This window comes from Lynx rufus, unplaced genomic scaffold, assembly GCF_022079265.1.
Source record: "Lynx rufus isolate CCGP_SWC_20201006 ecotype Redwood Valley unplaced genomic scaffold, mLynRuf1.p SCAF_11, whole genome shotgun sequence".
In the NCBI taxonomy this organism is placed as follows: Eukaryota; Metazoa; Chordata; class Mammalia; order Carnivora; family Felidae; genus Lynx; species Lynx rufus.
The window spans coordinates 61,040,771-61,181,396 of record NW_025814825.1 but is presented as its reverse complement, the minus strand read 5'-3'; the positions used below and the strand labels follow the sequence as shown (position 1 = coordinate 61,181,396).

The window sequence follows — 140,626 nt, the reverse complement described above, 5'->3', positions numbered from 1 at the left end:
CACCCTTGACTGACAGCCCCGCCGAGGCAGGATCTCGCGGGGTGGGGGGCTGTCTCCCCCAGTCAGAGTCCATCAGCCTCCGCACAAGGAAAGGCAGGTGAGTCACAGCACCCAGTGCAGGACACTCACTGCCCTGGGGAAAGCCAGGCCGGGCCCTGGTGCGTTCCTTCCCGGCTGACATGTGTTTTTCTCGGCTCAGAGACCAGTCATGGGAGAAAGGTCCCAGTGTGTCCCAGAAAGGTCCCAAAGGCTGGCTCTGGTTTCGTAGAACGGCAGCCATGTTGTCCCACGGAGCCACCAGCCTGTCAGGAGAGGGAAGCCCTCGGCTTTGGGGGCTGAGGGCAGCTCTGGGGTCGTGGGTTCCTGGGAGGGTCTGTCGCCAGGCTGTGAGGCCTCCCCCAGGGCCTGAGCTCGTGATTCCAGGGGTGGGCCCGGGAAGCCCCCTCTGCTCCTTCTTGCGACTCGCTCTCATCCCTTCTGGGCCGTGAGGCCTCGGCTGCCTTCTGGTACTGCCTTTCCCGCCCTCTGGCCAGGAAGCCAACAGAGCCGTCCCCAGTGGTGTCCTCATCCCCACAGCTGCTCACACGTGTCTTGTTTACGGACAGCTGCATTTACCCCTCAGTCGACAAGCCGTTTCCCTCCATCCGTCTTGCTGGGTGTCCGTCCAGACCTCCAGCGGGGCAACCGCAGCCGATTTCCCACCCTCTCTGAGCTGTGGGGCTGACAAGACTTACTTCAAAGGCTTCTTGTGAGGACCGAAGGAGAAGTGTCCACGTAACTCCAACGTAGCCGGACCCCCGTGAGCCCCTTGCCTGCACAGCGGCCCACGGGGAGCACACAAGAACACGTTAGACTCCAGACGCGTTGAGAAAGACGCATCCGAGGGTTTGTTGGGGTCGCACAAGATGACGCAAGGGGAGATTCATCCAGTAGGACGGTGCTTCCCCAAATTCCCATTTGAGCAGCTGCCTCTGCAAACCCCCCACCTTCCCTCTCCGGGCACCTGCCCATCAACCGAAGCAACCTTGCCTCTTTCCCTCTCCCGCTTGCGTTTCCTCCAGAAGTCTGATTTCTGAGCCACGCAAAGGATTCCTTTTCCTTGTTGGACGAGGGGTGGGCTCTTGGAAGCCGCCTCGACTCGCTTTGGTTTCTTCGTCGGCACGTGTGTGACGTTCCCAAGCGGTACATGCTCTCTCCTGGCGGCTGTGCAACCAACAGCGCTGCTGGTTCCCAGATCAAGCGGCCCCTTCCACCCCTGCGGAGGGGCATCGCTGCAGAGGCAGAAGCTCGGGGGGCTGCTCGGAGGGTGCTGGCTTTCAGAGCCCAGCTGCCCTCGGCACGCGAGACTCCCCTCTGGGTCTGCAGCCTCTGCCCAGACCCACGGATTCATTATGGGGCTGGGCCTTCCTCCTGCCCGAACAGCCCCGTGGGAATCGGGGCTCGTCGCGCTGGAACGACACGTTTCCGTGCAAGTTCGTTCGGGAGAGGAAATCGATACCAAGTGGGACTGCGATCTGGTCATGCCTCTGCCTAGTGCCTTTGCTGGCTCCCCGGCACTGTCAGGGCAGAGGCCCGGCTCTCTGGGACATCATCTAGCGCCTCGGTGGTCTGTGCTGTGCTCACCTCTCAGCTGCCCCTGCACCATCACCCCGGGTCCTTTGCGTGTACTGCTCTCCGTCTACAGCAATCTTACCAAGCCTCCCTTTGCCCTGTGGGCGGCCTCTGGCTCAGTCTCCTGGCTGAGCCTCATATCACTCTGCCCGGGAACAGGAGGCCCCTCTCAGGATCAAGGACACCTGTCCTACCCCCTCGGAGCCCTTCTTGGCCTGACTCAGAAGCACCTGCTTTCTTCTCTAGAGTCCCCCTACCAGAGTCTGAGCTCCGGGAGGGCAGGGACCGCGCCTGTCTTGCTACCGTTGTGTCCTCAGCCCCTGCTCTGTGGGGGGGGACTCATACAAGGCTCAACTGAGTGAACGAAGGCTCTCATTTCACTGAGATGCCACGCTGAAGTCTTGGTTTTGGTTCGAAAAGATTCACGCCCTATTCATCTTTTAAATGATGTCTTTGTTGGCTTTAGGTCAGTTTCTTAAAGCAATAAATATTTGGCTTTGGTTCTTGGTTCAACGTGAAATATGGTTTGTCAGGGTTTGGGAATCCCGGCTTTGCCTGGTTTCTGTATAAAGGAAAACTCCATCGAATTAATTATTTGTTCGTGAAAAAAAATTCACAGCTAGCGGTCTGATTAAATTAAATCTCCCCCACGGCATCCCCCGCCCCTCTCCTGGCCCCCGACCTGGGGATCCCCAGTGAGAGATTGCTGTAGGGTCCCACATCAGGCCCGCCCTGGCGTGCGTGGGGAGAGCTCCCGGTGCCCGGTCCATTTTCTGTTTCCATTTTCAGATGATTTAATGGTCTGAGGGAGAATGCTTTGAAAAGAACCCCTGCCCTCCCCCCCACCCCAGAGCCCTTCAGCAGGTTAGTTTAGCTTAGTAATTAGCAATCACAATATGAGCTGGGATAATTATCCCCAAAAGTCAAAAGAAAAACACAGATGTTTTTAAAGCTGCACAGTTGAGATTTTGCCTTTCAATTGTAATAATTTAGCATGTGAAATGAATTAGATGCCGGCTTTTCCTGGGACTTAATTTCCAAGGTAGGTTAAGGAAAGCCTTGCTGTTTTTGAAAAGAAGGGTCTTGGGGCGCCTGGGTGGCGCAGTCGGTTAAGCGGCCGACTTCAGCCAGGTCACGATCTCGCGGTCCGTGAGTTCGAGCCCCGCGTCGGGCTCTGGGCGGATGGCTCGGAGCCTGGAGCCTGTTTCCGATTCTGTGTCTCCCTCTCTCTCTGCCCCTCCCCCGTTCATGCTCTGTCTCTCTCTGTCCCAAAAATAAATAAAAACGTTGAAAAAAAAATTTAAAAAAAAAAAAAGAAAAGAAGGGTCTTGGATGGGGGAGGGGGTGGTGCAGCTGGGGTGGGGGGAGGTGGGGGGAGGTGGGGGGAGGTGGGGGGAGGTCACACATACAAGCATGACAATTTTCAGAACCTAGAAAGAAGCAAGGGAGGCCTGATTGAAAACGGAAAAGGCGTGGCCAAATGGGACCCCCGCCAGGTTTTAGCGCAGGGTCCTTCCCACGGGCTCCCCTGTGCCACCCTTCAGGGCCCTTGGGAAGTTTTACTCCCCTGGGGAAACAGAGCTGCATTGGCCTTGGGTCAAGGGACTTGGGTTTGAGTTTCCGAATTGCTACTGACTCGTTTTTTGCTGGTAGGCCCTGTCCCCTCTCAAGGCCTTGGCTCCTTCAACTGCGAAATGGAAGTTGGTTTCGGAGATCAATGGTTTCTAGATTGTGTTCTGCAGAATTGTAGTTCTGAGAGATAAAAAACCAAAGGACTTGGTGGACAACACCTTTCCCCGAGGGCAGTGGTTCTCAACCCCCGGGGAGGACATTTGGTAACGTCTGCATTTTTTGGTCGTCACAGCGGGGAGGGGGTGGGTTGAACAAGTAGAGGGGCCAGGGATGTTGCTGACATCCTGCGTGCCCAGGGCAGTCCCCACAACAAAGACTTATCTGGCCCCAATGAGGTTGAGAAATGCTGCCTTGGGGTCCCAGAACCTATTTGAATATGAAACACTAAGAGTAGCCGAGGGATCCTTTTAACTTTTCAGCCAGAATTTCTGAAATTTATGTGCAGGCAGAATCCCTTTTGCTTTCCCACCTCGCAGTGAGATTGATATTCCTTAGAACCCACGCTGGGAAACGCAGAGCTGTATGTAGGCTAAGGTTTCCTTCCGCTTTGGCCATCTTGGACGGTCTCTCCATGGAGCGGAAATCCCAAGAACGACGCAGGGGCTTCCGGTGTGGGGCGTGGCTCAGAGGGAACGTTCGGGAATGGCCAGGGGGCTCAATCAAAGCTGGTCTCACTCAGCACCCCCTTCTCTGAAGCAGATCCTGAAATGGAGACGCTTGTTGGAGTGGTTGGTTGGAAAGGAGCTCTCAGAAGAGTGGGGGAGGCGGCTGAGGCAGGGGAAGGAGCTAAGCCAGGAGGTGGTTTCTGCCCGAGACTCGTTTCCACCTGATCCCAAGGTCGGGGGGGGGTGGGGGTGGGGGCGGGCTCTGGGGTGCGAGTCGCATCAGTGTTGAGGCGGCCTTGGGTCAGGAGGCCAGTGTAGCGTTCACTACTCCATGGAGTCCCTCCAACTTTGGCCTTGGTCTAGAGGAGGGCATAGCCCCGGCAGAGGTCAGTGTTCTGGAGAATGGAGGGCGCTGTGCCTTGTGATCGGCCAGCCCTCGAGGCTTCCAAGGTCTGACTGCCTGGGCGGGTGGAGAGGGAACCACTGAGGCTCCTACCGCTGGGAGCCCTGGGGCGGGAGGGAAAAAAACACGGTCTGTGCGGAAGCAGCCCGCCTCGGCCCCGCTCTTCGAGTTGGGGGGCGCGCCGGGGCTCACTCCCACCGTCAGGCCACTAACTCAAAGCTCCTTTCTGCATCTCGCCAACAGCCAGTGAGAGGCGCGCACGGCGGGGTACGTGCCCTTCTCTCTCCTTTCAACCAGTATTTGGGCTTTTCAAGTTTCTCTCCCCCAGCTTCCTGGGATGCTGCTGCTGCTTCAAATCACGGGGGTGTCCACGGGAGTGCAGTGGCTGGCGGGGGAGACTGCGGAAGGAGAACGAGCCGCCAGCCGCTCGGCCGCCCGGGGAACACCCGCCTCGGCCCCGGGGCCCTGACGCTGGAGGTGGCCTCGGAGCAAGAACGCGGTGTTCCGAGCGGTCCGAGGTCGCACAGCGGGTAGGTGCCAAGGAATCGGGACTTCTGGGCCCCTCAGGTGGGCCACGTGCCCTCTTCAGAGTGCAGGGTCAAGGCTGGTGACGGGGTACATAATTATTCAATTAGCCTCCGGTTTGAAAACACGTGGCTTCCGACGGGATGGCAGCGGAGCGCCCTGGCCCACGTTCCCTGCTCTTCTGAGGCCTGAACCCAATGCCATCTTGCATCGTTTCATGCCCCCGCCCATTGCAGCCACAGCCTTGGGAAGGAGGAGGCTCGTCCGGGACGGGCTTGAGGGACAGCCGCCCCTCGAGGGGGGACCTCAGGCTCGGAGCTACAGGTTCCACGGGATTTGGAACCGCAGCCTTGGATCTCCTCACAGGGACGTGCTCTCATTTGCACCAGAGGTAGTTTATGGTTGGAGATTTGGGGTGTTTTCTTTTTTTTTCCCCAGACTTTTCAATATTATAAGTGAAAACTCAGTACACCTTTCGTATATTCAGCTGTGCCCACAGCTTCACCAATTTCCTTGGGATACGGTCTGAGCACGTTTGCTGGGCAGGGGGCGCCTGAGGGGCTCCGTCGGTTAAGTGTCCGACTTTGGGTCCGGTCACGAACTCACCGTTCGTGAGTTCGAGCCCCGCATTGGGCTCTGGGCTGACAGCTCGGAGCCTGGAGCCTGCTTCGGATTCTGTGTCTCCCTCCCTCTCTGCCCCTCCCCTGCTCACGCTCTCTCTGTCTCTCAAAAATAAATAAACATTGAAAAAAAAAACCATTTGCTGGGTCAAATTTACCCACATCTTAACGTCCTCTCGAACATGCTGCCGGACTGCCCTTCAGAACGACTGGCACTTGAAATGCCCCGTGTCCGCGTAGGGAGGGCTTCTTTCTTCTCTTTTCTTTCTTTCTTTCTTTCTTTCTTTCTTTCTTTCTTTCTTTCTTTCTTCCCTTTTTCTTTCTTTCTTTCTTCTCTTTATTTCTTCCCTCTTTCTTTCTTTCTTTCTTTCTTTCTTCCTTTCTTCTTTCTTTCTTTCCTCCCTTTTTCTTTCTTTCTTTCTTTCTCTCTTCCTTTTTTCTTTCTTTCTTTCTTCCTTTCTTCTTTTTTTCTTTCTTTCTTTCTTTCTTTCTTCCCTTTTTCTTTCTTTCTTTCTTTCTTCTCTTTCTTTCTTCCCTTTCTTTCTTTCTTTCTTCCTTTCTTCTTTCTTTCTTTCTTTCCTCCCTTTTTCTTTCTTTCTTTCTTTCTTTCTTTCTTTCTTTCTTTCTTCTTCTCTTTCTTTCTTCCCTTTTTCTTTCTTTCTTCCTTTCTTCTTTCTTTCTTTCTTTCTCTCTTTCTTTCCTCCTTACTTTCTCTCTCTCTCTCTTTCTTTCATATAATTTATTGTCAAGTTGGCTTCCATACAACACCCAGTGCTCATCCCAACAAGTAGGAGGGCGCATTTCTTTGCATCTTCGCCGGGACCGGGTATTATCTCTGCTAAGTTATTAGGAGGAAAGTATCATCGTAGCATTTTAATTTGCTTTTATTTGTTAGCTGGTGAGACTGAACATTGTTTCCCCATGCTTTTTGTTTTTATGTTTATTATTTTGAGAGATAGCTTGCGCACGAGTGGGGGAGGAGCAGAGAGAAAGGGACAGAGAGAATCCCAAGCAGGCTCCGCAGTGTCAGCACAAATTCTGACGCGGGGCTCGAATTCACCAACTGTGAGATCATGACCTGAGCTGAAACCAGACGCTTAACCGACGGAGCCACCCAGGCGCCCCTGCTTCCTCTATGCTTCTCGAACATTCGCATATCTTCTGTGAATTGCCGACTCATCATGTCGCCCGCTGTTGTCCTGGTCGTCCGTGTCCCAGGCGCGCGTCTTACCTACCTTTCCTAGTTCACTGTCTGCCTTGTTTTCATTTTACTGGAATCCTAGCTTTGACACCTTGACCCTCCAGGTAGAGATGGGTCGCCAGGAAGTGGCAACTGTGAACCTTTAGGTTAAGGGATTATCTGCCCCCCCATCCCATCCTCCACTAGGGCCAGAGAGTTCTGTGGGGAAGAAGTTCAAGGGGTCAGAGCGTCTCCTGCTCTTCATTTCACAATTCATGCTAATTGCCCAATTTAGAGTGATTTGGTGGCAAATCTTGGCAGGAGGACGTGCGTTTCCGCGTTACGCAGGGCAGCTGAGGATGTTTTCATTTTCTTGGGTGGCGGGTCAGGAAGCGCCACGGCGGCCTCTGGGGCCGAGTGACCAGAGCCCTGGCCTCGGGGCCGGACGGATCCGGGACAGGCCTGACTCTGTGCGACGGTGGGGAGTCATCTGATCCCCCTGAGTCTGGGCGTCTCCGAGACGGGCTCTCACACGGCCCATGGTGTTGTTGGGGCGATCCGAGGGTTGGCTGATGTGAACGTGGTTCCGCCCGGCGAGTGGTGATCTGAGGGACTAGAAACGACTCCCTTTCACCCCCGAGTCGTGACGTGCCGTACGAGGAATGTTTATTTATGCCTACCCTCCACGTGCCATGATTCCATTTCCTCTCTGCAGCCGTACAACGTGACTGTTTTCCACGGCGCCGAACGGACTTTCGCCGCCACGTCCCCTGGGCTGTTGGGTCCTCTCTGAACCGAACCCGGGGTCATGCACTTCACAGGAGACCCCTGCCGGCTGCAAAGTAGCAGGCAAGGGACTGCCTCGGTCCACTGGGGCTGTCATGCCAACATGCCACCCACCGCGGAGCTTGCAGACAGCAGACATTTGCCACTTACCGGTCTGGAGGCAGGAAGCCTGAGGTCAGGCGGCCAGCGTCGCCGGGCGAGTGCTGTCTTCCTGGCTCGTAGCTGCGCCTCCTTGCCGTGTCCTTGGCGGGAGGAAGGGGCGAGGGAGCGCTCTGGGGTCTCCTCCAGAAGAGTGCTCGTCCTGTCACGAGGGTTCCACCTGACCTAATCACCTAATCCCAAAGGCCCGCTTCCTAAGAACGTCACCTTTCAGGGTTAGAATTTCTACACGTGAATTGGGTGAGGGGGACGCCAACCCGTGGCCCATAGCAGCCATTTGGCAATTTCCCTTCCGAAGGAAATGGGGGCGCTTTGTTACTAAGCGCAGCCCAAGCATAAACTGCTTGTGACAACGGCGGGGGCTGAGTGAGCGCCGGGCCCCGCACCCAGTGCTTCCGAGGCCCGAGTCCCTACGCTCGTGGGACTGTCGCCGTGGAGGCCCCACCTAGCTCTCCCTCGGGGACATCTGGGGGACGACTCAGAGACCCCCCCCCACAGACACATAGGTACACACGACACCCCCCACAACACACACACGTACGACACTCACGTGTCCCGTGCCCATGAACCCGGCCTGGAGTGCTGGGCTTGTTCTGGATCATCACATGGGAAGAAGAACAAACACAGACCGAGGCCCGAACACAGAGGGAGGGAGGTGTGGACCCCACTCCTGTGGGGGAAACCGGGAAGGTGCCGGCCTGGAGAAGAGAAAACTCAGAGGGGCCAGTAAACGTTCTTCCAAAAGTCCGAGAACTTTCCTGTGGCAAAGGGTTGTTTGGTGAGGCCCAAAGATCCACAGAACGGGGACCGGAGGGGGACATCTTAGAGGAGCAGATTCTGGCTCAAAAAGGAGCAGAATTACTTGTTAATTAAGTGGACAGGGGGCACCTCGCCTGGGCCAGGCGCGGGGATGAAGGTGCAGAGGCGGGTCTGGTGAGGAGAAGGGCTCGCCTCCCTCCACTTCCTGCTCCCCCGGAGAAGAGAAGCTGAAGGGATGAGCGAGCTGGGGTGTCTGTGAGGGCTGAAGGAGACGTGCAGGGCCCCTGCGGGCCAGGCTCCGTCGGCGGGAGTGAGCTCCCCGTCAGGGGCTGTGGCCAAGCCGCAGCTGAGCAACCCGTTGGCAAGGATGCTGGCCGGGGACTTCGAGACCCGGATGTGGGTGCGAAATCGACGCCCTGCCAGCTCACGCTTATCCAGGACTCAGAAACTGCCGATGTTCCATGGGTGGTTCTCACAGAAAAGGGATCGGGAAGAGGAAGTGGCAATGCTTTCTTCACTTCCCCCCCCCCACCATTGTTCCCCGTCCCTCTTCAAGTGGCCTTCCTTAAGCACATCTCTAGCATCCGTGGAAGGAAATTAAGAGTGGTCCAGCAGCCCGGGTGACCATCGTCTTGGCAAAAAGAAAAGAAAAAGAAGAAAAGGAAAGGAAAGGGGAAAAAGGGTGGTGGGGAGGCCCAGCATGCTTCAGCGGGTGATCATTTCAGGCTGGGAGGGCCTCAGACGCAGAACAGAGAAGGAGAAAGAGCCAGGAGTGTGGACCAGTGGGCAGGGAGACTGGTTTCGGGCTTCTGCTTTATAGCTTACCGCTGTGTGCCTTTAGGCAAGTCACTTGCCCTTTCTGGGCCTCTCCTGTAGTCCGAGGAGATCGCACTGGTTGATTTTTATGGCCACGCCAGCCCCCAAAGGACTGCAAGAAAGCCTGTACTTCCGGGGCCCACGACAGGCACCCACGCGGGGTGGGTGGGCCAGCCCACCCCACAGCAGCTGCCGGGCTGAGATCAAACATCTAAACAGGGGTGTTTGGGGAGTGATGCTATTTATTCCTCTCTGGGTTTCCGAACAAAACCCCAGAAGCAGGAACCGCTGCTCAGCTCCCACAGGTTTCTTTCCAAGGATGCTATGTGCTAACCAAAGACAGATGCATCAGCACCGAGAGTTTTCTTTAAACTCTCCTCTGTAAAAGTCCAAGCCACACACACCATTTTTCTGCTACTTGGACCGTAGCTTTAAATAGATATCCTTAGGGCCTCAGACTTCTGAGGCATGAGGCAAAATCCACAAACGGCCAAGAGCAAATGGGAAAATTAAAAGTTTCAGGAACTATATTTAAGAATTTACAACGAGCATGCAACAAGTCGTTTGAAACGACTCAGAGGTACCAGCTGGTTCTCATCCCTCCCAAGCCTTGGGCCAAATGGATGCTGGCAATGTGCCAGCCAATTAGCCTGACCTTTGAAAGATTCCTCTAGAGCCTGTGAGAGAGGTTGACATCTACTCCCTCAACCAGCCTTCGCCCCAGGGGATGCGAGCAGGGCCAGCTTCACCGGGAGCAGATGGCCGTGCGCTTACGAGCGTCCCATGCTTGGTTTAATGCCTGGCTATCCGTCTTAAAAGTCTCAGTGATTTTTGAACAAGGGACTCTGCGTTGTCGTTTTGAACCGGGCCCTACACGTTATGCAACCTGTCTGAAGCCACGTACGCTTTCCCTAGGCAATCGCTGAACCGGCGGCAGTGAGCGTAATTTCTGGTCCACATCCATTTAGCTTTCGGAAGAACCAAAGGTGGAACTTGGGTCTTATTAGCACATGACTCAGCCGACTGAACTGTCCAGAGTCAGTGTCCAACACAAAGGGAAGGTGGGTTCTTTGGCTCAGAGAAATAAACTCAGCCCTGTCTTATACATAATTGTCCTCACATGTAATTCCAAATAGAATTGCCCAAACTTCTACAAACTTGGTGGGGCACCTCTGAAGACCATAAGAGAGTGCTGACCTTCCAACACTTGACTTAGATGAGCTAGATGGGGGTGAGCAAACTACAGCCTGTGGGTCAAATCTGGCTTGCCACCTGGTTTTTATAAATAAAGTTTTATCGAAACGCCGCCACCCCCATTCACTTACGAATTGTCTATGGCTGTTTTCGTGCTACAGTGGCAGAGTTGACAATTTGTGAGAGACGGTAGGTCCAGCAAAGCCTAAAATATTTACCGTCGGGCCCTTTACAGAAGAAGTTTGCCAACACCTCTCTAGCTATTAGAATTGCTAAGTTTCCAGAATACACTAGCAACCTTCTGAAAACACAGCTTTTAAGAATAATGTTATACCCTTGGGATAGGAAATGATTACTTAGACATAAACCATAAGTGAAAAAGATTTATAAGTTTGGTTGCATTGAAATAAAAAGTTCTACATGGCAAAAGCCACCGTCAGCAAGGCTAAAAAACAGGCAGCTGGCTGGGGAGAAAATGTTTTCCAAACTTTAAACAGAACGCAATTCAGATGAGTTGAGGAAATCCTGAAAAGCCAAGAAAAGCAGAAAAAAAGCAGGCAAAAGGTATGTATAGAAAATTCTAGAAGAAATAAAAATGACCGAAACCCATATGAAAAGCCACTCCCACTTAAAAATCGGGAATATGCAAATTAAAACAAGATGCTGTTTTTCACCCCTACGACGCGCAAACAATGTTGAAGTCTGATAGTTTCACATACACACGGTTGCCGGAATGTGCACATACACCCTGCTGGTGGAAGAGTAAGTGGGTGCAACTGCTTTGAAGGCACAAGCCCCAGAGAGACTTTCAAAGACGTGCCAGGGAAGCAGGTATGAGGATGTGCAAGGCAGCATTGTGTATAACGGGGAGGGGGGAAGTGAACCAAAAGTAGCATCTACGAACAATGGACAAATTCAGCTCCTTTGTTTCCTTTCTTTGGCATTTCTTAGCCAGTTTTGTAGCCAAAGAGGCAACATTTGCATGACGGACCCCCTTCCCCTGTGCATCCTTGTCTCTCTGTGACTTCTTTACCAGAGCTGACCCGCAGGTCATTCTGGACCTGAGCCTGTGCACAAGTGCCCTCCAGCCCTGCACACTTGGAGGAGCACAGAGCACCCTTCCCCTCAGTGGCCAGAATGGTCTGTCACTGTGTCGGTGTGGATGGTAGAGACGCAGAGGGCCCTCACCAGGCTCCAAGGTAAACTTGGCCTTACGTGGTCAGAGCAACGTGCAGTCCCATGCAGTCCATGGGAATGCATGGATGCTGTTACAGCTCTGGGTTTAAGTTCCTGCTCCTTCTCTCACTGCCTGTGTGGCCCTGAGCTCCAGAAGTTCCCATCCTGAGCTTTTATCACTCTTCTCTAAGATGACACGTGTCCCTGGCGAGGAACGGAGATGCCATATGAAAACACCCAGGACAGGGCCTGGCGCCTTGAGGACCCACCTGGGGCCGGCCACGCGTGTCCTGCGTAAGGTCCAAGAACCGTTTGAGAGCTCCGAGCTGGGCCAAGCGGGAAAATGAATCTCTGCCCAAGTTGGAGCTGGGGCCTCTGCCTTTTGCCGCATTTCGAGGTTACGAAAACCCGACCCTCAAAGGCCTCCTGTCGAGCAATCCTCGGAGGGTCCTGCCGTTCTACATCTAAACTTCAAAACAGAAGTAACCTCAAGATGCATTTTCTATAAGCTCCTTTTTGCAAGAGCTGGGCTCTTGCAGTTGGTTTTGAGTGGCCCCGACAGTCTCTTCACACTCAGCGAGACTCTAGGCTGGAGTCTGCAAAAGGAAAGATGCGTAGAAGTGGTGCCTCTGTGTGGGTGATGTCTTCAAAGGGGCATCAAACACTCTTGATGGGCATTACCTCTGCAGAGGGGGACTGGGGACCCGGGGTGAGAGGGAGCATCACTTTGCTGGCAAACCTTTTCATACTCTGCAGTCACCCTCCCCCATCCCCATTTATAGAAATTTATCATCATCATCATCATCATCACCATCATCACCATCATCACCATCATCTTATTTTATATGCTTAACAAAAGAAGAGAACTTTGGGTCAAAATGGTGCTGTAAGATTCTGCTTCAAATACCCTGACAGCTTCCCTTCTGCAAATGCTTAGAATAGCACAGAAATAAAAGACTGACACCTCACAACTTGTGGGGTATGGCAAAGGCAGCATGCAGAGGACAATTTATAGCCTTAGCTGTAAATGAATTCAGTGTTTGACTCAAGTACCAGGAAAGAACTTTGAAGTGAGTCTGCAGAAAGGAAGAATGACACATTTAAGAGCAGGAGTTAATAAAATAGTGCAAAAAAAATAACCAATGGTTGCACTTGAGAAACACATGAGCAGGGAAGGAAGGGCCTGGAGTTTATTACAATTTTTTACTGGCATAAATGACTTCAGCAATAAATGTATCATAAACACAATGACTCAATAATTGCATGGTTATTTGTTTACCATCTGCCTTCCCTGGGATGCTATATGTTCTATGCTTGTCTATCCCCACAGTCTGACTCTCGAGAGATGTTCGTCAAACATGCGCAAGTTGAATTCGTGGGTGGAGTTCTAGCCCTGTCATCAACAGGATCTTTGAGCAAGTTATTTAACTAATCTGAACTTCCCCTTCCCAGTCTGTCAAATGGGGAGCACAAAACCCCCCTCACACGGCTGTGGCAAGAAACACATGATGTAATGCCCTTGAAGTTCTTTCTGGTACAATTCCTGCACAGGGTGAAGAGTCAATAAATGGAGGGAGGTGTAATTATGAGTCAGAGAACTGGCTCAGACATAAGAGTGTATAATCTGCTTGCCAGGCAGCCCCTAGCTCTCTGAAGGGCAGCACCTGGTGCTGCTGGAAGGTTCCGAAGAGGCAGGCCTGAGTGGGAAGGGAAAATCTGGCCAAAGGGAATCACGGTGGTGGGGGAGGTCCCAACGAGATGACCAGTGCCAGTGACAAGCCTGAACTGGGTTGAGAATGACAGTGCATCCACCCCTGCCCTGCTCGCTCTGGATTCCTTTTGCTGGAATTCTCTTCCCCAGACTTTTCCATGGCTCCGTCCTTTTGGCATATGGGTCTTGACTCAGTGTTGCCTCTGTTCCGGCCATTTGCCCTTTTGCCCTAAGATCCAGCCCCTTCCTTTCCCTGCCCTGCTATATATCACAGGCCCCGGGGGGAAATGAGTTTTCCAGGCTTGCTTGCCCACTGGCCTGTGGCTAGGTTTGGCCCTTGGGAAGTGCTGGCAACAGACCAGAGGGCAGGAGAAAGGGACGAGCCAGGGTGGTTCTAGCCCTTCTTCCCTCTCTGCTTCAGGGACCATGTCCAGCACCTGCTTTGTCTCCCTGTCGTCCAGAACCCACGGGCCAGCCCTTCCCAGTACGGTGTCCGTTCCTGGGCTCTGGGACATCACTTCTTCTCTTTGTCTCCATAGGGTTGGTAGTAGCTGCCTGTTACTGCTCATTGCTGGTTCGCCTCCCCGTCCCGCCTGTCTTTTCTGCCCTCCTCGCACTTCTGTGACTAGTCCTTGATGGTAAAATCCTTCTACGGAGCTGCCTGCTGTGCACTCTGCTTTCTTGATGCGCTTGATGTGAAATATCTGGTGTAAAATACCTGGGATTCCGTGGCTTTGCTTTACAATTACTCCTGTAAAGCATCCAGTTTGGGAAGAACTCAAAATTTCGAATTTCCTTTTCCAGAGTCATCAGACCGGTTAAGAAAGGTCAGAAATCACTAATTCCTTAGAGTGCTTTGTTCCGCTTGAAGGCCATCGGTCCTGGGAGGCCCCCGTTCCCCATTAAGTGCTCAAGTGTGTGTACTCATCAGGAAGAAATGGAACAGAGAGGCCATCACTCAGATTCAGCAATGACCTGACAACATGGGCCGTGCATACAATCCATTCCAAATACCAATAAACACGTAATTATGGCATCGGAGGCCGGCAGGACTCAGCCAACTTGGGTGGAGACTGCAGTTCGAAGCCATCTCTAGAAACACATGGGAAGGCTGAAGCCTGTGTGTTTTGAACTTCAAGGCTGCCACATACTGAACAGTCATTTCCATGAGTGTGGATGTGCCACAGCATTAGAATTGTTTGGAAATATGCGTTGGATACTTATGCTTCAGGCAGCTTCTCTCCAGTGCCACTGCCTCTATCTCAGGGCTCTTCCCTTCTGGTCTGGACCCCTCCCAGCTTCCTGCTGGGTCTCCTGCTGCCAGAACACCCCTCGTCTCCCCCAGGTCCCTCCAAGCCACCCTACGCGGCATCATGAGAACCGCCCGTCCCAAATGCTGAGACGGCCGAGTCACTCACCCACCTGATGCCCTTGAATAACTCCCCATTGCTCGCAGGATAATTTCCTGATTCTTTAGCACAGCGCTCAAGGTTACTGCATGGTCTGCCCCCTGACCACCCCCCTCGGTCGACATGAACCATTCCCTCTCAGTGTGGGCTTTAAACACAACTTTTCTCGTGTTTCTGCCACTGCACCTGCTCAGTTACCTCTCCGTATCTTCGCTCATGCTCCTCCTCCCTCCTAGAATATTCTTTCTTTTCTTTTCCTTCTGGCGCTAACTCCTCCCTCCCTCCCCCCTCCCCCACTCAATTTCAAGATAAAATATTTGGTATCTAAGAGATGTCTCGTCCTACTGAGCTTAAGAAACGAAGTATCCCGATGCAGTCAAACCTCTCTGTACTTCCCAGTCCCACAGCTCTTCCTCCCTTCCCCCCAGGTAGCCGCTATTTTGAATTCAGGGTTTTATAATTTCTTTAAGGATCTGTATACATTCATGTGCGTGCTCATCCCTAAGCCACACACGCTGTTGCTGAGAATGTTTTAAGTCCTCGTATAATTCTACTCCTGAAACCAGTGCTACACTCTCTTAGCTAACTTGAATTTAAAAAAATAAATACAAACCCTTATATAGATGATATCAAATTCTATGTATTCTCCAACAACTTGCAACTTTTGCCTACTATCGTGTTTTTGAGAGGTTCCGTGTTGTAAGCCTTAGTCAATTCACTCTCAGTCCTGTCCGATGTGTCGGTGTATGTGAAGGCGTGTATGTGTTTACACCGGTTCTCTTACTGAGGGCATTCAGGTTGCTTCTAATTTCTCTTCTTCCTTCCCTCCCTCCCTTTCTTCCTTCTTTTCCTCTCTCCCTCTCTTTCTCTCTCTCTTCTCTCACAAACCTTACTGCTGTGAACACCATCAACATATCTCCTTATGCATATGGGCAAGAGCTCTTCAAGGGTACCATGATCATGCAGAAATGGAACTGAAAATCAGCTGGCAAGTAAAATTTTCAATTGTACTAGGTGTTGTCAAATAATTTGCCGGAACGGTTGGAGTCGTTTATGTGGCTCATCAGTGGCCCATAAAGAAAATCCCCTTCAGTCTACATGGTTGCCTCAACTCTCTAACAACACATTTAAAAGATTTGGGGACAATCTCGTTATGCTTGTGATTTGGCATTCCCTGATTGTAAGTGGACTGTCATGTTTCCCATTGTGTGAAACGTCTGGGTAACTCTCGCTCGTATTTCTTTTATTCTTCTAAGGATTTTTGTAAATGATCGGAAAAAAAATCAAAAATATATTTTGGATAAGAATCTGTTTTGGGTTATATATATTGCTAATATCTTTTCCCTGTTTGTGGTTTGTCTCTTTCCGCTTATGGTATCTTTGATTAGCAGGAATGTTTCAAGTTTTGTCGAATTATTCTATTTTTTTCTCCTAGTGTTTATGCTTATGTCTTTTCTCCTCCATGTAATCTGAGGCAAGGATCAGATTTCTTTCCATCTGGATAACCAATTCCCGAGCGCCATTTATCAGTCAACCCTTTCTTTACTTTATGCCAACTTTTCCAGTTGAATAAAAGCAGTGATCATAGACATCCTTGACTTATTCATCTTTTTAAAAGGAGTGCTTTTAAATGCTTTACCTGCAATTGTGATGCTTATATAGATTTTTAATTTATTCTTTCTATCAAGTTAAATAAATTGCCATCTTTTTCTAGATTGCTAAGATTTTATCATAAATGTTCAATTTTGTTTGATGCCTTTGTCTGCAGTTAACGAGGTGCCAATTTAATTTTTCTTTCAATCTTAGTATAGTGAAATTATCAACCGTTTGCTGATAAGCCATCTTCACATTCCTACGATAGACCCAACTTGATGATTATGCATTATTATTTTGTAGTCATTGATCGATTTGGATCGCAAATATCCCATTGAGTCTTTCGCATGAGTCCCACTGAGACTTTCGCATGAAACTTGTGAACAACGTTAGCCAATGATTTTCCTTCCCCTACTGCCCCTCCCTGGTTTTATTATCGAGGTTATAGTAGCCTCACAAAATGATTTCTCTTTTTCTATTTTCTAGAAGAGTTCATATAAGATTGGAAGTCGAAAGAGGGTAAAACAATCTGGGCCTCGCAGATGGTATTTAAGTAAGTATTAAGCCACTTTATTTAGTGGTCATAGAACTACTCAGATTTTCTATTTGTTCTCGGATCACTTTCGGTAAGTTAATTCCTGAGGACTTATGACAGAGCTCAGAGGCCGTACCCTGCGGAAAGACTTCTGTGACCACTGCTTGCCTTCGTGGGTTAAATTATTCTCCTGTTAACTCCTACGTAGCTTGACATCCGTTCACTCAAAAAGTATTTATTGAGTGTGTGCTATGCGTCCTGTTCTACACGCTAGGGAAACAACAGTGGACACAGCAGGCAGCAATCCTTGTTTGCACAAAATGTACATTCTAGAAGGGGCGGGCAGGCAGTAAACAAAATAAATGAATGAATTAAATGATATCCCAGAGAGAAAAGCCCAAAACGAAAGGATGCCAAGGCAGGAAGGGCCATAAGTTGTAATACACGGTCAGAAATGTCACTGTGTACGTTCCTTCATATAAGGGATATTTATTTGTGGGTGCTAGGCACTGGGATTACGGCAGGGGACTAGCTAGACAAGCCTCTTACTTTTGTGTTTGTATTTTAGGGAGAGACAAGTAACAAATAAATAAAAATCAGATCAGAATTATAGCTACTGCTGAAAGAGATCAGCAGGTGCTTTGACCGAGAGAGTCAGGGAAGACTGCATTAAATGGGGTGTTGAGGGCAGACTCTTGGAGAGGGTGTCCTTGAAGCTGGGACCTGATGGAGAGAAGCAGGCAGTTGTATAGGGTGTCATTCTGAAATGACCTGCCCCCCTCCCAATCTTTCCCACTAGACTATGAGCCCCTCGAGGGAAGATATGCATTATTCCCGTGGGTGTCCCCGACCTACCACAGGGCCTGTGTTGTAGATGCCCCAACAAGGGGAAGCAGCGAGAAGCATTTGAAAACTGATGTTAACCAGCTGCAAGAATCTGTTTATAAAGCAAATTGCCGTCATCGATTCAACAAATACGCATTGTGCCCGGGGCTGGGTTACCAGGTGAGGAGGACCTCCCCTCGAGGTGTCACAATCTTGAAGGGGGACAGACCGGGGTTATCTCGTTCACGACAGACAGTAGGCCCCAAGCAGCCCCCAGCACGGTGAGGCTGGCCTGCGGGGTGGCAGTGAGCCGGAGGCTGGGCCTCCACACAGCCGGCGTGGCACAGCCCTGGTGTGCCAGGCCCCGGGGGATGGAAGGATAGATACGGTGTCAGAGCTGGCCTGGGTCCTCCTCGGCCCGGGGTCTTCGAGATGGATCTGAGCCGTGACCAGACCACGGGAAGGTGAGCACACAGAGCCCGTCCGCCGATTTCTTAATGCTGGCGGGACATGAGCCAGCCCTGTTGAGAAGATGACACTGCAGACATTGCCTGGGCATCCGAACCTGCACATTCTAAGTCACCGGGATGTCCCGAGGCCCATTGGTTGCGGCCATTTAAATCCCATAAGCACTTGCTTCCTCGTCTCGGGAAGCTTGGTGGGACTCATGCGTTGATCTGCACTCTGAGAGGCAGGAAAGTGTCCCCCCTCTGAGATATGCCATCAAAGCCGTGACAGCATCTGGAATTAAGAGGGCAGCCCCACGTTTCTTCATTTTGTAGCCCTGTCCAAGTCGCTTTGCGCAGCTGTCCTCAGAAGGGTCAGAAATGTGTTTATGTATCATTTGGCTAATGCTTTGTGAGGGAAGCAGACATTTGGAGGAGTCAGGAAAACAAGCTTTAAAAATACATAAATAATAACAGCATCTTGCTTCCACATTTACTCACACTTTCGTAAGTAAGCATGGGTTTCCGAGAACTTAGAACCTGCTAATTTCTTCCAGGTGCTATTCAGGAGATATTATATGTATTGAAAAGAACAGAAGTCTCCTCTACTAAAGCGAAAATTAAAATGAAATCTCCAACTACTATCTTTTTTCAAGTTTATTTATTTCTCTTGTGAGAGAGAGAGAGAGAGAGAAAATGCTGTCAGTGCAGAGCCCCTCGCTGGGCTTGAACTCACGAATGAACCCCAAGATCGTGATCTGAGTCGAAACCAAGAGATGGATGCATAACTGACTGAGCCACCCTGGGGCCCCAGAATCTCCAGCTACTGTTCTCTTTTATTTTATTAAAAAAATTTTTGGGGCACCTGGGTGGCGCAGTCGGTTAAGCGTCCGACTTCAGCCAGGTCACGATCTCGCGGTCCGGGAGTTCGAGCCCCGCGTCAGGCTCTGGGCTGATGGCTCAGAGCCTGGAGCCTATTTCCGATTCTGTGTCTCCCTGTCTCTCTGCTCCTCCCCCGTTCATGCTCTGTCTCTCTCTGTCCCAAAAATAAATAAACGTTGAAAAAAAAAAAATTAAAAAAAAAAAAAATTTTTTTTAATCTTTATTTTTGAGAGAGAGACAGAGTGCGAGTGGAGAGGCACAGAGAGAGAGGGAGACACAGAATCCGAAGCAGGCTCCAGGCTCCGAGCTGTCAGCGCAGAGCCCGACGCGGGGCCTGAACTCACAAACTGTGAGATCATGACCCGGGCCGAAGCTGGACGCTTCGCCGACCGAGCCGCCCGGGCACCCCTCCACCTACTATTGATGGAAAAAGTAATGGACAATTTAGGACAGAACCTAAAGAACGACAAAGGTGCAGGATCGAGCAGGTACCTTCTCAAATACTCCAGGTATCCACTGCCACTGTTGGGTCAAACCAATCTTGGCGCACAAGCCATCTCCGGATTCCTTCAGGAACCGCTGGGAGCCGCACGGATGCCCCGAATGCTGGACTCAAAGCCCTCGTCAGCAGCGTGCACCCGTCTGGGACCCTCCTGCGGGAGGGACCTTGGCTGACCACCTTGCGGTGGGCCACGGTAGCCATCCACGCTGGCTCCCGGGCCCCCCCGGGGATCAGGCCATCTCCTGCTTAGCAGCAAGAGAACAACGAGGTCATAGAAGGGACAGTGTTCCTAAAAACGTTCAAGACAGAGTCTATGACAGTCGCTGTTTTTCTTTTTTCTAACTTTTCTCCTTTTTGCCTTGCAACCATCACCGACTGGTATCTTTAGGAGGCTTGCAGTCTGCCCTTTCTTCTACCTAAACTTGGAGTTTTTTTCTCCTTAAATCGCTTTATTAAATAAGCCTCACACATGAAAGTGAGGCAACATCTATCCTACCCCGTCGGGCTTTCCTCTTCCCTTCTTCACGGGGCTCGCCATCGCCGTGCACCTGGTGGTTTGCAAAAGAGTCTTTGTCTGTGACCGTGCTTCAGCTAGGTGTCCTGGTTAGGGCTTGTCAGGTATAGTTAGCCCCCTGCTTTGATGGGGAAACTGAGGCCCTGAGAATTTGATTAGTCATCTAGTCCTCTTCTCCCCTTCTCCATCCCCACTGCTGTCACCATAGAGCAGATGTCACCCTGCTGTCCCTGCCCTTGGAGTCCACAGTGATCCCATCCCTGGCCTCCATGCATCCGGATGTATCTGTTTCTGCTCCTCCGTGGCCCCGGGACAGCTAAGGAGCTACTGCCATGGTGGCAGATGGGACCGTGTGCCGTCATCCCGCAGGGCCGCCGGAGGGAGGGACTGGGTATTAGTCATACCCATAGCTGAGGCCTACACCAGCCAAAGCAGAGTAAGGGGCACAGCGAATGGCTTTGAACTCATGTGTAAGCGAATGCAGGAGAAAAGACCTAAAAAGGGAAGGAGGGCCCAAGTTTGTTTGGTGACTTGGGAACAGAGCTAAGGGGAGACGCCAGGCCCCTGACTCCTGGTTTAGGGTCCTTCCCGTGCCATCGTGACCCCTTTCCGAGTTGCAGGAGGGTTTTGAATTTTGTCAAATTACTCTATTTGCTTTGAAAACCTTGATGCAGAGGGGCGCCTGGGTGGCTCAGTCGGCGAAGCGTCCGACTTTGGCTCAGGTCATGATCTCGCGGTCCGTGGGTTCGAGCCCCGCGTCGGGCTCTGTGCTGACAGCTCAGAGCCTGGAGCCTGTTTCAGATTCTGTGTCTCCCTCTTCCTCTGACCCTCCCCTGTTCATGCTCTCTCTCTCTCTGTCTCAAAAATAAATAAATGTTAAAAAAATTAAAAAAAAAAAAGAAAAGAAAACCTTGATGTAGAATAATTTTTTTTCTTTTTTCTTTTCTTCTCTCTCTCTCTTTTTTTTTTACAGCCATCAATTTACAGAAGGGTGATGGGTCGCCCGGGTGGCTCGGTCGGTGAAGCGTCTGACTCTTGGTTTCCGCTCAGGTCATGATCTTGTGGCTTTGTGAGTTCTAGCCCCGCATCAGGCTCTGAACTGACAGTGTGGAACCTGCTTGGGATTCTCTCTCTCTCTCTCTCTCTCTCTCTCTCTCTCTCTTTCTGCCCCTCCCCCACTTGCACTGTCTCTGCCTCAACATAAACAAGTAAACTTAAAAAAAAATTTTAAAAAGTGATCACTGGTGAGATCATGACCTTCCGGGTGAAGGCAAAACCCATCAAGTGCCCGCCTCGGTCCTTGCCTTTAACTGCAACGGGGGGAGGTAAAGTGGGGGTGTGGGGGGGCGGGGGCAAGACTCTTCCCGTGGAGAAGCCGTCCATGCAGCTTCTGGAGGGTAAGCCCCTCGGCGTCCACCTGCCTTAGAAGCCAGGCCCTCCCTGGGACACCCCGCACCCCGGCCCTGGGCCGGTCTCATGCCACGGTCTCTTCGGACACAGAGTGCCGTGTGCTGTGGGGTCACCAGATTGCGCTCCCGGCATGCAGCCCCTGTCCCCGGGGCCCCGGGATCCGACATCCACAACTGCAGGCGACCACAGCCCCACCTTCTTCTTTCCCGGCTACTCACATCGGACCAACGCTTTTGTTTCTTCTTCTGAGATGGCCATCTGTGGGATTAAGCGGACTGGTCATTTGGGGAAGTATACAAATGTTAAAAATATGTAAAAAAGAAAAAAAAAAAAGAATCTCAACCAGGTTTTTAAACGGAGCCATTGCCTTCAAAACCAAGCCAGGAGCTCAGTGGGTGCTTCATAAACATTTGTGCAGTGCGTGAATGAAAATGTCAAATCCTTGAACCATAGGCAGGGAAAATGATCACAGGGCAGCTGACTTGTGAATTCTCTATTTTAGCTTGTTCTTGCTTTAAGAAAAGTGCATGTGCCAATGTTAATGTTTAATATCTAGGAAGCTCCGAGTTCCAGCCTGAGGCTAACGAGAAATATCAGTGACTCTGGAGAGATTCGTTGAAGTGACAGCAGAAAAAGGATAGGAATGGCTTCTGCCCCAGGGTCTGCAGGGAAATCCCAAGATGCTTGGTGAAATGCTCTCCGTGATGTTATTTCAAAAGGCTTTTCCCCTTATTTAATTCCTTGTGCCGTTTTGTTTCCTTCTTTATTCTGTCATTCCGTTGCTCGAGACTCCCAGCTCCCATCACCCCTCATTATTTCCTGTATTCTGGGTTTGCTTCAGACCCCCAGGGCCTACACTGCATAATGTATCTCGGGCTGTGACCCGAATCTAGGGAGCACAGGGCAAGTTGAGAGAGGAGAGAAAGAGAAACCAGAAAGCCACAGAGGGGAAGGAGAAAAGGAAGAGGCAGTTTCTACCTGCTCGTCCCGCCCCACCCTGCTGGTCACAGGGTCTCTCTCTCTCTCTCTCTCTCTCTCTCTCTCTCCACAACACGGCTGCAGCCACAGGAGAGACAGTGGGTGGGAGGATGTTACTCGCCTGGCATCTGATGTGCTGGCCATGAGCCCTGGGTAGCCAAACACAGGGACACACAGCCTCTCCACACGCTGAGGCTTTGGTGTGAGCTGCATTCCTGGGTGGCTGCCTCAGTTTCCCCGCTCAGTACTCCAGGTCTTAGCCCAGTCCTGACAACTGTCCAGAGCTGCAGGAATCCTCAGGGGGGACTTGGCGTCCCTTAGGGTCTTCCCCACCCCCCCTGGCCAGCCCAGACAAAGCGGTCTCCTACGTAGTAGAGTTAAAGTCCCTTTAAATGCCCTTCTGACCCTCGCAGGCTAGTGTAGAGTTCTGAGGTTCCTGCGCGCTTCAAACCCAGGCCCATGGTGTGCGTGTGGGAGGGCGTGTGTGTGCATGCACACGTGTGTGCATGCACACGTGTGTGCAAGAGGCTATCGAGTGTCTCTTCCCCATCCTCTTTAAAAAAAAATTTTTTTTAACATTTATTCATTTTTGAGAGACAGAGACAGGGCACGAGCAGGGGAGGGACAGACAGAGGGAGACACAGAATCTGAAACAGGCTCCAGGCACAGAGCCCGAGGTGGGGCTCGAACCCACGAACCATGAGATCATGAACCTGAGCCGATGCTGGACGCTTACCCCACCGAGCCCCCAGATGTCCCCTTTCCCCTTCCTTCCACTTCCAGGGAAGGAGCAATGCCTCCCAGCTTCTCCCCAGCGCGTGAAGAGGGAGCTACCACATTCTCTCAAGTGTCCTGGGGGGAGAGGAGGCGCCCGCACGGGATGGGATTGTCACGGTGGTCTGGCCACTGCTGGGGCAGAGGGAAGAGAGTGGCATCTGGAGAACCTGAGTCTGGGTCCTGGTCCTCGTGTGTGTGTGTGTGTGTGTGTGTGTGTGTGTGTCCCTATGCACGGTTCCTCACCAATCTGGGGCTCAGCTCGCACACCTCTAACACCGAGGCGCTGCTGACAACCGGCTTCTCAAAACTTCTGGCAGCTTCGAACAACACTGGGTCAGTGGCTGCCTAGTGGGCGGAGCTCAGACCCCAAAAGCAGCCGCCGCTCCTCTGCCCTGGGGACCAGGCAATCTAGCTTCAAACAGCGTCTCTTTTAGAGAGCGGGACTAGCTGTTCATGAACAGACAGCGGAGGCTGACGAAGGGCGGCCGGCCCTCTGACACGAGCAAGCAGGGTCGGCTGCCGGGTGGTGGCTGCCTCCCACACTTTGATGCCCTGGCACAGGGCCTGGACCCCAGCCCTGTGGGCCTCTTCCTTTAACGACAAAAGGAGCAGGTACGAGTGGATGGGACTCCTTTGAGCTGACAGATACTAAAGGCCCGGGTGCTTCTGGAAACATCCAGGGAGGAATTGTAGGGGGTCAAAGCTGCAGCCGGAATCAGAACTGGAAACCCCTGTGTGACATTAATTACCCCACTTGGAGATAAGAGCAGTGCTTCCCAGGAAGCCTTTAACATCATGGCCCCGGACGACTCAGGGCTGCGCACGGGGAGAACGAGGCTCGTCAATTATGCATGGCCCGGGCGTGCGACGGATGGAGTCAGCCCGGCCCTGAGTGGTCGGGAGCGGGGGCTGAGCCTCGGACCACGATCCCCTGGGAGGGGAAATGGGATGTGGCTCATCTCCAGACTGCTCCTCCCCACCTGGGCTGTGCCGCCCCTCGGGAGTGACTCAGAGTGAGAAAGAAATCATTTGAGTGGTTGAAGGTCAAAAAGGGAAAATAATTGTCGGGAGTTGTGTGCATCACGGGGCTGGTTAACGCGGGAAAGTGGAGCGGGAAGAGCTGGTTTCTCCGGGTTTGCTGGGCCCCCTGCTTGGGTGTGCTGGACCCGGGGCTTGGATGCGCGCAAGGTTTGCGCTGGAAAAGCCATGGAGAGTCTGCTCCAAGCTGTCAGTTTGCAGATAAGCATGCATAGAAGGCGAATGTGATCCCCACCCCGGCCCCCGCCTTCAGGGTTGCACAGCGGGTGCATGGAAGGGTAAAACATTGTGGAACAGAGGGGGCGCACGGAAGGGCTGCTTGGGGGAGAGCCCAGGATGTTGGGCGGGGGTGGAGAAAACAGTTGCTTCTCCAGCTTTCGTGGCATCACACGCCCTGGGGACCTGTCTGTTACTCCCTCCCTGCCAGCCAAACTGTTAAGGGCAGTGGAGCCCCCCAGGCCTTGCCTCCTGTCTCCCCCCACCCCCCAGCCTGCCTTGAGGGTTTGGAGAAGGAAAGGAGTGGAAGAGTGAGGAAGGAAAGAAGTAGACAGGTTGGGGGCAGCAGAGAGCGTAAATGACAAGGACACGTGATGGGGCAGGCCTCGGCAGAGGGGACCACATCCTCCTCAAGGGGCAGGCTCTGAATTTGCCAAGCATTATTCCCTCTCTGGCCTGCACTGCCCCATTTGGGCAATAAAGGATGTTGGACCCCCCCATCTCAGACTTTTCCTGGGCAGATATTCACTGATTCTGTCTTCTCGGGGGCGTTCCAGGTGGTTCTCCGTCACCTCTCCTGTCCCAGCCGTGCCCCTGGAAACTGGGGAGCTCAGTCCTGACCCCAATGCCCTCGCTCAAGGCCCCCACCCCCAAGAGGAGAAGAAAGGGCCCCGCACCAGCTCTCTAGGCCAGCGTCAGAAGGTTGAGGTGCTTTCTGTCCCCCCCTGGGGCTTGGCCTCAGTTGTAAACACACAATGTTTAGAAAGGTTCTGGGTGCGTTTTTCATCTTCGAGTAACACCTGGGCACCCTGTGTGGTGGCAAGTACCCCAGGGCGGTGGGGGGTGGCGTGGTGCCATGACAGGTCCTACCCGGGCCTAGCCTGCTGGTGCCCCTCCAGCCTCTCCAGCCACCGGTGAGGCTTGCGTTGCCGTCTCCTTGCCCGGAAGAGGAAACCAAGGCCCGGTCACACGGTAGTGGGTGGCAGGGCTGGGGCTGCAGCCTGGATCCTCTTGTCCCAAAACTTTCCTTACGCCTGACAAACGTGGGGCCCGCAGGCCCTGTAGGAGCCTCTGGCTACGGCCCGCAGACACCGTCCTCGGTCTTGTAACCAGCGGTGACAAGCCTCCCTGGGCTCACAGGGCGGGCAAGTCTGGCTGTCCTACTGCCTGGCCGTGGAGGCCACATGATGGGGCTCTGGGGAGCCTGGGGCCATCTTGGTCCCGTCCTGGGCGGGGACCATGGTGGCAGGGGACGAGCACAGGAGGGGCTGCTTCTGGACAGAGGACGAGGGCCTTCCTGAAGAAATATCACCACTTGGTCTTGGGGACCGTCTGAATAAGTCACTCTCTTGCCTAAAACCTCCAGAAGCCTTTCCATTTCTCCTGGTCCCTGGGACCTCACACTGAGTCAGCATGGCCTGGGGGCTGCCCTCCGGGCCTCCTTGGCTGGAGCCTCCTGGGTACAGACTCTCTTCTGGCCCCACCCGGTTTCCAGAGCCAGCCCACTGCTCCCTTCCGAGGCTGCTGCCAGCCCCACCTCTCCTTTCTGGCCCAGCCCTCTGCGCCTTGCTGGGGGACGGGACAGAGCCCGGCAAAGGAGCACCCAGCTCAGAGAGCAGCCTCAGGGCCTCCAGTGCCCACCCTGTCCCTGTGGTGCGGAGGCTGCCTCTGCAGGGCTTCCCTCCTGGTCCTTCATGAGGCCAGTGTCCAGCCTGGCATCCCGATGCCCGGGAGCCCACGAGTGCCCCAAACCATTTCTGTCCGAGGCCATAGCCAGACCCCAGACCCTGGAGCCCTGCCAGGTGAGGGGAGAGGAATGACAGCTAGGGCCACATGGGAAAGAGGACAAGATGAGGGCGGGGAATGGTGGCCGGTGAGCGCTAGAAGGAGGAGAAGCTGGGGTGCTGTCTGTCCGGGAATCTCCTGGGGGTCACACAGGGGCTGGGATGGCCGGTGGGGGGGGGTTGGGGGCTTGCCCGATGAGCTCACTCCAGGGAAGAGACTTTCCGCGAATGTGCTCGGAACCAAGGCTGAGGGAAGCTCGGCTCTGTAGCGAGGAGGTCACATCGCCAAACTCAAGATGGGAAGAGATCTGGTGTTTGGAAAGAATACCGTATTAAGGAGCAATTCTTCTCCTGTTATAAGTCCATTAGGAAATTAAAAATCTGGGCTGTGACTTTAAAATATGGAATGGAATTTTCTTCGGAGCCCGCAGGTAAAAAAAAAAAATTTTTTTTTCTGTAAATGCTGAAATCTAATGAATCTAAATCTCCTCATCGAGGAAAATGTTCCCAGAGGTGGTTGCTGCTCCTTAACCGTCTCCTGACTTGCAGCTAGGATCATGTTTTCAGAAATGTTAACATAAAATCCGACAACGTGTGCCCTGGGCTGGAACGGGGATCCGTGCTCCTGAGCGTTGGGGGGCACCTACTGTGTGCCAGGACCTACCCTGTGCTGAACCAAGGGTGCGGGGGAGGGGAGGGAAGAAGGGTCAGGGCGACCAGCAGACGGCTGGGGCGGGCTCGCACCCCTCAGCCCACAGCGGGTTGGGGAGACCGAGGTGCGTGTCGGGACACAGGGGCACATCTGCCGTCGCTGAGGGCCCACCAGCCCACCCGGGACACCAGACGGAGCAGACGCCGCCGTGGGGACCCGGGCTCCTAACGATGATCTTCAATCGAGAAAGCTACGCGAGAATCCAAGAAGCCCGTAAAAATTTTATCAAGGCTTTTGACCAGAGTGGCAGAAATTCTAAAAACTCGTGTCTTGAGGGTGACTATCATCGACCTAGGATGTTTGATTTAATGCCACGCACAGTCTTAAAGGATGCTGGGTGAGTGTGACTGTGTGAGGTGTGTGTGATTTGGGGGGCGGTGGATGTGTGGGGGGGTTATGAGGTGCATATATGATGTGATTGTGTGTGTGTGTGTGTGTGTGTGTGCCCGTGCGTGTGGTTGCTAAGCACTGAACCCGTGCACAGCGGATGCCCTCCAGGGAAGTCAGCGGGCCACAGGGTCCGAAGGGAAAGGAACCGCGCTGACCTCAGAGGGGGGACAAGGGCGGGGGGGGAGGGTTGAGGAGGGAGGGGGGGGAGAGGCAGAAGCAAATGAACACACTGTTTTGACCCCTCCCCCCAATCAGATAACAGTTTTCTCAACACTTGTACACAACTTGGTGGCATTTAAACCCTATCAACCAAAAGACATCGTCTTGGCAAAACCCCCACAGTGGCATCGAGGCTTGAGAACGTTGCAAGGAGCTTGTCACAGAATCAATTCAGCGTTAGGAGACTGAATTTCTCGGCCCCCGTCTAGCTGTGTCACTTGTGCAGTGACCTCACTGGTTTTCATTTTCTGCAGAATCTGCAAGATGTGGGAGTCTCTCTAGACCCCAGTGGATCTTCTTTTGTTTTTTTTTTAAGTTTATTTATTTTTGAGAGAGACAGAGTGTGAGTGGGGGAGGGGCAGAGAGAGAGGGGGACAGAGGATGAATCGGGCTCTGCGCGGACAGCGGTGAGCCCGACGGGGGGGGCTTGAACTCATGGACCACGAGATCATGACCTGAGCCAAAGCCGGACCGAGTCACCCGGGTGCCCCTAGACACCAGTGGATCTTAACCCGAGTCTGTATGAGAACCACCTGGTGCTTTTCCCTCACGTGCGTGCCCAGGTCACCGTCCAGATCTCCTGAATCAGAACACCCGGGGTGGCACCGGGGACCTGGATGTCAAATAAGTCCTACATGCGATTTTAGCTGGGAGGCAAAGTTGGGAACCAGCTGTTTAGATTATTCTGGCTCCTGTAACAAACAGCCCCCCAAATCTCACCGGGTCAACGTGACTGTAGTTCGCTCTTGGTCACGTAACCATCCAGGCACAGGCACCTCCAGCAATCCTCCAGTGGGGATTCGGCCACCCTGCCTCCTGTCTTGTGCCTCTGTCATTGTCACTGTCCTCTTTGGTCTCACGGGGTGCGGGGGTGGTCTCCATTCCGGTGAGCCGGAAGGGGAAGAGCACAGAGGATCGGCGGAGCGTGGACCCCTCGGATGGGACGCAGTCACAGCGGCCACGTGGCCCCACCTTCTTCAGGGCGGCTTGGGAAACGCAGTCCGCGGGAAGCCGAGGACCCGGGTCTGCCTCAGCGGATATAATCGTCGAGATTCTTCAGGCAGCAGAGTTCTTGGATGGTTGTCCCTTTTGCTGCCACGGTCATGGGGACGAACCTCTGCAGAGCTCTTCCATTCCACCTCCAGTTTCCTCTGCATCAGTGTCCCCCCCCCCCCAACTCCCCCCAGATGCCGTGCTGCCTGCAGCAAGTGCTACGCTGCATTCCTCATTCTTTCTGTCCCCCAAAGCACCCGGCAATGACTTTGCAAAGATGATGCACTCAAATGTTCGCCGAGTGGATGACTTACGTATGTGATTTTTCACAGACTCGTTAGCCCTGGGACGAAGGGCGGGAGCCCTGGGATCTGCAGACCCAGGTCCTAACCCGGCTCCAACTTTTATTAGGCTGTGGGTCCCTCCCCCCAAGCCTCGGTTTCGGTAAAATTGGCCAACAACAGTGCCAACCTCAGGAAGCTGTGGCGAGGATGACTGAGCTACTGGTCATGACGCTGAGCACACTACCTGGGTGACAGGTGTACCTCCGCCGGGGGTCTGCCCGGGGGATCGCGCCGTCTTGAGACAGGCTCAGCGGAGGTCACATCCGCAGCCACCGGGACCTGGACAGATCAGCTCCATTTGTCTTTTTGCAAATGGCCTGCAAGTTTGGCACCGTGGAAAATAATATCTAGAAGGTTCGACAACTTTATCCAGGCGGCCCTGCCGACTCTTGAAATACTGGCAGGATGAGGGACGGCATAATGTCACTACGGAATTCCTTACATTTATACGGTACTTGGTGGCACACGTCAGTTTTTGACAGCTGCCATCCTAGCTCAGGGCTCAGCCAACTTTCTCCCCAAAGCGCCAGATAGTAAACATTGCAGGCTGTGTAGACCACGTAATCTCTGTCACAACTACTCACTTCGCCAGTTTGGTGTGAAAGCAGCCCCAGACCGTATGTAAACAAATAAATATGGCCACGCTCCAATAAAACCTTATTTACGAGACAGGTAGCAGGCTGGATCCGGCTGGCTCGCAGCTCCACTGCAGGTTCAAGTTTAGTCATTTCGGCATCACGTGACTCTCTCTGCTGTAGCTGAGCGGACCGGAGGACAGTAACCCAAGACCAGGGACCCATCGAATTACCTCCCCGGAGAAATGGAAGGACGGGGTAGGCCCATGAGGGTCAGTCTGCCTTGTCTGTCCTGCGTCCCAGGGCCTCCCAGTGCCCAGCACACGAACGGTGGCACTTTATAGACATTTATGACACGGAGCGCCAGATCGAGCCACGGGAGACTAGTCAGTGTATGGTGGACATTGAGACTGCAAGGTCGCATATCCCCCTGGCAGATCAAAAGAGAGAGAAAAGAGAGAAGGGGAGCGCGGAGAGACCACGTGGCCCAGGGAAGAGAGAGAGAGTCAGAGAGAGCCAGAGACTGAGACAGAGAGAGGCAGACAATCTCTGAGTCCTGATGACTTCCCAGCCCCACCTGAATCCAGCTCACCCTTAAGCCAACTCCCCTTCTGAGCTCTCTGCGTGGGTGTTTGCTCTGAACAAGGACACCAGTACGGCAAGACTCAGGATGCAGCCCTCCTGAGCTGTCCCAGGACTTTTTCTACTAGTCAACGGTTTGCAACCCGTTTTTTCCATCAGAAACCCTGCCGAAAACCCAGGCTCCTCCAGGACAGGGGTGAAAAACCAGCCTTCCCGAGAGAGCACTGGGTCCCCAGCTTCTGCAGATCTCCTCGCCCCCTCCCTCTCCCCTGGATCCACCCTCCCATCTGTGGGGGGTGCCCTACTCTGCCTGGAGGGCTCCTGGGGCTCGGAAAGCACCCCAGGCTGCGGTGGCTTCGGTTCCAGGCGCATCTGTGAGGGGAGCGCATTCCACAGGCAGAACAGGAGTGCACACACACAGACACACACACACGTGCACAGACACTGCCACCATCACCATCACCACCACCACACCACGCCATTTCCTGTTTTTCTCACTGTCAAGCCTAGCGGCTCCCTGGTCTGCTTATCACACCATTAACCTGTTCGCTTCCAGGCTGGCAAACGATTCCTCTCATTTCCTCCTATTGTTTGACGGGAACGCATTTGATGCTGAACGTGTGTACGTGCGTGCGTGTGTGTGTGTGTGTGTGTTTGTAATGGAGGAAATGGCCTCAAATGGTCTGTTTGTCAGGCTTATCGGTGAGAGGAAGGCAGTTCTAAATTCTAATTCCTGGGGAAGAAACAGGGAGGCAATCCTGTATCCTCTCCTTCCGGATATTTTTAATGCGTTGAGCACATATTTGCCAAATGTCCCCCCCCCCCCCGCCAGCCCTTTACCGGGCACTGAGAAATGCTCAAGAGACAACAAAAGAAAATGACACCCGGACCCAAGTCTGGGGGAAAGCAGGCAGTTGACGAGTGGTGGGGGGGAGGGAGACGAAAAACGACTTCACAGATGTGAAACGACTTCATAGACTGTCCTCTAAGAAAGCCCTTTCCTCCATGCCTCCCGGAAGGTGGGTTCCGTTTTATAGATGAAGAAGCCGAAGCTCTATTAGGAGGTGACATGGCTCTAAAGTGGGGAAGCTAAGATGTGAGTCCACGTCTGTCCTGGCTGCGTCACCAGACCGGGCTGACTTTGGAAATTAACAAAACCGGCAAAAGAAACAATCCTTGGCCTCCAGACGTGGGCTGGGGGTGAGCCAGCTGCTGGACCCGCAGGTGCACGGGAGGGTTCAGAGAGTAGCCGAGAGTGAGGACAGGGTTCCTGGGCAGAGGAAGCCCTCGAGAAGTGTCTGGAGGGGGTGGGGAGCACCCATCCCAACCAAGGGGCCTCCAGGTGGAGGTCCCTGCTCAGGGGTTGGGGAGGCTGAGCGGACCCAGTGTGGAACTGAGGGCCTTCTCTATGGGCCTTGGCCCAGCACACGCAGCTCCCCCACCCCTAGCCGCACCTCCTTCCCTTCGGGCAAAGCAGGTGGGGTCTGTGTAATGCTGGGCCTCCCCATGCCTGGAATGGTCTCCCCATTCCACGTCCGGAATGACCTTATACGTGAAATCTGCTTCCTTCAGCGCAGAAAATTGCGTGTTTTACACTGTGACAAGGGGAGAGATACCTTTCTCAGATTTGTGGGGCCCGGTCTGAATAATATACCCCCGTGGGAAAGGGACACGGCTTTATACCATCCTTGAGAGCATCAGCATGGCCAATGGATGCGCCCCACTGTTGGGAAGTTAAAAGGCCTCAGGTGGGTGGAATACCAGCTTGGGCCGTGGCTTGGAAACCAGGAAGAGTCAGGAGGTAGGCCGTCTCCGTGGGCACCGCACCCTGGTCTCGCCAGGCCTGCATCAAAGCCTGCCTGGCTCGAGTCTGGGGACTTGGGGTCCAGCTCAGGCTGTCAGGAAAACTGCTGTATGAACTGGACAAATTGCCCTCTCCTCTTGCCCTCAGCTTCCCCGTAAGTCAGCAGGGTCGTGGGCAAGACTGCGGCCACCCGTTAGAATCACTGTGGCTCCAGGCCTTGAGACCCTGACTTAATTTGCTTGAGGTTGGACCCAGTTTTTGGAGCTTCTAAAAATCTCCCCCAGCAGATTCTAACACCCGGCTGGGGCAGGAGCCTGGGACAGGAGGACGTTAGGATTGTCCTTGGGGCCTCACCCAGGGGCATGAATGAGGTCTTTGCCTCTGGAAGGAGAAATGAACCTATTTGAAAATCAGAATTGTTGGGGCGCCTGGGTGGCGCAGTCGGTTAAGCGTCCGACTTCAGCCAGGTCACGATCTCGCGGTCCGTGAGTTCGAGCCCCGCGTCTGGCTCTGGGCTGATGGCTCAGAGCCTGGAGCCTGTTTCCGATTCTGTGTCTCCCTCTCTCTCTGCCCCTCCCCCGTTCATGCTCTGTCTCTCTCTGTCCCAAAAATAAATAAACGTTGAAAAAAAAAAATTTTGAAAATCAGAATTGTTTTCACTTCTGACCGTCCTGTTTCTTTATTTTGATAAGCAACTCAGAGAGAGTTTGTAGGTAACGTTATTGAGATCACAGCTAATGCTTTGGTATAATTACAGAGTATCCAGATGAAAGGCCAGGGCGGAGAAAATTGTGCTGCCCCATGCCGTGGCCACCATCCCTGTGTGCCGATTGACATTCAAACTGATCAAAAAATGAAACAAAATTAAAAGCTCACTTCCTCAAGTGTTTAGGACCCCCATGTGGCTGCTGACCGCTGAATTAACTGCCCTAGGGAGAGGACGTGTCCGTCATCACAGACAATTCTACTGGACAGTGCTGATCGAGGGACAAGATTGTGGTGCAACCTTGTTCATTTTATAGATGGGGAAACTGAGGCCTGGTCACATTGCCGAGTGAGGCGGGGGCCCTGGGATCCTGACGTTCCAGGCCGGATCCTCCCCTTGAAGAGAATTGGGGAAAGCCTTTAAAGGCTTTTGAGACCGAAGTTTTCCAGATCCATACATTTTCCTTCTGACTACCTGGCTCGACCACTAAAATGTAATGTTCTATGTCTGGTCACCTCTGCCAACGCCTGGCACACACAGAGAGCTCAAATGTGTGTTGACTGGATAAATGAAGATCAAGAAGGAAGGTGGATGCACTCCGGCAGCTGGCAAGCAGGGAAGAGGCTGCAAGAGAAATCTTTAAAAAAATTTTTTTTGATGTTTATTTATTTTTTGAGAGGGGGAAGGGCAGAGAGAGGGAGACGCAGAATCCGAAGCAGGCTCCGGGCTCTGAGCTGTTATGACCGCAGACGGTGCCTCGTGGGGCTCGAACTCGTGGACCTCGAGATCACGACTTGAGCCTAAGGGTAGGAACCGTAGGAGGCAATCGAAGGCAGAGCGGGAGAAGAGAAGTTCCAAGGAGAGTAACCGCTAACGCCTAATGCTGCCAAGAGCCCCAAATAGGGACCGAAGTGTAGGTGGACCCTGGGGGACGGTCAGGGGATGGAGGCTGCGGCTGTGAGGCCGTGGCTGTTGGCGTCGTTCGGGCGGGGCCGTGTTCGCTCAGACCCCCGGTGGGTGTCGGGCTGTACTCTGCCCTTCAGGACCTGCCCTGGCAGGTGATCACAGAGGCCCCCACAGCAGCTCCAGGGCACCAAGTGTGCGTCCGGGGCTGCCCCGGAAGCTGTCACAGTCTGGCGTGGGGGAAAATGGAGGTTCCTCCGTGGCTCCCACCTCTGAGCCACGGGATGTCAGCGCTCGGAAGCATCTGTACGCAAGGGAGTTGATTTTATCGAGCGTGGATCCGAGCCGGGTCTGTTATCTGAAGAGACGCCTGAGCTGGGCTGTTCGGAAGCAACAGGCCTGTGCACCCTCCTCCAGGCCCGGCCCAGCCCTCCTCCCGAAGCTCTCCGTCCTCAGCCACTGTGGTCTTCAGGCTGAGGTTAAAGTTCAGATAGCAGGTGTTTTTAGGACAAGGCTGAAAGTTTCTCTAAAAATACCCTATTTCAGTTTCTTTTTTCAAATTCTCAGTGGAACCTGTGACTTATTAGGGTTTTGTAGTCAGGGCCTGAGATGGGGGCAATCAGTCACTGAAAATATTCCATGGGGCGCCTGGGGGGCTCAGTCGGTTAAGCGTCAGACTCTTGATTTCGTCTCAGGTCAGGATCTCATGGTTTGTGGGATTGAGCCCCGCATTGGGCTCTGTGCTGACAGCAGGAAGCGTGCTGGGGATTCTTTCTCCCCGCCTCTCTCTCTGCCTCTCAAAATAAATTTTAAAAAAATTCCAATTCTACGCCAATGCCCTGGGAGTGTTGTGCTGATGGCATTATAGCTGCTGGAAGGAGAGACGGCGGCACAGATTTGTGGCTGCAAGTTGGGACCAAAGATCTAACGGTGGCAGGAAGGCACCCTGCCCCTGCCACACGGTTGAGATCTTACAAGATGTGTCGACTCCCCTTGTATCCCTAGAGGTAGGTGGGAAGGGAGTCGTGGTTGCTCTCAGAAGCAAGCTCTCTGCATCCTTAGGAAAACAGCTGCTGGTGCATGATGGAGGGTAAGAGTGCCGACTGCCCCAGGTGAGGGGCCCGTGGCTCCGAACCCTGAAGGGACTCAGGTCCCTCAGCTCTTGTGGGTGGAGCCAGGATTTGAGCCCGGACTTATAGCTCTAAATTGCAGGGGGTTCCGCTGCAGAAATCATCCTTTGGGAAGCCTTCCTCCTCTTTGAGCCTGTTTTCCTATCTGTCAACTGGGTTTGTTGGGATGTGTGTTTGTCAACATCGATCACTGCCTCAAAGGTGGGTGGAGGTCCCCAGGTGGGGCAGAGGGTTTGGGGAGTGGTTAAGAGTCTGGCATTGGAACCACATTGGCCACAAAATCCAGCTCTGAAGCCCTGCTCTGTGCTGGGGGGAGGGGGGGGCAAATTGTTTAACCTTCCTGAACCATAGGACTGTAGGGTCTGTGGAAAGGAAATAATGGTTTTCTCCCCTCTCTCTCTCTCCCTCGGTCTCTGATTGTTAGAGTTAAGAAGGAGCAGGGGTGCCTGGAGGACTCAGTCGGTTAGGCGTCCCACTTCGGCTCAGGTCATGATGTCGCAGTTATCGAGTTCAAGCCCCACATCAGGCTCCGGGCTGACAGCTCGAGGCCTGGAGCCTGCTTCGGATTCTGTGTCTCCTTCTCTCTCTGCCCCTCCCCCGTTCATGCTCTGTCTCGCTCTGTCCCAAAAATAAATAAACGTTGAAAAAAAAAAAATTAAAAAAAAAAAAAAAAAAAAGGAGTATCCACGCACAGGGTGTATAGATCAGTACCGGGCATCTGCAAATAGGGGCAAAATCCCCCAACGCTACTTGTCAGAATCTCCAGGAAACTGAGTGGATTTGAAAAAGTCGTCCGAGATTTCTTCCAGAGAGACCACGGATGCCTGGAGGGTGGGGCGGCCCGTCAGGTTCTCTGCGTGGTCCACTGTACTTTGTGAGATCTTAGCCTAATTTTCTGTGTCAACTTCTCTGAGCCACAGGGTGCCCAGATATCCGGTCAAACCTGATTTCTGGGTGTGTCTGTGAAGTGTCTCTGAAAGAGATTCGTATTTGAATCCGTAGACCCAGGAGAGCAGATTACCTGCCCCAAGGCTGGCAGGCTTCATCCCATCCACGGAGGGGCTAATGGAACAAAAAAGTGGAGAAAGGCTGAATTTTATTTCTCTGCCTGACTACTGGGCTGGGAAATTAACCTCCTGCCCTTGGACTAGGACCACAGCACTGGCTTTCCTGGGTCTCCAGTTTGCAGATGGAGAATCGTGGGACTTCTCAGCCTCCTTGATGAGCCAGTTCCGCATAATAAATCTCTCTCTTCGGCCACCTGTACCCGTATCGCGCTCTCTCTCTCTAATTTCTCTCTCCCCAACCGTTTACTTCACCCTTCCTTGATTTGTTTTTTCTCCTTACACCCGTCACCAGCATGCTACACATCTTATGTGTCCCTCTGTTTGTCGCCTGCAGTCCCCCCTAGAATGCATCTCTCGAAGGGCAGGGATTCGCTCTTTTTTATTTTGTCGCTCCGGGTCCTAGGTGTGAGCTGGTATAGAGCAGGGGCTGAACAAATACTCCTCAAATGGGTGAATGGATAAATTCATAGATGACAAAATGCTTCCAAGTATATCGGTGGATGTATGGATTCCACCGGCTTTTCACCCCACCCCCCACCCTCGGGGTCACTCTCGGTAGGCGTCATTTTGCACAAGAGAGAGACAGGAAACGTAAGAGTTTCACTCGCTTTCACAAGATCTCTGCATCAGGATGCCGCTCATGGCTCTGACTCCTAGTTCAGTGGTCTTTTACCCTAGGCTGCTGTCCTGGTGGGAGGATTTCCTGTCCACCAGCTTTGCAGACGGGCCAGGACTCAAAGAGCAGGCGACTTGCTCTAACCCCATAGCCCAGGGCGCTAGCGATCCCCTCCCCCGTCCAGCCCTGACCTTCCATTGCCTCTGGAATCTCCCTAGTTCAGCGCGGCATCGATCGCACGATGCGTTGGTTAAGATATTACATTTGGGGGGTGTAATTATTTCAAAGGCAATTAGGTATTCAATATTTCTTATTCTGCCTGCCGGTAGGAATTAATAGAGAACCTTTCAATCAGGAACAACTGCGAAACAATTTCTGACCCCAAAGATAATCAATATTACCCAGCAGAGCGTTCTTCTATCTTCAGGAGGCTGTTCATTTCTGATACTTTTACAACCAGGGGGGACTGTTCTGTTTCCAACTTCATCAGAAGCCCCTGCCCACATCTTTTACAGACAGTTTTTAAAAAGACACAGAGGGGCGCCTGGGTGGCGCAGTCGGTTAAGCGTCCGACTTCAGCCAGGTCACGATCTCGCGGTCCGGGAGTTCGAGCCCCGCGTCAGGCTCTGGGCTGATGGCTCAGAGCCTGGAGCCTGTTTCCGATTCTGTGTCTCCCTCTCTCTCTGCCCCTCCCCCGTTCATGCTCTGTCTCTCTCTGTCCCAAAAATAAAAAATAAACGTTGAAAAAAAAAAATTTAGAAAAAAAAATAAAAAAAATAAAAAGACACAGAAATCTATATGGCTTTTTCTTACTGTCTATTTCCTTGTCAGTTCCAGGGTGCTGGGCATAGTCCTAGAGAGTCCTGCCCAGTGGGACACTGAGGGATGTTCATGTTGTTACTACTTTGCCCTGAGCCTCTGACCACATTCTCTGGGCCCTGTGGTGGGAATGGACCCTTACCCACGCCACTAGGTGATGTGTCCTGCTAGTCCCTTAGAGCCCACGGACCTGGCACCTTCCCAGGAGCACCTCTGAAGTAGTTAATGGTATCTTTTCTCCCCTCTGCCATGCAGGCTCAGTTCCAGGGCTGGCCTGTGCCTCAGTTTCCCTGCTGTCACAAGGACTGGTGTTCTGCCTGCTTGGCAAGGTCCCTGACATCCTATCCAACTCTTGCTGGGCTCCTCCCCAGGGTGGGGGCTCTGTGTACGGGGTACGGGTACTCAGAACAAATCTTTGTCGTTGGCTCCTGTTCTCTCTATCCCCTCTCCCGTTTTTCTGTGTCCACATCAAGTTCTGCTCTTAAGTCTGCAGGAATGGTGAAGGGAACTCAAATAATGGCAATCAATAGAAGGGGGGAAGATTTTTCATATGCTAATAGGAACGGCTGATCTCAGACCTCCATTTACATACAACAAGGCAGGGAAGACTATTGGGCAAAAAGGGTCATGGGGGAAATGCAGAGAATGTTCTAGAACAAAGACGTCCTTTGCATATCTTGGATCTGAGGACCCCGTTTTCACTGGAACCAATGTAATTTCTGTAATTTCTACTCCCTCTACCATCTGAGGGAGTGTGGATGACCCATACCTCTGGTTCATTTGCAATGCTGGCCGCATAGGCTGCTGTCTTGGGAGACACCATGGGAATTTCGAAAGCTGATGGGAAAATGACCACACAAGTGCCTCTCGGGAAGGGAGAAGGGGGACCTATGATCCTTAAAGCCTTGAAGTCGTCCCATTATCATTTTGTGAGGACATAGATTCAGGGGGGCTGCCGCCCCTTTCAATTCTCTGCTTCCCACGCTCCTCCCTGCTACCTGACATGGACCTAACGGTCCCCACCGTGTGACAGTGAGAGAAACCGAGGCACAGAGATGCGAGGCGGTTGCTTCATGGTCACCCAATCGGAAATGGCAGAGCCACGGTATCAACCCAGGTATGTCTGACTGCACGTGCTTTCTCCAGCGGAGACGTCGAAGAGATTTTGGGACGATGCCACACAAGTGTCCCGTGAGGGCACAGAACAGCCGGTGGTCCATTTACCAAACGTTTAATGAGCATTCAAGCTACAGTAGGCGGCTGCCTCAGGCCGCGTGGCTCGTCTGAGTTGCGTGCATGAGACCAAAGTCCCAATTTTGGGATCTGTTCTATCCTCTGAAGTCCCCACACTGGTACTTCCTGGGCTCCGGGCTTCTGAGATCTCCCCTGTTGTTTCCTGGGAAAGAGAATAAGGAAGTGATGGCTGTGATCACGTGCTTGTGTTTCCAGTTAAACAAGCTCTCCAATGACCGTGTGTTGACAGGTCAGGCATGGCGCTATCTCTGAGGGCAAGGAGGGGATGGGCACTGTGCCCTTGGGGGATGCCCTATTGGCGTTGGATGTTCTGATGTCCTTCCAGGCCGTGGCACGCTTTCGCGTCAAGATGGGCAGGTGGCTCCACACCCGGGTTTTCCACACCCGGTGAAGGTTCTTTGAAAGGGTGGGGGTGGTGTGGGCTGGAGGGTCCTCAGCTCCTACCGGATTCCAGTCCTTCCTGCTCCTGACTCCTGAAGGCCCCTTCTGAAGAGCCTTTAGGGCAACCTCATGCTTTTCCACCAGGCAGTGTCTCTCTGTCCACACATCCCTCCCTCCCTCCCTCCCTCCCTCCCTCCATCCACTCACCTGTCCATCCGTCCATCCGTCCATCTACCAGCACATTTTCTATCTGTTCTCCACTGCTCCCAGCTCTGGGTCGACAGAGACGAGAGGAAAAAGAAGGGCCCTCTCTTCTGTCTCTTTTGATGGCCTTTGGTCGTGCATTTTCCAATCCCTAGATGGGGAGACACGGGCCAATCACGAAAAGTGAATGCAACCCCAACTGGCTGTCTCAGGGGATTTCAAATCAGGCCAGGCCGGTGGAGAGAGACAAAGACTACCTTCAGCTGATTCCTGGAGGCCGCAAGACCGGTCAGCTGAGCGGTCTTCACGGCACATTGGACGGCCCTGTCTTTCTTCTCCCCGGATCCTGGCATCACACAGCCAGCCATTAAAGGACAAAATCCAAATTGTCTGCTCACCTGGCAACCCTCCTCCCCGCACCCACGCCCCGCCTGGAATGGGCCCCCTCAGACCTTCCAAACAGTCTTCCCACTTGTCACTTTGGGTTTGCTGTTCTTTTTTGCCCAGGAAAGAGGACAATCAGCATAATGGCTCCCTTGTGCTGAACGTGACATCAGAAAGAGGCTACCAGAGCCTCTTCCAAGCTCTCCTCTCCGCTGTCACTCCCAGCGTCCCTGGTAGCGGCCCCAGGACCCGCCCAGCTCGCCTCGCCTGCCCCCCAAAAAGAGGCAGCAGGCGGTGGGGAAGATCACGTGGGTTCTGATGCCAGAGGACCTGTAGCGTGGCCTCTTAGGAGTCGGCCGAGCAGAGGTAATTGCCTCACATCTCTGGTCCTGGTGTTCTCACCTCGGAGGGGGGATAACCCCGTATCTCAGAATCAAATAAGGTAAGGCACCTGAAAAGTGCTTTGCACCGCAGAGGAGGGCGGGAAGCTATTCTAGGACTGGAGGGATCAAAGCCTTTGAATCCCAGCGTCAAGGTGGAAGTGACCGATGAGGCCTGTGACCATCTCATCCTTCTTCAGTTTTCTTTAATTTTTTTTTTTTAATTTTACATTTATTTGTTTTCGAGAGTCAGAGCGAGACAGAGCGTGAGCAGGGGAGGGGCAGAGAGAGAGGGAGACAGAATCCGAAACAGGCTCGAGGCTCTGAGCTGTCAGCACGGAGCCCGACGCGGGGCTCGAACTCACAAACTGTGAGATCATGACCTGAGCTGAGGTCGGACGCTCAACCGACTGAGCCACCCAGGCACCCCCTTCAGTTTTCTTAAAAAAAAAAAAAAAAAAAAAAAAGGCTCATCACAAAAATCTGCAACGTGAACTGAGAGGCAATGTCTAGAGCTAGGTGCCCTGGAGGGAAAGGGCATGGTGGGGAACTTTCTGGGCATAACTTGCCACTTGTCCCTAGCACCCAGTGGGCAGGCCCCCCCTTTCTTCCTGAGGCTCTGCTGCATAAAAGGAAGGCCAGAAAGCAAGCATCACTGATACATTCATTCAACAAACATCACCGGGCACCTACTGGGTAATAGTGCTAAGTGCTGGGGGTACGAAAGTGGAGAAGGGAGGAGTCCAGCAGAGGTGGGGGGCTTGCACAGACCTGACCCTCAGCAGCTGGGCCACTAAACAAGCCACAGAGCCCCTCTGAGCCTCGGTTTCCTGGTCTGCAAGCTGGGAACAATAAACAGCACACACCGAAGGGGGTGATGTGGTATATGCGTGGAGTATTTAGACACTGGTCAAGAAATGATAGATGACGATGGCGATGACAGTGACCGTGGTGCAGATGATGACAAAGTTCCTCTCCTTGGGAACACCCTAGGACACTACGGAGGTGCAGAGTGGGCACCTGAGTTTCACTGGGGGCCTGGGTGGAGGGCCTCCGGAGGAGGTGGCTCTTGGTCGTGCGGAAAGGGAAGGGAACTCACCAGACCATCCGTCCGGAGAGGTTGGGCCTCGGCTGCAGTCACCCCAACCCTCAAATCTCGGGGGCTTGACACTTCGGATTTATTCTTGTTCACACCCAGGCTCTGCACGTCCAGAGACTCAACATCCGGCTGTTGTAAGGACTCAGTGACGGAGGCTGCTTCCGCCTGGGCTCGGTCCACCGCCTCACCACCAAGCACATGGAGCTCCCACCTGCTCTTCTATCCGTTGGCCAGAACTCATCACGTGGCCAGTCTGACTTGCAAGGAGGGCTGGGAAACGCGGGAGACTACGCGGGCATTCAGGAGCAATAAATGTGTGGCGCCCAGAAGGTGGGGTGGGGAGAGCCTCCCACGCTGGGGGAACAATACATTCAAAGGCTCAGGGACCAGAGGGGGAACGGTGTCTGGGAAGCCGTGAGCAAGAGTGGTAATGAGAGCAAGAAAGGAAAGAGGGACTGGGGGCTGAGTGGTGGCAAGGGTGTGCCAGTGGGTCGTGCTCGAGAGCCCTGGCTGCAGTGGATCCAAGGGCTGGAGGCAAGGAGCCCCGTGGGAGGCCATAGCGGGGGGGTGGGGAGTCTGCACAAGGGGTGTAGAGGTCTGAGTTGGGGCCATGGCCGCAGGGCAAGAGAGGAGGGGACAGGTTTTTGAGCTGTCGGCACGTAGAATCCAGAGGCCAGCTGGAAGTCAGGGAGATGGGGAGAGATCGGGGCAATTCCCAGCCTCTGCACTTGGGTGATTGCCATTCCCCGAGACAGGCATCCGGAAGGCAGCTTTGGGGGAAGATGAGGGGCTCAGGGGTGCATCTGCCCAGGATGCAGTGGGATACAACATTCTAGGACTTGGGAGAGAGACTTGGGCTTGTGAATCGTCAACCCACGGATCACAGCCGTCCCGTCTGCTCAGTCGACCTCCATGGCAGACCCCTGCCAGGCACCGCTTGGAGGAGGCAGGGCAACCAGCCAGTCCTGAAAGAACAAAGGGGAGGCTGACAGATTAAAAAGCACCATGTGTTAGCTCAGCAACTGAAGTTCTGATCAATTTCCAGTCTGCGAACTTCCAATGGATAGGGGGCGGGGGCGGAAGTGGGACAAAAAATTGAGGTGCTAATTATGGCAAGAGGAAGAACGCTGTTAACGCGGCGTGGACAGCCTGGGGCGCAGCCCGAGCACAGCACGTCAATATCCTGCTTTGTAATCTCTGAGGTAATTGAAGCGTGATTGACCCCCCAGGTCTCTGGTCTTGGGGATTTGGACTCCACTGTATTGTGAAGGGCTCCCTCCTGGAAGTGACTCTCACAGCGCGTCCTGTCCTCCTGGCAGACGGGAGCTATTGACAGATGCATCATAAAAAGCCTCGTGCATTATTAAGTGGCAGAGGTAGTTTCCTTGTGCCCCGAAGTCCTTTGCTGTTTTCTTGGTTGTTACTCTGACATTTCAAAGGCTTCTTCCAAGTCAGCCCGGACCCACGGTTCAGCCTCTAGGGACGAGTCCCATATCCCCGAACACGGCAGCTAGCGGAGGGTGAATCCCAGGTGGGATCTTTGCAACTTAATCAATACTTGCACTGGATTCTGGCCATTTTGCAGACGGGTAAATGGAGGTGCGGAGGCGTTAAGTCATTTGCCTGCTTCACGTATGAGAGTGCAGCCAGCGACAGAAGTGCTGCTCTGGCTTATGCAAATCATGGCTGCAGGTCCTCTGCGGAGGAAAGGAGCAGGTACAGCTAGAAAAGTCGAGGACTCCACCCAAATCACCCGCCCAAAAGGGGAAATACAGCCACCCTCGTCTGAGCCTCTCTGCCCTGTAGAAAGGCCCGAGCGCCTTTTATTCAACAGAGGACTGTTCAACAATAAGTATTTCTCACCCAGGGCCCCGAGAAGTTACCACTGTTGGCTCCTGCCCAGCCTGGCTGAGTCAGCAGGAAATCAGCCAAGGTGCAGAAAACCTTGTGTTCTGTGGTTTTGGTGTGTTGTTTTTTAAATATCGGTCTGGAAAGCAACAATGACTGAAAAACACACGTGAGCGCCAGCACCTCTGTGGGGCTCCGATCCCGGTCAGGGTCAGGGTCTTGGGGTGCTGGGAACATCTCGTGGGTGGAAGGGTGGAGGCGTGGGCGTTACAGGGGATTCGGAAAGGTGTCCGAGGCACCTTTCTCACCTGTAGTTTCTTATCTATAAAATGGGTCGATGAATTGTCTGCTCCTAGGGGCTGGAGCGAGGTTGAAGTTTTCTGCGAAGTAAAGAGGGTTTTAGGGGGAGAGCATCAGCCTTGGATTCGGTCCTTCCCGTCACACTTCTTCGCGGAGTCCTCAGGCAAGACTTCTCCTCTTTGAGAGACTACTGCTCGTTCGCAAAATGGTATGTTAGTATTTCCCATATGGATCTTTCCAAGCTAGGAATGGGGGCTCAAAGGACTGGACAAACATGAAAGTTTAAATTGTGAAGGTCTAGGGGCACCTGGGTGGCTCAGTTGGTTGGGCGACCGACTTCGGCTCAGGTCATGATCTCGCGGTTTGTGAGTTTGAGCCCCGCGTCGGGCTCTGTGCTGACGGCTCGGAGCCTGAAGCCTGCTTCGGGTTCTGGGTCTCCCTCTCCCTGCCCCTCCCTTGCTCACACTCTGTGCCTCTCTGTCTCTCGATAATCAATAAACGTTAAAAAAAAAATTTTTAAAAAGAAAATAAATTGTGAAGTTCTAGGTATATATATGTATGTGTGTATATATATATATATATACACACACATATATACATACATATATATATATATACATATATATATATATATATATATATTTTTTTTTTCACGCTGCTGTTGTAATAGTGCTTTGCCCGGAGCAGGCCCTGACTGGTGGGACCTTGTTTATCTGGGTTAGGCTTTTAGCCGAAACGGGGGACAGCTCCTTGGTTGGGGCTTAACAGAAAAGGACTGATTCTGTCTGTCCCTTCACATTGTTAATATTCCAAATAAGAATTATGCAGTCTTTTCTATGAATATTTGATTCTTTGACTCTTCAAATACCAGCTCAGCTCTCGGGCTGAAGTGGAAGAAGAAATAATTGTTTTTACAACGACCCGAGCCGGGGATGACAGCTGTAGGTCCTGGTCGCAGCCTGAAAAGGAATGTCCAAGGATTGTCTCAGTTTGTGTAATGAAATGTTGAGTCGGTGGTTCCTGGAGGGAGGGAGAAGCCACACCCAGCCCCTGTTGAGGTACAACATTGAAAGAACCGACCGCTCAGCCCTGAGCCCCTGAGAGGCAGGAGGGAAACCCTGTGTGAAGGCTGCCTTCCAGGTGAGCTCCCCGCCCAGGACCCACGGAGGCCCAGCCCCGGGGGAGGGGGAGGGGACTCTAGGCTTCACGTCCAGTGCAGCCCCCAGTGGGCACCTGTGGGAGGCAGGCCATGGTCAGGACTCAGGATGAAAAGGGTCCCCTCCGCTTGGTGCAACGACAATGTGTCTTCCTCGCTCTGGAAAGAGGCAAGGACCAGGCCTGCCTTTACTGCAGAACCCAGAGATCTCTTGGCCCAGGAAAGATCCTTCTTACCTCTTGGCTTCTTGGGTCCTGGGCTCCTCTCTCCCAGAATGCTCCCTCCCGAGAGGCCAACCAGAGGCCAGATCCATCGCATCTACCGTGATACAGCCTGGTGTGGACCAGGAAATAAAAGGAGTAAACAAGAGACGGCAAATGGCTCAGAGGACTATAATCACGACGTTGTCATCTGAAAACGCTCACGGTCCTTGTTGGCATGTGTTATTGGTGCATAAATGTGTGAATCGGGAGCGAGGTGACCGGTGGCTCCTCAGGCTCCTGAAGGGACCCCTGACTGTGTGCTCCAGCCCGTTGAGTGCCACCCTGCTAGGGTGGGACTCTCAGGTGACATCTGGCCTATTTGTGGGTTGGGGGGCTGGTACCTTGAACAGAGCACTGATTCAACAGGCCATGAGCCCCACCCTGTCTCTATGTAGCAGCGAGCCTGGGAGAGCATCCTAGGTTCCTAGGGAGGAACCAGTTCGTCTCTTTCCCCCCTTTCTCCTGTGGCCTCTGTACCTCCCGGTAGCTGGCCCATTTTCTCACTCTGCCCCTTTCCTCGGCAGGCTGGAACAGGTTCGAGACCAGGCCTCTGAGAGGTTCCAAGAGGTCAGAGGGCCTAACCCCACCACTGACCAGAAGGGCTCACAACTCAATTCTGGATCGACGGCCCAGCTGTGAAACCAGCCTCCTCTGGTCCCCCTGATGTGGCCCATGGATTTAAATCCCCAAGTCATGCCTTGGCTGAGTACTCCCTGGCCCAACCTCCTCAATGCTGAGAATGCCTAAGACTTAGAAGGTGACAAGGCCACCTGCAGTCTTCTCTTCTATCTGGGAGGGGAGAGGGTGGGGCAGGAAGAGAAAGGCTTTCACTGGTCACTCACTGAAGGTAGAGGGCCCCAGGCTCTTTCCCAGGGCCAGTGTGCAGCCAAGGGTGGAGATGCGAGCAGTGTCTGGGCTGTTGTGTCTCGAGTGGCGGTGGGAGGAGCGGGGGGATTTAGAGAAGAGGGTCAGGTGCTCAGGTAAGGCGAGAGGCGTCAAAGGTAGACTCGGAACCCAAACTTTTCTGTCTAAGGGGGCTCTCCCCTCTGCTCTGGGCTGTCTGTCCCTCTCCACCCCTGGCGCCTCCCCTCCTCCATGCCCCCATCCCCCAGACAGCACACCCACAGTCACAGACGGGGACACTGCAGGGTTGGAAGGTGACTCAGAGCTTCTCTGACCACAGGGGCTATTAGGGATGGATGGATCCTGCGTTAACTACAACTTACTGAGTTGCTTCCTGCTTTTCGCTTACTGAGAACGTTATCGGAAGGATTTAATGAAACTTGTTAAGTCTTCTTAAAAACCTAACCAAGTGAGAAAGCTCACTGAGCCCTGCCCTTAAACTCTGACATTTGCTGACCTCCTTGTTAACAAGGGGAAGACACCCATCAGCACCTGGCTGGAATTTAATTTCTGTGTTCTCTCTTACTTATGTTTACTTTTTGAGAAACTTTTATGGCAAATGATAGCGGCTTTTCCATTTGTGAGGAAAAGAGATCCCCCCCTTAAAAATGCATCTTAAAAACTCCTTTTTTACCGTGGACATTTCCCAACTCAGACCAGAAATCGAGATGGGTGCCTGACGTACCACCCTCCAGCATCAACCGTCGTTGGCCTGGGGCGAGTGTCATTTCTTTATTTCCCTGGCTCTTCCCACACTTCCGTATCGAAGCAAGTCCCAGCTTTGTCAGTGTATGTTTCAGGATGTAAATTGCTTCCATGTGAGTGTGTTAGAAGAGCATGGTATGCTAATCATCGTATAGGGAGGTCCAGATAAACGGCAAGCTAAGAGTGGTCTGAATAACCGGGGGTTGGGACCCTTGCCGACTGAGTGCATGAGACACCTGCGTGAGAAGCCAGGCCAGGCACAGACACGGCACTTGGTTCTTCCCTTCCGAATCCTTTCGGACTGGGGGCCTCCAGAGGGCAGGGCTGCCGACCTGGAGGCCCAGGTGGGGGGTCCCCAGACCCACCCAGGAAACGTCTTCCGAGGAAGCAACGACGCCCAGGAGAAGCTAGTCTATGGGACTTCCTGACGCAGACGTCTGGCAGGTTTAAAATGACCCCGACCTATCACCTTTGCCCCCAGGGTCACGCTTGTGAATATGTCAGTTACGTGGCAAAAAGGACCTTGCAGAGGTCAAGTCACTAATCGGTCAACCTTAAGACAGGGAGATTTTTCTGTGTTATTAACATCCTGGATTCTCCTTGGTGGAGTCCATGTAACCACAGGAGCCCCCGAAGGCAAGACGAAGAGAAAAGCAGAGGGGCTCCAAGAGGGAGAAGGACTTGACTGTTGTTGCTGTTTTGAAGGCAGAGGAGGCCACATGAGAAGACACGCGGGTGGCCCCTAAGAGGAGAGAGAGAACCCCAGCTGACAGCCATCGAGGAAGCAGGCACCTCCGTGGCCGCAAAGAAATCGATTCTGCCAACAACCCGAATGAGCGTGGAGGTGGTTTCTTCCCCAGGACCTGCAGATGAGAGCCCAGCGTGGCTGACACCTTGGCCTCATTCTCGTGACACCTGCAGAAGATAGCCCACCAGACTTCCGACCCACGGCGCTGCGAGGTAACAGATGGGTATTGACCGAAGCCGCTGAATTCGGGGTAATTTGTTTCACAGCAATAGAAGGCCGGTACAGAGAATGAACACCTCCCGTCACCTCTAGTGATGCGTAATAAGGATGCTAATGACCCGTTTTGGCGAGAGCACAGTTCCAAGAGCTAATCCGGTTCCATCTTTCGTGTCAGGAGCGGGGATGTGAGGCCCAGAGAGGGGAAGGGGCCCACCCAGGGTCTCGTAGCAAACCAGGCAAGTCATTGAGTGCAGAACCCAAGCCCGGGACCCTGCAGCTCATTCGTTCACCAAGTGCCCCAAGTGTAGCGAGCAAGGTTCAGCCAGGTCGGAGGGAAGGCCCCCGAACAGGGTGCTCACAGCCTTGCAGCACCCCATACCACGCCACAGCCGCAGCCACCCTCTCGCTGGGTTTCCGTCCGGGTTTTTGTTTTGTTCTGTTTTGCTTAGACAACGGAAGCTTGTTTTCTCACAGTTCTGGAGGCTGAGAAGTCAAAGGCCAAGGTGCCAGCCAGGTCGATTTCATACTGATGCCTCCACTCTTGGCTTCGGGCCGTGTGCTCACGTGACCTCCTTTTTGTGCATGTTTGGAGAAAGAGAGCTCTCTTTTTTCCTTTTCTTATAAGGCCATCGATCCAACAAGGATTAAAGCGACGACAAAAGTAAATCTGATCGGTCACCACCGTAGGATGCTGGAGAACCAAGCCATGGATTTTTTTTAAATTTAATTTTATTTATTTAATTTTTCATTCTCTTATTTTATTTACTTATTTTTTTTAAAGCAGGCTGTACACCCTGAGATCTCACAACCCCGAGATCAAGAGTCTCCCACTCTACCGACGGAGCCAGCCAGGCGGCCCCGAGCCATAATTCTGAAAACAGTAAATGAAAAAATTAAGCGTTTATATTGCCTTCTCTTTACTAACTGTACCACAAGGTAAGCCGATAATAGTCAAGGAAAACTTTTCTTTTCTAGGAGTGTTCCATCCAAGAAATGAAGAAAGAATAGTGGATTTTGGATGTTATAGTTTTGGATTTAGAAGCATTGTTAGCTAGCAACATCACAAGAAGAAAGACAGCCAGAAGTCACGTGCTTCTGCTGGAAACACACATCACCATCGGCCAGGTCTTCTTATCAGAAATATCTACCCTGAGTCTGACCAAGCCTGTACATCTTCTTTACCCGCTCATCCGTCGATGGCCACCTATCTTGCTTCCACATCTTGCCTATTGTAAAGACCACTGCAGTGAACCTAGGGGCACACACATCCTTCCAAATTCATGTTTTCACCGTTTTTCAAATAAATACTCAGAAGCGGAATTGCTGGATCGATTTCTATCTTTAACTTTTTGAGGAACCTCCGCACGGTTTTCTAGGGTGGCCACCCCAGGTTGCATTCCCACCAACAGGGCGCGAGGGTTCCCTTTTCTCCACGTTCTTGCCAACCCTGGTTATTTCTGGTCCTTTTGATACTTGCCACTCTAGCAGGTGTGAGGTGGCATCTCACTGTGCTTTGATTTGCGTTTCCCTAGTGATTAGGGATGTTGAGCATCTTTTCATGTGTCTCTTGGCCGTTTGTATGTCTTCTTGGAAAACATGTTTATTTGGGACCTCTGCCCATTTTTTTTTTTCTTTGCTTTTGAGTTGTAGGAGTTCTTGATATTTTGGATATTAACCCCTTATCAGATCTATGATTTGGCAGATTATCTCTCCCATCCAGTAGGTTGCCTTTTCATTTTGTTGATGCTTTCTTTCGTCGTGTGGGGCTTTTCGGTTTGATGTAGTGCCGCTTGCTTATTTTGGCTTTTGTTGCCTTGGCTTTTGGAGTCAGATCCAAAAAGTCATCACCAAGACCAGTGTCAGGGCCCTTACCGTCTACGTTTTCTTTTGGGAGTTTTACGGTTTTAGGTCTTACATTCAAGTCTGTAATCCCTTTTGAGTTAGTTCTTGTGTGTGGTGTGAGATAGTAGTCTAATTTCATTCTTTTGCATGTGACTGTCCAGTTTTTCCCAACAGCATTTATTTATTTTTCTATGTTAACATTTATTTATTTTTGAGAGACAGAGACAGAGCATGAGTGGGGGAGGGGCACAGAGAGAGAGGGAGACACAGAATCCGAAGCAGGCTCCAGGCTCCGAGCTGTCCGCACAGAGCCCGATGCGGGGCTCGAACTCACAAACTGTAAGATCATGACCTGAAACGAAGTCAGACGCTTAACAGACTGGGCCACCCAGGTGCCCCTCCCAACGGCATTTATCGAAGAGACCCACTGGGTTTCAGTGCCATTAAAGCAACTTCTAAGGAGCTGCCTTTTCTCTAGTTTCCATCTGAGAGCAGGTAGTCCCTAGAAATGGACACCGATGTTTTCTGATGCCATTGTCATAGAGCCACCGTGTCTGTTGTCCGTGAGTCACTTTGGGAAGCAGTGTGAATGGAGCACAGGAGGGTACGAGAGCCTTGGAGTAAGACAGGCCCAGAGAAGAGGCAGGACTACAACGTAGACATGAGTCACCTTGCAGGGGCAGGGGAGGGGTCACAAATATTTAATTATGGGGCTAGCCCGATCAGATTTGTGTGTTGGAAAGATCCCAGCTACGTATGTAGAAAAAAAAAAAAACAGTTCGTGGAGGTCAAGGAGAGGAGGCAGGGAGAGTAGCTAGAGTTAGCTGCAACAGATCCCAAGGGAGAGATGAGATGGGTCCAAACTAGCAGTTCTCAACTCCACTGGGCACTGGGGGAGCTCGTGAAATACACAGATTCCTAGGTACCATGCCAGGGATTCAGATTCCTGGGCCCCGCGCTCGACCTATAGAAACGGAATCTCGGGTTTCAAAGCCCGGGAATCTGAATTTTAAAATCCTCCCAGGCTTCTAAGGCGAGCCAGGCTTGGGAGGAGGATGGTGGCTGATTGGAGGTGCAAGAGCGAAGGATGACACTGGGGCTTCTGCATCAGGCACCGGGGCAGGTGCGTGATGGGAGCATTCGTAGAAATGGCTGTTGCAAAGCACACAGCGGGTCTGGGTTGGACCCAGCAGCGAGGCCGGGCGGGGAGGGAGCGCAAATCGCGAACAGCCAACTCAGAGCCTCTCTGTGTGTGGGTGTTATTCCCATTATCCTCCCCAGCACCGCTTTGTAACATTTGACTGCGTTACATGCTCAGCCAGGAAAATGAAATTTATTTAGAAGGCCCAGGTATTTCACATCTAGGGCAGGAGGCCGCTGTAAATTGACCAAGTCAACAGCTCATTTTTGCTCTTGGGTGGATTGTAGCTCTTATGACAGAAGCGAGTGGAAACGCTACCGGCTATAAACTTTCACCTCATTGGCAAAATGTCGATTATGCAGCTAAAAACCTCTGGTGAGTAGGCGCTGCCCTCCGACAATTGGTAGCAACAGAGTCTCGGGCGGTGATAGCGATGACATTATGTCTCTTTCATCACCCGCACGGTCTTCGTATGGCCAATTACTGGCCCTACATTCACTCCTGGCCTCAGATACTGCAGAAAAAAGAGGCTGTTCCCATGGTGCTGTCATCGCTCAAATCACTTGGGGTCCTCGACTGATTTTCCTTCAGAGGTTTCTGCCTGTGCTTTTAGGACCTCCAATCTTCATTGGGCGGGGAAGGCATCGGATTCTAGGCAAGAGTGAAAATCACAGGAAGTTAAGTCTGGCGGACAAGGCGCTAATCAAGCCAGGGGGTTCCAGTGGGGTCACTCACCAGGCATTTACTGGGTGCACCTGCCACGCCAGGCGCTGAGCTAGGGGCTCCGAGTGCTGACACGCATAGGCCCCCCCCGTTCCTGTCCCCCCGGGGCTTACAGCGCTTCACATTCCTCAGCTGGGAACTCTGAGATGCAGCCTGTGAACGCCTTCAGGCTGTGGCAGCATCTTAGGAGTAAGGGAGCCGTTTCTCTCGGGGGAGTAGGCAGCTCTCAGGTGCGAACACAGGTTCTAATGCTTGTTTGAAGCCGGCCCTGCTTCTCCCTTCCGTGGAGAAGTTTCGACGCAGAGTCGAAGTCTGCAGCTTTAAGGAACCGCGAGTTGTTAGTACCCTCAATCCGGTAGAGGTTTTTGGATCGGGTGTAGGAAATTTTCACAAGAACCTAAATCTCACGTCGATTTGTGATGGATTAGCATACCAAAATTGGCGGAAAGTGCACTTAATGGATGCATTACTGCAGAAGGGATCTGTCTAACCAGAGCATTTCTAAATTTATGAAATTGAAATGCACTTCAGGTTACCGAGCAGTCTAAATTTGTCAAAGTCACAGGGCTGGAGGCAGGTCGTTGCTGGTGGCAGGGATCTGAAGCCAGGTCCACAGAGCGAGGGCCTGTGCGAGGATCCCCAAGGGCCCCTCACACCCAGGTGCGGCCCCTCCCCGCACGGGGAGCTTCCAGCAGCCCTCCACCCCCATGCTGTCCCCTTGGAAACAACCTCAAATGTGGGGACAAGGTGAAAGTGAATTGCAACTTCATCCCCGGTTCTGGTTCTCTGGTCGAGTGCTCATTGCAAATGAAGGCGTCAGCTGATAATGATGGCCTTAGGCATTTAAACTGTTCTTCCTTCTTTCAGTGGCTTTTGCATCGCAGTGGGAGGCCCTTGGGAGACCCCACTGGCTCTGGTCTCCATGCTCTAATGGAATGACCAATGGCAAAGTTTCTGCTGTTGAGCTGGGGCCTGTAGCAAGTAGTGCTCAAGGCCCGGCCTTATCTCCTTTCCTTCTGAGGGGTCTGCTGTCCCCACTTTCAGATTATGGGGTCCGGGTCCTTTCAGAAACATGACTCCCATCCCTTAATCCCTTGCAAAGGGACTCCCAATAGCAATTCGTCTGGAGTTCACAGCTCTGTAAAATGCCAGGCCGTGGCTTTCAGTCTTCCAGCTGGAGACACTGGAAGGCCAGAGAAGGGCTCCAGGTCTCATAGACAGCTGGTGGCTCAGAGCCTGGGTCTTCTGAGCCTCGGTATTTCCGAAGCACTTAGCACGTACGTGGCGTGGAGAGTGGCCCACGCTGTGTTCACCCCTTAACTTGGTTCTCGCTGCACTTTCCCATCAGGCGTGCCTGCCATTAACTCGAATTCGTTGGCATTCGCTCACACTAATGGTATAGGAGAGGCTTCGGTGCTTTTCCTGGGTTGTTTGGTTTCTGAGCCTCTGTCTCCTTGCCTGAAAAATGAGGATAAGCATGGCCGGCTCACAAGGCTGTTGTGGTCCAAGGATGTAGCGTAGGAAAGTGCTTAGCAGAATAGGAAAGTGGTTAGCAGAGTGCTTATCACGTGGCGGGGCTCTGTGTGTCCCCATCCCTAGGAGGGAATGGAGACTTGGTCACCTTGGCGGCTCCAATATTCACTCCAGTGTGTGGCACAGAGCAGGTGTTCAGGGAATGTCTGCTGAATGAATGAGTGAATGAATGTGACTCGGTAGCCATGAGAGGTCCCTGGCCTTCCAGTTTTCTGATGTGCTTGCACTGCATCCTATAGAATCTCTATTCAAGCAATACCTGTTCACCGGTTCAATTTATTGGTCCAAAAAGTTGTTACGTGACTGTTCTGCACAAAATTCCTTTCCATAATGCTGGCTGCTAATCATAGCTAATATTTCTGAGCTCTTGCGATGTGCCAAGATTTGTGCTTAGTGTTCTTTCAAACATTTTGACGTTAATCTTCACGCAAGCCCCCGCCAAGGGAATGTATCAGTCAGCTACTGCCACAATAATGCTGCGTAACAAACTCCAGCACTGAGCGGCTTACAAGCATTTCCTCCCTTGCCCATGCGTCTGTAGGTTGGCTGAGGCAGTTCTGCGTCCAGCTGTAGATGGGGTGACTTCGTCCCAGGCTGCCGGTTGAGTTCGGGTCTGCTCCATGCGTGGTTATCCTGGAGCCTTGCTGGAAGAGACGGCAGCTTCTTGGGATCTCTTCTTCTCATTATGAGCCACCAGAGCACAAGAGAGGAAGCCCAGCTCTGCAACACATAGCGATCTCCTCATTCACTAACATCCTCTAAAATCTCACTGTCTAAAGTGAGTCATACGGCCAGGTCCAAAATCTTGGAATGGGGGAAATATATTCCATGCTCTACGGGGCTGTGACAAGGGTGTGGAGGTGTAATATCCCCATGGGATCACTGATTCGATTTACTACTAGTAGGTGCTATTGTCCCAACAGAAAGTGACATGCCCAAGGGACTCAGCTAGTAGGTATGAGAGGTATGGCGTGAACCCGGGCATTTTAACTCCAAAGTTATGGAAGCCTCAGGGTGTGCATATGGGGAAGGGGATATTTGTTTCTTTAAACTATCTTCATGTTTCCACCCATTAGCTGCCAATGTCACGTTGGCTCCATTCTCTCTCAGTTACACATCCATCGGTCTACCCTTTCGGTCATTCACACGTCTGGCTTTGGGGTGTTCTCTCAACCCTCCAGAATCATAGGCAAAGTGCAATTCTCGGGTAATTTTTTGAAACGTTGAGTGTGGAGGGCAAAAATTGCCCTCTGGTTGATCTCAGGCACGTGTATAAATACCTTTGGAAAGTCCCTGGTGGAATTCAGATCAAAGGGTACCGTGATTTTACTCAAAAACAATTTGCTCCGTGTCAACTGTGATTTCTGACACCTGAATTTGAAAGTGATCTGGGTGGGCCCGGAGCCATCTCCATAACGGGGTCATGTGTTTACTTGGAGGGAGGAGAGGAAAGACCGAGGTATGTGTGGCCATGGAATAATGTTCCACACAGCCTTACAGGAGCGGATTTCCTCCTCAGTGTTTCCATAGAACCTTCCCTGTGTTTGTTTAAACCCATTGCACACTCTGGTCTGACAGCTGCCTGGCCCAGGGCCTCCCTTGCAGACACATGTACAACTAACCCTCTTTAACAGCACCCTGCACTGTGCCCCCCGATGCAATTACTCGAGTATATAAACTTCACTGAAAGGCAGGCTTTTCTTGGGAGCCAATAAATAAGCCCCGAAGCCACAACGTGTGTAAGACCTTGAAAAATGGCATCATCATCTATTGGGAATTGTGAACCCTGCAAAAAGCAGCTCATTGTATTTTCAGAAAAAGGGTTTCGTTAAAAAAAAAAAATAATAATAATAATGAGCGAAAATCACCAAGCGGAGTCTATATGGAGAACGCAATGTAGTCTGAGATTCCGAGGCTGGTCTCTTTGCTGCCGCTTGCTTCGTAGATTTTATGTAAGAGGCATTATTTGCAGGAAAACAAGACACAGTTTTGAAGAATTCCCCTCTCATCCAGCTTCCCATCTGCAGTTATAATCCTCTGATTGTGACCTCTGCATTAGTTGCCATGGAGGCCGAGCACAAGTTGACGACCTCAGGGCAGGCTATAGTTTCTGGGGGGTGACAGGAAGCCTCGGGCAATACAGATCAGATTTTTCAGAACGAGAGGAAAGGGGGAAAGGCAGGATCAGGAAGCACCCCTCAGCGGCGGGCCAGCACTCTGCAGCATAGGAAACACTTTCAGCCCCACTTCTGGCTGCCTTGAGCCAGAGGATGCTGGACCATGGCCATGGGGACATGGGCAGGCAAAAGGCTGTGTGACTGAAGACAAAGATGGTTTTTTTCTGTCCCTTGGACCTGTTTCCTGAGAGGCTGGGCTTGGTTGCTCCAAGCGCCCCCCAGGGTTGAGTCTTCCAAAAACCCAGTGTCTTTTCTTTAACTGATGGCCTCTTTGGTCAAGGGTCAGGGAGTCGACCACCGGGGCCGGTTCCTTGGCCTGGGACGGCCCAGGTGGTTTCCTGGAGCAGGAGTTTCCCGGCCACTGCGGCAGGGCTCCCGGTCCCGCGGAGCCTTCCCTCCCGGTAGAAGCAAACAGGCTGGGCCAAAGAGCCCGGGAGAGGCTTCGCGGGCTGCAAAAATACAACAGACGGCGCAGAACCCACCAGCGCCGTGGCCTTGCATATCAATGTATGGGCTGGCTGCAGACCGCCAAGTTCGTTAAAAACGTCTCTGGCAGAGCGTCGCGGGCCGACTTCAGGGGTTTCGGTTTGCTTTCTATTTGGAATCACCGCATCACACAAACCGTGTTTACTCGGAAGGGGAGGGGGCGGGGACCAAACCCACCGCGCGGCGCACACGCCTTGATCTCACATTCCAGACTCGAGCTGTGTCAGCGCGACATGGGGCGGGGGGAGGGTTCTCTTCGGAGGTTTCATTCGCCATCTGCACGTCACTCCCAAACTTTTCCTCCCTGCGCTCGGGGAGTCAGGTTGACGCGCCCTGGATGCGGGGCTCGAGGCGCCGGGCTGGGCGCGCTCCCGCGGAGCCCGAGCCGCAGAGGCTCCGGGGCTGGACTCCGGCTTCTCAGGTACAAGTTGGGTGCCAGGCGCGGGGGTGGGGGCGGCGAGGAGCGGCGGGCGGAGGTCTGGCTCGGAGCTCCGGGTTCCGGCGCCCCTCCGCGTTCCGGCCGGGCGGCGCGGGCGGCGGCGGGGCTGGGCGTAGGGAGTCCGGGCCGGCGGAGGCTGCGCGCAGCCTCACTCCCCGCGGCGCTCCCGGCGCGGCGGCGGCGGCGGCGGCGGCGGCGGCGGCGGCGGCGGCGGCCCAGGCAGACAATGAACTTGCGAGCGCGCCGAGCCGAGGCAGGTTTGAGCCCCGTGCCCCTCGGCCCAGTCTCCCGAAGCCCCCCCCGCCCCCCTCCCCCCGCGGACATCAGCGGGGGCGTCCCCTCGCCGCCGGTCCCGGCCGCCTCCGGGCACCCCGCGCTCCGGCGACCCCGCGGGAAGGGCTGCCCGGCGGCGGCGGCGGCGGCGGCGGCGGCGGCGCCGGGACTCGCGTGCCCCCTTCTTGGCTCGAGAGAATGCAGCCGGAGCTCGGGGACAGGGGACGAGGCGAAGGGGTGGTGGCGCTGCGGACGGCCGGAGGCCGGCGGGGGGCGCACGCCGCGGGGCACGCACGGGCCGGCTGCCCAGAAGAACGGCCCCGGGAGTCGGAGTCGGGGCGCCCCCGCGCCGCCCCGCTCTGGAAGCTGCAGGCGGAGGACGGACCGACCGACCGACAGACAGACCGGTGCTTTCACCGTGTGAGCGCGCGCCGGGTGGGTGGTGGTGGTCGGGGGAGGGGTGCGGGAATTCCCCCAGCCAGATGCTCGGCTCCCCCGCGCACTTCGGGGAAGTTTCCAGGCGCAGCCCGGGGCAGGTAAGTGGGCAGCCGCCTCTCTCTCTCCCCGACCCTGGCTGGCAGCCACCCCCGGACCGCCCGCTGCGGTGCCACGGGCGCTTTGGGCCGAGGAGGCGGGAGGACGCGGCGGGGGAGGGGGGGTCCCCAGGCACCCACGCCTGTGGGACCCGGTCCGGCGGGGGACACCGCGGGGGCGGGCGTGGGAGGAGACGGGGGCGCGGCCGGGCCCGGAGCGGCCTGAACTTTTGCTCCCCGCCCCCTCCTCCTTCCTCTCGGCCCTCCGCCCCCTGCCCCCTCCCGGCTGCCGGCCGTGGCGCGGGAGGCGGCGGGACTCGGGAGTTGCCGGCGCTTCTCGGCGGCGGCGGCCCCGGCCGGCTGGGCGCGGCGAGCCGAGCGCGGCAGGTCTGAGCGGCGCGGCGGCGGGGAGCGGGGGCTGCGGGGCGCCGAAGCCGTGGCGGAGCCGGGGAGGCGGCGGCGATCGTGCCGGAGCGCCAGGGCGTTGGGCTGCGGGTGCGGGTGCGGGTGGAGAGGACGCGTGGCGCAGTGGGCCCTCTCGGAGCCCCCTGGGAGGGCGGGATGGAGGCGGCCGGGTGAAGGAACCTCGCCTTTGGGGAATGAATGAAGAGCTGGGAAAGCGCCTTCCGACTCCTCCGGGCGAATGGATTGGCCGGCGTGCGCGCGCGTGTGTGCGTGTGTGTTTGGGATTCGGAGCCGCCTGGGTCCTGGGCGCGGCTGCCTGGCCGCCCCGTCGCGGTCCTGGTGCCCACGTTGCCCGCCCGCCCCGCGCCCTGGCGTGGCCCTCGGGGCTGGAGAGGCCGGCGGAGACACGGGAGGCGGGGGCTCGGTTGCCGGCTGCTGGCGGCTGGACGTCTGCGCCTCGCGTAGGGAGGCTCGAGAAGCAGGCGGCGAGGCTGGGGCTGAGGCTAGCTCTGCGGGGGCCCCCCGTTTGCCCCGTCCCCCGCGTGTTCACACCGGGTGAGTTGATGGCGCGGAGTTTGGGGGATGAAGTTGTGTTCTCAGGAAGCCCCAGGACGCCCCGGGAAGGGATTTGGCGCGGCGTTCAGTGAAGCGGAGCGGGGGGGGGGGGCTCCGCTTCTGGGCTCCTCCGTAGTGCCCCCCAGCCCCTCTTTATCAGCTGCAGTTGCCATGAGGGCAGCCAGCCCGCCGAGCAGAAAGGCACCTTGAGGGCATGTGCACGCCCTGCGGGGCCCCGGAGGAAACCCAGGTTTGGAGATTTGCCCGAAGTTCCTCTAGGACCTTCCCACCCCGCTCTCCATCCCAGCCTTCCTGCCCCCCCCCACCCCCACCCCTTGGAAAATCAGGAATCCTCCCTTACAGAACGTGGCACTTAGGGGTTTTACAAACTGAATGTTGAATCGGGATGTTTTGATTGCTACCTAAACACATTGGAGTCATACATGCTTTTGCTTAAAATAGCGTGTGCACAAAAATATCTTTTAATTAGGTGGTTTTTATCAAATAAGTTTTTCTCTACAATACTCCTGGAAGATTGGCAGGAAAATGTTCTTTTTGCCTCGTCCTGGACGAGGAGGCTGAGCCAGGAAGGTGAGGCTGCTTGCCATGGTCTCCCTCTCAGCGTGGGTTTGAGCCAGAAGTAGGGCTGCAGGTCTGGGCTTCCCTTCAAGGTCCCCAGGAGAACCGTCTCTAGGCTCCTGGGAAGGAAATTCAACAGCGTCTGTCTTTTCTGATCAATGCATGACTGCAGTGAGCTGGCTTGTGGGTGAAGCAAGCAGCACGAATTCATCCAGGTCTGGGGAGCAGGGGTGGGGGGAGGATGGCCAGGTCAGGGGGAGGGGGCAGGTCTGCCCACAGTAGGGTACAGGTATGCCTTGCTTTTCTTTGATGACTAGAGCTTGTGGTGCCCGAACCACAGTCTCGGCCAGGCATCCCAGCACCGTCGCTGTGGCTTCTGTGCAGGCTTCTCTTTCTGTACCTTTCTCTCCTCTGTTGCTGCTGCCCCTGGCCAGGAGAGGCAAGGCATTTGGTTTTCTACCTGCCGGAAAGAGAGAAGATTAATCCCTGCATCTGGAAGAGGCAGTGTTTGCAGGAAAGGTTGGGAGAGGTTGGAAAGTGGATTGTGTTTATTTGGTGTTTGGAGAAGAGTGTAAAAGAAACTCCAGGTTAACCAGCTGGGCCACAGGAACCTCAGGCCCTTTGAACCTGCACTATCAGAAGCTTTAGGTTAGTCTGGGCTGTGATTAGATTGTGGTTGTCCAAGGCCGTGTAGGACCCAGCTGGAAATCGCCCTTGCAAGTGCAGGGGGAGAAGGAGAGGAGGGAGATTCTGGGGCTGCCCTGAACGGGTGAACCATGCCCCACCTATAGGGGGCAGCTTTCACTCGGCCTCGGCCGGTTGGAAAAAAACAGACTTGGTGGGTCTTGTTTGTTTTCAGGAGAATTTTCAAGCGTGGACATTCAAGTGTGGGTTCTCATTCTAGAAGTGGAGTAAAAGGTTGGGGTGGTTGTATTGCCAGGAGGTCTGAAGTTTGACATCTGGCCCCGTGTCCTACCATCAGGGAGATGTGATACATGGTAAGACTTGTGGCTCACCACCCCCCCTTTCCCCAAGGGCCCAGGGACTAAGCGCCATGTGCCAGGCTCTGTCACACACGTGTGTGTCACGCACTCAATCAGTAGCTACCTGATGGAGACCCATCACGTGGGAAGTGACGCTACTAAGACTTCTTATATGATTTCCCATCCCCTTCCTAGTGCCTCTAGGTCCAGGATTGCAAAGATACAATTTGGAACCATGTGTCAGGGACGGGAATGTTCTTAAATTCTAAAAGCAGACACTACCTTTAAAAGTAGTAGCTGGGGAAAGTTGGGTGGCTCAGCCAGTTAACCGTCTGACTCTTGGTTTCTTTTCTTTTCCTTTCATTTTTTTTTTAAGTTTTATTTATTTTGAGAGAGAGAGCCAGCATGAGCAGGGGAGGGGCAGAGAGAGAGGGAGAGAGAATATCAGGCTCCACCCCATGAGTGCAGAGCTCCCCCACGCAGGGCTCCCGCTCAGATCTCGACCTGAGCTGAAATCAGGAGTCAGACGCTTAACCGGCTGAGCCCCCCAGGTGCCCCTCGGACTCCTGGTTTCTGCTTGCGTCATGATCTTGCAGTTGGTGGGATGGAGCGAGCCCCGCGCCGGGCTCTGTGCTGGCAGCGTGGAGCCTGCTTGGGATTCTCTCTCTCCCTCTCTGCCGCTCCCCGACTCGTGCCGTCTCTGTCTCTCTCAAATAAATAAATACAACTTAACAGTGGTAGCTGGCATGGGAGTGTCACTTAAGTGAGCAGTCAGCTGGCGGGCATCTCTCCAGCAGTATGTCGTTTGGCAAGTGATGCTTTCAGTCATTGTTCAGAATCATGCCGCCTGTCTTCCCTTGCAGTCTGTCTGTTGGGATGCCGGGGAGTATATTCAGTTACTTCCGTGGGTGATTTTGTGCCTGTCACGTGAGCCAGGAGATCGTGTTCTCGCTTAGCCGAGCAGGTGTCGGGAGACCGAGTGTTTTGACGTGCACAATGTATTTCTTTATTGTTCTCCAGTGCGGAGGTCTGATTTCCTTCCCGAGATGCTCCTCCTTTACAATAAAGCCGGAGAAGATGACCCATGTTTTCGCAGCATGAAACAAGCTTAAAGGTGGCAGTTATCTAGTTAGTCTATCCCGTCTAGGTAGCTAGGAAGAAAAGTAAAGGCTTTGTGTTGATTTGGGCCAATACAGTGTTTTGTTTTGTTTTGTTTTTTTTTTTTTTTGACATACGGGGGCTGGGGAGGCGGACATTTGGTCACAACAGCTGTCACTGGCTGGGTCCCCACTGGTTCCCAGCTGGCCCTGTGCCAGGCAGGTCGGACAGGTGTCCCCCTTTGTCTCTAGTAGAGGGCGGGGAGGCTGCTTGAGATCACACAGACCGAGCTTTCAGCCACCCAGGTGTCCAGGAGGAAGGATGAGGGAACGACAGCGGGGTCTGGAGGGAAAGAAGACAGGGTACAAGGCAAAAACTGTGGCTTCCCCAGAAGGGGAAGGTGGGTGTGAATCAGCAAGTGCTACGTTAGGGGGAGGTGGCCCTGGAAAGTAGGTTTTCAGTCTCTGCTGGCTTCAAAAGGGGTGTGAGGAACCTCAGGCGTTTCGGCAGCGATGATGGGAGGCATTGATGCATCGCCCCAGGTGTGGGCCCAGGGCCAAGTGCGCTGGGTTGGGGCGGGGTGGGGGGAGGGGGGGAAGCACACAGCCAGGGCAGCACCCAATTAGTGGGCAAGGCAAAGCTTGCACAAGTTGGTTATGTAACACCGCTGGCAGGAAGGACATGGTTAGCGGCTCTGAGGTCGCAGTGGTCTGGAGTGACTTCGTCCCCCGGCCTGACGGGCCGCTGTCTCATACGTGAGTCGACACCTGCCAGGTGCTCGGAGCAGGGCCTGGCGCACAGGAAGGAAGCACTCCCGTACTCTTGAGTGCTGGAGCTCATAACCAAGGACAGAGGACGCCTCTGAACGCCCGGAAATTGCGTGGACAACTTTTGATGAAGATGGTCGGTGTGTGTATTTCAGAAGGGGGCGCACGATTTCAACAGATTCTGCCTTCGGACCTCGTAAGGCCAGGAGCCCCAGGACACCTTAGATCCTGTAGATCCTGTTCAGGTTTTCTTTGGCTGGCTGCTTTACCTCTCGGGCCTGTTTCTTCGTGTGTGTGTGTGTGTGTGTGTGTGTGTGTGTGTGTGTGTGAGCAGGGGCCGGGTAAACGGTCACTTTGCGACCCCTTCACCGGACACCGTGGGGAGGCCGTGGGTCAGTTCGGCGGTGTTCCCCACTTGTCACAATGAAGCAGGGCAGACCAGGCAGCTCTCGCCGGAGACGTGCGGGGACAGCTTGCTTTCGGATGTTACATCTTGAGCCCCACCGTAAGCTTCCAAGAGTCCTGAGCAGGCTGGCAGGGGCCTCGTTGCTGGCCCAGGGCTCCCCCTGACACCTATTTTATGCTTCTAGAACTCGTCCTGGCCCCGGCCTTTCGGCTCTCGGAAGAAAGGGAGGTTGGCAGATCGTCAGGAGTAGAGGGTGTCATTATAATGGAAACTTGGACACTTTCCAGGATTGTGTTTGTGGTGAAAATATTGAAGCAGGCAGCCTAGTCACCCAGGTGCCTGGAAACTACCCCAACATGGGCAAATAATTAGATGCAGACCAGGCATAATTATTTTTTCCTACATTGTGCTGGAACCTGGTCTTTTTACATTTTCTCTTGAAATGGGATACCCTCCTTTTGATTCGTCTGCTCCCTGGGGTGGAAAAGACAGCGGTGGTCTGGAGCAGGAGGGGAAGACCGTGAGGGGTGGTGATTCTGTCCCTGCCAGGGCAGCCCCGGGTCATGGGGGAACTTCTGTCCTGCTCTGCTGTGCCCTTGCGGGGACCCGCCCCGAGGGCCTGGGGCATCTTTGCTCTCAGGTTGGAACCTGCATCCCAGAGTCCGAGAGGTCTGCAGAAGTGCATTCCTGTCTCATGCCCTCGATGGAAGGGGCCGGGGAGCTCTGTCTGCCCCTCGTGACACCTGTTTACTCACACACGCTGATGGAAGTGAACTTCAGCCCCTTCACATTTGCAGTGAATCAGATGTTTGGTGCCTCCATGCAGACGTTCTTTTAGCCTGGGTGTTGAGTCCCTTAGAGACCCTTGGCGGGGCAGCTCAGGGGGTGGGTGAGCCTGGCACCATGCTGACCAGGGTGGGAGTCCCTCCTGTGTTTCTTTTTTTTCCTTTTTTTTCTTTCTAATGTTTATTTATTTTGGAGAGGGGGGCAGGGACAGAGGATCCGAAGCAGGCTCTGTGCTGTCAATAGCAAGCCCCACACGGGGCTAGAAGTCAGGAACCATGAGATCGTGACCCGAGCTGAAGTCAGAGGCTCAACTGAATGAGCCACCCAGGCGCCCCATCCTTTGTTTCTTTGCCCCTTTACCATAACCCTGAGCGACTGGCCTACCCTTCTTGTGCCTCAGTTTTGTCATTGGTAAAGGGGGTTAATGATTTCTACTTTGTATTGTGTTTTGAGTATTAGAAGTAGCACAGTTTAGGGCTCCAGGGAGCTCCCCAAATTGAGCTCCTCTTCCTGGACAGCTTCTGAACCGAGAGAGAGAGAGAGAGAGAGAGAGAGAGAGAGAGAGAGAAGAGAGATGAGTGGAGATAAAAATGTGGCATCTGTCCTCGACTGAAGCCTACGTTGGAGAATGTGGCTGAGCTGGTGGGCATGGGGGCATCGTAGTCCCGAACTGAGGGCGCCCCCTGTCCCCCCCAGCCCCCCAGTCACAGGCAGAATGGGGAAGTTGCAGCCGCCCCGGGAGCAGCCCCCACCTCCCCGGGCAGCTGGTGGGGTGGCAGGTCTGCTCTGGGTGAGAAAAGGCAGGACTGGGTCACTCATATCCAGATCCTTGTTCCACGCTCCTGGGATAGTGTAGATACCACCGGGTGTAGACACACAGGCGGGGTGCTGTGCATGTGGGAGGAGACGTCAGGAGCGAGCAAGACGAGTCCCTTGCTGACATCCAGTAGTCAGTGTGGAGCCCGGGGCCTGGCCCTTGGTGGGGGCTGACAGATGGTGTCCGTTAGGGCAGGGGGGCATTGAAGTTAGGCAGCAAGGCCTTGTCGGCTACTTGTATCTGCAGAGCGTGGGAGTGATCGCCACAGTGAGTAAATGATTAGCCGTGGACCCCGAGGCTGCGTTCTAAACCGTGAGGCAGTTCACAAGGAGTGGAGGTATGTGCTGACCATGAGCCTGGCCGGGAGAACCGCGTCTGCCTCCCCTTGGCCCCCCGGCCCCCCCCCCCCCCCCCGCTCCCGTGGGGCCCCATCGCCACCTTCAGGAAACCTCTGCCAATAACTCGTATCGTCTCTGCCACATCTCCCCCGAGCCCCTTTGTCCCCCGTCCAAGTGTTACTTTCCTCTTCTGACCTTCCGTGTTCTGCTTCGAACTCCACCTTGAACCTATCTCACCTTGCATCATCTTCCAGTTTCCTGAGTGCCGTCTGCTTTCCCTAGCCCGGGGAGCCTCTCAAGGTTGAGGAAGGTTTCTAGGGGACCCGCTTACAACTAGGCCCGCAAAGAGTCGGGGGAGGCTTGCCGTTTATTGAAGTAATGAAAATGATTCTTTCAAAAACCCATTTCTCCTGGACCGTTACGGATCTTACGCGGGCCTCTGGGTGTGCACCCGGAAGGTAGAAAAGAGTCCCCGATTTGGTGCCCCGGTACAGGAGTTAACGCTTGCCACTAAATTTTTGAAGGGGTCAAGAGCCTCATGCAATAACCTTGGATTTCCTGGCATTAGGGTTTGGGGCCACTAAACAGCTTTGTGTGTGTGTATGTGTCTTGAGAGCCTTGGGGGGAAATGTTATGGAAATTTGGTTGGTGTTTCAGAAATATAAACAGGAGCCATCTACTCAGGGAAGAAATGTGGGGGCTGTTAGTGTTTCTTATAGCTGGCATAATGGCTTGTCTTTAAATTCCAGGCGCCTTTGTTTGGAATGTAAATATTTGCATTAAAAATATAAAGTATATCCTGGCGTGTATTTATTGCGGCCATAATTTCCAAACCCCAAATCAGACTATTGGTCTACAGAGGATTATTTCCTCTGATTTGTGAACCTGTTTATATAAAGAGTCTTCCAAATGTGCACACACACACAACCACATTTGCCTGTGCACGTAAGGGATCTCCAGGATTACCAAAGAGGGGGGTTGCCTTGGGGAGTCTGGGCTGAGTGTTTGTGCCTCCCAGTGTGCATTCTGCATCATGTTCTGGTAAGCAGCAGCCACTCTGAGGATGGCCAGATTTGGGCCCCGGTCCCGTGGGATTGTGTGGCTCCTCTGACCTCAGTTTCCTGGACATCCCAGGTAGGGGATGGACCACAGCTGGCTCATCTCTGGGCCACGTAACCAGACATTGATTTCAGAATTATTGTTGCTCTAGGAAGATGTGGAGAAGAATGGGCGTTTGGGGTCCGTTCTGTGGTCTGGAGGAGGCGGGGGGGCAGGACGTTCTCATTTCCGGTTCATGGTTGGACTCCGAAGGCCTCTGTGGGATGTCACCCTCCATGAGATTCTTGGGGACGGGTTAGCCTTTTCATTTTCCAGAGAACAGCCCTGCTTTGTCAGACATTTGGTGGAGACGGAGTTTTACCGCTTAGCTGGTCTCCGCCCTCTTCTCCAGAGTGAGAGGTGGGGGGCTGCAGTTGTGCTGGGCTAGGACCTCTGCTTCCAGTGGTGTGTGTGTGTGTGTGTGTGTGTGTGTGTATGTTGGAGGGTGGCAGCCCCAGATGGAAACCCTGTCTCCAAGTGACTCAACAAATGGAGAAGTGGAAGTCAGCCGGCCTGTTGGGGACAGCCAACCTGGGTGATATGTCGGCCAGCCCCAAATCTAGGCTTGTCCCCAACCCCCCGGCAAACTCTCCATCATCACAGGGTGGAGGGCAGAGGAGAAGGGGACACGGGGGTTCCTGGCAGGGCCTGGGGGACCCCACCTCTGGCCCCTGGTTCTCTGGTACCAGGGCCCACTTGTCCCTGCTTCCCAGCTACCCAGGATCCTCCCCTTGGTTGGGACCAGCTCCTCCTCGGACGCTGCGCGCTGTTACTTCAGGACCGGACTCGGTTGAGTCAGCAGGAACCCTCTGGCCCTCCCCATCGCCATCTTGAAAAGAGCATCTTGACCGAAGGAGTGTCAGGCCTCCCTCTGCTTGGGAACTTTTCCTTCCTTGGGCTCCAGGGATGCTGAGCCGCACATGGGAGAGGAAGCGAGGCAGGGAGACGGTGTGAGGAGAGAGGTATGGAGAGCTGGGATGCTAGCTCCAGCACTGCCCTGATGGGCCATCCAGTGTTAAGCGTGGAAGTTTCCATGTTTGGTTCTTTGACCCATCAGTGAACATTCCTTATCTGAAAGAAACATTGTCCTGCCTCAGAAATGGTGAGCGTTTAGGAAGGACCACTTCCTGGGTGTCTGGGTGTTCTTGAAGTGCGAGAAACTCACGGTTGCCTTTTCCGTGGTCATCTTTAGCCCAGCCCACGGTGACGCGACCCCACCTCGTTCCCCGTCACAGTTCTTAATAAAAGATTGTCTGATCCAGAAGGGCCCTGTGCGACCCCGGATTGGGCCAGCGATCCAAGTGCACTGTCCTGAGAGTCAGAGGAAATAGCTGCTTTTAGGACATGCTGAACTTGCCTAAGCAAGTTATCAGTCGGAATAAATAAGAGGCTGAAGGGACGCTCTGATTAATGAGAGTGGGAGCAGCCTGACATTTGTGTCGTCCTAACTTTGAAAAGCTATTTGTACTCGCTGTAGCAGTCTCTGTGAGAAATTAGATGTGGAAAGGTGTGCAGAAGACAATGGGCACTTAGCAAATGAGACCTCCTCGCCAGAAGCACCTTCCAGGCAAAAATAAAATAAAATAAAATAAAATTAAAATAAAATAAAATAAAATAAAATAAAATAAAATAAAAAAAATCATTCACCCACGGGTCGACTGTTGCAAAATCCAGGGATCCTTTGCCTTGGACAAAATTTGCATTGTAATTGATGCATTAATGGTGTAGTAAAATGAGGTATTAAAAAGTAGATGAAATCTCGGTTGCCATTAGGGGTAGAAAGGAAATTTGCTTTCGGCTGTTAAAACTGAAACAAATCGGTAGAAAAATGCAGGCCTGCCCACGTCTGAGTCAGCGGTTTTTTTGGATTGTGGAAGAAGATTTGCCCACTGAAAATCAGCCTTGTGCCTCTTGGACCAGCCCTGAAGCTATAGAACTGTTTGGGGAGGTGTGTGTGCACGCGTGTGGATGTGTGTATATGTATATGTGTGTAGGTATATTTAGCTTACAAAGTTCTCATCGAATTTATTTTTATTTTTATTTTATTTTATTTTATTTTTTATTTTATTTTTGGGACAGAGAGAGACAGAGCATGAACGGGGGAGGGGCAGAGAGAGAGGGAGACACAGAATCGGAAACAGGCTCCAGGCTCCGAGCCATCAGCCCAGAGCCTGACGCGGGGCTCGAACTCCTGGACTGCGAGATCGTGACCTGGCTGAAGTCGGATGCTTAACCGACTGCGCCACCCAGGCGCCCCTCGAATTTATTTTTAAAAATTATGCAACAGACTGCTTTTTTTTTTGTCCATTCAACCTATTCCCTTATTATTAGTTTAAAAAATTTTTTTAATGTTTATTTATTTTTGAAGGAGAGAGAGTCAGAGTGTGAGTGGGGGAGGGGCAGAGAGAGAGGGAGGCACAGGCTCCGGGCTCCGAGCTGTCCGCACAGAGCCCGACGTGGGGCTCAAACTCACAAACCGCGAGATCACGACCCAAGCCGAAGTCGGACGCCCAACCGACTGAGCCACCCAGGCGCTCCTAACCTCTTCCCTTTTCAAACAGCTTACTTGAGATATGAGATACAGTCCGCTCACATACCACACGTTTAAATTAAATCCATCCATTTAAAGCATATGATTCAGTAGTTTTGAGTGTATTTACAGATCTGTGCAGCCAGCACCACGTTCAGTTTGAGAACATTCCATCATCTCAGAAAGAGAGCCTTTGCCCATTCGCGGTCAGCCCCCACTTCCCTCATGCACAGCCCCCCGGTCCCCCAGTCCTAAGCAGTGAGGCATCTTCTGTCTCTATCAGTTTTTCTGCTCTGGACTTGTGTATGACTGGAATCGTATAAATAATACGTGTGTGTGTGTGTGTGTGTGTGCGCGCGCGCTTTTTTGTTTTTTGTTTTGTTTTTGGTTTTCGGGTTTTTCTGTACCTGGCTTGCACTCAGCATCATGGTTTTACAGTTGACCCATGTTGTAGAATGTACCAGTATGACATTCCTTTTGATGGCCAAATCGTATTCCATTGGATGGATGGATCACATTTTATAGACGTTTGGGTTGTCTCCGACTTTGGCGTCTTGGTAATCTGCTGTAAACATTCATGTACAAGTTTTTGTGTGGACACGTTTCCATTTCTAGGGTTATGGTTTATGAGATATTTTTACTTGCTCTTAATAATAAGATTCATTTATTTTTTTAACATGCTCTTTTCCTGGCCCTAGGGAAGGCTTAATTCTCAGATGGGTTTCTGTTTCCCATCTGAATTGTCTGAATTTATTAGAGCTAGGAAAGGCCTTCAGGGGATCTTAGTCTGGCTCCATTTTGTAGATGGGGAAACTGAGGCCCCAAGAGGTCACACGGAGCCAGGGCTCAGCCCTGGTTTCAGTTGTCCTGAATGTTCTTCCTAAGCTCTTCGTAAAACCCAGTCACCCTCTTGACTGGCGTGGGGTGGACGGTTGGTGACCACCTTGCCCGAGCCCGCTGTCGTAACCCCCTCTGACCTGATGGAGGCCGGAGAGTGGCTGGTCCGCCACCAGCTGCCAAACAAGAGCTACGGCTTGTGGCGCCAGCGCCTTCTCGTTCTTTCTCCCTGCGGCAACAGGAGGCCAACGCTTATCCGGGGAATAATTAAATTAGGAACCAATTCAGAGAATGAAATTTTATCTGATCTGGCTGAGCCCATAAACAAGGGGCTGTGGCTGTGACTTCAGGGTACATTATGAAGTTGTTTTTGAAGCATTATGTTGGGCCAGAGCGTTGGCGGACCTGCGCGGGCCGGCGGGGGCACCTCCTGGGGCGGGCGGCTTGCGTGGCTGGGGGTTCATCCTGAAGTGTTGAGCCGTGTCCCCATTCTAGCTTCTCATGCACTTGTTTTCAGGTGCCATTTAAATTCTGATGCAGGAGATGGAAGCGTTTTATGGCCGGGATGTTCTGGATGCTTCAGAAAGTCCCATCTGTCAAGATCCCCACGGATACACCTCGTTGTCAATGACGTTGTAACGCACTTCTACAATTGTAGTGAGAAGTAAACTTTGCAGGAAGCTCTCTGGTTGTAAATCAGGGTGCTGCATCGGAACTCCCATGGAGCTTTTCGAAAGAAATACACCTACTCCAGTCCTTCATTACGTCTTGGGGGGGGGGGGCCCTGGACAGCTGTGCGTGTGCCCGTGCACCTGCGTGTGTAGGCACATGTTAAGCTCTTTAGCTGAGAACCATTGATGGAATCGGCAGTGATTATAATCATTCTTCTGGGGAGAATTACAATCCTTCCATGGCCAACAGGGGGACAGCGATCCTCAGGAATGAGCCTTTTTTGTCCCCAGTCTGTGTTGGGACCTGGACTGTGACTCTCTTTGTGTTTCTGGACCGGATTCCTTGGATGTGATTATTGTACATTTTCCGTCACTCTGCTGCATCTGTGGGATCGTGGGTCTGTTTTCCTTCTCTGGGAACTGCCCCGGCACCATCTCCACGGCGGCCCAGCCAGCGATCTGAGAATCTCCTTTGGCACTTAGCTGGTTGTGCCGGAATTACTTCCTTTCCATCTGCTGGTAGAGGTTATTTATTCTGCTAAGACCAGAATTGTGTCTTACTCAAGGTTATATTCCCAGGGTCTAGCCCATGGCAAAGAATGATTAGATGGATGGATGGATGGATGGATGGATGGATGGATGGATGGACGGACACATGGATGAAGGGAAGAAAGGCAAGAGTACATTGGATAATTGAAAACCTTGACCCAGCGTGTGGGAAAGCAAAGGTCTTACAGGTCAGCTGGTTCATTTTCCTAGCCTACTCACAGCCCTTTTGTAGCCGGGGAGGCTGAGACCCGTGGGGGTGAAATGATTTGCCCCCGATCCTTCAGCGCCATTGGTGAAGAGTATTTGGAAGCCTGACCCTTCTGCTTCTCCAGCCCTTCTGACGCAGGCTCTGTACCTCCCCTTAAAAGTCATTTTCCTGATGGAGGAAATACTTTGTGCCTGCCACTGTGCTGGAACTCTCATGGGGAGAGATGGAGAGTAGACAGTTTCCCAAGTATCAGAACAGATAGTAAGAAGTGTCTGCGATGGGCAGTGGCTGACTGGGTGATCGGGGAAGGATTTTCCGAGAAGGTGACAAGTAGGCTGATCCTTGAATGAGAAGGCACTACCACCTGAAGCTCCGGGAGAGTGTCCCAGGCAGAGGGAACAGCAAGTCACAAGACCCCAACAGGGGACCAGTTGACGGGATGGGAGAGCTGGTCAGAGGACCTGGTTTCTACCACACTTGGGTTGACATCCATGCTTCTGTCTTCCTCCAAATTACCATTTACAGCTCGCCGCACAACACTTGTCCAAATGGCTAGTGGGGGGGGGGGACCAGGAGAAACCCCCATCCTTCTTGTCCTCTCCCTGAGGGTTTGGCTTGTGAGCAGAAGTTATTTTTATGCAAACACACGCTTGAGGGCAAAGTCTCAGGGTGGACAGCTGAACCCACACTCATCGACACAAGACCGAAATAGTGCCGTGAGTTCCCAAAGGTGAGCGTGTGGCTGATGATTTGAATTTGTGACGGCTCCAAGCGGCCCGCTTCTGGGAGAGGGGACCCTTTGGCGGGGAAGTGGGGCAAAGCAGATTCCTGTGCGGGCATGGCCTCTTCCTGGAGTGTTGCTTTCCTGCCTGGCCTTGACCAAGTCCCTCACGACTCGGCTTCCTCTTAACTCTCTCAGATGGAGGCTCTGCCCCCCTCCCTGTGCTACTCCCAGAGCTTCCTTCCCATCATCTGTTATAACCTTGCTCCTTGAGGGACCTGCCATTCATGTCTCTTTCTCAAAATCCTCTCCCTTCCCACCCCAGATCCCATAGGAACCCATGTTCCCAAATGGGAACGCCCTATTTGGTGTTCCGGCCCCCTCCACAGATTATTTCTATCACTTATTTTCATAGGCTTCAAATCTCTCTCATCCCTCCCTGGACATCCTTAAGGGTATAATGTTGCAAAGCTTCCCTAGAAATGTTTATCGTTAGCGATGGTGACGTACAGCCCCATTTTATATTGTTTATGATTAGTTTTTAAACTATGGACAGAACATGGATTTCTCTGAGTTTAAGTAAATGGAAAAACAAAAGAGAAACAATTTTTTTTTTTTTTTCTGTAGAGCTCGATTTAGAATCATTCCAGATGTTCACTCGGCATCTCCTCCCAAGTTTGCGTGGGGCTGTCCCGCCTGGAAACTGTGCCTGTGTTGACCTGTTGAAAACTTGCCATGAATCCCTTAGTCTTTTGGAATTCCTAGATGTTGCCTTGTGATTTCATTGTAGCTTTTTATTTTGAAATAATTTGAGACTGGGGCGCCTGGGTGACTGAGTCAGTTAAGCGTCTGACTTCGGCTCAGGTCATGATCTCGGGGTTCATGAGTTCGAGCCCCATGTCGGGCTCCACACTGACAGTGTGGAACCTGCTTGAGATTCTGTCTGCTTCTTCCGTGCTCTCTCTCTCAAAAATAATTAAAAAGAAAAACAGTGAAATAATTTGAGACCCCCAAGAAGCTGCAGAAATAGTACTAAGTTCCCGTGTGCTCCTCAACCAGCTTCCCGCAGCGATAACGTCTTACGTAACCGTAGGACATTATCACAGTCAGGAGCCTGACGTGGGTAAAATACTGTTACTAAACTATAGACGCTATCCTGTTGCCGCTTAATTTTGTTACATGGAAGGATCCACAGCACTTTAGAATTTCATAGACTTCAGTGCTGTCGTTTATGTTTTAGATTGTCTTTGGATCTCCTCCAATTGGTCATCAATTAAAATTCATTTGCACTGGTCAACCAATCCTGGAAGACCCGCGATATGTGCATTTCACATCCTCCAGGCACCCACGTGGTGCTCGGTGGGCCCGCAGCCTTGGTGCATGAACATGGACAACTTTCTTTCCCAGATCTGAGAGATGCTCAGATCTAAGGGACCGTAAAGAACAGTGCAGTGCATTGGCGCCCAGGACAGAGAATCGGGAAGCTTGGGTTCTGATAACGGTAGCCAACCTTTGGGCGCTCGTGCTAACCTTTATCTGCACTCTGTTTACTCTCAGCAACCTTTGATATAGACACGCTTGACACTCCCACTCAACGGATGTGAAAACTGAGGCCCGAGAGGTTCATCCTGTCCCCGTTCTGGCAGTTGGTGAGTGACAGAGTGGGATTTGAACCCAGGCAGTGTTGCTTCAGAGGTTGCGCGCCTTACCTCGTAGGGCTGCCTTCCTTGGTTCAGGTCTTGACCCTTGTGCTCCCAGCTCTCCCTGACTGCTCTGTGTGTTGGGGCTGCTTCCTTGACCTCTCCGAACCTCTTTCCTCAACTGCAACGTGAGGCGATTGGCTGAGATCTGCCGCCATGTCCCTTCCGTTTGTGAGCGCGGTTGGTTTTCCTGGTGAAATACCAGGAGGTGCTTTGCGGGTCAGGAAGATATCTGCTGCCTGTTTTAGTTTGATGGGAGCCTCAATTCCCACTGAATTATGCTCTGGTGTGTTTTAATTAAGCCATCTACAAACCGATTTCTTAAAAATTCAAAATCCCCACGCAGCAGGCTGTGTCTGAGCCCCCTGCGCTCAGCTGTGGGTCAGAGTGACACTCGTAATAACCAGAAGGCATGTGTGAGGCTGCTCGGTGCGTCGGCCTCACGGGCAGCATTAATTGTGAGATGCCACCAAAACGAGATACGAGGGCATTATCAGCAGATACTTAATTGATTTTTGCATTCTCCACAAAGGAAGGTTAAAATTAAGCTTGTTTGTAAATGGTGTTTAAGCCTCACGGTCCTGGAGACGGCTGTAAAAACTAACAGAGCAGGGCCCTCGTCCAAGGGCCTCATCTTCTTTGCAGGTTGTGGAAGGAGCCCATCGCTCAACTAAGGGAAAGATTTGCCCACTTAAAGGGGCCAGAAGGGTGTCAGCTTCAGCCGTGAATTTCACAGAAGGGGCCTCCACTTGAGGGCGCGGTGGCTGGACTCTGGGAAGAGTGTGTAATCGCATTCGCGTGATAAGTGAAGGGCCCTTGTTGTTTAAATCGTCAGGCAAAGCTGCATCGGAGGAGATGCTGCTGTAGGTCAGTTAGGATCAACGGGCCCACGGAAGCTGCTCATGTTAACGTCACTGTTGGTACAGAAAGCAACGTTCTGGTTCCGAAACACTCTCGGAAACGTCCCTGCGCAAGCCCACGATAAGCTCAGACCCGAGGCGTGATGCCATTTCTGGGTATTTGCTCCTTAGCGGCCCCAGATCCCAGGAATGAGAGAAGCGCTTCGGGCGTGATCTCTCTTTCCTTTCAATCCCGATTACGTAACTCGTAAGGTACCTCCACAACCGGCCGTAGGATTTATTTAGAGGGCCCAGCGCAACATGAACAGCGAGCCCCTTCCTGAAAGATTACTGAGACTTTCAAGTCGGGGCAGCAAGAGCATTGAACCAAGTGCAGGGCCCTTCCCAGCGGGGGGCCCGGGTGCCCGCCTGGGTCGCAGTCTGTGGAGCCGGCCCTGGGTATCTAACGTGCTGCTCATCCTAGACCGAGTTGACTTAGAGCAACCGGCGTGAGCAGTCGAGTGTAAGTGGCCGGAGGGCAGGGCAGCAGCTGTAACGCCTCGGTGGGTTCTGTGCACGCTCAGGAGAGACTTGCTGAGCTGAGTTGGCTCCCGGAGCGATCGTCCTGGCCTGCTGGTGGGATTTCCTGTGGCTTTCTCGGGTTCCAGGTGTCAGGGATCTGGAAAAATCCACCTCCGTGCTCTTCAGAATGGACAGGCACAAGCATCAAAATCCTCTAAGGAAGCTCCCTGTCAGACAGCTCAGCTTAGAGAAGAGAAAACCTGAGTGTAAAACCCTTCTAGATTGTGTGTGTGTGTGTGTGTGTGTGTGTGTGTGTGTGTGTGTGTGTCTAAAGCTAAAATCCTGGTAATTTTTCACTGCACAATATAAAAGGCTGACAAACGGTGATTATCCGGCACCCCTTAATGGATAACGTGTATTCGTCTGTGGCCCTGTGTCTCAGTCCCTAGAGGGGCAGCTTTTCATCTCTGGAATCTACTGCTTGGGCTCTTCCCCCCTCCCCCCCCACCGCTGAGCGGAAGGCCCCTGGAGAGAGTCCAGGATTTCAGGGCCAGTGTGGGTCACTCTGGTCATTTCCCAGTGTGCAGAGGAGGGGGTTTGGCACTGTGCACCTCTCCAGGAGACTCTGGCGCCTGGAGCCCCCCCCCCCCCCCAGAGCGAGTGGCCACAGGGCTTAGAAGCACTAACTCTCTTCTTTGTGCAAAGTCTTTGTTCTCTCCCAGCACAGCGGGCCAGGACTTGCGCGCTCAGTGGGTACCTTTCTCTCTTCGAAGCCAGCCAGAGAAGTGGGGAGTAGCATCCATCGTGGGCTGGCTGCCAAGGAGGGGGGAGGCTCCAGCAAACGAGAACCTGGCCTTTTCAGGTTTTAAACTGGAACTGCGGCTCTGGGATGAGGATTCAAGTTATTTTCCACTGGGAGGGAGCGCGGGGGTCGGTGCTCGGCTCAGAATAGGGATGGATGGACGGCCGCCCAGGTCAGCTCTTCGGAGCTTCGGCCCCGGGGGAGTTACCGCGTGCTGGGTTTCCCTTCTTTGTCCTCGGTTTGTACAGAGGTCATTGGAGACTTGAGCTCAAAGCAGCCGGGGCTGTGCTGTCCTTCGTTGTTGCAAGGTGACGGGTCTGAACGGGGCTGTGAGCTCCAGGACAGAGAGACCCGTCCTTTCTGCCTCCTGGCTGGGGAAGAGCTGGCAGGGCAGGAATCCCTTCTGGAAGCCACAGCTGCCCTTGTTGAGCCCGAGACCCCGAGTCGCACCTGGTGGCCTGGAATGAACTCCTCCCTGCCTTCAAGGGAGCGCTCGGCCCCGTGCGTCACTGCTTTAGTAGTTAATGAGAATAGCATAGCACCTTCCTGTGCAGAGCAAAAGCTGGTTTTATTGCTCTCCCCTGTTAAGACGTCCACAAGCATTGTTTTTATTTTGAAAAGAATAGGAGAAAAGCCCACGATATTTTTATTACCTGGCGTGGAAGTCTGAGATGACTTAAATAATACTTCTGCTTTCAAGCTGTTGGGGGAACATCTTGACGCGCGCGAAAAGTGAGAGGGAGAGAAGCATGGGAACGTGACTGTGCCAGAGTAGTCCTTCCCCTCTGCAAACCACAGCACCTCCAAAGGGCCGGGGCCTTGTCCGTCTGGCCCGCCCCCTGCGCCCCACGCCACACTTAGCACAGCCACGCTTAGTGGCATCTTAGTGGCTGAATGCACCACGCTGCTCTTGGGCCTGTGGGCCAGCGTTCTCGGACGGTGGCCTCGAATGGAAAGAAACTACAAAGCTAGCAGAAAATCCGACTGTCCTGTTGGAGACATTGTGGTCAGTCCTTGACATAACTCACTTCATCTTCTCTTTGGCCCGGAGAGGTAGGTGACATGACAGCTTGTCTCACAGAGGGACAGATCCAGCTCAGAGAGGTTCCTGGGTCACCCCGCTGGCAGTGGCTGGGCTGAGATTTTGGTTCCAGGACTTGCCCCCCCCCCCCCCCCCGGCTGTGCCACAGGAGATGTCAGGGAGGGAGAGAAAGAACATTCGTGGACAGTCAGCCGTTTGGGGCGCCCCGGTGTTCCCACCGTGCGAGCCCTAGCTCACAGAAGGACACAGATGACGAAGTAAACGCTGGCTGCTGGCGAGTGAGTGGTGGCTGAGACGTGTCCGGGCCCTGCAGACTCAGAGCTTAGAGTCTAGTGGGCAGACTAGACATAAACGCTTTGTCACATGGTCACTCAATTTCAGTTGTGATGAGCGTGTCACAAGGGAGTAGTGTGTGAGCTCGCTTGGTGCATCCAGCCGTCGGGCCCAGGGTGCGGGGTGGTGTTGGAGACTTCCAGATCACGATGGATGAAGCTGGAGGAGACTGGGCACAGGGCAGCTGTGGGCTCCGAGGGGAGGGAGGGAAGGCCTCCGAGGGGCAGAGTCTGCACCTGTCGAGGCGACAGGGCGCACCCGGTGAGCGTGAGGGCGGGGGCACACGCACCCCAGTGAGGTGCTGTGGCCTGTGCTTCTCTCTAAAAGGTTCACAGTGTGCGGAGTCCTTGTTCCTGGAGACTGGGCTCCCGAGACAGCCGCCGTTCGCGCCGCCACCCCTCCCCCCGGCTTGGCACCCCTGTGGCCCCCGGGGGGGGGCACATGCCCCCTAGTGCCTCCTGCCTTCCACCTGGAGGGGAGCTGGGCTTCCTCGGAGACAGTGAGGGCTCCCGAGGGCCTATTTGTTTTCGTCCTCCATCGGGAGAGTTGAGAAGGATTGTCTGGAAGTAACTTGCAGAGAGGAAAGTCTCTACGGCCACAGGTAGGGACTCACTGTCTTCCCCCCCTTGGGGTACTGGTCCCCTTGGTGGCGCAGTAAGAGATCAGGGACCTAATGATGAGTTCCCTTCCCTGGCGGTGCGGCAGGAAGGCTTGGCCCGCCGTTGATCGTGCAGCCTCTGCCCCCAGAAACCCTCGATGGAAAGAGGCTGAAAGAATATGCGAGCCAGCCCCTTTAAAGCCCCCACCTCGGACCTCACCCCTGCCCAGGGTGCCCGGCCCAGACACCCAGGTGAGCAGGCCCTGAGTGCAGCCGAGGAGGGCCAGGGCTTGCAGCCTCCTGGCCATGTTCACCCTGGATGAGCCAGTTTAGACCCTGGAAACCCATCAAGCCTGGCAACTGGGGGTCATTAGCCGTCTGGACTGCGAGCTGGGTCATAAAATCAGCCCTCGGTGGTTACGAGCTCTGTTAACCATTCTGAAATGCACAAGCAGGGGAGGCTTTGGTTTGGCGCCTCTGAAAGGAAACGGACGCCCATCTGATGGGAGGACATCCACCTTCAAGGCAAGAGGGCTGGACCGCACTGGTGCGTTCGCGCAGTATCAGAGTGCCCGCGGGCCCTCTGCTCCCCTCTTGATTCCTTACGGGGCAGAAACTTAGTACCGCCCATTCCAAACTTTCTTTTTGTATGAATTTTTCTTTTGGAGTATAACATCCATTAGAGAGAGAGCACGTTGTGGGTGCATATAGCTGTTGTAGACACAACTCACCTGTGCAACCAGCACCTAGGTCAAGTGTAGGAATAGTACCCCCCCTGGTTCCACTCTTTTTTTTGTTTTTCTAATTTTTTTTAATGTTTATTTTTGAGAGAGAGAGACAGGCGGAGTGCAATTGGGGGAAGAGCAGAGAGAGAGCGAGACACAGAACCCGAAGCAGGCTCCAGGCCCTGAGCTGTCAGCACAGAGCCGGACGCGGGGCTCCAACCCGTGAACCCTGAGATCATGACCTGAGCTTAAGTTGGACGCTTAATCGACTGAGCCACCCAGGCTCCGCCCCCCCACCCCCACCCCCCGCCTTGTTTCCATTCTGCTCATTAGTCAACCCCTCCTGACCTCCACAGCCTTGGCTGGTTTCCCCCCTCTGTGTACATGACATAAACAGAGCCGTGCAGTGTGGTCCCTTTCTTTTTGGTTTCTTGTGTCCAACACTTTGTGAGATTCTTCCCTGGTGTTGCTTAGAGCTGTAGCTGGTTCTCTTTCGCAGCTGAATTATAGTTACCCAGTCGACTGTGGGCAGACACTACAATTTCCGGTTCATGGCTTTCCATCTAGTGCATCTTTGATGAGCCTCTGGACACGGTTCTGTTGGGCACGTACCTGGGAGTCGAGCTGCTGGTCTTTGGAAATGAGTGTGCTTGGCTCCTGTAGATGCTGCCTGTTTCCCAAACAATTGTACCAGATACAGTTCCCACCAGCAGCGGAGGAGTTTCCCGAAGGAAGAGCCTGGACAAAACATACCATGAGACTGTCTCCCCCTTTGCCCCCTGCCCCAGATGGAAAAGCCCTGGGGGATAACTTCTGGCCCTTCTGAGGGTTTGTGTTGCATGGATGAACCAGGAACCATTAGAGAGAAGGTCTCTACGATGCCCCGGAAGGACATTACTGCCCCTAGTAGGGTTTTGCATCTCGCAGTCAGGTGTCACTGGAAGACTGTCGTTGTACCTGAACTTGGGGGTGGGGATTTGTGGGTCTCGGGGAAGAGCACAGAATCCAGCATTGTAGTGATCACCCTCTGGGTGGCGGCTTGCATTCAGGTGAAGCCTGGGATTCCTCTCCCCTCCGGGTGCAAGTGGGCGTGGCCACCACTCCGTGGCTTCATCTGGGAAGGGTTTTTTTTAAAATTTTTTTTTACATTTATTTATTTGTTTTTGAGAGACAGAGAGAGACAGAGTGCAAGCGGGGGAGGGGCAGAGAGAGAGGGAGACACAGAATCCGAAGCAGGCTCCAGGCTCCGAGCCGTCCGCACAGAGCGCGACGCGGGGCCCGAACTCACAGACCGCGAGATCGTGACCCGAGCCGAAGTCGGATGCTCAACCGACTGGGCGGCCCAGGTGCCCCAGTCTGGGAAGGTTTTATTTGCAAATCAGTGCAGTCCCAGAACCAACTGGTTCTGTGCAAGCCCTTCTTTTGTGCAGCTTGACCAGCTGAACCTTTCAGCTCCATGTTCAAGGGAAGCAAGGGACTCTTCCTTTCCTCACGGCTGCTGTTCAGTGTGACCAGGGGACCACAGCAGTGAGTGGGAGGAGGCAGCTGGTGTTTCTGGGGTGTCCCTGGGTGGTGATAAGAATGCTGAATGCAGGTGGGCTGGTCTCTTGTTACTGATTGAACACTGAAGGAGAGAGGGGACCCGTCACTCTCCCCCGGCACAGGGGGGAACTCAGCCCCGGCTGAGTTCCAAGGCGACTGCTCCCCCTGGCTCCGTGAATTCCTAACTTACAACAGTGGTGATGGCTGGATGAGGGACACTTGGAAGGAAGGAAACTCTGGCCATTAGGTTGAGGCTTAAAAGTCCCCTGGTGTGATTGCCCACCTGCCTCCCCGTGTCCCCAGTAGATTCAGTAGATCCTGGGCAGGGTCTGGCAGCTGTGTTTTTTAGGTGGTGCCCTAGGTGAGTCACTTGTGGGAAACAGTGACTTCTCAGTGCCTTTGCTGGGAGGCTGGGTAAGGAGGGCAATGAAGGAAATAGGAAACAGACCTTGCTGTTAAGGAGCTCAGGATGCTGGGCGGCCCTGGGCAGTAGAACTTTCTGTGACAACGGAGAGGCACTGTATCTGCTCTGCTCATTTGGTTACACCAGTCACGTGTAGTCAGTGAGCACGTGAAATGTGACCGGTAACCACCCCCTCCCCCGCCAGGAGCTGAGTTTAATTTTAATTAATTTCAATTTGAAAAGATATTCGGTTCAGCTATTGGAAAACTTTTAAGAGTGTTTGGAGCAACTTGGGCATGTGACTCTCCTTTTTTTTATTTTTTGTTTTTATTTATTTAAAAAATTAATTGTATTCATTTATTTTTAAAATTTAAGTCCAGATTAGCTATATGTTAGTGTAATAATGATTTCAGGAGTAGACTTAGTGATTCATCACTTACATAGAGCACCCAGTGCTCATCCCAACAGGTGTCGTCCTTAATGCCCATCCCCCTTCCCACCACCCCTCTGGCAACCCTGAGTTTGTTCTCTGTATTTAAGAGTCTCTTAGGGACTCCTAAAAACTGAGAACAAACTGAGGGTTTATGGGGGGTGGGAGGGAGGGGTGGGTGGGTGATGGGTATTGAGAAGAGCACCTGTTGGGATGAGCACTGGGTGTTGCATGGAAACCAATTTGACAATAAATTTCATATTAAAAAAGAAAAGAGTCTCTTAGGTTTGTCTCCCTCTCTGTTTTTATCCTATTTTTGCTTTGTTTTCCCCTATGTTCATCTGTTTTGTTTCTTAAATTCCACATATTAGTGAAATCATCTGATACTGTCTAATTGTCTTTCTCTGACTTACTTCATTTAGCATAATACACTCTAGTTCCTTCCACGTTGTTGTAAATGGCAAGATTTCATTTGATGGCTGAGTAGTATTCCTGTGTGTGTGTGTGTGTGTGTGTGCGTGTGTGTGTGTGTGTGTGTGTATCTCACATCTGTATCCATTCGCCAGTTGATGGACATTTGGGCTGTTTCCATAATTTGACTATTGTCAATAGCACCGCTATAAACGTTGGGGTGCATTTGCCCCCTTCGAATCAGCATTTTTGTGTCCTTTGGATAAATTCCTAGTACTGACTCTGCTTTTTAAACATTTTATGAAATCTAGATACGGATCAGGAACTTCTGATGAAAATTTAGCATCCAGATTGGGAGGGGCTAGAAGTGTAAAACGCACAGTGGATTTTGACGACGCGGTCTGAAAAAAATAATGCGGGCGATTATATTAATTCCTTGGATGCTTGAACGCATGCCGAAATGGTAGTATTTCGGAGAAGATCAGGTTGACGGAAGTCTGGGAGAATGAACTCAATCTGGGACATTTCAACTCGGGCGCGTGGCTCACCTTCTCTCTCTCTGTGGGACATGCTGTTGGGACGATTCTCCCTTCCCTGCTGGGAGCAGAGCCAGAGAGCCAGGTCGCCGGAGGAAGCGAGAGCTGCCCGCTGTCCCCCCCTTTGTTTCGCTCACCTGGAAGCGGGGTTTGGGGCTGATCACACACCTGGCCCTACATGTGGCCCCAAGGGTACCTCAGTCAAGGAGGGGAAAGCCCTCAGTGAGCTGCCCACTGCCCTGTCCTTCCTGCAGTTTCTCTCCTGGGGCTGCCTTGGAAATGGGCACTGCTCTGATGCGCCCCCCCGCCTAGGAAGAAAGTACCAGCAAGCGCCCTAGGGAGAGAGCACTGCAAACACTAAGCTACAGAGACGTGTCCCGGAAAGTGAAACGGGTTTCATTTCTGCCAGGCCTTGGCCCCTCTGTTTCTGGAGTCCCCTGGAGGAGTCCTGTGCAGGTATGGTGGGCTGTGACAGGCGCCAGCTCGTTCTCACCCCTGCACCTAGCCCATCTGACTCATTTTCTCCCTTGTGGGCTTCTGGATGCCTCTCCCAACCGGCCTGCGAGCCCATTGCACGGGCCTCGTTTTAGCTCATTGCTGTGCCCCTGGCTTGACACACGGGCCCGGCACACGGTAGGGGGTTTCGTGAACTTTGTTGAACGGGTTCATGTGGAGCGTGCGGTCTGAAGATCGAATATGACCCTTGGAGGTGGAGGCTTGGCCTCCCTGCAGTTACACCCCTGGGGGTGGGCTTGGGGGCCCTGGCCTGGGAGTGGTTGGGAACTCAGACCAACGTTGTGCCTTATTCTGAAACTCTTAAGTGTGCGGTTTTGGGTGTTTTTCCTTCTAAAAGCCGTCTCTCGGACAACACTGCCACCATTACACGTTGACAAGAGAAAACTTCCCGCCTGGGCAGAGTCCTCTTTGTCCACTTGACCTTCCTCTGCCGTTTGCTCCTGGCCGCACCCCGGGCCGCGTCTGCATTCTCTCATCACCCCGGGAAGCAGGTGGGGCCACGCGTCCAAAGTTGGAACAGTCCCGTCTAAGTGGGAACTTAGATTCGGGGGCACTTCCATCTTCGGGTGACTTCTTCACTTTTAACTGTGTTTAATGTAACCTAATGCCTCAAGGTCCTGGTTGGTTAGGCCAGGGGAAACCGGAAATGTCAAAGCCGAGGCAGGGAGAGAGAAATCTGTGCCTTTCTGAGGCGAGGCTTGGGGCCTGGTTCAGCGGGGACAAGCTGGCTGGCTGGGGAGGGCCTCAGGTTGGCCTCTGTCTCAGGTGTCCCTCAGTGGGAGCTCGTGGAGGACACGGGTCCTGGTTCATCAGTCTCCTGCTCGGCCGTTTAAAGTCAGTGACTCAGATTTCTACCCCGGAAACCATAAACTGTCTGGTAAATACCCCGCCTTCTTCAGCTGTCACAAGGCCATAGGCCCTGCCCACTGCTTGTCTGAGTTTCTCTTTCTGCACTGGCTGACCTTGATGGTGACATCACAGCATGGGGTTGCCATCCGTTCCAGCCAGGAGACGGGGTCCGAAAACAGCAAGGATGAACTTGAACCTCCCTAGACTCTTGTGTCTCCTGGCTGTATTTATGGCCTGTGTGGCATTGATTTGTACAAAAGCCAGGCTTGCAGAATTCAGTTGACCCCAATTCTTCCTGCATTTGGGAGTTTTCAGGGAAGTGGGAAATCGGATGGGATGTTGGTTTGTGGGAGTTTGTATCTTTGCCTGGTGAAGCACAGACCCGTGACTCCCAGAGGGAGGGGCCCCCGGGGGTCCCTGCTGAGCAGGATGTCTGTGCAGGGATCTGAGAGGTGGAGTCCCCTCCCTGCTGGTCATGTCTCACGCTTGTCTGACTGCAGCTTAGCCCAGAGAGGAACCTGCTCATACCTGTTGGGATACTTTCTTCCTAGCTTGGATTATCTCCTTCCTGTGCTTTTTTTTGTGAGCTGGAGGCCCAAAATCAGACCTAGCATTGTAAGATAAAAATGATCCTGCTTTAATCATTCAATTTGTGTTTCTCATTAAAATGGAACACTGTGTAGTTATTCACAAGGTCTTTCAAAAAATTTTTTTTTAATGTTTATGTATTTTTGGGAGAAAGGGAGACAGTGCGTGAGCAGGGGAGGGGAAGAGAGAAAGGGAGACACAGAATGGGAAGCAGGCTTCAGGGTCTGAGCTGTCAGCACAGGAGCCCACGCAGGGCTCGAACTCATGAACCATGAGATCGTGACCTGAGCCGAAGTCAGACACTTAACTGACTGAGCCACCCAGGTGCCCCCACAATGTCTTATTTTTAAAATAACTGTTTCCTCTTTGTTTTCTCCCCCCCTTTGTATGTAAGAGTATGGATATCAAGGCATTGATACGAAAGCAGATTTTTTTTTTTTTTTTATAAGAGCCTAGCAATTCTTTTTAAACTGATTCGGGAGACATTAAAATGCATGTGTTTTGATCTTCTTTTTCTGGATTAGAATATGAAGGATCAGTTGTGGCAACAGGCAGCAAAGCGACATTAATTCATTTCTGACGGATTTCAGCGAGCCAGCCTTCTAGAAGAGGCCAGAATGACACGCGGAGCTGAGTGAGACAGACCGAACCTGAAACACACCTGACATGTTAGCGAAACACAGACCCGAAGAGCAGGAGTAATACTGGGAAGAGGAATTCTAGTAATGATGAGGAAAAGCATAATCAGGAGAGGTGCCAACTATTCAAGCACTTAGGGGGCGCCGGGCTCCCTGCTCAGCGTTGCCCGCGGATTATCTCAGTGCTCTGTGCAGTTTGCTTAGACTAGACATTAGCATCATCATCCCCAGTTTTCAGATGGGGAACGGAGGCGGGCTTGGGGGTCAGGCTTTGCAGCCAGAACGGGAACCCCAGCTGACTGGGTGACCCACGTGCTCGTAGCCACCACCCTGCTCCTGAGTGATTGGCACGGGGAACACAAGTGCAGACTCGTCTTCGCCACTCCCTTGGCTCTGCCTGTGACCCCCCGAGAAGGGGAGGACTGGAGGCAGCTAGTCCTGGAATGAGCCATCTGCTCGTGTGTGCGCGCGCGCGCGTGTGTGTGTGTGTGTGTGTGTGTGTATTTGCTTCTATTATTTCACTCATTGAGGCAAAGGTTCTGGGAATTTGGACTTTAAGTATCTGGATAATTGCCTCGGTACACCGTTTGCACGTTATGTGTTAGACCCAGCTTTTAATGAAATTTGAAGACCCAGTTGTACTTGGGGAAATGATGTTCACACGCTTCCAACTTTGCTCCCCCGAAGTCCTTGACGGCCTCGGCGTCCAGTTATGAGCGTAATTGCCCAACACCTAACATCCTCCAAGGGCCCCGTTGGTCAGACTTGAAAGTCAGCTTAGGTTTTAGGCAGATTGACTGACCTTTCGCTCTCAGACGTTGGGTTCTGTTCTGGTGGCTTCCATGCCCGACTGGACGGGCGGGCAGGTCTTAGGAGGGCAGGACGGACGTTTGCTCTCATCTGCCTCCCTCCTCAAGGCCTGGCCCCGGTGACTGAGCAGTTCGGTCTGAACAAGTGTGGGAGTTGCTGTGGTTTCGTTGATGTGCATGGAAATCACCGGCCAGAAAATATCCATAGGCGATAAGAATCTAAGCGCTTCGTGCTACCTTTGAACAACGTTCCTAATTTCTTCTTTGAAATCCCCAAAGAGAATTTTAAAGAGGCTTGGAGAATACTGCTTGCAGGAGTCCTGGCACTAGATTGGATCCTGCAGTGTGAGTGCAGAACGTGGTATCTGGGGTGCTGTTGTCACGTCGCCCAGGCTTGGGGCCCGCGTGCCCAGCGATGCTCCTGGAAGGGCAGCCGGTTACTCTGGGACATGCACACGGCTCCTCTGTTGCAGCTGCAACGCCCCTTTTGGTGGGGTCGGGGGGGAGGATCAGACCCAAGCAGGGGTGGGGGTGAACAGGGCAAAAGCAGGAAGCTGAAGCCAAGGTATGTGCTAACGCAGGTCCTGTGGCCAAAAGGCCCTGCAGGGTCTCCGAAGGCTGTGCAGGGAGCACAAGGCCCCAGAAGGAGCTGACCCACGCTGCTGGGAGGGGGGTGACCAGCGCTAGGTAAGGGTGCCGCCCTGTCCAAGTTGAAATGTCTCCATCTCTTTGCCAGATTGTTAAGTCAGTGCTTTTGGCCATTCCTCGCACCTTGGGGATTTGTTCCTAACCATTCGCTTTCGCTTAAGGTTTTACAACTGCAAAAAGGGTGTGAAAACCTCAGAAGAACTGAGTCAGTCCAAGAGGGTCCAGCCAGGTTGTAACTGTTCGTCATCCGAAGGTGAAAGCCATCCCGGTGTAGGAACATTTAGAAAAAAGATCGGCCCCCATCACTGTGTGAAAGCGTCACCTCATCTCTTCCAGCCTCTGCCAGCCAATGTGGGGACAGGGGGCAGCGGGGAAGGCCTGGGAACAGACGCAGAAGCAGGGTGGAACAGGTCCTGGCAGCAGGGGTTCGAGCCCCAGCCCGGCCTGTGTGCACTGCAGGGGCCGGGAGGCATCCGTTTCTCCCCACGGCCGCCCCTCTGCGGTCCACACTCCCATCCCTGCCCGTCCCAGCCCCGCACGATGCCCTGAATAAGTGTTTAACCCGAATCTGTTCCCCCCGCCCATAAACCCCAGTAAATCCCTCAAATTAATTAAATGGAGGAGCGCATTTAATTACAGAGGGAATTGGTATTTTATCTCCTCTGAAGTAGAGAAGGAGGAAAGGAGCTGCAAGGGCCACAGAAGAAAAAGGGAAAGAAAGAAAGGAGAGTGAAGAAAGGTAATTTGGATTTTTAGTCCGCTCTCCGTACTTGTTTTCAAGACATTTCCAAACGCTTTACAGGAAGGGAATGAAAATGATCCGAAGGGCGGAGGGTTTTTTTGTTGTTGTTGTTGTTGTTTTCCCCTTCCTTTCTTTTGTTCCGAACTCAGTCCTGGGATGTGTGGCCTGTGCTGAGTAATGGTGCCGTCTGAGTGCATTCAGAAATTTGTGCGAAAGGGTTATGAGAACTGAAGATGGGTAAAAACAGAACGGAAAAAACAAACTTTCTGGCCACAGATAAGAATCATATAATTTGCTAAGACGTATCATTTTGTGTTTTCTTAAGTATGAAAGCTCATTTAGAAAGGGAAGGGGCGTGCTTGACATTGGCCGGAGTGAGGCACAGTCCCGGGCCCCAGCGGCCCTGGCTTCTGCTCCTGCGGAACTGGGGCGGTGGGGGCGGCTCGCGGAGGTGTCGGGGACCTAAGGCCGATGAGGCCCCGGGCCAGCCCACCGTCCTATGGTGGAAGCCAGTGATGGCTGCGGGCCCAAGAGACACCAGGAAGTGGGTTTTCAGTGACACAAGGACTGATCCTAGAGAGGCAGAGTTGCACAATGGCAGAATTTTCAATTCTATTTTAAATACCACCCCCCCCACATTTATTTGGACTTCTCTGTATGCGATGTAGTATATTTTTACATATGTTGCCTGCTCCCCCACTCCCTGCCTTCCTCCCTAATTTTCTTCCTTTAGGAAATAGTTGTAAAAGTGAACAGAATAGACACTCTTGCCGCTGTGGAGCTCACAGTACAGGGGTCAAGGCAGGTGCTACTCCAAGAAGTGCACAGAGATGAGAAATGGAAGGGGTTGGGCAAATGAGGTGCAGGGAGAGAGGTGGGGGGGGCCCTGGCTGACATCTGAAGGGTGACAGGTCAACTTGACATGGGTCAAGTTCATGGGTCAGTGGTGTGGGAGAAGATGGTTGTGATAACAGTGGGAATAGACGGGAGAAGGGGCACCCAGGGCCTCTGTTTCTCCCTTAATCTTCCTGTAGTTCTGGGGGGGAGTGGATGATGTCCCCATTCACAGCCCGGCAGCTCAGGGCTCAGAGGTTAGGTGGCCTGCCCGAAGTCAGAGCTGATGCGGTTGCTTCAGGATCTGGGGGCGTCCCCCGGGCAGTGGGTGCATGTTCCTGCTCGGCTCACCATGCCTTCCCGTGGATTCTAAGTCCTGTGCTCGTTTTTTGGTTCCACAGCCTCTGCTGGGCCTTTGGAGGGATGGGGAAGGCAGCACGTAGGCGCTCGGGTTGTGCCGAGAGAGATCTTACCGACGGCGAGCCGGCTTTGTCGGGTCCGAACAACTGTGCGCTTTAGGCAAATATTTATTTTGCTGAAACAGAGACCAGAGAAGTTCTTGATAGGAAGTCAGCTACAAGGACTTTTTTAAAGTCCTTTTTTTTTTTTCTTTTCTTCAAGTTGAGAGGTTTTTTTTTTTTTTTAGCGGAGGAGGAGGTCTGCTCTCTGCAAACAAGTCCTGACCTTCATAATGAGGCCTGAATGCTTTCCAGATCTTTTATGAAAACGATTCCACTCTTCTGTGGTTAATATGAAGAGGTTGCTTTGTTAACTTGTTTATAGAGCACTGAGAATCCAGAACAGCTCTTGCAGCTCAGCTGTCCGATGGCATCCACTGTATAGCTTCCTCCCACCCCCTCCCCCCCACCCTCGCTCCCCCCTCCCCCCTCCTTATTTGTGAAAAGGAGGCTTTCTCCCCTGGGTTCGCAGCAGCCCCGTTCATTGGCAAGATGGGCACGGATGTGTCAGCTTGAGAGAAACAGAGGTATTCTTGGAGACCATAACCTTTGTTCTAATACTTCACCGAACGTTCACCTCTCCAGCTTCGAGTATTGAAAACTGGCGAGCTTTTTTTGTTTGTTTTGTTTTGCTTTTGGAAAATGTGTGCCACCAAACACTTTGAGGATGTCTCCACTTCGTGGAGAAAAGAATTCCTTTTCCGTAGCCTGGGCATATCCACGTTCGGCGTCCGGCGTAATACTCGTCTATAAATAATACCTGCTTGACCTATTTATTTTACAGAGTTGTGACTACGGATGAGTGAGGTTATCAGACACTGGGTCTGTCTTCTAAAGTCTGAAGGAGGGTGTGAAAGCACCATTTGGTAGCTCGGTTTCTTCTGTGGGCCTCTCCTTCCATCCAAGAGGCGGCGCTTGGCTCGGGGGGCGTTCTGGTGGCACTGGTGTCCTCATCGCCATGTCACTGCGGGGAAGGGGGGGGGGCTCCTCCACAGGCCTATTTTGGTCCTTCCAGACATTGCCCATATGAAGGCTTTGCAGCTTCTCTCCTTCCCGCCTCGCAGCCAGACTTGGCTGGGTCTTCACGCACCAGGCCAGCATCCTCGCGCTGAGCTGAGCTCCTTTCGGCAGAGACAGGAGGGAGAGAAGGAAGAGAAAGGAGGATCGTGGTTCAGCTGCTGCTTGTTGAGCCCTCCCCCCCACCCCCCCGCCCCGCCCCGCCCCGGTGTCAGCAGCCACCACCCAAGTGTCTCGCAGGGATTATCCCCATTCGATACCTACAGCCATGACATATTGTCACTGTTTCCATTCTATAGATGAGCAGACCGAGGCACAGAAGGGTGAAGCAGTTTGTTGCCCAAGGGCACACAGCGACCAGATGGGCCTGTGTGTACGTCCGCGTCCTTCTCGGTTTGGGTTTTCGTCTTTTCTCTCTGCCACCACGTTTCCCTTTCCACGCGGGCAACGCGCTCATTGCCCCGCACGTGTGCCCATATGATGCTCGATCCTGGGTCGTCACCGTCAAGGCCTCAGTTGGCATCAGTAAATAGCACGAGACATTGTCCTGTGGGGTCCTTCTGTCCCTCGTGCTCAGGGTCCCTCGGTGCTCTTTGGACAGTGCAGGTTTAGAAGCGAGCACCCCCACTCCGGGGTTTCCATGGCAGCGGCGGGAGCGGGCAGGGCTCACTCCCAGGCACGGCATTCTTAGTGAAATGGGAATTGGATTTTTTTTTTTTTTTAATGGTAATTGAGCATTCCGGTGTGTCCTGTGGGAAGATGCCATTAATGCAAAGATAATGCGAGAAATAAGGAGATGAAGCGAGGCTTCCAGGTAACTTCCAGTTTGCACCTTGCACAAAGCCCGTTAGTGCCACCAGACCCCGCCTCGAGGGGTCCCGGGGCCTCATTGCCATCACCCCATGCCACCTGAGTTGGGGAGCGGGACAAGAGTGCACTCGTTTCCCGCAGAAGGGGAAACCGGGGCTCAGAGATGGCAACTCCTGTCCTGGGGGCCTTGGCCCCGGTCCGTTTTCCATTTGCCGCCCTGTTTGACTCCGCGTTTATTATCATTACTTCGTCTTTATTGTCTTTGTGGTTGCAGAAGGAATGCTTGCTTGATGTAAGTAAAACCAAGTAAAACCGGAAGTCAGGTGGAGATGTGTAAGTGGAGAGCAAATCCCTCCCCTTCCCACCCCCACAGCTAGAGGGTTCCAATGTGTGTGTTCGGGTCTCTGTCTTCCCTGCACTGATGGGGGAGCATGGCGGGGGGTGGGGGGCGGTGTGGGCTTCAGCTTGGGTTTAAATCCAGCTCTGCGCCTTACTTGCTGTGTGATTTGGGACGAGAGACTTCACTGCCCAGAGCCTCTGTTTGTTTTACCTGCAAAATGGAGCAGAATGTACCTTTCGCTTCGCTCGATCCTCGAGGTAGAGGGGAGGCAGTCCAGCGCCAGCCACAAGAGCAGGTGCTCGGTTCCTGGTGCTTCCCCACCCCCCTGCCCTATATCACCGCTTCTCAAACTCCCCTCCAGGGCACCCTGCAGGTAGAAGACAGTTCCCCTTGGGGTGCCCCCCGCTGGCCCCCCGCAGTGTGCAGACTGCAAGGCAGGCTCCAGCTCTGTGCAGATTTTGTATCACTTAGTGATATATCCCAACTTTACTTGAAAACAATGCTTTTCATGTTTGATGTGTTTAAATATTTTGAACCTGGAAGCCTCACATTGCCTGGTAGTTTCCCCGCAGCCCCCGGCACACCTCCCCCACAGCCTTGGGGGGCTGGTGCACCTGCCCAAACACCTGGGGTCTAAGCCCCCAAGCCGGGGTTGGTGCTGGAGTTGTCTTCCTGCCACAGCTATTAAGGGCCAGGCCTGGAGGCAGGCAGTGAATGTTTACTGACTGCAGACAACGCCCTGGAGAAATCCGGGTTCACCTTGTTCTAAACTCCCCCTCCCCGCTGCCCCAGGACATTGTTATTCCGCCCGATTGTTCATGCTTTCCATCAAAATGAAATACATTCCAGAGAAGTGTTTTCCGGAGGTTCTTCTTATTCAAGGGTTAACCAGATTCTTATTTTGCTTATCTTTGGAAATAAAACAATGTTTAAAACTATTCAGATCAGCAAAGCCATCTGGTGGGGAGTACCAGCTGCTCCCCATTCAATTGTGCTGCCTTTAATTTATTCATTGAAGGGTGCCGTGGTACATCTGCAAAATCATTATTCGCAGTCGGTTTTGAACATGTGAGCCGTGTGTCTATGCAAGACCTCTCTTCTTCACCCCAACCGAAGGACATCTGGGTTGGGCTTCCTCTGTCCTTCGGCGGCCCTCCGCTCTTCCCGAATTCCTCTCCAAGCAGGCGGGAGGGTTCTGGGGACTCGACAGGGGGCAGAGCCACCCTGTGCCTCTTGGCCCTGAGATGTCGTCTCTGTGCATCATGCTCGGACCTGCTGCTGCTTTGTATTCATTTTCTTATTTGTGTTAAGGGAATGTTGTTGAAAGGCAACTAGGATGTGCCTGTCATCTTTGTGGTCCCGCTGCACGAGAACCACAGTGACCCCTCGTCCGACAACGTGTCCCTTCTTCCTGGTAGTGAGGGTTTGTTGTTGCAGGTGCGCGAACCCTTGAAAGCGTGCAGAAAGAGTAATAACAGAATATATCACATAGATGGGTTCCTGAGATCACCGGGGCATGTGATGTGTCCGCTTAGGGAGGGAGAGGGTGAGAGGCATGGCAGGTGCTTCACCCAGGTTTGCTGATCCCCGGTCTGATCTCTCTCTACTCTAAGTCATATGGAAGAGGAGGGGTATAGCATCCAAGTCTCGGGGCCACGACGTCCCCCTCTGCAAAGTGGAAATGCTAATTGCGCTTTTCTCGTAGACCAGCATGATGCGTGAACAGGATCCTCCATAGAAGACCCAGCCCGGTGTCTGGGCACAAGGAAGCCCTTAATACATTTTAGCTCGTGTCACTTGTGGCCAAAGCCCCGTTCTGGATCTCAGCTGGGCGTTTGCTCCTTCACTCGTTAATTTAAAAACAGAACTATTTAGTGGGTACCCAGCCAGTGCCGGGGCAGTAGATGCTGCAGCTTCGGGGGGAAATCTCGTGCCTGCATTGATTTGAATTCGGGGCTGAGCAGCACTGACTCCACCCTCGTAGAGCTTCCAGGGAGAATCGGCCGACTCTGGCCGCCCCTCCTTGTCTGGGAGACAGGGTGGCCAGTGCGCTGAGCGATGGCTGTCCTTGCTGCCCCTGGAGCCTCGATTCCTGTGCAGGTTTCTCCCAGAGCTGCTGTCTTGCGTGATGGTGCAGTGCGGGACACAGGTCACGGGCTCTGCAGCCCAACGGGCCTACGGTTGCATTTTGGTCCTGCCGCCCGCTAGCCATGGCGGTGGTGGTGGGGCTATATTTTCACCAGCTGGGCCTCGGTCTCCCACACGTAACGTGGGAGTCGCCGTGCTGACCTCGGAAGGTTGCCGTCAAGAAGCGACCTCACATGGCGCTCTCGTCCTCTGGGGTCCCCGGAAACCGGCTTTGGGGTATATATCCCAGGCTGCACCAAGGGTGATATTTAATTTTTAATTTTTAAGATCTTAAAACAGACCGAACATCGCTCCCTTGAAATGCTGTATCTTACAGGGCCGTCATTGTTTTCCTGCCAAGAGCCGTTAGGCGGGCAGGTTTCACAGCAAATCGTGAAAGCTTGCGTCCGGTACGTTTTACCTTAACAGAAAGCCACCGTCAGTAGATCTGTAAGCTGGAGTGGAAAATCTGGTACCTGAATCTTGTATGCATTTGCAGTACCCCTGGCAATAATAAAATGAGCAATCAGAGGTAGCTTTTTTTCCCCCCAATTGGTTTCAGAAAAAGAAAATTGTCGGCCTTGTCACAAAGCGTCTTGTGCACATTGAATCATTGTGTGACAGCTGCAGCATGAACATGTTGAAGCCTCTTGTCCACCCTTCCCGTCTGCTGAGAGAATCTGATCATTTTGACAGATAGACAGGGGTGTCTGTGTTCCGTGCAAGTATCAGGGTGCATGAGGGTGGCTGGGACACGTTACCCTGTTGGGGGAGCCACCGTCTCAGAGGGCATGACAGAGACCCCTTTTGATCCCCCACCTTCAACCCGCAGAGATCCTGTGGGTCAGTGACTCTGTTGTGAGGTTGCCCCTCAGCTCCGTGAACCAGTCAGTGCTGGTTCTTCCCAAGGTCTGCAGATTCCTTGGGCCCGTGGGCTTCGGGGCTGTCCTTGAAATGGGATATGTAATTCTGAGTGTCAGCACTTTCCTGGACCCTCTGGAGGCTTTGTTCTGGAGTTAGATGGAATGTTCCAGAAGGCCTGGGCTGTGCGTTTTTCATATCTCTAGCTTTAGCGAATGCCGTGGGTGCTTGATAAACATGTACCTAAGGGTGTGGGCTAAGGAGGGGCGCCTGGGTGGCTCAGTTAAGCGTCCAACTTCAGCTCCGGTCACGATCTCGTGGTTTGTGAGTTCGAGTCCCGCGTCGGGCTCCGGGCTGACAGCTCAAAGCCCGGACCCTGCTTCAGATTCTGTGCCTCCCTCTCTCTCTGCCTCTCCCCTGCTCATACTCTCTCTGTCTCTCTCAAAAATAAGTAAACATTACATTTTTTTTTTTTAATGGGGTGTGGGCTAAGGAAAAAGATGCTTTTGTATCTTTTGGGTTAATTGTCCAGCTTTTTTGCCCAGTGTAAAAACACGCATGCACCAGCTTTTCAGGCTGAAAGAGGTAGGGCCCAGAGCTGCAGTGACCTGCCCAGGGTTACCAGCCAGGAGTGTTAGTGATCAGGTCTGGATTGAGAACGCGCTGCGGGTACCAGCGCAGAGTGACCCCCGCCCCCCTCAACCCGTGCAGTAGCTTCCTGCCTTGTCTGGAAGGTGCTACCTTTGTGGCTATAGCGGTCCAAAGCACAGCTAGTCGAGGTCAGCCACCCCCTGAGTCCTACTCGGTCCAGGCTTTTCCCTTTGATGTGCCAGAACACAAGAGGGGCACGGGGCTGGGGCCTCCTCTGCCTCCCCCACAGGGCGGCCCTTTCCATTTCTCTCTGCTGTCCTAGCTTCAGCATTTTGTTAGCAGACCGGCCCCCACCTCTGTCGCCTGCCCCACACTTGGTGCCAGGCCAGCCTCTGCACACCTTGTCCCTATCCTGGTGCTGTCCCTGTCGCCCATCATACTCTGCAGCTGGAGGTGACACTCCTGCATGATGAATAGAGTCTGAATGGACCCTTTAAGACTTGGTGCCCCAGGCGCCTGCCTAAGGGACCCGCCTTACCACCCTCCCACATGCTTCTCAGGGCCCCCGGTCCTACCTGTATCTCTGCGCAAATCTGTTCTTTCCGTGGGGGGGAGGGTGGGGGTGGATTCCTGAAGGATGGGAAAGGGCAGGACTGTCCCGGGCCGGGCCAGGGTGAAGGGCTGGAGGTTAGGGTGGGCTCCCCGCTGATAAGGTGTGCGGGAAGACTGGGATCAGGACACTGGATCTCTGTTACGAGCTGCACATCCTTGGGGAAGTACAAAAGCACATTGGGCCTCGGTTTCCTTATCTGTGACCTGTGGGCCTGGATGAGTGGGTACCTTGCAGGTTTGATTCACCAGAGCCTGCCCAGGTATTGGCCTGGGCCCTGACTGCCCACCGTCATTTGCAGATTGGTCATAGCATGAAGGACTTTAGAGCGGAAGTCCCCAGGAATCCCCCACGAGTTCCTTTCTGCCGTCTCTTCACTCCCTCTGTAAAGAAGCGGTCTGCTTAGCCCAGACGTCTAGAACTTTGGGACCAGGCACATTTTGGGAAAATTGACCCTCTCTGTTCAGCACTGAAGCAAGTTGTGGACGGATAATCGTTCGGAAGGGGCTAAGCTTTTCCCAAGATGCACCCGCAGCTGTTTCAGACTCTGCAGGGCTCCCCACCCTGGTCTCCTGGGGCACCTGGATGATCCCAGTTGGCTTTGCTCTTTAACGTGTCATTTCTGCTAGAAACCTGGCTGACTTCTCTGTGCCTGCCTCTCGCTGTCACCTGCCTCTTCTGATTCATTTCTTCAGAGTAGTTGCAGACGGGAAAATCGGATACCTGTGTCTAGAATTCTGTATACAAGTGGGCCTGGAGTGAGGGCCAGAGGGCTTCCCCAATAAGGAAAGGACACCTGCCGTATATTGAAGTTTGCCAGATGCTGGAGTGAGCATTTTATAGACATGATCTCATTTCCTCTTCACATCCACGCTAGGCAGCACTGATGGTTTCACTCCCATTGTACAGATGAGGAAATAAAGTCCCAAAATGGTTAAGTCAGTTGCCTGCGATCACAAAGCTGGCAAGGAATTGAGTGGGAATGAAATGCAGGTCTGCCTGACTCCAAGGCCTGAAACCCTTTGTTTGCACTGCTCAGAGAACATGTTTTGCTACATCCAAACTTTCTAGCAAGTTGCAAATCACCGGGCCCCTAGGCCAGATGCAGGGGAGGAGTTGGCTGCCTCCTGTGGAGATCTGATCACAGCAGAAATGCCAGTTTCTTACGAATGTATTTTATGGAATGAAAGAATAGTCTGGAATATATTTTCTATACTGTAAGGCATGGGAAGTAGCCATTATTAACACATACAGTGTTGATGATGAACTTCATATGCAGTCAGGTATGCTTTAACTTTTTAACAATGTTTCTTTTGAGAGAGAGAGTGTGAGCGAGTGCATGAATGGGGAAGGGGCAGAGAGAGAGAAAGAGAGAGAGGGAGAGAGAGAATCCCAAGCAGGCTTCCCACTGTCTGCACAGAGCCAGATGGGGGCTCAATCCCATGAGCTCTGAGAACGTGACCTGAGCCTAAATCAAGAGTTGATGCTTAACTGACTGAGCCACCCAGGTTCTACAGCCACTCAGCCCCTACAGTCAAGTATACTTTAAAAATAACTTTTAGGGGCTCCTGGGTGGCTCAGTTGGTTAAATGTCTGACTTCGGCTCGGGTCATAATCTCACGGTTTGCAAATTCCAGCCCCACGTTGGGCTCTGTGCTGACAGCTCACAGCCTGAAGCCTGCCTCAGATTCTCTGAACCTCCCCTGCTTGTGCTCTGTTTCTCTCTCTCTCAGAACTAAATAAACATCAACAAAAAAAAATTTTTTTAATAACTTTTTTTTTTTTCAACGTTTATTTATTTTTGGGACAGAGAGAGACAGAGCATTAACGGGGGAGGGGCACAGAGAGAGGGAGACACAGAATCGGAAACAGGCTCCAGGCTCTGAGCCATCAGCCCAGAGCCCGATGCGGGGCTCAAACCCACGGACCGCGAGATCGTGACCTGGCTGAAGTCGGACGCTTAACCGACTGCGCCACCCAGGCGCCCCTTTAATAACTTTTAAAAACGACCTGTGTTGTGTAGGATAGGACACACGTTTTGGGCCCGCCAGGAAGACACTGCAGGTCCTATCACACAGTTTGAAAACCTCTCTTTTAGACAAAGCACAGAGGAGGTGTTTCAGTCATCAGGAAAGGTGAAATCTGGCAAGGACATCATAAGGATTAGGCTGTAGGAAAGGTTTGCTCAAGGAAGCACCGAAGAAATGATAGTGGTCCCAGAGAGAGGCGGGGAGGAAGGCGTCGTTCTCAAAAAGTGGGGAGAATGGGGTCAGCTGCCCAGATAACAAAACGTAACAGCTGTGGTTGTCACAAACACGCATTTTGCCAGAAAGTAACCTGGTGCGTGACATTGGGGCAGTTTTGTCTTGTTTGAGAACGGCTGCCATCTGGGTTGCCGGCACTGTTTTGGCACATCTGCTTCTGGTGTTAGCCAAGGGGTTCCATTAGGCAAACGCACGGATTCAGTGGATTCACTGGGTCTCTGGATGAGTTCCTTTGGCCTGAACCGCTCGTGATTCACTTTACTCCTATAAACGCACTTTTGGGGAACTTATAAATGTACAGTTATACCGGTCTAACTTAGTAACACCTCGTGTTCATAACCTACGGAAGAGCGGATCAGTTAGCGGATCGGCCACTGCCCGCCGTACTCTTCCCATGGCGATGGCAGAGGTGTAGAGGGCAAGGCGGGTACGCGTGACGTGTCTTAAGGCCTGGGCTTGGGACTGGCCCGTTGTCATCTCTGCTCATTGTGTGGGCCAGCGCAAGTCTCAACCTGAAGCCAAAGGGTGGAGAAACGTATTCCACTCTGCTCGTTGAAGGGGCTGCAAAGTCACTCATGCGACGGAGAGTAGAATGCGAGGCAGGGTAATAAACTGGAACCAACAGTGTAATCTACAGTAAAGAATAATCCACTGCTACTTATCAAATACTTCTCGTGGGCCGGGACTATGTCTGTATAAAAATAGCTAATAGTTATTTAACACTTAGTATGGGCCACTCTCCTAAACGCTTCATATGAATTGATCACTCGAGGCTCACGGCAATGCTGTGGTATAGGTCCAGTGAGTATTTCCAGTTTACATCCAGGCACACAGGAAGAGACGTGTATCATGACTCGCTCAATGTCAAAGCCACAGGCATCCAGCTCCAGGGCTGTGCATGGGATCTGTAACCGTCAAGGATTTCTTTTGAGAATACAGAGGCCCGCATCACTTAAGTGACTTGCCTAAAGTCACCAGGTCGACACAGCGTTGGCATCCTGGCCCGCAGGACTGCTGACTGTCTTCCTTCCGCTATGCTGTGTAGACGGTGAGTGTGATAATTGAGGGTTGTAGCTTTATTCTGTTGATTTGACCGCATTGTGATCAAAAGCGTAAAGCTCCGGGCGTAAGGTCGGAACTGGTAACCTGTTGTTTGTACAGGACTCTCCAGGCTTGCTGCTTCTCAGTCTCAGAGACAATCTGATGTCTTCGAGCTAAACACGAAAAAATGTTCCTTCTTGCACTTGTTGATGAATATTCCTTGAAGAAATGTTTTTCCACACACATAGCCCAAAGGAAATGTCAGCAGTTAGACATGCTAATCAGAAGAAAGCCTTGTGTTTTTAGTAAAGGTTACTTAAGACCCATGAAATCTTTTTCCTTAAAACAGTCAAGGAAAATAACGTAATCAGCTATTTTTTTTTCTCTCTTCTCCCAGAGGGCAGATGTAAATGTTCTACCTAAATGAAGCTATTTATTTAACTCCATCCAGATTTCTTTTGAAGTTTTGTACATCTTTCTTCTGCTCTATCAGCTCCTGGCCACCATAATTTAATAAGTTTTTCCTAGGGTGAAATTGGATGCCCTTTATCGATCTTACACTGAGGGGGCATTCAATTACTTACTCTAAAGTGGTATTTCTGGGTCTCTCAATTACAATTTTGTTATAAATGGCTTGCTAATGATGCTTGGGGTACATAGGTTAATAGGGGGCATCCTAGCCAGGGCTGGGTAATTGAATGCTTTCTATTTTGGGACCAGTTATCTGATCTCTCACGGTGGTACCAGTTCCCACAATTACAGTCTGCATGCATAGGGCACAGCATTGAGCCCAGGCTGGGAAGCAATCTCACTGAAATATATAGCAGAGTGCTCTGGTTTAGCACCTGCATGGAGTGCCAAGGGTCCTGACTAATCTGAGTCGACTGGCACCAAAATGTGGACATTCCACACAGGTCAAGTGCAAGGGAAAGGCGTTGCTGATTTTTTTAAGGAAGAACAACCTGAGTGTTAGGTTTCTCTGAGCGACTGTTCTCAGGATAATTTGTGGCATGTGGAAAAGGCCAATTCGGGAGCCCCAACGGCAATCCATTTTCCTTTCAACACAGCGACATTGATTCGATTTTTCTTCACCGAGTTATGTTAGTTAATAGTTACACATATTGTAAAGATCCTTTTGAGAGAATATGTAATGTGCATCCTTTTTTTGCACTTGGATGAATCTCAGCCCTGACTCCTGCCTTCCAGGTCCTACAGAGTCTGGGTCCTGCCTCCTCGTGCATCTGGTTCCTGCCCCTCGCCTGCCCCAAAGCCCAGGAGTCTGCCCTCCTGGTGGTCCCCCTGGGCTTTGACCCCCGGCTTCTCACCTTCACAGGGTCCTTCTGTCTCCCAGTCCCACGTGGCTGGCTTCCTTCTTGGCATTCAGGTGTCCCGTCCCCACTGGCCTTCCCTGGACATCCTGCTGCTAGACCCCCTTTACTGTTAGGCTGCAAGTCTCAGCGGGGGTGGAGGTCAGCGCACAGAAAAGCCCCTGATGACAAAGAATTATCTAGCCCTAGTGCTGCACTGCGGACACCTGTTTTAATGGTTTTATTGTATGCTCCCTTTGTATTTTCTTCATGGCCTTTATCGCTGTGGTTTGTCGCATGTATTGTCTGTTACCCTGTAGCCTCTAACTCCTGGCAGGATATAATCTCCCGGTGGGGAAAGACCTCCCTGTCGCCGTCACTTCTGTACCACTCGCGTCCACACAAGGCTTGGTCTGGAAGCCTCAGAGCTGCCGGCCCTGCACGTACAAGGGCCCAGCGTGTATGGTATATGGTCATATGACTTCTTAATGAACATCATCAAGGGGTATTTTGCATACTATCTACTGGCCATCTGTTTTGGTAAAACTTGTAAGATAGCTTTGTATTTTCTTTCAAAGAGGGTCCCCCGGATGTTTCCCCCTTGCCACCAACTCCAACTCCCTAGGCACCAGCTGGGTGCCCTGCAATTCAATTCAATTCCAGTAATAACTAGCCGGAGCCCACACGAACCCCACAAATTAAGGGTTCCGTCCCCCAAGACTGCCCCCACTCCAGATGCCGGTTGCAAATACTGGGTCCCTAGGCTACCCAACTTCCGTTTGACCTGGCCACAAATTCAGAGGTTCCCACAGGGCCCTCCTTAGTTCTGATAATTCACTAGAACAACGCGGAGAATTCACGAAAGCACCTTATTTACCATTACCAGTTTGTTATAGAGGAAGCAACTCAGAAATAGCCAGACCGAACACAGGCAGAGGCCAAGATGTGGGGGGAGGAGGTGTGGAGCTTTCCTGCCTTGCTTTCTGGACGAGCCACCCTGCCACCATCTCCAACTAGAAGGCTCTCTGAATCCTGGCATTTGGGGGCTTTCATGGAGGTTCCATTGCACAGGCATGACTAATAAATCACTGCTCCTTGATGATTAACTCCGTCTCCTCCCTGGAGGTTGAGGAAGTGGGGCCCTAAGTTCCAGCCTTCTAACTGGCTAATCAAGGCTCGGGCATTCTGGTGACCAGCCCCATCCTGAAGCTCCCTGGGGCTTCATTCAGGAGTCACCTCATTAGCATAAGCTCAGGTGTGGCTGAAGGGTAAAAGGCGCTCCTGTCACCTCTTGGGAAATTCCAAGCGTTTTAGACGCCGTGTGCCAGGAACTGGGGGCAAAGACCACATGTGTCGTTTTTATTCTGTTGCCCCCCGCCCCCATCTCGTATTGGCTTTGGGTCTCCACACCTCCACGGCTTCTTCAGCAGTGCCTGGTACACAGTCACCCTTCAGAGGGGATCCGCGGGCCAAAAGGACAGACAGGTGAATGAGTTGTTGCCCTAGTTCTCTGCGCCCTGTTTTATGTGGAAGAAGCAAGACGGAGTAGCGGTCTGGCTGGAGGGGGCAGGCTGCCCAGGGGTACAGATGCCTGGGCTCACCGTGTCCCAGAGCCTCCCTGTTGAGACTGTCCGCTTCCCCGACTACCCAGACCCGTTTACTTACTTTGCTTGTAATAAGAAACCTTTGTTTGTGTTTGGGAATATTTTGCCCATTCCGTTGGGTCCGGATTTTGTGCATTCTTGCCTTAGAGCTTCAAAGACCATGTTTTTAAAAAAATCTAATTAGACTTTCTGCGGCCAGAGACACAGAAGGGTGCGAACACGCTCCCCGCTGGGATCCTGGTTGGAGCCTTCTTTTAACCCGCTTGTCCTTGTCTTCAACATGTAAAAAAATGTTTTCTTGGCTTAGCGATTGGATTTCCAAGTAGGGGATCTTGCCCTTTTGTTTCTTTGGTTTGGAAGAATTGTTTGTACCAAGTGATGGGTCAAGGGTGGTTGAGCAAATGGGAGGCAGAGATGTGAGCCTTGAGGCTCCTGTCACGTCCCTCCAACTGCTCTCAGAGATGAGAGGGCGGCAGAGCCCTGGATGTTGGCCTGGTTCCAGAGCACTTTGCCTCCGCCCCCGCCCACACCACCCCGACTCCTCTGCTCTTCCCAGAACTGCCCTGACCCCGATGTCAGCCTTCACTAACTAGCATTTCTCAAGCTGGTTCCTTGCGACATTAGTGAAAATTCCATGGCTGGTTATGTTTTGGAAATTTTGTGTATTCTCTTCCTCTCCTGTGGATTCACAGGGCTCAGTAGAGTATTAAAGGCTTCAGAAAGTCCTGTTGGTAAAGAAGTCTGTTTGATTTTGTCCATCTTCCCTTTTCTCCGAGTAATTTAAGCACAAAGCAGGTATTGACAACGTGCAGAGCACTGAGTGGAAGACATTTTAGGAAATGTTGCTTGGCTATTGCTCGGTCCACATATTTTGATAAGGTGTGGGCCTTTGGGTTCAAGGGAAGGGAAGGTTTCTGCCGGTGAGTTCTCCTTGTTCAGCCTTCCAGCCAATACAAGGCGGCTTTAATGGAGGGTTAGTTAATCCCGCCTTGACAGGTAGGATTGTTTGAGGGCTGTATGCGTGTGTGCCGGGTCGGAGGGGAGTCCACTGCCCTTTGGGGTAATTCATTCTCGAGAGCTAAGGAAAAATAACGTGCTGGGATTTCCCGTCTTTGATTCCACTTCAAATGTCCTTGGCCTTCACTGACCATGAAAAGTCCTAATAGTAATGGTCACTGATGACACGTCTTCATGTTGCCTACCTTTTAGGGGAGGCCAACTATGTGTAGGCATTCTGCAAACTCTTGGTGTGCGTTAACTAACTTAGTACTTGCAACAAGCTCGTAAGGGAGATGCTCTTGCCCTAATTTTACTAGGGAGGGTGGCAAAGCTTGGACAGGTCACGTGGCTTACTCAGGGCCACACAGCTAGTTCACGGCGGTCTACCATTATTGGAAACTAAGCCTCCTTTTTTGCTCTTTTTACAACATCTACAAAGAAGTGTCATTTGGGCAACAATCTATTTTATAACCACAGAATTCTGTTAATGGATTTTTAAGAATCATGTTTTCCCCAGGATGATGAAAGTGAAAAATGATTTCAGGGTCTGAGTGTTATGTTACTCAGGAGAATACTGCACGTTGGATTTAATTGCTTAATAACTTAAAGTCAAATGGTTTTTTTTTTTTTTTATATGATACACTCTACTGAAGGAGAGAATCATTTCAGTGTTTCTAAATTTTCATTAACTTTTGCCTCCTAAACTGGTAATAAAGGTTAGATCTCGGTAAGAGACTCTTGGTGCTATTGGGAGAGAAAAAAACATATTATCTCTGCACGCGCCTCTTCCTAACCAGGCTGCTTCTTGGGTATTTTGTTGATTTAAAAGCACGGGTATGTCCAAACAGTCACTGACCCTGCATGCATCCGAGAATGACTGTGAACTCCTGAGATTTGGGGATCTGGTACTTGGCTGTGGTGTGGCTGGGACACTAGAGGATATATGCGGAGCCACATTTGGTGGCAGAGCTTGAACCCCAAAGCCAAGCACTGAGGACCTGAAACGTCTCCTTTTATCCTGTGTGATTTTCTATGACTTGCTGGCGACGGAGCAGACTGGCTGAAACACAGGAGTGGAAAAGAGCTTCTCTCCTCGGAAGATGATCCCAGGGTTACTGCGATCATCGCATAAGGTACTAACACCTCTTTTCTCTGTTGTTTAGGCGGTCTGACATTTTAAAGGTTCTGCTCCCCCCGAAGAGGAAACATTTGAAAGGAACACGAGATGTAAAAGAAGAAATCTTCACGGGCGTCTCCAAGGATGGAATGCCAACCCATCCCTCACTGAGACCATGATCTCTTCTCATCCCTTGGAAGTTTCCGTGTTCTCTAGCGAGAATTCTTCCCCTTCATCCTGTGCCATGGGAAAAACCTGAAGGGCAGGCAGAATTGTTCCCAGACTTGGGGATTTTTCTGAGGTTTCAGCGGCTCTTACAGGACATGACAATTGGAGATCACTTCTTTTTGTTGTCTTTCAGAGTCGAACCAAAGAAGGCACTTCCTCATTGTCTAGTGCTTTGGCTCCTGCTCATTTTTATATTTGTTTCCATTGCTTGTGCCTTAAAACCATCTTACGTAACCAGAAGACATCCTTAAAAAGTGTTCCAGCGCGACTTGCATGCATCTGGGCTCCGCAGGGGCTCTCCCATGGCTCTGTGGGCCAGCAGTCCAAGGGCATTACCATGAGGCACTGCATTAATTGCTGCATACAGTTGTTGCCCAACAACGAGCACAAACAGCAGGTTGGCTGCGGAGGAGGCCCCCTTCACAGTCACCTGGAGTGCCCCGTGTGCAAAGGAGAGAACAAAATTGTGCTTCGTGTGGACGGTAAGCAGATGAACTTGCTTGCTGTTCTCGAGGTGAGGGCTGAGGGCAATGAGAGCTGGGGCAGGTTTCTGCGCTTCAAGAAGGGGAAGCGATGTAGCCTGGTTTTTGGATTGATGATCATGACCTTGGTGATGGCATCTTACATCCTTTCTGGGGCCCACCAAGAGCTTCTGATCTCCTCACCTTTCCATTATGGAGCCTTCCCCAGCAATCCCAGCTTGATGGACGGTGAAAACCCGAGTGACACGAAAGAGCATCATCACCAACCCTCTGTAAATAATATTTCGTACGTGAAAGACTACCCAAGCATTAAATTAATTATCAACAGCATCACAGCCAGGATAGAGTTCACAACCAGGCAGCTCCCAGACATAGAAGATCTCAAGAAGCAGGAATTGCACGTGAGTAGCCTTGTGCTAATCTCCATTGATTGATTGAGTTTTAAAAATAGATGCTTCCTTTTCTGTGGCCATATTTGGGAACACAGGAAGAAAAACGAGGGAAAAAAAATGTTCTCATGTGTAACAAGGATAATTTGACGGCCTCACAGATCAGAGTGCACTGGGAGAGGGCTGTCCGTTCACGATGTTTACACCAAGGAGGAAATTCGAAGTACTGAAGGGCGAAGCTAGAAATACCAGAAGGGCCTCCCCTTCTCATAATTTCATCGCAGGACTTGAAACGCGGCCATGGTGGTTCAAGTTGCTTTTGTAGATCACCAGAATCCTGTGTCTATTGTGTCCTAATTAGTATTTTTGTCCCTAATGGTCACTTAAATACACAACTAGTAAAAAGATTCCAACTGTGAAATTTAATTAGATTGCTGTGCGCGCGTGTGAGAGAAAAGAAAGATAAATCATGGTAGAATGGATTTTGAGTAAGCTTTTATCTTCGTTCTCTCCAAATTCTAGTTTTATTTTGGTCTAAGGAGAAAACATGGCCTTGGCTATTTACCAAGTTTTGCTTTATTTTCGTGCTTAGCCATTGTCACATAACAGTTGAAACGCGAACACTGTAGTGAGGGTTAGGGCATGATCGCATCGCGGTTAGAACGCGTTCTTGCTAATTGTCCCCCCTCGTGTGTCTCTCCCTTTTTTTCTTTTTCGTTGCAGATGTTTTCGGTAATCCCCAATAAATTTCTTCCAAATAGCAAGAGCCCCTGCTGGTACGAGGAGTTCACGGGTAGGAACACCACCGACCCCTACCTGACCAACTCCTACGTGCTCTACTCCAAGCGCTTCCGCTCCACCTTCGACGCCCTGCGCAAGGCCTTCTGGGGCCACCTGTCGCACGCCAGCGGGAAGCACTTCCGCCTCCGCTGCCTGCCGCGCTTCTACATCATCGGGCAGCCCAAGTGTGGCACCACCGACCTCTACGACCGCCTCCGGCTGCACCCGGAAGTCAAATTCTCCGCCATCAAGGAGCCCCACTGGTGGACCCGGAAGCGCTTTGGTGAGCGCCAGCTGCCGCCGCGAGGGGAGGGGCCTGCGCCTGCGCGCTTCTTCCTGTCCCCGCCTCCCGCCTTCCTCCTAAAGTGGTTTCCGGCTCCCATCCCAGGTCCCGTGGTGCTAGGCCCCGCCAGGGAGGGTGGGCAGGTCCCCGAGTCGCAGGGAGCAGACAGTTCGCTAATCCAGGGCCGCCCCCACTCAAACCTCCAGTGGGGCTGGAACCCAGCTCCCAGTCACCAAGGGAGCATTTATTGAGTGCCGGCTGTATACAGGGCAAGGGGAAGGGTGCAGAATCAGCAGCTGCTCTTGTTCTGAAGAGCTTTGGTACACCTGCCAGCGGTGAGTGGTTAAGTGCCAGGTGGGCGTATTTCTGGGGCTGTCTGTCCCCGGCTCTGCACCGTTCCTGCCAGAGCTCCTCCCGCCCCCAACACCCCCCTGCCTGGGGAACACTACAAAGGCTGCCACGCCGGGTGAAGTTTGAGCTTCTGGCTGGCTTCTCCAGGGACCATGAACACGTCATCGAGCTGCTTTGGGCCTAACTTGCTCTGACCTGCTCCATCTGTCTGCCTCAAGTTCAGAGTGAACATCACCTCGAGATAATTCCGGGCGACCTTGCTCGCAGCACCCCTTTGCCACAGGGGTGACCGTGGATACCGCCCCCACCCAGCCGGAGCCACCCTGCAGCCCTCATGTCACTGTTTCCTCTTAACCTTTTCCCTTCTGCCAGGAGATGTTTGGTCACTTTGACAAATGTCAGAGCTCGGGTGGGACTCGAGGGCGTGTTTCAGGCAAAGGACCCAGGTTGCTTAGAAGGGAATCTTTAAAGTTTTCCTTAGTAGAACCTGAGTTTCGACCAAGTCCTGTTTGTATCCTGACAAATTGACTTCATACTTTTGATGTCCTTCCCGGAGCGGATGAACAGAAGCGTAAATGTGTCTTTTGTGGTTTGGCAGCAGCGGCTATGGGAGCCACGGTTTCACATAGGGTGATCTCCCTGCACAGCTCACCGTTTGCCCTGATGAAACCCAGCTTCCCACTGTCAGGGAAGAGGGAAGCCCAGGAACATGCTTCTGGAATCCGATCCCCAGGGTCTCCCTGAACCTCTTGCTGTTTTGCACACGGGTGTTCTCTCTCTGCTTTCCGTTAACCCTGATGGTTGTGGTTTGGGACAGTGTGCTGTTAACATATTTCCACGTGAAATTTACCCGCTTTTAAGGCAGGGGGCACAGTTGGGCTGCGTGGGTCGATGCCAGAATGACTCGTGGGTTCAACCGAGCGTTTGTCCCGGGACTGTTGAGGCAGACAGACAAGCTGCCTGACCCCACAGGCCAGAAACAGAAACTCAGATTAAAAAACTCCCTTGTCTGTCTGATACAGCACGTGCCTTCTGGATGCCATCGCTGCTCAGCCACTCTAGGGCCCGTCTGGCGCACGTGGTGACCAGCCCCCAAGTCTCTGGCCCTCCAAGCAGATGCTTTTATAGATCTCGAACAGGCAGGCTGTCCTTGAAGCTGCCACTTGGGGCTGAATGGTGGCCTTCCGCTCCCTGAAGCGTGCACGGATTAAAGAGGACGGCCAGTTTGCAGGCGTCCTTCTTGTGAGCCCCCTCCTGCAGCTTACTCCGGTGGGCCCCCGGGCCTTCATATCCCTCTCTGGTTACTTCCCAGGAGGCCACCGTCCGGCCGTTGACAGTTTCGTTCTCAGTAACGCGGGCTTCTTGGTTCTCGTAGGAATCGTCCGCCTGAGAGATGGGCTTCGGGACCGCTACCCCGTGGAAGATTACCTGGACCTCTTTGACCTGGCCGCACACCAGATTCATCAAGGACTGCAGGCCAGCTCTGCAGAGGAACAGAGCAGGATGACTAGGATCATTATCGGTACGGCTTCTGGGCAGCTCCCACCGGGGCCACTCCCGCCCCGGGCTGGGCCCCCATTCCTCTCGGACCCCTTCTGCCCTGACGCTGGCCCAGCTTTTGCTCTGCCCGCCGGGAACATTTGCCTGACGCCGGCCACCTCTGTTGAAGGTGCACTTCCCGACCTGGCTGTCGGTCTCACCCCTCCGTGAAATGTTGACGTCGCTTACGCAATTTCTGTAAAGCAGCAACGCTTAGATTTTTTTTTTTTAACTTTTATTTATTTTTGAGACAGAGAGAGATAGAGCATGAACAGGGGAGGGGCAGAGAGAGAGAGGGAGACACAGAATCTGAAACGGGCTCCAGGCTCTGAGCTGTCAGCACAGAGCCCGACGCGGTGCTCGAACTCACGGACTGTCAGATCATGACCTGAGCCGAAGTCGGACGCTTAACCGACTGAGCCACCCAGGCGCCCCAAGCAGCAACGTTTAGTAGGCTTTTTTAGTTCTGTGCGGACTCAAGTGTACCGGAAACGTTTTTGTCTTTTTTTTTTTTTTAAGTTGACATTTCTTTGTCTTCATTTAAACTAAGCGCACACGCTTAGTACTGATCTAAGTTTGGATGGGGCATCGTAATCGCCGATAACCAATGAGTCGATTTAGTATTGTGGCTTTTGTAGTCCCTGGCCACTGGGGCCCGGTAGAGAGGGACGCAGTCTCTTCCTGAAGCAGACGCAGCCCTAACATATTGTTGGTGACTGATTGCTGTTGAGAAAGCCTAGCCCTTATCAACTTAATGCCTTTAGACATTCACAATGAGGTGGTTTGATTAATAATCACTTTTTTTTTTAATTCACAAGAACGTTTTATAAAAAAAAAACCTGTCTACCCGCTCTTTGTATTGGATTCAGCTTAGGAGAAGACATTTATCCACTTACCTCTTCTGAAAGAGAGAAACCTAATCACATATTTTGCTTCAATTGGTTACCTAAGGCAGCAATCTGTTTTTTTTCTTTTTTTAGCATTCCTAAATGTGTTATATTTTGATTCTCCAAACTCAAGGAATCTTTTAGCAACTCAGAGGAATTGTAATCAACCATTTGAAACATGGCCTTGCTTTTGACTCTCCTGTCCAAGGAGATAGACTTACACGCCTAAGCTCTGATTTATTTATGGTTTTTTAACTCACATCAAGTTCTGAGAGCCAGATGAGATCATACACCCCCCCCCGCCCCCCACCCCAGTAGTGCGAATTGGCTACTAGCTGTTTTCTTGCAGCCTTGGGTCCACACACCTCAGCTCACAAGTCTAATTAATATTTGATTGTGACTCCTACACCGTATGCCTCTGGGAGAATCTCATGTTCTTATGAAAGAGCTAAAAATACACATCCTAGGGCTAGGAAATAGAGCCTAAGATAATGAATGAAAAAGGAGAGCCTTAGTGTGGTTTTCTCATTTTACTTCCAGATTTAAAAAGGAAAATTAAGGAAAAAGTTTGCTGCTCTGATACTTACCTAGAACAGAGTTTGATGAGTTTCAGGGTAGTGGAGAGGCAGGTGGAAAGCTGGCGGCTAAGGCCTGCCTGTGCCACCAGCCGGCTCCGAGACGTGTGACGAGTCGGTCTTGGCGTTCCTGAGCTTTAGTCGGCACATCTGCACCATGGGACAGAATGGACCAGATCCGTTCTGGCTCCCGCGAGCCCTGAAATGCGATTCAGTTCTGCTTCCCCTGCTCACGGGTCAGAGAGAGCCTTTCCTCAGTGGTCTGGGCCAATGGCTGGAGTCACAAGGGATTCCAGTGACCAGATTCGCGGGGGTGGGGCTCCAGACACACGGAAAGGCAGGCCCCTCCCTCTGCTGTCACGGCCCCCTGCTCTGCCCTGAAAAAGTGCTCAGCTGGGGATCTGTTGGTGGAGTTGTTGATGGAGTCTTCCCCTAGATTGTAAGAGAGGAGAAGGCAGGGGATTGTCTGTCCCGTTTCCTTTCTCTATCCCTAATGCCAAGCACACTGCCAGGCACTTTGAGACACTAGATGAATGTTTTCTGGATGGATGGATGGACGGACGGACGGACAGACGGGTGGAGGGACAGACGTTTCTCTGGTTGCAGAGCTGGTTTATGTATGAGATCTGACCGAATTTGTGCCACTTTGGTTTTAGATACTTCCCTTGTTGTAATATTCTCATATTCGTTGTGAGTAGAATGTTCAAAGGACTTCTGACGGGCGTGCCTTGCCCGTATTCTACGGTATTATCTTGAAAGAGAGGAAAGACCAGCACAGAAATGCTCACCTGGATGTGACTGAACATCCTAGAAGAGCCAGGGCCCTGCCAACTCCCCGCATCTTTGTGACGCACTCATCCCCGATCAAAGAAACTCGTCTTTTGGCTCAGATTTTCCCTGAATAAGTGACTTTGAGATGTATCAAGTACCCATGTAAAATGTCGGGAAATTGAATTGGTATGTAATGGATCGATTTGCGTCTCTTCTTAAATCTCTGAAGACTCGGGGCGCCTGGGTGGCGCAGTCGGTTGAGCGTCCGACTTCAGCCAGGTCACGATCTCGCGGTCCGTGAGTTCGAGCCCCGCGTCAGGCTCTGGGCTGAGGGCTCGGAGCCTGGAGCCTGTTTCTGATTCTGTGTCTCCCTCTCTCTCTGCCCCTCCCCCGTTCATGCTGTGTCTCTCTCTGTCCCAAAAATAAATAAACGTTGAAATAAAAAAAAAAATTTAAAAAAAAAAAAAAATCTCTGAAGACTCTGCTAAAAAGAAAAAAAACGTCAGGGAAGTGGTTCAAGTGTCGGAGAGGGAGACGCGGAAATGTGCGTGCCTTGGCCTCCTCCCCGTTTTAGAATGCGTGTTGAACGTTTCCTTCTCCGTCCGTGCAGACCATCGTAAAACCAGGGCCGGGCCGGCGGGCCGTCTACCCAGTCAGTACTGAGTGAATGCCAGCTGTGTGCGGGGCGATGGGGTGGCGGGCCCGTCGGACACAACGCCTGAGACCGAGGTCCCGTGAGCCTTCCCGCAAAGCCTTCCTCTCGTTTGGTCTCAGAGAGTGCCCCGGACCGGCCGTTGTGATCGAACAAAAAAATCTGATGCTGGTTGCCATCTAATTTCCTGAAGAGGCTCCGTTTCCCTAAACTACTCTTCCATCCCTGGCACTTGGGGAAGGAAACGATCTAGTACATTCTCAGCGGACCCTTCCAATGCCACAGAGCTGTGTGCCGTGAGCAGAGTCAAACATCGTGAAATTGGGAGGCCAGATGCTGGCAGAGGGTTTTTTTTGGCACATCCTGGAGAAGAGCTGGGAGGGAGCGGATGCTCCGTGGTGCCTAGATCACCTGGATTTCCAGATGGAGGCCTTTGGGGGGAAGCGGGGGAAGTCGCCGTGGCAGAGGGTCGTGACTCTTCCTGGAGTCCCTTGCGCCGGTGGTGGTGGACCAGCTCACCCATCATGGCTGGTTGAGGGGAAGGCATCGATCGGAGCCCAGTTTGGCCCCTAGCACAGGCTGCCCCGCGGGAGCCCCTAACTCAGCACCGCTCATTTGCGGCGTTCTCTGTTTCTAGGGGAGGCCAGCGCGTCCACCATGTGGGACAACAACGCCTGGACGTTCTTCTACGACAACAGCACAGATGGAGAGCCGCCCTTTCTGACCCAGGACTTCATCCATGCCTTTCAGCCAGACGCAAAACTGATTGTCATGCTCAGGGACCCCGTGGAGAGGTGAGCGGTTTGGGTTTCGTGCATTTGGGGGTGAAGAGGCAGTTTTAAAGACCCGCCTTCTCATCATGAGCAAGATCTTGCCTCTTTTTGTTTTTTTTTTAAATAAACAAGCTTAACTTGCAACGTTACTGCTCTTTCTTGTGTAAATGTTATTCTTGGTGCAGTCTTCCTTGGGTCTAAACAAATTGTGGATTGTTTTCTTAGACAGTCTGACCACGGTCTTTGGGCCTTCCGTCTCTGGCCCGGGGACGTGGGCCCTTCCTTGGGTACCGTCAGGGCACGTGAAACCCCCTTGGAATCAGGGGCGTCGGGGTTTGCCGAGCGCTTTAGCTCCCGCGATTCCTTGTGTCACGACCCCGTCAGCTCCACTGAGTGTTCCGTCTCCAGCTTTCCTCAAAAGACCAAAAGGAAGAAAAATGACGGGCAGGGCTGCTTTGTTGTAGAAAGCCGGGGTCGCCCCGTGTGACCGAGGCGCAGCTGGCGTGATACTGAACGGCGGGGCTGGGCCGGCACTGGCGATGCTCCGATCGCACCAAAGCCTGCGTGGACGGCGGAAGCTCAGGGCTTCTGGGACACTTAGCCCAGCGGTCCCCGTAGTATCACCACATCAGAGACGAGGGGCCCGCAGGCTGGTCCAGGATCCTGGAGTGGGAGTCCCCGAGCCCTGTGATGACCAGTCCAGCTCCGTGAGACTATTCTTCCTCTTGTGAAGCCGGATCTGTCTTGTAGGAGTATCCGCACTTTGGATCTACTTCCCCACAGAGTCACACAGACCAAGTGTCATTCTCCCCACATGGCAGCGCCTGCCACATTGGAAGACAACAGCCAGGGCCTTCGGTGTCTCGCTTTTCTTTGGGCTCCGCGTCTCTTGTTATGGGCGGGGTTATGCCTCTCCCAAGCAGGTGCTGAAGTTCTAACCGCCCCCATACGTCTGAGGGTGACCTTGCTTGAAAACAGGGCCTTTGCGGCTGGACTCGAGTTAAAATGAGGTTCTATTGGACTCGGGTGGCCCCTAATCCGGTGGCTGATACCCTTGTGAGAAGAGGAAATTTGGACACAGGGACAGGGAGGACACCACGTGATGGCAGAGGCGGAGACTGGAGTGACGCGTCCGCAGGCCCGGGAGCACCTAGGATTGCCGACCACCGCCAGCAGCTGGCGACGGGTCTGGCACAGCCCCTCACTCAGCACCCCCAGCGGGAACCCGCCCTGCTGAAGCCAGGATTTCAGACTTGGAGCTTTCAGAAATCCCAAAGAATAAAACTCCCGCAGTCACGGGCCCACAGGTTGCGGTAGAAACTAATATCCCCCTAATATGTTTCTTGGATGGCATGCATCCGGGGCCTCGTGTCCTTGCCAGGGATAGCAATAAGATGTGCTTGTTGTGGAAATTTTAGGAAATACACTGGAAAGCTATAAAGGAAAACTGTTATAAAAAGCAGCAATAGTCTCCCACCAGCTTACCTAGGCAGATGTGTGTGTGTGTATGTACACAACCGAATTCACATCCAGTCTTACACCTGCTGCTTTTGTTTCACATTCTCGCCCCCAGGAAGACTTGCCTTAAAGTCCTGCCTGGTCACTCCCTGCATTTATCTCTGTGTCCCTTTGGCGGAGCTCTCGAAACGGCCCCTGCAGCTCTGACCGTGGCCTGGTCAGAGGAGCGCTGGCTTGTCCCCCTCTGTCTGCGCTGCGGCAGGCCCTCCTCGTGCTGCATCACGAGGCACATCTTTGTGCCCCGGATGCCGCCACTCTGGTTCTGTCCTTCTCCTCAGGAAGCCACCCTGTCTGGTTCCGAGGCGGCCGCTGACCTCGGAGCAGCTCGCCACATCCTACCTGCTGGTTCCCACAGTTGGGAGGCAGGGATCGGCCCTTCTGCTCAGGGAGTGGGCTGCCCAGCGTCCTCCCCAGCCGGAGAGCGGTTGACACAAACCGGAGGTGCGCTCGTGTAGACATGATTATGTAACTGTCAGCCTCGGGAGGAAAGGCTCCATGACTGAGTGACCCCTCACCGCCCACTGAGGTGTTTTCACAGCTGCTCTGCCCTCCTCCCCCAGACCGCCTCCAGCCGCAGCTCCCAAGGCTGGAACATTCTCTCAAGAGTATGCTTCCTGTGCACCGAATGTCTTCCTGTCACTCTCCCTAGTTCCTCATTCTGAGGGAGGTCACGCTGTGTCTCAGGCTCAGGGGCCACGGGAGTGAGCGCTGCGACATCGTGTCACTCCCTGGGCATAGAGGGATGGGGACTGGTGTGGTGTGGGTCTGGTCTCGTTCAGCGTGTGCCTGCCCCGTCCTGGGCCCCGGGCATGGGAGCCCACGGCTGGTTGCAGGACAGGCATGACTGTGGTTGTTAAGGTCTGTGACTTCAGAGCAAGAGAGAGGCTGAGAAGTGACCCAGAAGAGGGAATGAGCTCCTAGTGGGGAGGTCTAGAAACGTTTCTCTGGAGGAGCTGAAGCCAGGCTGGGTTTTGAAGGCTGAGTAGGAGTTTGGCAAGTCGACAGAGGTGGAGTGTGGTTGAGAGGAAGAAGCCTTGCGAGCAGGGAGAACAGTGAGAGCAAAGGTAAAGACCACAGGTTCTCTTGTTGGGAGGGTGGAATCACCTTTCCTAAACACGTCCCTTTCTTCCTGCAGTTCTCGATTGTACCTCTGAGGACACAAGTGCCATAAGGCGAGCCTCTCAGTGGGGAGGGCCATGGTGCTGCCTAGATTCAGACAGCTGAGCCAAAGCAGGACCTGCCCAACTTGCCTCTAGACCCAGCCAAAAGTCGGCCTGCCTTTACAAGACTTACGGGCCACGAGACGGCCATTTCAAGTAGTCCCAGGTTTTGCCTCCTCTCTCCCCTCCTCTCCTCTCCCCTCCCCTCCCCTCCCCTCCCCTCTCCCAAATACTCTGTTTATTGTGAATACTCTTGCCTTTCTGGTCCTCAACAGAAAGAGTTGGTCCATTTGGTCCTTTCTCGAACCCTGACCACATGTTGGGCATGGTGCTGGGGGCTGAGCATATACATATCTGTGAAAGATGAAGGTCCATCCAGTGCCTACCCTCTGGGGGCTGGCACTTTTTTGGAGAAGTGAGGCCTTGCCTCTCTCGTGGCGGATGTCGTGGTGGCTGCCGAGGAGGGAACGGCCCGATGCCGCCATGGCAGCCTGCATCAGGAGGCTAACCCCGTCACTGAATCGCCTGCTGCATTCGGCATCGACTGCCGTATAACAGTTCACCCCCAAAGTCAGCAGCTTAGAACACCACACACTTACTATTGCACAGTCTCTGTGGGTCAGAACCTGACCCGGTTTACTGCATCCTCTCCTTTGGGCTCGCTCTCAAGGCCACAGTCAGGGCTTGACCATGGTGGGGTCTCATCCAAAGGCTTGACCGGGGAAGGCTCTGCTTCCAAGCTCTCACGGTTGTTGGCAGATTCAGGGGCTGTTGGAGGGAGGGCGTCCGTTCTTTGCTGGCTAGAAGCTTCCCTCAAGGCCTTGCTGCTGGATCTTGCCAACAGGGCTGCTTTCTTCATCAAAGCCAGCAAGGGGAGAGTCAAGCAGCAAGTCGGAAGTCACTGTCTTTTATAATCTGATCGCTAGACTGTCCATCCATCACCTTTACATACTCTGTCGGTTAGAAGCAAGTTACAAGGTCCGGGCCACACTCGAAGGGAGGAGGTTACATGCTCTGAATGCCAAGGAACAGGGATTTTTGCCCTGCACACCTGCCCTCCATTTCCCTGTCTGATCCTCCCAGAGACCTGGGTCCCAGCCGTGCAGCCAACAGCAGAGAAGCTGCCGGTGTGATACCCCGTCCAGAGGCAGAGCCCCCCCCACGCACAGCGGAGTGTGTGTTCATCTGCACCTTTTCTGTGTGGGCTACTGACAGCAACAGCTGTTTTGCTGCTTTTTAAGCATTTATAAAAAATATGCAACAGTAGGGATTTCTTCTTTTTTTAAACCCGTGGCTCTTGGCCTATCCTAAGTGGCTGGCTCGTTCGCCATCCCAGCCAGAAAGGATGATAGATACTCAATGTTCAGGTCGCTCGAGGAAACACACCCTTGGAGCCCTGTTCCCTGTAGTCTAACCGGGCCCCGGGCCAATAGCCCACTTGGGTCGTCCCGCGACCTCGCTCTTCCGTGGGGACGTTCCGCGGTTGCCTGCTGCCAGTGGGATTAGGCTAAACTTTTCTTTCCATCTACAAATTGGCGGGGGGCAGGGGTGGATTTTATTTCTAGTTTCAGAGTCACATTTAGCCGTTATTTCTAGAATTGATCCAAGGTAGAGGGTTTAAAAATACTGGAACTGCAGGTAGCATCAAATCAATCACGTTTAAGTTTCCAGAGAAAGATGTAAATGGTAAGTTAGCCCATTTCTCCCCTTCTGGAGGAGAACAGAGGAATAGCGGAAAGTGGGTAGGCTGGTGCTTGCGGCCAGAAGGGCCAGCCAGGCGTCATGTCGCAAGTTTCTCTGTGTAAGAGATAGTGACGGTTTAAAAAAGTGAAGCATTTCTAGGCCACATTGGCCTACTTAATTAAAAAGCAGAATTTTCTTCATTTAATCTGACGCTAAAGTGGAAAAGACCGTTCTTTTCACTGCCTCTCACGTTAGCCTCCTGCCTCTTCATGTGCAAGAGGTCGGTGGAGTTTGCCTCATCTTTTGGAGACAGCCTCCGTTACATGTGCAGAATGGCTGGAAGGTGCTGGCCCCTCGGACGTAGTTCACTCAGGGGACACTTGGAGGGTAGGGTCACACAGCATCTGTCAAGGACTTTACCACGTCTCTGTTTTGGGTTTCGTTCTGTATGTAGTTTTAATGCGGGGTGCAGCAACGACCCCCACGGGGATGCTTGGTTTTCCTGTTTTATGATGACGAGTCAAACAGGAAGGAGAGCTCCGCTAACAGTGAGAACTTGATTTTGACCCAGGCACCATGAGCCTGGGAACCTGGGGCATTGTTTTCTTCATCTGCTTGTATAAATTGATTTTGTAAAGTTTGTTTATTTTGAGAGAGAGAGAGTGAGCGAGTGCGTGTGTATGGGAGGGGCTGGAAGAGAGGGAGAGAGAGAATCCCAAGGAGGTTCTGTGTGCTGTCAGCATAGAGCCCAACACGGGGCTCGAACTCATGAGGCGTGAGATCGTGACCTGAGTGGAGATCAAGAGTCGGACGCTTAACCCACTGGGCCACCAGGCCCCCCTAAACTGATTTTTAAACAGCCCACTAGTGTGGGTCAATAATGAATCTATTTAGGACGATGCCCTAGGAAGGGAAGGAATGAAACACTTAATGAAATGCATCCATTTACATGCAGTTGATCATTAGGACAGAGTAATGAGCGATGCTAAGCCTTGGGGCAGGAATGCTGGTTTCATGGATCTTACTCCCAGCAAAGCGGGTGGTAGGATGTGTGAGCGGTGAGTGGCAAACCAGGGTCGCCTTGTAGAGTCATAGCTCTGGGGGACCAGATAGTCTGAATCGGAACCCCAGCTCTGCCACTCACCGGCTGTGTGGCTTTGAGCAGGTTACTTGACCTCTCTGTGTCTCATTTCCTTATCGGTGAAATGGGGGAAAATAGTCCTATCTCTAGGGTTGTGAGAATGACTTAATAGATGTAACGTATTTAAACAGGGCTGGATAAATACAAAATATTATGGAATTATTAGCTATTATTGTTAGGTCACAGTAGTAGCAACTAATGACAACGACCAGACTGAGCACTCATTTACTCCCTGAACAGGCATACGTTAGAGAACAAAGTCCTCCTTGTCTGCCTTCGTGGAGTCTATGTCCAGTGCAAGGGCCGGGGACAGCCCTCAATTGAGTGACCAAAGCGTTAACTGAGCACGTACTCAGTCTGGGCTACCTGCTAAGCCCTTTTCAGGCATTGCCTCATTCGAGCTTGGCAAGTAGGTGTGTGGGCTCAGTGGGGCTGCATTACTGGGTTCGCCGTCAACTGGTTAGTAGTGTGGCCAGGCTGGATTTGAGCCCCTGTTGGTTTGAGGAATCAGGCTTTCTTCCCTATCATAGGCTGGTCCTTGGGATGCAGATTTAACTTGGAGACGGCAGTGAGCACGCAGGAGGTTTACGGGGCCCGTTGTGGGACAAGCCGGTGGCGGGGGGGGGGGGGGAGGCGGCGGTGGGGGGAGACAGGCAGAGCGGAGGTTGGGGCCATGATGCAGTCACACAGAGGTCTCCCTGACCCCACCACGAGCTCCGTGGCTTGGACGGCCCTTCAGAGTTGTCCCCAGCGAGGCCTCTCCCGGCCACCAGCCGCTGTCCCCTGTCCGTGCTGGGGAAGCGTAACCATGGGTGGGGCGGGGCCTTTCCTGGACGGGACTGGGCTGTGAGCCATCAGCAGGGTGACTCCCCACTTTTGCAAAGCTCTGGAAGCAGTAAGGTCCCCTGTCTTTGATGGGTGCCTTCAGGGCATGGACCCCACGTCAGAGAGATTATGATGCCGATCCCAGGGCGACATGGAGCTCAGATTAGCAGGAAGCTGTGCCGACCGCCGCTGCGGGATTGCCGGCACCCTTTTTGACCTGAGACGAGACTTTCTCTCGCCGCTCAGATGTCCCGCAAACAGTTCCACTTCCCTAGGTCCCTGGGAGCGCTGACTTAGTGCCACAGACACGTCCTCGGGCCGGAGCGGGGAGCTGGCGCTTTGGCGTCATGTGTGGTATTTTCTGCGTAACACGTCTGCACGGGGATTGAAAAGCAGGCTGTCGCCCAGCGCTGATGGATCAGTTATTAACGTCGATTATCTTAAGGGGAAATGAGGAGGACTCCCCTGTGGGCAAGAGATGGGACTGGGGGTGGGGGGGGGAGGCCGTCGGAGCGGAGAGGTCGTGACAGCGGCCTCAGAGCCGCAGATCGATGGTACGCCCTCTTCCTCCCTCCGGCCTGCACTCTTGCCTTTGTCTTTGAGACTCTGGGGGATGAAGAAATCAGTGGGAGTCTCGAGGAGGATTGTAGTGCAGTGTCTCCCAGTGGCCTGTTAATTTCCTGGCGGATTCAGGCATTTCGCTTCTCAGAACCTGTCTGTGGGGTGTTTCGGCCTGCCTTTCGTGAGCCCTAAATGTGGCATGGGCTCACTTTTGTAGGGCTGAGCTGTGAGCCACTCGAGGCCGAGGGGGTTGGCCGGGGATGTCACGGTGGGGAGGGAGGGCCGGCCGGGCCCAGGCCAGGACAGCTCGGGCCTTTGTGAAGGTGCTCTGAAGGCCGTTCGGGACTGACCGCCTGGCGAAGGCCCCCGTCTTGTTACCGGTGAGAGAAAAACCATCGTGCTGAAAATTCCTTGTGTGTTTGACACTGTTTATGTTTTTGGGAAATGTTTACAGAGGCGTGGGCAGCCCTGCGTGCTCCCACACGGGTTGTTTGCAGAGGGCGAGAGCCACCGGGGAGAAGGGCCCCGTTGTAGCCAGTCCGCAGAGGCTGCGAGGCGAGACGTGTGCCCACATCAGGCCAGGATGGATGGGGGTGGGGTGGTGGCGAGTCCCCTCTGGACCGCCAGGTCAGTCCGGGGACCTCGGATTAGTGAGGCTGGCGAGTTGAAGCGGGGAGGGGGAGACGGCGCCTGTCACACACGGGCCAGCCCTGGGGGGCGGTGGCCACGCCCTGCGGTGGGGGTCCCCCAGCCTGGGATTCAGGCCTGGCTTCGCTACTGCTTTAATCAGGGGCAGCCCAGTGATCCACTGCGCGTTCTTTTCTTTCTTGCCAGCAGATACCCACGATCAGGGTCACTGGCAAACTGTGTCCAAGTGCTTTGTCAACCATGCTGAGCAATTAGATGAAAGGCACGTTTGGTATTGCCTCTGCGAGGTCCTGCCTTTTGTTCCGTGAGCATTTACCACGGACCCAGGCCTGGCTGCTCTGGACCCAGAACCCTACTCGTGCCCGAGGGGAAGAGAAGACAGGCCCAAATGACCTCAGGGAACTGGAGATTTTGCATCCATGTGGACACGTTCGGGCCCAAACGTGGATGTTCTCCTCTGGCAGAAAATGAGCCTCATCCGTGTCACCCATGTGTATGGCCCTAAGGTGACTCTCGACATGTTCTCCAAACGAGCTGGCCCGGCCACTCCTGCTTCATTGTTCCTCGAGGTGAGAAATGCACAGCCCATGATTCGGCGACACGGAAGGGCCTGCTTCCCAGCCACATCAAATGGCCTTTATTTCTTTGTAGGAAAAATACGCATGATCATTATTGACGGCACAGTATCGGAGGTCAGGAAGTTATCGATCAGCGATTTGCATCTGGACGCCAGCAGATGGAGAACAGTGACGGGGTTCTCGGTTTTTCATTTTCGTCATCCCCCTCTGGGTGGCTGCAGGCCCGGGGTGGGGGTTGGGTGAAGCAGAAGACAAGAGTGTTATGTGCCCACCTCCCGGGGGGGTCCTGGTGGAGGAAATGGGACGTTCACCTGCGGGTCCCTGAGAAGCCGGCTGGCGGGCGCTCTGGGAACGCGGCAAAATCGGGGCCGGCACGGCCTGCAGGCGGTGAGCCAGCCCAGGAGCTGGCAGCCGCCCCCGGCCGCCCACCATCCCAGCAGCCGCCCCCGGTCTCTTCCCAGAGCCCAGCCCTCTGAGACGGCCGAAGCGTGACGCTTCGACGGGGACCGACAGCACGGCTCAGGCTCTCGAGACCTAGCCGATGAAGTGTCGCGTGCCTTGGGGCCCCGGGGATGTCCGTGACTTCTGACGTGAGCCTCTCCGGGAACGGACGGGTTAAAAGCAGCAGGGACTTGCTGGGGGCGGCGAAAACCTTCTGGAAGTGGATGGTGGCAGCATGGGCGCAGCGTCGTGTGCGTGCCAAGAACTACTGGGTTGTTAGGACGTGGATTACGTCTCCATTTACAAAGGGCGGTGAGCACCAAACCCACTAAGGCCAAGCAGCCGATGACCATCGGCTCATGCAAGTGGCGAAAGATCACTCCGTGCGCTCTGAAATTGTTGTTTTCAATGTTTGTTTATTTCGAGAGAGAGCGCGCGTGCATGCAGAAGCGCGGTGGAGGGGCAGAGAGTGGGGCTCTCAGCCCAGAGCCCGACTCGGGGTTCGATCTCCCAAACCGTGAGCTCATGACCTGAGCTGAAATCAAGGGTCGGACGCTCAACTGACCGAGCCGCCCAGGCGCCCCGAGCTCTGACGTCGTAACGAACACCTGAACACCTGTTTGTCGTTGCTGCCGAATGATGCCCAAGGCGACGCTCCGCAAACTCGCTTTTCCCGATGGTCACAGCGAAGCTCATCTTTGTCCTGAGTGTGTGTTGGCTGCTGTGTTACACGTCACATTTGCTTTTCTGTTTCCAGGAGCTTAAGTAGTTCTGTAACGGAATTAACTCCTGCTTTGCAGTCACCGGGCACCTAAAACAACACAAACGTCAAAACGGACCCCAGAACCCATCGGCTCCGATGGCTGGCCCTCCCCCCGCCCCGGTGGATTGGCTCCTAAACTCGGGCCATGGGCCGAGGCCTGTGGGATCAGGGGGCTCTGTCTGGGCCCAGGCAGACCTGGGTTCGTTTGGGCCCCAGCCGCAAAGGCCCTGGGGCCGTGTGACCTGTCCGAAGGCCAGCCTTCTCCTCGTAAGACAGGGTGACAACGCTCTGCCTGTGGCTCAGGCCGGGAGGGGGGGCTCGGGGGGACGGGCTGTGAACGCGGAATGAGAAAACGTGTGCAGTGCGTGGCGCAGGGCCTGCTGAGGGCAGCCGCGTCAGGGATGGAAGCCGTGAGGACCGTGGGAGCTGACGCCCACAGCACCCGGGAGCCCGGCCTGTGGGAGCGGCCCACGGAGTAGTGGCTGCCCCTGTTTTTGTGCCGATCTGTCCACCCACCTCTGCTCGGTGTCGTTGAAGGAATCCAGCATTGGCCTGGGCATAACCGTCCAGGTTTTACACGGCAGGGCCTTCAGTGATGGCCTTGGTGGCCATTCCTCTGCCCCCACGAGAGGGAGAGATGTAGTCCCGTCCAGAGGCACTAGGTTCGGGGAGCCACCCCCCACGCATACATTCTCTCCCACTCCCCCTCGCGGCCGTGCTGGGTCCCGGGACCCCCGCACCACACAGGCAGGAGCCGAGCGCACTTCCAGGAGAGCCGGCCCCCCGTCACGGGGCCGCCCCAGCAGCCTTCTAAAATAACCATAGCACAGAAGGCCTGGAATGTATTTGGACTTATATTTGGAATTGCTGTTGGAAACGGTCCTGGCCAAATGTAACACCCATCTGTTTGGGATGGTTTAAGAGTAAGAAAATTAGATGGTTCAGCAGAAGGGGGCTTGGCGGCCCCTGCAATGCAAGGGGGCTGGCTGGGTGTCGGGGCAGCTGGCTCTCAGCCGCGGAGCCCTCGGCCCCGCCAGCCGTGACTGTTCCTGCTGCTGGGGCCACTCGCTTCCTGCTGGACTGCCCCAGCTGGAGACCTCCCCCTTGTCTCAAGCTGGTTCCTGAACCTTCTACCCCCTGGGCAGTCTGCCCTCCAGGAGTGCAGTTCAGGTTTCCTTCCCGCTCTGGACGGCCTTTCAGCCATTGAAGCTGTTGTCCTTCCTGCTAAGTCTTGCTTCTTCAGATGGAACAGCTCCTTCCCCCTCACCGTTTGCCACCCAGCCCTGAAAGCAAGCATCCTTTGGGATCCCAACTGGCCAGGCTGGTGCAGAGTGACACCCTCCCACATTTTTAGTGCCATACCTTTATTAATGCATCCTGTGGTTTGCATCAGTGTCCATGCAATTCTGTGATGATTCGTTATGAGTTTATGTCAGCTAAACCTATTGTGTGTTTACCCTGTTGGCCTCTCTCCCCTGCTTCATCATTGTACAGTTGTTTTAAAATTTTTTTTTAATGTTTCTTTATTTTTGAGAGAGAGAGAGGGAGACAGAGAGACAGAGCACTAGCAGGGGAGGGGCCGAGACAGAGGAAGACAGAGAATCTGAAACAGGCTGCAGGCTCTGAGCTGTCAGCACAGAGCCCAATGCAGGGCTTGAACTCGGGAATGGTGAGATCATGACCTAGGCGGAAGTCGGTCGAGTCACTGACTGAGCCACCCAGGTGCCCCCTGTACAGTTGATTTTAAAGACCAAAGTGTGGATGTTTAGGTTTATCTATTGTTACGTGAGAATGTCCGCTCCAGCCCTTGGATACTTAGTCTTGCTACATTTGCTGCCCTTCTCAACATTTTCTGAATGGCTTTAACCCATCCAAGTGGCTTTCACTCGTGCATGGTCACTGCCTGGCCCTTTTCCCCCAGAGAGTGGCTGTGGGGGAAATCATAGCACTGATCATTGCTGACATTCTTAGGAAGCACGAGCCTGATTCTTCGGGGGATCCAGATAGGGCTCCCCTGAAAGTTAGAGCTCATGCTTTTCCTTTGCCCTCTTGCTTACATCTCTGTAGGGAAGCGAACCGTGTGGCTCTCATCCATCTGTACACTCAGGACTCTCCCGCGGTCTCAGGGTAGGTAGGAGAGAGGTGTAGGCAGAAAACTCCTCAGTCTTCCTGGGAATTGGGGGGTAGCACCTGCATGCGTCTCCTCCCGTGTCTTCACGTGGCCTTCTCCCCCCCCCCCCCGTGTCTCTGTCGCCTTTGTAAGGACACCAGTCATTGGATTTACAACCCACCGTCCATCCAGGATGATCGCGTCTCAAGATCTTCATTCGACATAAGTTCATCTGCAAAGACCCTGTTTCCAAATAAGATCCCATTCATAGGTGCTGGGGCCACATTTTGGGAGGATCTGTAGAATCCAGACAGGAGAGGTGGCCATTCATTGTGAAGAGTGAAGTCTCTGCTCAGCTGTTGGTGACACAGTGGAGTGTGAGGGATGTATCGTTACTCGTACGCCTCCCGGCAAGCGTGTGGGCTCGAGGGGATCCCAGAGCCCCCCGCACATTCTGTGGGCAGGTCCAGGTTCCCGGGGGGACTGAGGGGCCAGAGACACCCCCTCTAGAGACTCTGCTGAGGAAGTGGGCCCGGCCCGGCTGTGAACTTGAGTCACAGAAGATGGGGTCCTGAGTTCATTTCACCTCCCCTCAAATAGATGAAAATCAGTCGTCCTATCCTCCCTCACTGTCCCCCGCCCCCGCCCCGTAGCAGGGCTGGGCTGGCCTGGTTGGCACCTCGGACAGGTCCCAGTTTATGCCCTGGGATTACTTCTTGATCTCTAAAGAGTTGTTGTGGAATCAGCAGATTCTTCATGAAGTTGCTTTGTGTTTAAAATTCTTGTTTTACTTACTTATTTTTAATGGTTTTGTTTGTTTGTTTGTTTGAAGGAGAGAGAGAGAGAGACAGAGACTGTGCGAGCTGGGGAGGGGCAGAGAGAGAGGGAGACACAGAATCCAAAGCGGGCTCCAGGCTCTGAGCTGCCAGCACAGACCCCAGTGCGGGGCTCGAACTCACGAACCGTGAGATCATGACCTGAGCCGAAGTCGGACGCTCAACCCGACGGAGCCCCCCGGGCGCCCCTGGACTCTTGTTTTATTTATGAGCCAAAGTGTCTACGAGGAATGGTACTACCACAAAATCAATTCTCAGTATGGAAAGCTTGACCCAGTGGTTGGGTTTGTAGAAGGATTTGGATAGTCCTGTAGGAGTCCATGGTAGGAACTCTGGAATTCAGATTTCCCATCATATGCAGATTTTGATGAGAGTTTGAAAGGTGTCTGTTACTTTTCACGGACGTGGTTTCTTGGGCTGGGCCGTGATACGGCAGGACCGACAAGTGTGTGAGCCAGGAAGGACACCCCCACCAGACCCATGGCCACAGGGAACGCGTTGGCACGTACAGGTCGACTGCTCTTTGAGGTCCGTGCAAATCCGATGTAGACACTTACCCATCAGCCTCTAGGTTATACTACGACTGGCCTGCAGGGACGGGTGCCGCGACGAACAGCTGCTGTTGGGGACGCTGTGACCGGCAGATGGAGTGTCATCCTGGGACATGTGCTCGGGTGGGCACAGATCTGGGGGAGAATGTACTCACTAGTCCCTGAGCATCTCTAATGACTAGTCTGGAAACAGGGCCTTCTGGAGAGTTGGAGCGAGCAGGCCGAGGTCTACAAAACTCTCCCTTTCCAGAGTGTGTGTAGACGCCAGGCAATCGGTGGGCAGATCCCAGTCATCTCAGGACTTCTCAGAGATGTCCTCTGTGGACACTGGCTGTGGATGAATTCTAATGGGCCGTGTCACAGGCACCGTGCCCAGTGCCCGAGGAGAGCTGGTCCCCAAGAAGCCATGCTCTTGCGGTCAACACATGTGCATCCAACCTTGACTGCAGTTAGAGGGGAGGGGTGCCGGGGGGGGGGAGCGTTTGCGGCCGGCCCCTGCAATGGGGGCCCTGTGGTTTCCGCCCCGGTGGGCGTGGTTGAGTGTGGGTGTCAGGGGCGCGTCGCGGGGTGGGGGTGTGCGTTGGCAGGACACGTGTCCTTGTCAGATTCACTGAGTCGCCCTCACCCTTGCTGGAATGAGGGAAGCCACGTCGGAGAGGTTGGAGGGTGGAAAGTAAGGCGTTAACGGGAGAGAGAACCTGAGTCCTTGGAGCCAGGGGGCCGACCTGTGTCAGCCCCGTTTCCCCACAGGCGGGGGGGGGGGTGGTGTGCGAGTGAAGGGCGAAGCAGGGAGGTTGCTTGGGGGGTGGGCATTGGAAACGCACCAGGCAGGAATGAAGAAGGGATCTCTGAAACACAAAAGAAGATGAAGACTTTGCAAGCGGAAAGCAGGAAAAGGTGTGGGAACTCACAGCTCAGAAGTTGCGGCAAAGAAAAAAGTTACTGGGTGGCAGTGGGATGACGTTTATGTTAGGGTGCGGTCCCCCATCGCCCCTGCGCTCGTGGGTGCTCAGAGCCCCCCACCCCCCAACCGGGAGGTGGGCGATGTGCCGCGATGACAGGCACGTGATCTGATTCCACCGGATCTGATCTGGTACCATCCATGGTTGTGAAAATAGAAAATATGTCCCTACCTGCTTCAGTGGGCACAGAAAATTTCTGGAAGGCTCTTTCAGCCCCTGGTAAGAGAGGTCACCTCTGGGGAGCAGGACTCACAGGTTGGACCCCCGGAGAAACTGGGCAGGAGGGCTTGAGTGAGAGCCGTGTTCATGATACTGTTGTCATAATTCACCCTTTCTGATTGTCTGTCTCATGTAAGAAAACAAGTAGCCCTTGCTTAACAAAATCTATCTGTAATGCTGAGAGTCTGGTAAAATATATTCACAGAGGATTTATTGAAAGAAAGAAAGACAGAAAGAGGAAGGAAGGGAGGGAGGGAAGGAAGGAAGGAAGAGTGAGGGGAAGGAAGGAGGAGTGAGGGGAAGGAAGGAAGAAGGGAGGGAGGGAAGAAAGCGGAAGGAAGGAAGGAAGGAAAGAGGGAGGGAAGAAAGGATGGAGGGCAGGAGGGAAGGAAGGAAGAGAGAAGGGAAGGAAGGAAGGAGGGAAGGAAGAAACGAAGGAAGGAAGGAAGGAAAGAGGGAGGGAGGAAGAGAGAGAGAAAGGAAGGAGCACGCAAACCCTTATCCTGGAGCTTGGTCAAGGCTGGTAAGGCAGGTTTCACTCAGGACCCACTCCAGTGGGTGTCAGGACCCTGCGTGGGGTTTTGTGTAGGGCACAAAGACTGGCCTCAATTCCAGATACAGCAAGGAAAAGTGGGGACTCACAGCCAAGGAGTAGTGGGGGTCCGTGGGTTGGAAATTACTAAGAGGACACACCAGGCTAAGGTCGGTCTGAGTTCTGGCTAAATCGACCTAGCAGGATTCCTGCTGAAGGCCCAGTGGGGCGATGAGACATCCCCTGGGAGATGGCGGGGGACCAGGAGCCCACCAAATATTGAGGGTGATCAGATATCGCAGGGCGGGGGATTCTGGCTGAACCGACCTGGCAGGATTCCTGCGCACTTGGGGCAGTGCAGAGGTGGACGTGGAAGTCTACACGCTGAGGCCCAGTTGGGAAGGTTTAGGGGAACCCGGGGAAATTGGGTCCAGGAGTGACACCGTCAGTTCTCCAAGGAAAACACGGCCACATACATGTGGTGGGGTCCGTGTGAACAGGTTTACAGGGTGACTGCACGCAGATGTAGGGGTGTTTTTATGTCGTGTTAAAAAATAGGTCCGTACCAATCTAGAAAGATACATTTCATAATTTGTTGTTGTTGTTGTTGTTTTTTAATGTTTGGAACGTCTGTGGAATGGGCCAGGAATCTCATGAGAAACTATCAGATTGTAGGAGCAACAGCTGTGCTGGTTATTGTTGCCTCTGATGGAGGAGAGAGAAACCGGAAGGAGCATAACATTTTCGTGGCCCATCTTCGCCGTCGTACAGTTTTCACAATCTGGTGTTTCTAAGCTCACCGTTGCAGTGAAAACAGCTGCGTGCTGAAGTGGCTGGATAGGATTTAAGAAGTACCGGGGGTTGGTCGGGGGGCCAGTGTAGACATGTCCGAATCCAGGAGAGCGGGGGTGGCCCGGTGAGGGGTGGGGAGGTGTGGGAGGAAGTAGGGAGGGGGCTCATCTGCAGGGGAACCAAGAGAAATGGCAGGGTCCTAATGAACGAGACGAGGTAATGTCATTGCACGTCGATTTCCATCGTCACCCGCGTCGCGTGATTTCACAGTCCCGGGTGGTGAAAGTCTCCGTTTATTTTATTCACAGGTTGTACTCCGACTATCTCTACTTTGCAAGTTCGAATAAATCTGCTGATGACTTCCACGAGAAAGTGACAGAAGCTCTGCAGCTGTTTGAGAATTGCATGCTCGATTATTCCCTGCGTGCCTGCGTCTACAACAACACCCTCAACAATGCCATGCCTGTGCGTATCCTGGAAGCCGGCCCCCTTACAGAGCAGGCCACTTGGTGGTTATTATGCAGGTGGCACGGTGGATGGGATTTTAGCATATAAACGCAGAGAAGCATTTTAATGTGCAAATGCCTCTCCCCATGCCTCTGAGCCGCGGTGGCTAGTGCACAAACAAATACGCACGGGCATAAAAACTGTATAGAAAGGCTGGGCCCTTTCAGCTGGCACCAGGCTCTCTTCCCTGCTCATCTCCCCATTACAATGCTCTCTCCTCCCCCTGCAGAGAATGAGGGCACATTTAGGGAGATTGCCATTCAGTGAGGCTCCAAAAACCCACCCTGCAATTAGGATTGGCAGACGCGGGGACCCAGCTCTCGAATCGTCTTAAGCATCGTTCCCTGATCGATGGCGGTTTCTTTTGGTGGTTTAACGAATCACCCACCGGTGACTTTCAGCGTTCCTGCGACAGGGCCTAAATGGAAAACTGTCTCCCGTTGATCTCTCTTTTGCTTTTCTCTTACTTGCCTTCAGGAATGTGGCTGTACATTTCTTGCCTTTTTTTTTTTTTTTTTTTTTTTTTTTTTTATGCAGAAGAAGCTGTTGGTGGTGAATTCAGCACCCTTCAGCTGGGGGTGGCTTTCTACCGCATAGCACCCTGGGTTGTCTGCCTTTTCAGCAGATTGGTGCTGCCGGAGAGCCTAACACAGTGAAGCTGGTGCTGCCCCCGTCCCGGGGCGTGGTTCACCACTGCTCTGAGGAGCGCAGCATGTGGGACGGCACAGACCGATGTGCTCGAGGTGGAGGCTGGGAACCCCCTGGGCGTGGGGTGCTCGGGGTCAAGAGGTTTCCCTTCCTCTTCCTTGTTCTCAAGGCCGTCGTATCTGGAACGCAGGGTCCTGGTTCCGGCAGGATGCACAGAGGCAGCAGGTTGGATTGAGGCTGGAGTTTTCAGTGTGTCAGAGAAGATGCGGACAGGGGCACAGATAAACCTAGAATCTGCCCAGCAGCACAGAATAGAGGAATGGCCTTTGGAGCCAGACAGAGGTGTGGGTTCGCTTCCCAGCTGGGGCGTTTACTAAGCTGTGTGACTCTGGACAGTCGTTTTAGCTTCTCTGAGACGCCATTGCTTCATCCTCAAATCGGGTAATAAGACTGCCGTTCCAGGCTGTTGTAAGGGTCAGAGTGATAGTTCCTTCGTGCGTAGGGGAGAAATGAAGAACCCTTGTCCTGCAGCCATCTTAGAGTTGCCGGTCCGGGCCCTGCGAATTAGACCGACCAAAGACAAATTAACAAGAGAGAGAAAAACCACAAGTTTATTAACATGTGTGTTGCACCCGTGCGTGATGAGTAGCTCAGAGGGACGGTTAGAACTCAGGCTTGTGTAACATCCCGACAGGAGAAAAGGACATTTGTAGAGAGGTGACCAGACAAAGCGAGAGGACTTTGAGTTTCTAGGGCAGCAAATCGTGGGAAGGCAGGTAAACGTATGGGGGAGCTAATGGTTGATAAGGGCTAGTTTTATTGAGGTTTGTTACATCACATCCTCTGATGCTGTCTTAAGGCTGATAAAGGTCTAGGGTTGTCTCCAGTGATTAATTTGGTCCGTCCTGGTGGAGAGGGGAGGAAGGGCACCCTGACAAATTTATGTACGGCTTGGAGGCAAATAGGGTGAGGGCGGAGAGCTTTTCTTATGTTTGTGTTTCTTCTCAGTTGCCTTGGGCTCAAAATAATCCTCATGCCAAAGTAGTATATTTCGGGGCAGCGTGTTCTGCCTCCCTGCACATGCATTCGTCATTTGACCGTGTCTGTGCATGGCACATGGGCTGGGAGGGCAGCCGTGACAGGACAGGCCTGGTCCTTGTGCCCCCGGGCAGTCCCAGTCCTGGCAGGGAGAGTGACCTAGCGGCTGGGGCAGGAGCCCTGGCTCCCGGCAGAGGCCACCTGAACACAAGGCACCAGGGGAACGTCTAGGAAAGGCAGCGTTTGTGCCGAGGCCTGAAGGATGACGGGCTGGGGACGTGGAGGCGGTGATCTGTCCAGGGGCAGGGAGCAGCTCGGGCAGAGGCCGAAGAGTTAAGCACGGAGAGCGTTTGCTACAGCTGGGCACAGCACATGGTTGTGTGGGTGGTGGGGCGATGGTAAGAGGGGGGTGTGAGCCTTGGAAGTCTGGCCTGACATGGGTCCCCAGGGAGGGTTTAACAGTCGTAGCAAATCTGTGTTTCAGAAAGATGCCCGACGTGTGGCGCCCAGGGCTGGCGGGGTGTCTCCCAGAGACGGGGAGGCCGGGGTGGGGGTGGGATGGGGTTTCTGTAAGAGGACTGGGGGCTGAGTCAGGGTAGGAGACGGTGGAAGTTTCTAGAAACAATTAGGAGGACTAGTGGAGAGGACGTGGACAGGGGTTGGACTGGATCGGATCGAGCGGTGGGATGATGGGGAAGCCACGTGTTCGCTGGCCGGCAGGCCGAGTGCAGCATTTGCTTCAAAATGGCTCTGGTTCTTAGCTGTTGCTTTTTAGTATGATTGCTCATGACCGTGAGGGTCATCTGTGCGGGGCCTGCAGGAGAGCAGAGCCGCTACCTGGAGACGTTTCTTGAAACTTCCTAGGTGTGGCGTGGTTGGGGGACTGGCCTCATTCACAGCTGAGACTTGATTCGTCTCCAAGGGCATACGGTGGGTGCCGACTCTGTGCTCAGCACCGTGCTCAGTGCTGGAAGCAGCACGGCCATGGGGTGACCTGGAAGGGACAGGGAGGGGGCGGGAGGCAGAACAGGGAGACTTGAGGTGATGCGTCCAGCTGGTGTGGCTCAGAGAAGGTGCTGGAACCGTCCTCTTCCAGGCCGTGTTACTACTGAGTTCTCTCTTCAAGAGGTTATGTGGCAGGTGCTCCGAAAGGGAGGGATAGGTGAGGGCTTTGCTTCGGGGGCCTTCTACAAGCGAGCGCCCCCAGCTGGCTGGATTTGGAAGCGCAGGGCGTGGCGGGGCCGGGCACAGCTCCTGACTGTGAGGGTACGGCTTATTCCAGTGGCATTTCAGTGGCTTCACGTCGCGTTTCTGTCCCAGAAGAGTGAGTGTCTGATGTACACGTGCCGTCTGAACCCGGGGCCCGCTGCTCCGCCCAGACCTCGCCGGGCCAGCGCCTCGGCACAGTCAGGGCCACGGGGACAGAGCTGGCCGGATGCACGTCTCACCTGCCTCTGAATAGGTTTCCGGGAGGCGGGATTTCCACAGCCACTTTGTCCCACAGACAAGAAAGGGTGCCCTCCCCTCCGCTGCCCTGTTGGCCTCCAGCTGGGAGCACTGAAACACCGTAGACACCGGGTGATCCGTACACAGGAAGGCGTCGTCATGGGCCTCCACTTTGGGGTGTGCTGGAAATTCGTCCTGATCACAAGCCTTTGCCAGTGAGAGAGGGACGATGGGATCCGAGCTTTGTTCGCCGCTGATTCTGCGCCAGGCACAGTCTTGAGCTCTTCGTGTTCTGTCGTCCGTGCTGCCCTGGAATCCATGCCCATTTTACAGATGAGGACACTGAGGCTCACAGACATGGACGCTCACACCCAGAGACACAGAGCGGGTAACAGGCCTAGGGTTCCCCAGGTCCTGTGGCCTTTCGGACTCATGGCATTCCCTCCTTTCCCTGGCTAGCTCCTAAGAGCACAGGTCTGAACTGGCTTTTTCATTCCATCTCATGTTTTGCTGAGGATGGCGAGGGGGTGGCTGAGCCGACACCTTAGGTCAGAGAGAGGCGTCCAGGGGCAGGATCGGTCGACAGGACGGGGTGGGGGCGTCACAGACGGCAGACTGGCCGTGACCCTTCAGCCCCTTGCTCACCAGGAAGAGCCAGGCAGTGAGGAGCAGTTGGAAACCCTCCTCTTGGGTGCGAACCTTCAATTCTGGGATGAGGGACGCAAATCCCCCTCCAGCTGTGAGTCCCCGCTCAGCCACGGCGCAGGGAGGGAGAGCTTTTTCAAGCATCGGCGGACCCTGGTGCTACCCTTCCTAAGACATCCCCTGCCTTCCAGCAGCATTGGAGTGCACCAGCCGGCCCCCGCCTCCTTCTCCGCCTCCTCCCAGCCACCCCCTCTCTGTCACTGCTCTCTGCAGCCACACTCTCTCCTGTTAGGTCCTCCGTCCAGCCTCTCGCCTCGGATCGGGGGTTCGCGAAGCAGGGTTCCGGCAGCGTCACCATCCGCGGGGATCTTGCCAGCAGTGGGACCCTCAGGCTCAGCCCCGGCCCACAGAAGACAGCAGCTGGGGGGGGGGGGTGGGCCCATCAGTCTGTCTAGCACCTTCCAGGCGGATTGGAGAGACCGGTTCCAGCCCCTTTCCCTGGAACGTGCTTCCCCTGGATGCTGCAGGGTTTCTCATCCTCTGGGTCTTACTGACCTCTGTTTTCTCTCTCCACCCCAGTTGTTTCCCTGCAGCATGGATCACAACTGGTGGTTGCGGGTTGTTTCTTCAGCAGCTCGGCTCTGTGTCCCCCACGAGGTTCCAGGCTCCGTGAGGCCGGGGGCCACGGCTGTTACACAGCAACACATCTCCATTGCCTAGGGGGGTACCTGCACGTAGCATGCACTCGACTGTTTGCAGAATGAATGAATGAATGAATGGGGAGTTTTTGAGACTAGCGGATACCGGGTAGGCTGTGTAGGGTGTCTCACCTAAACCCCTAATCGGGAACCGAGAGGCTCGGCACGGAGCCTGTCTGGAAAGAGCCCCGCACCCACCCCTCCTGGGCTCTTTCCCTGTGTGGCAGGAAAAGCCCCGGTGGCGGGGGCCCGGTGTCAGCTCCGGGTGCCGCTGGGTGCTCCCAGCTGACCCCGGGCAGGCCCCCACCCCTCCCCGGGCTTCCATTTTTCCAGCAAGAGTTGGCCGCGGCAGATAACCTCAAAGGCTTCTCTCAGCTCTGCTGTCTTGTAATTTTACATCTATCAGACACTTCCCCTAAATGCCCTTTTTATCTTCGTGCCGTTTGGATCCTCCGGCCTCTGCCGGGAAAGGTGAAGAAAAACCCTTCCAAGTGGGCCCGTCTTGGGTTTGTGTCGATGGCGCACGGTTGTGGTAATGATGCTGTGTGCACCGGGAGGCGTCGCTCAGGGTGACCGGAGCTTTCCTGGAGTGGTGAGGGGGGAGGGAGGGAGGGAGGGGGAGGAAGAAGGGGGACCAGGGCTGGCCAGAAGGGGAGGTGTTCAGGGGAGCCTCCTCGCCTCCCGTGGCCTGCAGAGCCCCGCGGGGTTTGTTCCCTGCCCTGCCGCCGCCCCACCCCGCCAGGACCGTCCCTGCCCGCGAAGGAAGGCCCTGCTGCAGGAGGCCTCAGCCCGAGGGTCTTTGTGCTGGGGGGCTCTGCCCACGGAGGGAGCCGACAGGCTTTCGGAGAAATAGTCTGTCACCTGTGGCCAGGTCAGGAATGCGTTCCGGCTGCTGTATCATCCCCCCCCCCCCCATCCCCACCACAAACACCAGCTTCTGTCCTTCTAGAAAGTTCTCAAGCTGCACAGGCAGGTTCTCCGGAAGATCACCCTCGTGAGGCTGGCCCTCCCTGGGAGGGGCCAGCCAGCGAGCCCGACAGAGACTTGACCTGCTCTGTGAGGCCCATGACTCCAGAAGGCACGCTCGTTACGGTCTGCCTGTGTTAGGGGTGCCGCACGCGTGGTTTCTGAGGCTGGCACGTACTCGTTCTCTCTCCGGCTTTGGCCCAGCTCGGGGGGTCTTCTTTACGGGCCGGCGCGGGAGGCAGCAACAACCCCAGGGGGACAGGAGGCAGCTAATGAATTCTGGAGACCGCTCATCGCTTCTCACTGTTTATCTTCCTCCGCATCCTCCTGCCTGATTAGAAAAAGAAGGAAGTGGGAAAAGACTAGCGAGAGACGAGACTAGTCGGCTTCTGTACGTATTTTGTCAAACGTTTCACCGCCCTGCCACCACCGTGTCCGGCACGTCGCCCAAGGAGCACCGGAGCCCGGCAGGCTGGAGGAGCCCCGGGTCGGGCTGGGAGGGAGAGAGGGACCCCGAAGGGAGAGCGTCTGTCTACGCAGCTGAGCGGCTGAGGCTGGGAGGGGGCGCCTGGGGGCCGAGCGCAAGCCAGACCAAGGGCTCCCCACGCTCGGACGGCAGGCAGGCTGGGAGCGGGGCCGGAGGGGCCAGGCCAGCAGGTGGGGCAGCTCACGCTGGTGACGGGCCAGGGGTGGGTCCTCGGAGACCAGACGGGAGCACCGGTTAGGAGGCTGTGACAACTGGGCCTGACCGGAGGGGCTGGCGTGGAGCTAGGCAGAGGCAGCAGGTGGAAACGTGGGAAGGTCGCAGAGGCAGAGCGGCAGACCGGAAATGGGGCAGGGTCCCCAGGACTTGGGGGAGGGCGGGGGGCCCAGGAGAAAGGGGCTGCGGGCGGAAGGGGAGAGCTCTGGTGTTTTCCTGAAGCTTTGAAGAGCTGAGCAGCAGCTGTGAAGTCAGAGGGAACGTCCCACGGCCACTCTCGTTTCTGACATGTTTGTAAGGCAGGGGGTCCCCCAAACCACTTTGGGGTTCAGTAGCTCCCCGGAAGGAATCGCAGGACTCACTGAAGACCGTGCTTCCAGCAGAGAAGGGACACCCACTGAACCGCCCCCCCCCCCCCCCCCCCAGGGAAGGAGTACACGTGGCCACACACAGCACTGCCATCCGGGGACGCCCACTCGAGCCTGTGGTGTCTGGAGTATTTACTGGGACTCAGTCACATGCCATCCGCCTGGCTGGCCTTTACTGTCCAGTCCCTGCTACAGGCCAGACCGATCCCCTGTCTGTCAGTCTCACTGTTTACTCTCCGGTGGCCAGATGCCCCAGGCCAGCCAAGCCACTTATCAGGCAGGACATCCCAGGTGGCCTAGAGGTCACCTCCCAGGAGCCGAGGCCAGAGGCCAGACTTCCTTTGGGTAAGGTGAATTCTTCACCGCGCAAGCTTGCAGCCTGGTGTGAGAGAAGGCACGGGAGGACGTCACCCCGGGCGTGGAGGTGGGAAGGAGTGGCTGTGCGTGACACTGCTTTCTTTGGATGTACACACGGCCCCCTGGTCACTGACGCCCAGGTGGCAGCAGGCACGGGGCGGTTCACTCACCTGGCTTGTTTCTGAGGTGTTGAACGTGGTTTTCATGGCTGTCGTGTGCTGGGTGTAGGAGCAGAAACAGCCAGGGTATCATGCAAAGAATGTTTGCGCTGTTCACGGGTACGGTCTTGACCTCTTCCTTCACCTGAGTCTCCACTGTGGAACGTGTCGCGGAGCCACCTCCAGGGTTGTCGTGAGAATTAACTGTGACCTTAAGTAGGAATCTTCTGTGTGAGGAGCTCAGAACCCTTCCTGAAGACTCAAGAAAGCGTGGCGTTTAAAATCCATCCTTTGGGGGCGCCTGGGTGGCTCAGTCCGTGAAGCGTCTGACTTCAGCCTCAGGTCATGATCTTGTGGTTCGTGAGTTCGAGCCCCGCATCGGGCTCTGTGCTGACAGCTTGAAGCCTGGAGGCTGCTTCAGATTGTGTCTCCCTCTCTCTCTGCTCCTCCCCTGCTTGCACTCTGTCCCTGTCTCTCCAAAATGAATAAATGTTTAAAAAAATTAAAAAATAGGGGCGCCTGGGTGGCTCAGTCGGTTGAGTGTCCGACTTCGGCTAGGGTCATGATCTCACGGTTGGTGGGTTCGAGCCCCGTGTTGGGCTCTGTGCCGACAGCTCGGAGCCTGGAGCCTGCTTCGGATTCCGTGTCTCCTCCTCTGTCTCTCTCTGTCCCTCCCCTACTCACGTTCTGTCTCTGAAAAACAAACATTAAAAAAAATAAAATCCATCCTTTGAAGGCAGTTTGCTCGGGTAACTCTTGGTGCTGGTTTGTACTCAGGCCTCGTACGTTTGGAAAAGCATTAGGGAAATTACTCCCGAAGTGATGCCCGCCTTCTGCCTTGGTTCTAGGTGAGGCTCCAGGTCGGTCTGTATGCTGTGTACCTTCTGGACTGGCTCACCGTGTTTAATAAAGAACAGTTCCTCGTCCTTCGCCTGGAAGACCACGCCTCCAACGTCAAGTACACCATGCACAGGGTCTTCCAGTTCCTCAACCTCGGTATGAATGTCACGCTGGTGGCCCGGCAGCAGGCATGAGCTCTGTGGACACTGGCTGTCCGCGGTGCTCGCTGAGTCGCAGACAGACTCTGTGCACCGGGCGGGGCCGGGCCGGGCCGGGCAGCTGGTTCGGTACGTGCTTTTCAGGCGCGGGGCCTGGTGCCGGGGTGGGGGGAGGGGGTCCCTCATCTGGGAGGTTCCAGCCCAGCAGAGGAAGAGAAGAGGAGGAAGCCACTGGTAGCCGAGTCCCTGGCAGAGTGACGGTTGGTTCGTATACGTGCCTCCGGGGTCCCAGGAGGAATGGTGGAAGGGGTCACGGAAGGAGTGGTCTGCGAGCTGGGTCTTTGGGCTGGGCGACATGTCCGAGCATGGCTGGAACGGTTTTGCAGAGGCCACAGGCTCGGAGGAGGGAGCGGACGGGTCATAGCATGCTCTCAGGTTTTGGGGGGCCCCTGGAGTCAGGGCCACGTGGCCACCTTCCTCCAGGAGAGTCCACTGCCGGTGGCCAGGGTGATGGCTTGTAGGGGTGGGTCTCTGGGCACAGAGGGCTGCCCACGTGGATGGGGGCCAGAGCTCAAGCACTCCCGCAGCCCCATCTAATGATCTGGCCCGGGAATTCTGTTGATGGCATATTCCTTAAAATCTGTTTACCCTCCACTGGCCTCAGAACCCTTTCGTCATAGTGGTCGGAGGGAGTGTGATTGCTTTTTCCTCTGAAGGCCTAGAACCATTTTTCTTGGAGTGGGTCCCTCGTAGACTCTGCTGTGTTGGTGAGCTTGACTTTAGTCTCTGAGATGGACAGTGAGGCCAGTTCTGTTCCTTCTGCTGCACACACCCCAGCGACAGCGGAATATGGTTTTTCTGTGTAAGGGCTCGGGGACTTTGGCCCGATCCCGAGGGCCTGGCACAAAGTGGCCTGAGCGGTGATCCGGTCAGTTAAGCCAGTGAGGGACTAACCATCCAGGGGGCAGGGGATAGAGGTGGCTGGCTTGTTCCCAGGCCTCTCCCCACTGATCTTGGTGCAGGTGGAGGTTCAGCTCATAGGGTCTCTGGGCACAGGTGGCCTTCCTGCCCCACCACCCCCACGGCCACGATACGGCGCAACACACAGGGTGAAATATGGCCCAGCCACAGGCCCTTTGCATCAGCAGCCTGAAGCAGAAATGACACTGGCAGGACTCCAGCAGGCTGGTTAGTAGGAAAATCTAAGCACATGGACTGTGCCCGGCAGCTCGCACAGTCATCCACGGACACAGGCTGACGGCCACGGGAGCCAGCCCTTTGTGGGTATTTGGCACTGAGACCAGGAGGAGGTGAGGCTCAGGGGAGGCTGCCTCCCAGAGCCGCAGCTGCGCTTCTGCGGGCAGGTGTCCAGCCCCAGGCCGGACAGCACCTGCTCCTTCGCGATGGCACGCTGCCACTTTCCGTCCTCAGCAACTCCAGGACCAGGACGGGTCTGGCCAGAGGACCGAGCACTCTTGAGGGGAGGGGAACTCCTGGCCCAACACAAAGGCTGGGAGTTTCGCGAAGCTCCTTCCTGCCGCGCCTCCTCCTCCACAGTCTTTTCTTTGTGTTCCAGGACCCCTAGGTGAGAAACAAGAGACCCTGATGACAAAGAGCCCCGCGTCCAACGCGCGACGCCCCGAGGACCGGAACCTGGGCCCCATGTGGCCGGTCACCCAAAAGATCCTGCAGGACTTCTACGGGCCCTTCAACGCCAGGCTGGCCCAGGTGCTCGCGGACGAGGCGTTCGCCTGGAAGAAGACCTGAGGGTCGGGGTCCCCCTGCGGTTTCCACTGTTACCGTGATTTAAAAATCTCTCTTTGGAGGGCGGGGCCCTCTTCCTCAACAGCGTGGAGAAAACCCCCAGATGATTCTTCTTCCCCTCCCTAGGCACCTGTTTAGTATAACCGTTTGTGGTGTGAAACAACCTGGCAACTGACCCTTCACGGGGCTCCGCCATCCCGGGCCATTGGAACCTCCACTTGGGAACCGTTCCCTCCTGCGGCACAGTGGCCGGGCCGCGGGGTCCAGGCGGGGGTGGGGGGGCGGGGCGGGGGGCACCAGGCGGGCTGTGGGGGGGCGGGAAGGAAGCGCGGCTGGGGGCTGACAGTGTGGGATCCGAGTGAGCGCACTGGAGGTCACGTCGCCACGCCGGAGGTCGCGCCATCACGCTAGAGGTCACGCCGCGACACTGTCCGAGTTACACTTCTGTTCGGTCCTGAAACACCGGTCGGGCCAACACCTTCATTTGGGCAGAGTGTGGAGACAGACGCTTTCCTTTTTTCTCTTTTACTCCGAGGTCCGCCCTCTCTTCTCTTCAGATCTGAACCTTGTTAACTTCACTTTTACGAAAGAGAACAAAAAGCCCAAGCACATCATCTCGGACCCCTCCCATCCTGTCCTGGTGTTACTTATGTTTAACCAGAACACGAATGTTTCAGACGAACCATTCCTGCATTTCACCAGCCGTAGCTCCTTTTCTGCCACTTTTGAGGGCTTCTCGAGAGCTCATGCAGTTTATAATCGGGATACAAACTCAGCTTATAATTAGAAGGGAAATTTCTGCTTTGAGGCCACACTGAGCAACTTCAAGGAATTGAACTCTCTGGGAAATCTAGGTGTCCTGGACCCTCCTCACGCACACGAGGTCGTCAGACCCGGAGGGTGTGTGAACTTCTAGCTGTGGCCACACACGGGCCCCGTCACTCTGCCTGCCCCCTGGAATCAGCTCCTTGCCCACATTCTCTGCCACGTGTGGCCAGAGGCCCTCCCCGTTTCTGCAGACTACAAGACACGTGTGTCCCGAGGCAGAAACAGCGAGCCACACCTGGGTGTGCTGCGATTCTTCATGGGACTTTCCAGGCCGCTCGACCGCTTGGCCCACCAACGGATGGCCTCACGGTCTCGTCGTTTCTCGGAGGTGATGGGGAGAGACTGATGGGGAGGGGGCTGGAGCCCCGGGTGCGAACTCGGGGAAGCTTCGCACCGGAGTGTTTGCAAGGTGAACCAGAACCTTCCGGGCAGGGTCCCCTACACCAGTGTCAGGAAGCACAAACGTGCAGGTGCCCGGCCATCACGCGCAGACATGAGGATTTGCTCAGCTCTCCAGCCCCAGAGCCGTCACCTCTCTACCATCAGAGGTGGGAGGCACAGCCCTCCGGGAGGCGCGGGGAGGGCCTTCCGTCCGCACTGGCACGGCCGAGCTGTTTCTGCTGCTGAAGACCCGCTTGCTGGGACAGCAACCCCCCGCCCCCATCTCTCACGGCCGGCCGGCGCGGCGCTCGGAGCAGCGGCCGGCAGGGAGTCTGGCCGGAGCACAAGGGAGCTGCGGGGAGATCTCACTTTCAGCGTGTGTGTGTATTTATTCGCAGCGGGGGGTGATGTGTGCGCGTGCGTGGGTCCGTTCTCTGAGTGGGTTCCCTTCCTGTTGTGTCGCCGATGAGGCGCCCCTGCCCTGGACGCGGCCCTTCCGTGGATTAATTTCCCTGCCAATTACCTTGTCGTTTTCAGTACGTGTTTTGCTGTTCCACTCCAGCCATAATTACAACACAGGATTTTTCCTACACGCTCCTATGCATGTGAATAACATGCAGTGTAATTCTACTTCTTACAGAAGTGTTACTGGAGGTCTTATTTCCAATATTATTTGGTTTATTATACAAATCTTTTTATATACGCAGGCCCAGCCCTTCTGTGCCAATCTGTGCCATCCGGACAGTCTCTCTCAAGGGGCCTTTCTCCAGAGGGCATATCTGTTGCCTTTGCTTTCTCACGTTCAGGCCCGGTTCCCGTTGACAGTGCAGGTGCCGTTCCGAGCGGCGGTCCTGGGGCTTGTCATCCAAAACCAAAGTGAAACGGAGCATTTCTCATGACCTGGTATTGAAGTTACTTTGTGTCCCCAAAGCTGTATATCGGATTGTACTCCATTGTACGCCCTTAGTAGTGGAAGGTATGTTAAGTGAACCAGTTATGCTGTATTTTTATTAATATTGAACATAATTAAATGTGGACCCCTGTGACCGGTCCCTGGGAATGCATGCTGTTCCTCACCCCACCCCGCCCCCAAGCACTCGTGCTAGGTTCTCCATGGTGTCTGCTGTGCACAAATGAATCTCAGAAGTAGTTCAGAGTCTGAGCTGCGTGCTTTCTGTGCACGCTGCGTGAGGGGACCTACGGCATATGGTGACGGGAGAGAGACTGTCAGAGGAGGAAGGGCTTCAACGTTATCAGTGACTCCCCACCAGAGGCCTCCTGTGGGTGTGAGTCAGGATCCCAGGGCCGGCCCTGCCCGTAGACCAGCCTAACGCGGTCGTCAGACATTTGGATTTGAAGGTGGGGTGACCACAGGCAGGCCCAGCCCTTCTGTGCCAATCGGTGCCATCCAGACAGTCTCTCTCAAGGGGCCTTTCTCCAGAGGGCATGTCGGTTGTCTCTGCTTTGCTTTCTCACGTTCGGGCCCGGTTCCCGTTGATGGCACGGGTGCTGTTCCAAACAGTGGTCCTCGAGCCTGTCATCCAAAACCAAAGCGAAAGGGAGCATCCTAGACTGTTGTCATCATGGCTGCTTCCTTCATTTCTGGGCCCAGGCCTGGCCCTGGGGACAGTGATTTTGAGACTCCTGGTGTCGCTGGGTGTGTGTCACTGTCATTAGGCACTCAGGGTCCCTTGGCTACACTGGGATGGGCAAGCCTGTGGGAGGAGATGGGGTTGTCTCAAGTTTGCGGTTCTGGAGGCCTGGGGCCAGCATGGGCCATGGTCTCCTAGTTCTGAAAAGACCACCCTGGGAGGGTCCCTCTCCCAGCACTGCTCCCCATAGGGGTGCATTGTAGGCAGGGGGCCAGTGAGTCCAGACCTGGAAAGAGGAGGAGCCCATCTCTTGATGAGGGAGCCAGGAACAGCATCTCTGAGCAGAGAAAATCCGGCCTGCGAGGAGAAAGGGGGCGGGTGGGACACAAGGGGGCAGGATGGACGGGTGAGTCTCCAGGGTTGATTGATTCCCTGTCCTGGAGCCTTTCCGGAAACCCCCTCTGCTTTGTTCCCACCCCTGCTTGGGAACCAGCTCGCAGGGAACGTAAGGACGCGGATCGTCTATATCTTATGTAAACCAACCTTTGGAGTGACCTCTTCCCAAATGCCCCTGTGTGGAACAGAAGCAGAGGCAGTGCTCCGGAGGAATTTCTGGTCTCAGCCCGCAGGGAGGGAGGGGGGGAGGCCTTGGGTGTGGGCGGCGTTTTCCTGATGCCCCAGAGATCTCACCCTGTGGGTAGCCACTCTGCATGCGGGCGGGCGAGGCAGATCCTGTAGAGACTTGTAGGGAGAACCTCTTCCCAGAACCCGGGCAAGGCTCTGGCTGAGCAGCTGGGAGGGGGCAGGCCCGCTGGTTGGGCGCCAGCAGCCTGAGCAGCAGCGGCCCTGGGGGAGCTGTATTACTGTCCTCCAGCTGCCGGAGCGAATTATGCCAAACTTAGGGCCTCAAAACGACACAAGTTTATTATCTGGCAGTTCTGGAGGTCGGAAATCCAAAATCAGCCCCATGGGGCCACGGCCAAGGTGTGGGCTCTGTGCCTTCTGGAAATGCTAGGGGAGAATCTGCCTCCTGGCCTTTTCCAGCTCCTGGAGGCCGCCCCCTTCCTTAGCCCGCGGCCCCGGCTTCCATCCTCCGTGCAGCACCTTCAAATCTCTGACTCTGCTTCCGTGGTTATGTCGCCCTTCTCTGTCACCCTCCCGCTCCTCAGAAAGACTCTGGTGATTACTCTGCCCGCCCGCCCCCCCCCCCCCCCGCCCCGGATAATGCAGGATCTTCTCCTATCTCGGGATCATGTCTGCAAAGGCCTTTTTGCTGTGTAAGGTGACATATTTATAGGCTCCAGGGACCACGGTGTGGACATCTTCAGGGGTCATTATTCAGCTGCGCATAGGAGGGTGGTCCAGCCAGCCAGTCAAGGGAGTGGGTGCCCTTGGCCTGTCCCTTGCAGCTGTGCCCTGTGGGGCCCAAGCAGGTCTGAGTGGGCAGGCGGCTGCCTAGCAGAGAACCAGACCTCCCAGCGCGTCCGTCCTGAGACGCTGTGTCTCCCTCTTCAGCAGGGCCCTGCGACTGGGGTGCTCGGGACTGGGTGAGGCCAGGCCAAAGCCCCACCTTTCTCCCAAAGTCAAAGTCATTCTTTTGTGTGTTTCTTCAAGTGAGCCCGGGGGCGTCCCTACCCCAGGTGGAACTGTCTCTCCATCTCTGGGTAAAAGTGATTTCTGAGCGTTGACAAGTTTTGTTTTTTCTTTATACTTTCTCGGTTCCCTAGGAGACCCACATCAGCTGCATGGGCAGTTTTGAGTTTCTGAAGTTCAGCTGTTTCCTAGTTAGTCATGCTTCAAGGGGAGCTGCTTCTGAAAGTTACAAAAATAGTTTGCGTGGTTTCTGGTCCCTGAGAGAGCCTCTGGGGGCCAGTGACCCCCATGAACTCATGCTCCAGGGATGGCATGGGAAGGCTGACTTCCAACCTCACTTTCATCGGCGATGCCTCATGGCCCCAAGCTGGACCCAAGTCCACAACCTCTACTCTGTCCCTGCTCCTGAAGCCCCGCCCGGGCAGTCTGGACCCTGTCTCCAGCCCTGGCCACCCCCCCCCCGGCCCCTTTCCATCTCCTCCTTTGCAGACAGGCTCCAGAACAGGTCTTGGGCAGAAGGGTGGAAAACTGCAGACAGCCCTGGGTTCCTTAGGGCTGTGCAGATGGCTCCCCTAGAGCCCGCACGGGCCAGGGCTGAGCACCGAGGTGGAAACGGCGGCACCCCGGGGAAGCTGCAGCTGGCCTGCGAGGGACACCAGTTTGCCCTCCTGAGGGTGGCTGCATCCACCAGCCAGGGGCACAGGAGACCGGACTCAGGCCCGCCCCCCGTCCCTGCCACGGACTCAGGCCTGCCTATTCCCCCTCCCCCCCACTGATGCAGGCCCGCTCCCACGTCCTACACTGTTGAGCTTAGGGCTAAACAAGGAGCCAGACTGGTCCACTCCATGCTGGGCAGCATTTGCTGGCCGCCCTGTGGGTGGGGCGCGGAGGAGAATACGAAGGGGGCCCCCTGTCCCACCGTGAGGGCCCCTTACTTGCAGCACAGCTTGGGGCTGGGAGGGAGGCCGCTGGGCATGAGGCTTTGTGGCTTGCATCCGTGCTCTGCCTGCTCTGAAAGGCCCCTTTAAGGTGGGATCTAGAAACAGGTAGATCTGTTTCAAGGCTGAATCCGGCCCCCGCCCCCGCCGAGTTTCATGGTTTTCCCAAGCCACGCGGTGAGATTACGGCGGGGACCCAGTGGCGCAGAGAAAGGCCGGGCCCAGGAAGTCGAGGTGGGAAAGTGTCCAGCTCCCCGCCCCGAAGTCTTGAGCCATTCTTCATTCTTCCACCAAAAGGGATGATCTGCTTTGCGCTCCCCAAACGGCCCCGCCAAGAGGGATGGAAGGGATGGAGGGCAAGCCCTGGGGCTGCAGCCAGGTGTGCTGGGTTCAAGTTCCAGGCCGGCTGGGTTCCTCCCTGCAGATGCAGCCACCTCGTCATCTTGGGGACACCACTGGCCTTTCCCACATCCACACGTCTGTGAACCTCATGAGTGAGCGTCAGAGTTAAGACAACGGTCTAGAAAAGTACAGATGGGATCAGAGGCTGCACACCTGCCTGAGATCACACAACTCTGATCCCCAGAAACAGGAGAATGGCGACTCAGATTTTTCACCTGTTAACTTCAAAGTCAATGCCTTTAACTGTGATGCTCCAGCGTCCACCTGCTACCCCCCGCCGCCCACAGAGCCCTGCAGCCTCCAAACTCCTTTCCTGCCCCCTCAGCCCCCATTTGGAAGACCCTCAGGGATGGGTCTGGGCCTTCTGGGCCATAGGCTTGCTTCTGCAGACCCACCCATCAAGGGCTCTGCACGGTGAGTGGAGCTTCTAGGGAAAACACAAGGAAATAAACACGACTTTGTTCTGCCCAGCGGGTCTGGCAGCACAGTCGTCCAAGCCTCCCACCTATAGGATGAGGAGGACTTGGGGGCTGCCTACAGGGGCCAGCAGCGTCCTGAGAAGTGGGCTGCCCACCCCTAGGCCCCGCCCCACCGTCCCAAAGGCCCCAAGGGACACACTTCAGCTAGAAAGTGTGCAAAGAGTCAAAACTTAATTTTTTAGCAAATGTTTTTAGAACATCTACTTTGCACAAGGCACTGGGCCAGACTTTGGGGTGGGGGCTGCAAATTGGCTCATTTGCCGATTCCTTCACTGGCTTCTTTCACCAAGTATTTACGGAGTGCTGACTGGATGCCTGGAGATAGGTTCCCAGGACAGCAGGCCCGGTCCCTGCCGCCTGGACCCGGGGCCTCGGGCGGCAGACAGATACAGATCGGAGCGTCACCGCAGCAATGCAGAACTGCAACAGCCAAGGGGCGCCACCTAGGAGAGGAACTGAGGGCAGTGACCTCTTCCTGCTGTGACCTCCACCCTTCCCCAGGCCACTGCATTTCCTGTGTGTCAGAGGCCAAGCTGGAACTCGTGACCCGGCTTCCCCCAAATGGCGTGGGCACAATGGCAGCATGCCAAAGACCCGCCAGGGCGCCCCCGGAGCCTCTGGGCCAAGCGCTTGGGTGCCTGGGGCCTCACGGCCGTCATCCCACCCGGGAATGCCTGCTTCACCTTCTCGCCCGTGCAAAGGGGCTGATGATAAATACGTTAGACATCGCGGGACCAAGAAGTAGAATGGAAGACATGATGCAGGTTCCTGTTTAACAGAGAACACAAATTGCCATAAATATTTACTGACAGGATTTTACGTATAATAATTCAGCACCATCTTTTGGCGATACAGGTCTGCTTAGGAGAGGATGGAATTCTTTTTGGGGGGGTGACTAACATTTCACTTAAAGCGGTTCCGAGTTGGTGTGCCCTAGCGAATCCCTTGGGGACGTTCATCCCTAAAGACCGTCCGCAGCTGTCTCCAGGCCCTGCTCCCCTCCTCCTGAGACGCTCTCACTGGGGAGACCCCAGACCCCAGACCCCGGCCTCCAGAGCAGTTCCTCCTGGCTCCGCCTCTTCGGTCTGATCTTGAAATGTTGGGGGCGGGGACACGCTCTGTCCTCAGCCCTCTTAGCTAGCTGTCCTCTCC

The 140,626-nt window shown here is 53.8% G+C and overlaps 1 protein-coding gene and 1 long non-coding RNA gene across 2 annotated transcripts; both read left to right on the top strand.

The window, feature by feature from the left end:
- Positions 1 to 47,635: 47,635 nt before the first annotated feature.
- Positions 47,636 to 48,110, top strand: LOC124506765 (uncharacterized). Its single transcript, XR_006960873.1, has 2 exons — positions 47,636 to 47,670; positions 47,766 to 48,110. It is a non-coding gene; the product is annotated as an uncharacterized LOC124506765 (long non-coding RNA).
- A 6,930-nt stretch (positions 48,111 to 55,040) lies between these two features.
- CHST15 (carbohydrate sulfotransferase 15) lies at positions 55,041 to 133,516 on the top strand. Its single transcript, XM_047073571.1, has 8 exons — positions 55,041 to 55,113; positions 99,985 to 101,049; positions 101,761 to 102,100; positions 103,827 to 103,973; positions 107,513 to 107,669; positions 123,277 to 123,433; positions 131,348 to 131,495; positions 133,074 to 133,516. Exons 2-8 carry the CDS (start codon positions 100,504 to 100,506, stop codon positions 133,262 to 133,264), a joined length of 1,686 nt encoding a protein of 561 aa, XP_046929527.1. The 5' UTR covers positions 55,041 to 55,113; positions 99,985 to 100,503; the 3' UTR covers positions 133,265 to 133,516.
- Positions 133,517 to 140,626: the final 7,110 nt, after the last annotated feature.

Coding starts and splice junctions, on each gene's coding strand:
- CHST15 (XM_047073571.1), top strand. CDS start 100,504: ATGAGGCACTGCATTAATTGCTGCATACAGTTGTTGCCCAACAACGAG. Junction 123,434..131,347: donor CCCTCAACAATGCCATGCCT/GTGCGTATCCTG, acceptor CCTTGGTTCTAG/GTGAGGCTCCAGGTCGGTCT. Junction 131,496..133,073: donor CTTCCAGTTCCTCAACCTCG/GTATGAATGTCA, acceptor TTTGTGTTCCAG/GACCCCTAGGTGAGAAACAA.